Source organism: Sciurus vulgaris, assembly GCF_902686455.1.
Source record: "Sciurus vulgaris genome assembly, chromosome: 13".
In the NCBI taxonomy this organism is placed as follows: Eukaryota; Metazoa; Chordata; class Mammalia; order Rodentia; family Sciuridae; genus Sciurus; species Sciurus vulgaris.
Genome location: NC_136474.1, coordinates 27,337,284 through 27,481,462, shown reverse-complemented (window position 1 = coordinate 27,481,462; position 144,179 = coordinate 27,337,284). Strand labels below are relative to the sequence as shown.

At 43.1% G+C, this 144,179-nt stretch overlaps 3 protein-coding genes and 1 pseudogene across 8 annotated transcripts; 2 read left to right on the top strand and 2 right to left on the bottom strand.

Annotated features, from left to right (window-relative positions):
* Positions 1-73,718: 73,718 nt before the first annotated feature.
* LOC306643146 (protein DEK-like) lies at positions 73,719-74,895 on the bottom strand. Its single transcript, XM_079109070.1, is given in 2 exon segments — positions 73,719-74,033; positions 74,035-74,895. Coding segments are annotated over 2 exon segments (1,086 nt in total). The 5' UTR covers positions 74,859-74,895; the 3' UTR covers positions 73,719-73,771.
* Positions 74,896-75,779: 884 nt separating this feature from the next.
* Positions 75,780-82,669, bottom strand: LOC306642665 (S-methyl-5'-thioadenosine phosphorylase-like; annotated as a pseudogene). Its single transcript has 2 exons — positions 82,525-82,669; positions 75,780-76,417 (listed from the first exon to the last, which is right to left on the bottom strand). The product of its transcript is annotated as an S-methyl-5'-thioadenosine phosphorylase-like (transcript).
* Positions 82,670-83,826: 1,157 nt separating this feature from the next.
* Positions 83,827-97,670, top strand: CDK20 (cyclin dependent kinase 20). Of its 3 annotated transcripts, XM_079109071.1 has the most exons (8): positions 83,831-84,214; positions 84,566-84,679; positions 86,786-86,974; positions 87,176-87,297; positions 87,414-87,476; positions 88,068-88,191; positions 88,601-88,756; positions 90,385-97,662. In XM_079109071.1, the coding sequence occupies exons 1-8, from the start codon at positions 84,140-84,142 to the stop codon at positions 90,580-90,582; spliced, it is 1,041 nt and encodes a 346-aa protein (XP_078965197.1). In that variant the 5' UTR covers positions 83,831-84,139; the 3' UTR covers positions 90,583-97,662. The 3 variants fall into 3 exon arrangements, with proteins under 3 accessions (XP_078965199.1, XP_078965198.1, XP_078965197.1); XM_079109072.1 differs by lacking the exon at positions 86,786-86,974 and having other exon boundaries at positions 83,829-84,214; positions 90,385-97,667; XM_079109073.1 differs by lacking the exons at positions 87,414-87,476; positions 88,068-88,191 and having other exon boundaries at positions 83,827-84,214; positions 90,385-97,670.
* Positions 97,671-98,870: 1,200 nt separating this feature from the next.
* LOC306643145 (F-box/WD repeat-containing protein 12-like) lies at positions 98,871-136,107 on the top strand. Of its 3 annotated transcripts, none has more exons than XM_079109067.1 (10): positions 98,871-99,018; positions 101,560-101,597; positions 106,193-106,344; positions 106,980-107,098; positions 118,297-118,506; positions 129,610-129,768; positions 131,154-131,364; positions 132,301-132,479; positions 132,558-132,685; positions 133,806-136,107. In XM_079109067.1, exons 1-10 carry the CDS (start codon positions 98,929-98,931, stop codon positions 133,930-133,932), a joined length of 1,413 nt encoding a protein of 470 aa, XP_078965193.1. In that variant the 5' UTR covers positions 98,871-98,928; the 3' UTR covers positions 133,933-136,107. The 3 variants fall into 3 exon arrangements, with proteins under 3 accessions (XP_078965193.1, XP_078965195.1, XP_078965194.1); XM_079109068.1 differs by lacking the exon at positions 98,871-99,018 and adding an exon at positions 99,440-99,538; XM_079109069.1 differs by lacking the exon at positions 132,558-132,685 and having other exon boundaries at positions 133,806-133,949.
* Positions 136,108-144,179: the final 8,072 nt, after the last annotated feature.

The following is a 144,179-nucleotide window of genomic DNA, read 5'->3' as shown; positions in this document are numbered from 1 at the left end:
GTGAAGGGCTGCGTGTTTTTTGTATTGGTTTTGGTTTTTGCAGTGCGGGGGATGGAACCCAGGGGCTCCTTCATGCTAGGTAAGCACTTACCACTGAGCCACACGTTCAGCCCATGAAGGTCCCCAATTGTGAAGGTTTTCGGCAGCGTGCAGGGAAGAGCCAAAAGGACATGGGACCTCCCTTCCTTTACCTCAGCACATGAGCAGATGGTTGTCCACAGGAGTTCTTCTACGTAGTAAGAATTCTGATGCCTGTGGACATGTGAGGGAGGGGACGAGAGAGCGGGCCTCACCGAGCTCTGTGTGGAGCTGCCCCCACCAGCCCAGCAGCATTTCATGTGAGTCCATCTGGGATGGAGGGCTTGGGCGGGGGGTGCATTGCAGATGGGGCATTACATACTCCATGAACCACTTTAGAAAGTTTTCATGAAACCCAATTTTAAGTTGATGGACTTAAATTATATAAAGGAAATAGATTCTTTTATAAATTCAGCCAGTGGTATGGCCAGAACCCTCATCTGTGTCATTAGTTTCCCAGCCAAACTGTGGTTGGGTGGCTTACTGGGATGCAATGGATGGGCAGTTGTCCCGGACAGTAGCCCTTCCTTTTCTGGCCCTGCAGCAAGAGGGAGAGGTTGAGAGAGGGGTGTGCACTGGAGCCTCGTGTTGCTCTTCTGGGCCTGCGGTTGCTTTTGAAAACACGCAAACAGTTGCCAACATGTAAAAATTTGAGAAGATTCACATTAAAAATAAATTCTGATTTCTACAGAAAAATCAGCAGCTCTGAGCCTCCAGCAGGGCAGGAATTTCCCATGGCCAAGAAATGAGCTCCTTACCTGAGGGGTCATGTGCTCTGAATCTCCCAGGCCTCTCCAGCTCCACTCCCCTCCTTATGCCACCTGCTCTAGAGAAACGATGCCACCATTGTCCTCAGAGTGAGGCCCAAGTCCCAGGGTGAGGACTGAGCTCTGCACTGACTGCAGGAGGGTCTGATTCCCAGTCCTCCAAAATTCTCCAAGGACTCAACAGAGACTAACTCATCTTTATTTTGATTTTCATTTACGAGGTCTGTATTGCAGAAACCAATGACGAACGTGCGCCCAGACAAGGCTTCACCTTTGGATTGCTGAGAACAGAGGACAGCAAAGGAGATGTCCAGGAGCACCCCAGGACACAAATCACAAGTTGGGATTCACGCTTTCCCAGGAAACGGATGTCAACGTCTACAGAGTTCCCTGATAAGTTGATAGGGTATGCGTCCCTCTACCAAAGAGTTTACTGACACCACTTCAGCTAAGCATTAGGCAGAAACTAGAAATGTGTACGTCTCCCCAAAAGCTTCTGTCAGTGCAGGAATGTTCAGAGGTGAAACGATTTGATTTTGAGAGCTGTACCTAAGCAGCCACTCCCAGTTCCAACAGACTGATTATGTGGTAACTACAGGCAGGTGGGGCATGGTTGGAGGAGATGGGCCCCTGGGGGCCTGCCCCAGAGGGAATCTCTTTCCTACCGCCCCCCTTCTTTCTCTCTTTCTCCCCACTTCCTGGCCTTTGTGAACTGAGCATTTTTCCTCCAACATGCCTTCCGCCATGATGTGCTGCCTCACTTGGGCCCAGAGCCATGGAGTCAGCCTACCATGGATTGAACCTCTGAAGCCATGAGCCAAAACAAACTTTTCCTCCTAAGTTGTTCTTGTCAGGTGATTTGGCCACAGTGATGAAAAGCTGGTGAACACAGTATGGTTTTGAAAGGATTCAGGATACACCACCCCAAAATCTGCCCCTCTGGCCTGAGGATTATTTTGAGCTGAAATCTGTGAGTAAAAGCAGACATAGGACCAGCTCTCTGCCATCCTCCATCTTCCTGAAAGCAAAATTCTCCTTGTAAAGGTGCCCACATCCCAGCTTCCGTTACCAAGAAGGGGGTAACAGATGAAATGGTGCCAAGAAAGAGTCTCACAAAGGAGCCTCACTCGCTAGCTTTATTTTCCATTCTCTCCTCAGATTAATTGCCTTCCTACAATTTGCTGCCCCTAGGAGCTTAGAATTCCTTTGTCTTGTCACTTCTCTTCAAATTAGTAGCTCTTGGTTAGGTGCTAAATAAGCCCACGTTCTCACCACCCCTCCGGTTACTCATCTCTCAGTGTTCCAGAGAAGTACAGCATAGGCGCTGGTGAACTTCTCCTTGTTTCTTTCTTGGTTATTTGTCTTTTGTCTGATTTGCAGGGCACCATTCAGAATACCTGAGAGGGGTAGAGCAAAAAGCGTAGTTTTTCCAAAAGTGAGGTGCTTTTGGACTATAGTCCCAGTCGCTCAGGAGGCAGAGGCAGGAGGATCATTTGAACCCAGAAGTTTGGGGCCCACCTGGGCAACATAGCAGGACACCATTATCAAAAAACAGTCAGGCATGGTGATGCACGCCTGTCATCCCAGCCTCTCAGGAGGCCGAGGCAGGACGATCGCCAGTTCAAAGTCAGCCTTGCAATTTACTGAAACCCTGTCTAAAAAGTAAAAAATAAAATGGGCTGGGAATGCAGCTCAGTAGTTAAGAACCCCTGGATTCAATCCTAGGTACAAAAAAAAAAAAAAAAAAGGAAAAAAGGAAAAAAAGAAGTTTTTCCCCCTCCCCTATGGTTTGTGAAACATTCTTTTATGTTTTACTAATTTCAGATTAAAGGCATTTCTTCTGTGCAAAGTAATACAAATGGTGATGGTTAAAGGAAGCATTAAATGCATTGATTGAATTAGATCATTTTACAGGTTTTATTTATCACATTAAAGGTTTTAAAAGACCAATATAGAGCTGGCGGTGTAGCTCACTGGTAGAATGCCTACCTAGCAAGCTGAACCTACCTGGGTTCAGTGCCCAGGGCTGGGGCAGGGGCCGCGACCAGTATGTGTTCTCTAATGGCTATATAATGAGAGGAGGCAGGCATTAATGGCAGTTCACTTGTTAAACTAATTCTGTTTTGCTCTTAATTAAATTTTTTTCTTCAATATAACCCTCTGAAGACCAGAAAAATCACAAAGCATTAAAAAGTAATTAAGTACCTACTGGGTATCGTGGCACATGCCTGTAATCCCAGTGATTTGGGAGGATGAGGCAGGAGGATCACAAGTTCCAGGCAGCCTCAGCAACCTAGTGAGACCCTGTCTCAAAATAAAAAAGGGCTGGGGATGAAGTTAGTGGTAAAGCACCCCTGGCTACCAAAAAAAAAAAAAAAAAAAATGTAATTAAGTACATGCTAAACACCTACCTCCATGTAAGACTGTACAATATAATCTGCAGAAGTTTCAAATCATTAGTGGGTTTTTTGTTTGTTTGTTTTTCATTTGCATTTCTCTTGCGGAGTTATTTTGAGGAGATTTAATTTGAAATGTCAAAAGCATTTTGCTTAAAGAGAAAAAACAAAAAAACAAAAAACACACTCCTATCTCTTCCAGAATACACCAAAATAATGTTTTAATAAACTGTTAAAATCATAGTTTCTTATTCTAGACTAAGCAAAATCACAAATAAAGATATGTTCTGAAAAATGTAGGAAAGTCTGTGTTTGGGTGAGGCCAGGTGGGTATTAGGTAGGATCCAGGAGAGTTGTTTTCAGAGCGAGGATGTCATGAAGTCTGACCTTACTACTTTAACCCCTCCCAGTCCTCACAGGCGACATAGGCCCCACCACCTCCAGCTGGGGGTAGATTTCCAGTCTTGCCTGTCCTTTTCTGTGATCCGTATTGAAGAAGAGAAAATAAGCCAGAGGTGGTGGCACACGCCTGTCATCCCAATGGCTCAGGAGGCTGAGGCAGGAGGACAGCAAGTTCAAAGCCAGCCTCAGCAACTCAGTGAGACTCTAAGCAACTTACCAAGATCCTGTCTCAAAATTAAAAAAAAAAAAAAAAAAAAAAAAAAAAATGGGCTGGAGATGTGACTCAGCTCAGTGGTTAAGGGCCCCTGGGTTCAAACCCTGATGGAAGAAAGGAAGGGAGGGAGGGAGGGAGGAAGGAAGGAAGGAGAAAAGAAAAGAAAAAAGTTGATTTAATAACCGCGGTGGCGGATCACTGTGTGCTGCCCAGATCTCCCCTCAAGACAGAAACCGACTTTCCAGCTGCTCAAAGTGTGTTCTAGAGCACTGCTCTCACCAGAAAGCTGCTGCCTCACTCTGGGTCCCGTGTCTTCCCCGACAGGCAGGTGGGAAAGACCATGGTGGGGGCTGGAGCTGGAGCTCAGCAGAGTGTTTGCAGAGCCAGCTGGAGGGCCTGGGTTCAATCCCCAGCCCAGGAGGAAAGGGGGTGGCGCCTGGCGGAGGGTTCCTGTGAAGCCCCCTCCCTCACGACAAGCTGACTTCGCTGGGGGCATTGCCCTCACCATCTGCTCCCCGGGAGACTGAGGCAGGGAATTCCCAATCCTTTTTAATTTTTATTTTGAGACAAGATCTTTGCCCGACCTTGAACTTGGAATTCTCCTGCGTCAGTCTCCTGAAAGGCTGGGGTTACAGGTATACGCCACCACACCTGGCTTGTTTTCATTGAATTTTAAACATTTTGTACAAGTCAGTCCTTGCAGACACTTTTCTTTCCAAGTGGTTTTATTACAAATTTAATTCTTTTAAAATATGCCAGGGCAGGAAGAGTGAAGCAGGAGGTATCACAATACCCGACCTTAAACTCTACCATAGAGCAACAGTAACAAAAAGGCATGGTATTGGCACCAAAATAGACAGACCAATGGTACAGATAGAAGACACAAGACAGACCCACATAAGTACAGTAATCTCATACTAGACAAAGGTACCAAAAACATTCACTGGAGAAAAGCTAGCCTCTTCAACAAATGGTGCTGGCAAAACTGGAAATCGATAGCCAGTATAATGAAATTAAACCTCTATCTCTCACCCTGTACAAAACTCAACCCAAAATGGATCAAGGATCTAGGAATTAGACCTGAGACCCTGCACCAAATAGAAGAAAAAGTAGGCCCGAATCTCCATCACGTTGGCTTAGGACCTGACTTCCTTAACAAGACCCCATAGCACAAGAAATAAAAGCAAGAATCAATAAATGGGATAGATTCAAACTAAAAAAAACTTTTTCTCAACAAAGGAAATAATCACTAATGTGAGAAGAGAGGCTACAGAGTGGGAGAAAATCTTTTCCACACACACTTCAGATAGAGCATTCATCTCCAAAGTTTATAAAGAACTTAAAGAACTTTACACCCAAAATACGAAGAACTGAGTAGACACCTCACAGAAGAAGATATACAGGTGATCAACAAATATATAAAAAAGTGTTCATCATCCCTAGTAATTAGAGATTGCAAATCAAAACCATCCTAAGATTTCATCTAACTCCAGTTAGAATGACTATCATCAAGAATACAAGCAACAATAAGTGTTGGCGAGGATATGGGGAAAGAGACACACTCATACATTGCTGGTGGAGTTGAAAATTGGGGCAGCAACTCTGGCAAGCAGTGTGAAGATTCCTCAGAAAACTTGGAATGGACCCACCTTTTTGACTCAGTTATCCTAGGTCCAAAAGACTTAAAATCAGCATACTACAGTAATAGCCACATCAATGTTCATAGCAGCTCAATTCACAATAGCTGGATTGTGGAACAAATCCAGATGCCCTTCGATTGATGAATGGATAAAGAAACTGTGGTATATATACACAATGGAATATTACTCAGCCATAAAGAAGAATAAAATTATGGCATTTGCTGGTGAATGGATGAAGTTGGAAAATATCATGCTAAGTGAGATAAGCCAAACCCAAAAAACCAAAGGCTAAATGTTTTCTCTGATAAGTTCATGACAATATATGACGGAGGTGGCAGGGCAGGGGGGAAGAGAAGAATGAAGGAATTTTGGAGGGTGTAGAGGAAAATGGGATGGAAGGGGGTGGGCGATGGAAAGATAGTAGACTGAAACAGTATTACCTTATGTATATGTATGATTACACGAATGGTGTGAATTTACATTGTGCACAACCATAGAAATGAAAACTTATAACCCATTTGTGCACAATGAATCAAAATGCAGTCTGTAAAAATAAAAAAAAAATTTAATTAAAAAAAAATAAGATACCCCGGGGTGGGGGTGAGCATTTGCTTATTATGAGCAAGGCCAAGGCCATCTCCAGCAGCATGATAAATTAAGGATACGAAACTGATAAACTATAGATCTCTCTTTCCTCGATGTATAATAACGAGAGCTTTCTTAGAAAATTAGAGAGCAGGGGTTGTAGCTCGGTGGTAGAGCCGTTGCCCCAGGCCCTGCGTTTGATCCCCAGGACCAACGGGGAAAAAGAAAAAGAAAGAAAAGTAGATTGCATTAAGGGAAAAATAATCCCACAGAACAGGGTCTGACCAAATCCTGTCCCGGGTTCCATCCAGGTGGGAATCTGAGGTTTCAGAGGGTGCTCTTTGGGTCACACCCCCAGTTGACGGCGACCCACAAACAGGAACCTGGAGCAGCGCCGGGCTCTCTCCTGTGAACCAAAGAACTGAGACTATTAAATCTAGAAAACAAAAGACTTAAATATTTGCTTTCAATTACTTACGAATGTTTCGTGGAGACTCTGGTGCTCTGGGGAGGTAGGGGACCCTTTGTGACATGAGGCTGAATGGCAGGAAGTTAGGTCACTGGGCGTGTGCCCTTGAGTGAGGTACTGCAGTGGACCCTGGCTCCTCGTTTTTCCCTCTTTTGCTTCCCAGCCACCACAAGGTCAACAGCTTCCTCTGCCACACTTTCTCTGCCATGATGTGCTGTGTTGCTCACAGTCCCAAAGCAAAGGGTCAAGTGACCATGGACTGAAATCTCTGAAACCATGAACCAAAATAAACCTTTCTTCCTTTTAAGTTGATTATCTCAGGTATTTTGTCACAGTAACAGAAAACCGAGTAACACATGAAAAATTTAACAAAATAGAAATGATAAAAAATGTCCAAAACAAAGTTTTATTGAAATACACTCAAGCTTACTTCTGTAGACATGATTCACAGCTGCTCTCCTACTACAATGACTAGTTGAGTTATGGTGACAGAGGCTTGCAAAACCTAAATATTTAGTTGTGTGGCCCCTTGCAGAAGTTTGTGACCTGTGATTATTTGTCAGGCTGGGGATGTATCTGTATGGTAGAGAGCTTGCTTTTCCACGCTCCAGGCCCTGGGTTTGATTCTCAGCACTGGGGGGAGAGGGGGAGAAAAAATAAAGTAGTTTTTTCTTTTGATTCATAGTAGTGCAGGGCCGCTACTATGATGATGATATTCAATATGATCAAATGTGAACACATGCTTAAGTTTTCATCAAAAACATTTGGGAAAGAGAAGGAGAAATCAGAACCACATGAAGTAGCTTTTCCAGAGAAGGTATTTGTCAAATAAAGGGCAACATGAGCAAATTTCCAAAATTGATTAGAATTTCACACCCCTCAAAGATAAAGTTTTCAGTATGCTCTGAGATTTAGAGAATGGGCACATGCTTGTAGAGGAACACGTGTGTGTTTGTGACTGAGAGTCAAGAACCCAGAACCTTTCATGTGTTAGGCAAGTGCGCTATCACTGAGCTACATCCCCAGCCCAGGCTCATACTTATAATATATTAAAGATAGAAAAATGGGACCAGAACATCAAAATGATTGTTATACTTGAGAGGTTTCAGTTCACATTTGTGTTAATGGAGTTGTGATTGTGCATTTGTATAACAGCTAAACAATGTTTGCATGGGGGTCCAGGCGCCATCTGGTGGCGTATTTGAAAATTACAGCGGGCATCTTCATACTCTGGAAACCTAACGGTACTCGCAGCTAACAAGAGCGGCCTGCCTGATGGACCCAGGCCCTCTTTCAAGCGCTTAGCATGCATTTCCCAGAAGGACTGGGTTTTGATTAGCCATTCATCTTTGTGTCGCAGTGATAATTTATTTGTGAGGTTTTCTTTAAAGGGTTAGGCTTCTGTTTTACAATATTTAGCTACATTCAACACATGGAGGATTTGGTGTGGAATAATGGAAATGTAAAACACTCGGAGCCCGAGATAACGTTGGCGTGATATCTGAGACTCCTTCTTGGAACAAGGGTGGGCCAGCGCATTTTGCTGGGGGTAGACTGACTTCTTAGGAGGCAGAGAGGGAGTGAGGATGCTCATGGACATTCACCATGGCCTCTGACGTCCAGGTGATCCTCCCTGGCAGGGTGGGGGTGCTGGCAGGCGGAGAGGCCAAGGTGGATTAGGACCCTTGGGTTTCCATTGACTGGTCTTTAACCCTTTCTGATACACCCGAAGCCTGATCCTTCTCGAGGACCTCGTGACCCCAGTTTTTCCCTGTGCAGATGTTTTTCTGATCCGTGTTTTCAGCTGCTGCAAAATGCATCCCCTCCTTGGTGCAGGCTCCTCCAGGGAGAGAGAAGTAGGAGTGAAGAAAGCCAGCTTTAAGCCTCTAAATTGAAACTCTGCTATTTTTATCAAAGTCACCTTAAAATTATATCCAAGGAGCATTTTAACCCCAGGGTAGGAGAACAGAGCTGCCAAATTAAGCAAGCACAGACAAGGGACCAAGAGGAGCTGAGGAAGCCCTCCTGTCATCTCTGCTAGAGGGTCAGTCTCCACAGTGGTGCAGAGGAAGATCCATAGCAGCCATTGCCAAGTTGTCACCATGCTGCCAGTGCCTTCTTTTGGGCTCTGCCTGGTTTTAAAATGAAGACCTAATTTCCACTCCTTGCCACAGGTCAGGTTACTTACATCCATTAGGCATGAAGCAAAATGATCACTGAAATGGAAATACATGCAGGTGGATGGGTAGGCACAAGGGATGGTGCCCTGATTTGGAGGTTTTTCCAGATGCCATAGAGAGAAAGAGAAAAATCTTCATACTCTAGCATTAATCGGTTATATGGCTTATTAACAAAATATAGCATCAGATCATCAACTCAATTGCAACGTTCACATATATATTCAAACTGGTGGGTAAATTCAAACATTTAACAAACATTGATTGGCATCTACCAGGTGCCGTGCGTGGTTCTCAGCAGGAAGAATACAAAGTCCCTGACTTCACAGCACTTAGGGGAAGAGACAAAAAAGTGACAAACATGAAATCTAGTAATGTCAGCTCGACAAACAAAAATACAGGATAAGGCAACAGACAGGATGGTCAGAGCCATCAGGACTGAGCCAAGACAGAGGAGTGTAATTTTAGAATTTCTAATCACCACATTAAAAAACTAAAAGAAATCAGTGGCCTTAATTTTAATACTATATTTTATTTCACACAAATATTTCTGACAGAGTAGTATTTCAATGTGTAATTGGAATAGAAAACTCTAACAACATTTTACATTATTTCTCTGTTTTTTGTTATTATCCAAAGCCCTCAAAAGAGCATAGGGTTCAAACCCGGAGCATGTCTTGAGGTCAACCTGCTACAGCGCCGGAGCTCACTAGCCACGCACGGCCAGCAGCTTCCCCATTCCACAGTGGAAGCGGAAGGCTTCTCCTCTGGCCACTGTGGCAGATGCCACCCTCAGGCCACGCCACGTCTGCTGCCCACACCCCCGAGTTCAAGACAAGGGGTTCTGACAAGCCCTAGGGTCTGTGACAAAACTTTTAAATGTGTCATTCCATCCCCCTAAGTCACAGGCAGCCACTGGACAAGAGAGCCTTGATTCTTGAGGACTGAAGAATTTGTCATTTCAATATAATGTCCCCACCTCACCACAGCACTCACAGCTCTGTGATGAGCCCCACCCTTGAGGCCAGTTTGGGTCTGTATTCTAGGGCGATCTCATCTGAATCTTTGTGCACCAACTGAGAGAAGGAGAAAGCCCCTCAAAATAGCTCAAGGATCAATATGAGAAGGCCCATGTCCTCGGCTTCTCCCTGCCACCAGCAGAGACCCTCACCACACTCCGGGTAGGCGTAGAATCGGTGATGTCTCAGACCCCTTCCGGACCAGACATTAAACTATGATGAAGACTGACCGAGTGAAACTTGATGCTCTTCACCTTACCCTGGGGTCCTGGCCCCATCGTGCGTTTAATACATCCAATCTACCCACATGGTAGCTTAAGAAGAGTGCCAGGGTTCCCCTGATGCCTGCCAGGCTGCCTGGAGTTACGGCTCGCTTCCGCCATCCAGCATCTCAGGAGCAGATCTTGCTGAATATCATGCGAGCCCAGGGAAAGACCCAAAGTCAGATTCAAAGTACAGTTTCTACTGAATGCATCTTGCTTTCACGCCTTGTAAAGTTGAGAACTTGTAAGTCGGACTATTATAAGTCAGGGACTATCTGTACTCTTTAGGGAAGCCACAATGTGCAATATTAACAAATAATTAATATATATCCCTCCACCCACGAATTTCGTGCTTATGAAACATGCATAACACGGTGAGGAACAAGGTAGACAGAAGTTAGAATCTGTGTGGCTCGTTGGCCTTGTGCAATAGAAGGAGGCATGCCTGTGTCTGTCTTCCATGAGGTTCCTGAATATCCCACTGGAACGCTTTACAGGAGCACTTTACAGGGATGCCGAGGGGCACATTGATGACTTTGGAACACCAGAGGCTACATCGCGTGCACTCAGTGGCACTAGGAAACACTTTCAGGGTCTGATAGTCCATCTCCCAAAACAACTGCACCTTGGTACAAAGGGGTAATCGATGCATAGAAACAACAGGAGGCGAGGGTTCCCAAGCTTAGGGGAAGAGAAGAAAGGCCCGGGACGCTTGCCGAAAGCACCGTTTGCAGTTCCAAGCTCAGAAACTCTCACTTGAGCAACCAACTGTGGGTCAAAGTGAAGTTTTCAGTATGAAGGAAGAAGAGAAGGGATTTGGGGTCTTGTGGGTCCCCCCCCCCCCGAATCCTGTCTCCCTCTGCCTCTGACTGCCCCCGGGAGCCTCCCTATCCTTTTACAGCAAGAACACAGGAAGAACTATATAGAGGTAAATGTGTTTTTCAGTTTTTTGCCATAAAGATCTGGATCTATAGGGCACAGTGGCACATATCTGTAATCCCAGCAGCTCAGGAGGCTGAGGCAGGAGGATGGTGAGTCCAAAGCCAGCCTCAGCAACTTAGCGAGGCACTAAGCAACTCAGTGAGATTCTGTCTCAAAATAAAAAATAAAAAAGCGTTGGAGGTTAAGTGGCCCAGTGGTTAAGTGCCCCTAGGTTCAATCCTTTATACTAAAAAAGAAAAAAATCTTAGATTTTGGTCTGTCTAGTGACAGCAGACAAGGACTACTACAGGGAACTCATGGGCAACTCGTTAGTACATGGTGAAATTCTTCAGAGGGAAAAGATTTGGTGCCTTTTAGTGACTGTGAGGTGATCATCTGTGCAGCAGGCTCTCCGTGCGCCAGGATCTGCCACCTGTGTCCCATGTTCTGAAAGATGGAGTAATTAGGACATGGGCAAAGCTGTGAATGGACATTTCACTGGAGATTCTCGGATGGTAGTCAGGCACAGGAAAAGCTGCTCAGCACCATTAGCCCTTAGGGAAATACGATTCTAATTCACAACAGTACATCCCTGCATACCTAACAGAATGACTAAAACGGAAAAAACAGTGACAACACCAGACTCTGGTGAAGACGCAGAGAGACGGAACCTCCACACGTTGCTGGCAGGAACACAACATACTACAGTCACTCTGGAAACCCGTCCGCCAGTTTCCTACAGAACTAAGCATGAAACTCTCCTACAACCAAGTAAGCTCTGGAGTATTCATTTCAGAGAAATGGAGACGTGCTCATGCAAAACCCACATGCGTATTGGCTTTATTCAAAACAGTTCCAAACTACAAAAAAAAAAAAAAACAAACCTGACATTTGTTCCTCAATGGGGGAGTGGTAGAGCTGTACTAAGGAATTTTGCTCAAGAAACAAAAGAACAAACCACTCCTGTGACGACCTGGACGAACCACAAGGGTTATACGGAGTGAAAAAAAAAAAAAAAAAACCAATCTGCATGCCAGGCGCTGTGGCACACACCTACACACCTGTAATCCCAGCAGCTCGGGAGGCTAAGGCAGGAGGATCATGAGTTTAAAGCCAGCCTCAGCAAAAGCGAAGCCCTAAGCAACTCAGTGAGACCCGGTATCTAAATAAAATGCAAAATAAGGCTGGGGATGTGGCTCAGTGGTCATGAGCTCAATCCCCAGCACCCCACCCCAAATATATATACACATATATATGTATATATATAATATATATGATAATTATATGTATATATAATTATCAAAATGACAAAATAAAAGAAAATGAAGATTAGTGATAGCCCAGGATTACAAACAGGGTGGGAAGGAGAGGAACTGGAAGAGATCAAGAGAGACACCTGTGATGGAGACATTCTGTGTCTTAACTGTGTCAATTCCTGACTGTGATATTGTCCTGCAGCTTTGCAAATTTTGCCACAGGGAAAAGTGGATGAAGGGTACTCGGATCTCTCCGTATTATTTCATAATTGCATTTGAGTCTTCATTTTCTCTAAAAACAAGGCTTATTTTTTTAAAAAACAAATATGGTGTACTCCACTTCATTTCTTCTGTTTTGCTCGCCCCCCCCACCCCCACCCAGGGCATTTGTTCTTTGTCCTCTTAGGCATCTGAATTTCTGAACACTTCTAAATGGCAATTAAATGGCCAAATTAACACTTAAGTTTGTCAAAAATGCTTATCGCTTTCATTTCACATGACTGCATTATTTGCCTTCTACCTATCACCAAAGTCAGAGCAAGAAGGACTATTCAATTTGTTTTAAAGTTCTGTTTCAGCAATGTTTGCAAGTGGAAACTCTGGAATGGTTGCACTAAACATCTGATTACAGAATGACTAGTGCTGAGACACAGCGACACAGCCACAGGAGACAGACTGTTACTGAAATGACAGAAAACTAAATATCCTAAGCAGGCAAGGCTGCTCACAGCAGGCCTACAGTTTGCAAGCAAGTGCAGCTAAGAAAGAAAGCATCACCAGTCTGTAGGGTCGCATCTCGAGACCACGAGGCTAAGCCAGGTCTGCAAGCAGCGAGAATCACCACCTAAAATGCCATCTTCCATTTTCACCTTTCCTGTGGATTTGAGGGAGCCATCTCTGCAGCAGAACAGGCCTTTGGTGCTCTCCGTGAGTAACAAACGAATAATGAAGCACTTGAAGGCCTGAGACATTTGTGTAATTACGGAACCTGCTGAGGAAAGAGCAGCGGTAATGAAGCCACAGGGAAGCGCAACGCAGAGCATTGTGGGTGATCCCGCATCACCTCCTTAACCAGAGAAAAAGCCCTTTCAGGCACGTACCTGTCTTCTCTAGAAACTAAACGCTGAATTTCCAATGAGAAAAATTATTAAAGTCAGTGGCTATCCTTTGGAATCTGTCTTCTTTCATGAGGAAAGAAAAATGAAGGATAGATGATCCAGAAAGATAACTAAGTTCTACAGTGTTTCATAAGGACCCTTTCCTTTATTACTATGGTTTGGATGTGACTTGTCCCCCAAGGGTTCACGTGCTGGAGGACTGGTCCCCAGTGTAGCAGTGTTAGGGGGTGGTGACACCTTTAATAGTTGGGCCTAGGTTATTTGGTCACAGTGAGCTCTGCTCTCAGAAGGAACAATGTCGTTCTTGCAGGACCCTGGTTAGTTTTCTTGAGAGGGTTGTTACGAAAGAGCAAGAATGCTCTGCATGGTGGCGCACACCTGTAATCCCAGCAGCTAGGGAGGCTGAGGCAGGAGGATCACGATTTCAAAGCCAGCCTCAGCAACTTAGTGAGGCCCTAAACAACTTAGTGAGACCCTATCCCTAAATATAAAAAGGACTGGGGATGCGGCTCAGTAGTTAAGCACCCCTGGGTTCAATCCCTGGTACAAAAAAAAAAAAAAAAAAAAGAGCAAGAATGGTCTCACCTATCTTTGGCTCCCTTTCTCACCATGTGATCTCTTTTCACAAGAACTCACACCATGTTGCCCTCCACCACTGATACAGACCCTCACCAGAGCAGAGCTGATGCCAGTACCACACCCTTGATTCTCCATACCTGTGAGCTAAATAAACTTCTTTTCTTTCTAAGTTACCCAGCTTCAGGTGCTTGGTTATATTAACAGAAAACAGACTAATATATTTGCCCTAAACTCAAAGAACATCATGATCTAGATACAAAGTACTCTTGCACTCATCAAGGCAGACTTGACTTCCACCCCAGTGTTTCATGGGACAATTGTCAATGGCATTGGATACCCCAGCTGCTCAGGGATGGTGTCCCCACAGGCTCCCCTGCATAACCACCTCCTCCTCACCACCAGCCCAGGTGAGTGAGTCCATTCACAATTTTAATTAATGCTCTAATCATCTTCCATTTCCTGCCATATACCTAAAAGGAGCTCCTGACTTCTCCCACATCGGTCTTGACATCCTTTGGAAGTCCTTTTAACTAAAAAGAAACAAGATATCAAACATACTGTTGCCTCCTGTGCAAGCCACCCCAACACCTGCCCTATTTTTATCTTCATCCCAGTTTTGGATTTTTGCAAAATAAGACCCTCGAGAACTAGTGGCATAAGACAATGTTTGCTTTGTTCTGCTGTCTGAATTCTGAGGGTGAGAATTTGGACAGGATCCAAGAGGGTGCTTCATCTGCTCCATGAGGTCTGGGATCACAACTAGGAGGACTCCCGCGGCAGGGATCAGAAACATCCAGAAGCTTCTTCACTCACTGACTTTATGGCCGAACTGGGATGGTACACAGGCTGGGCTCATTCAGGACTGGATCTCCAACATGTGGCTTCCCTTGTTCTGGATTTAAATGTCCTCAAAGGCCCATGTGCTAAAGGTTTGGTCACCAGCTTGTGGGGTTATTGGGAAGTGGATGAATCTTGGGGGGGTAGGGCCTCATAGGAGGAACTGAGGTCACTGGGGTGTGCCCTTGAAAAGGATATTGGGACTCCCAGCTCCGTCCTTTCTCTTTGCTACCCAGCTGCCATAAGGTAAGAATCTTTGCCATAATGTTCTGCTTCTCCATAGGCCCCAAAGCAACCGAGCCAAATGTGTATGGATTAAAACCTCTGAAACTATCATCCCCAAAGTAAACTTTTCCTTTTTTTTTTTTTTTTTTAATTTTTGACTTAAAAATTTAAAGTGCTGGGAATTGAAACTTTGGTCTTTAGCATGACAGGCAAGTGCCCCACCACTGAGCTATATCCTCAGTCCCTTTTATTTTTATTTTGAGACAGATTCTCACTAAGTTGCTGAGGCTGACCTCAAAGATGTGATCCTCCTGCCTCTGTCTCCTGAGATTCCAGGCATGCCCTGAACCCAGATCCTTTCTTTCTTTTAAGAGGATTATCTCAGATATTTTGTTTCAGCAACAGAAAGCTGACTAGTGTGCCTGTGAAGCTTGAGCTTCTTCCCAGCATGGTGGCTTCTGGTGGGTGTGGCTTCTTACACAGGAGACCAGGGCCCAGAGTGTGTCCAATGAGCAAAGAAGAAGCTGCTGGCCATCTATGGTCCAGGATCAGAAGTCACACAGAGTCACTACCATCATATTCTGTGGATCCATGCAAACACAAACACACCTCAATTCAAAGAGAGGGGATGTAACCACAATGCCTGCTGGGAAGGTCTGCCAGGAATTTGTGGCCATTTTTTAAAACTTCCCCCTATCTGAGCAATACTTTTTTTTTTCCCCAAAAGTTTCACATATTCTGCAGAAGCTAGAGAGGATAAGGGAAAACAAAGGTTAGGTGACTCTCCTAAAAATCAAAGGGAGACTAGTGAAGGAAAGGGACCAAGGGGTGGAAATTCTGGGAAGTGATATTGGACAAATTATATGGTGATATTGTGTGCATGTTCAAATATGTAACAACAAATCCCATCAGTGTGTATAAGTACAATGCCCAATAAAAAGGTGGGAAAAAGTTTCACATATTTATTATCAAACCAACCAAAACCAGTACCAAAGCACATTCATAGCTAAGGGAAAATTACATTCCCAGTTAAATATTCCCAACTGTCCCAATAGCGGTGACATTTTCAGATGAACTGACAAAGATGACCACAACCTTGACACAGCATAAATTGGTATGCCACTTCATGTGCAATCCCTTGTAGTCCCAGCTTGGATCTCCTCCAATGTCCCCTCTTGGAGTTGTACCTGATGTTATTACCAGTTTTCATTCAAATCCACCGGGAAATGGGACAATTTTGCTTTTGTTTCTTGACCAGGAATCGCTTGGTTCTGAAAGTCTTGTGAGAAGACATGTGAGGGACTGAACCCAGCACGGGCACCACAGTAGCCTAGAGAACTCAAAGAAGACTTGTTCATTCTCTTGATTTAACCTTCTGAACACCTCTGGGCCTGGTTTTCAGTTCCTTTGTCACCGTATTCCAAACCATCCTCTTCTTCCTGGACTGCCTTGGTATTTGCTATGGTTTGGCTATGAGGTGTCCCCCTAACGCTCCTGTGTTACTGCAGGAATATTCAGAGGTGCAGTGATTGGATTTGTGAGAGCTGTAACTTTACCAGTCCATCCTAGTTTGAATGAACTGACCAGGGGAACCGTACATAGAAGGAAGCTGGTCCACCTCAGACTGAACCTCTGAACCATGAGTCCCAAATGAACTTTTGCTCTCCTAAGTCGTTCTTGCTGGGAATTTGGATCACAGCCATGCGAATTGACTAAAATGACATTCTCGCTGCTCTCCCTGTGCATATGCATCTGTGCACTGCTCAGACATAATCTAGTCTCCAACCTGCAATCAGGGCAACCACAAAAACTGAAATCCACTTGTCGTCAGCCTCCAACCTTCAGAGGTTGAGATAGAGAACCCTAGTTTGGACGGGAAGGCCCTAGTGATCCATCTGGTATGGGCTTTTCTAGTTTCCTGACTGGCCTCTCTGCCTTGAATGCTCTACCTTCCAGGCCCCACTGGTCTTGACCCAGAAACCTACTTCTCATTCTCTATGTCCCAGAGTAAGCAAAAGCCCCCTGTGATGTGACCTTGGAGATTTCCCCATGAAGAGGTGAAGTCTAAGAGGAAAGTTGGCCATTCGCTTTGGCACATGGGCCATTAACAAATGTAAACTTGTACACTGTACAAGTGCTTGTACACCAGGGTCTGTTCTCTTGCTATGACTAGAATCCCAAGACCACTAAGCAGAATCAGCCTGCTAGATGCTGGGAGGTCATGTGCAGAAAGCTAAGGCTCTGGTGGGCAAACAGACACATGCTTAAGGCCACTCTCCACCAACGAACAGCCAGTCCATGCCCACCTTACCAGGATCAGAGAAGACGGCAGTGCAAAGATGACCCAAGCTGTCCCAGCATGGAATACCAGCCCAGGAACACACAAAATCATGTGCAATAATAAAATGGCTGTGGTTTCATGCCACTCCATATGGGAGAAGCGGATGGATTTGCATCAACACCCCGTTACAATCAACAACACCCACAGAATAGGAGCTTTGTGAAGGCAGGTGCCAGGTGTACGCTATTCACCTCATAGCTGAGGCTTAAACAGCACCTGGCACAAAGTAGATTCACCATAATTATTTATTATTCTGCAAATTAAGTAAATAAGTCATTAGTCTCCACTGTGGAAACCAAATTAGCTTTCAGTTCTTAAAAAGTCTAAGGGCTGGGATGTAGCTCAGTAGCAGAATGGTTGACGAGGAGGCTCAATGCCCTGGGTTTAATCCCAACACCACAAAGGAAAAAAAGGGATGCTGTCATGTTTTCTCACACTTTCTTGCCCCCCACTGAGATTTTTGTGGGGACCTTTTCTGAGGCACAGGGATCATTCCTTTACAAACCAACTCCTCCTCCTCCCGATGACTGATATGGCTTCTTCTTCTGGATCTTTGGTAGTTTGAGTTACCACCTTAAGCACTAAGTGCACAGCAGGTCATGGGACACAGCATAAGTAGGCCGGAGGTGGCCCCTTCCTGCAGGGAAAGCATGAACGCTGGAACTCCGCAGACCTCTGGGGAGGAACACAGGGCTGGGGAACCTGGTCCTGTTGAATGCTGAACCCCCTCCCCATTCTTAACCCTGGGTAGAGTTAAACTAAGTGAGCACATGGCGGGCTGCAGTTGTAGCTCAGGGATGGGGCACTGGCCTAGCATGCACAAGAGCTTGGTGTTGATCCCCAGTAAAGCTCACACACACACACACACACACACACACACACACACACACACACACACACAAAGTGAGCACATGGAAAGCAGAGTGAGGCCATGACACTCGCACACTTTATCTGTAGGAACACCTGCAGGCAGTGGCGTGACAGTAGAGGCCAGAGTGCCTTCTGCAGTGGCGGAAACGTTCTGCGTCCCCACTGGGGTGATCACGTGAGGGCACACATTTATCAAACTTAACTGCACACTTAATATAGGTGCAATTTGTTGTTCTCCGTTCTCCAGTGACCTTTGAAGGGCCTGCCACCCATGCTCCTTGGAAAGATGAGGAGGAGGAGAAGAGGCTTCCTGCTTCCCCTGGTTCAGGCCTAAGCAGGCCCGCACTGGGATCTAGAATAGTCCCCAGGCACTAGTTCACCTGGCCCTCTGTTTGGCCCAGGGTAGGAGTTATCCCCAGCCCTTGTGCCCCTCAAACTCCAGAGACTCTGGTGCATTGGCCCTCAATGGGCTGGAGGTGAGAAGGCAAGACCCCCACCCATGCCCTGGACAGGGCAGGGGGAGGGCCTCACACCACCTGCTTCCCCGAGCAATCTGCCTCTTGAAACTCCTCAGTACTTCTACGTCTCTTTACTGCCCTCCTGGATTTTGTGACTTCCATGTTTTGGTCTGGCAGTTCACTTGAGAACGCAGCATCCTTGGAAACCGAAACCGGTGGACTCTACATTGTATTCAAAGATGTGTTAGCGGCCACACGGGCTTTTTATTGTGCTATTGCTGGTTCTGCCTCCTATTCAAACCGCCCATCATCCGTGGACTATTCCTGTGACAGGAGCAGCTTAATTCCTCTTAGGTGAGCTATTTCTCCAACTCAATCCAGGTGGTCCTGGTGAAGATGAGGGCAGGGGCAGGAAGCCAGAGCTCCCGGGTGGAGGAGGGGGTCCGGGCTCCAGCAGGGGGGATGGAGATCCGGGGGAGTACTCGCGATGAGGGCGAAATCTCTTGGCAGCGCAGTGAGGAGAGGTCTGGAGAGGCTGCGAGGGAGAAGATGCCAAGGTCAGGGTGTGGTGCAGACAGGGCGCAGAGGCTCGCTGGGGACCCACAGGACGCAGGGCCGCCAAGTGCAGCTGCAGGGGAAGCGGGAGGGGGCGGGCAGAAACTAAGAAGCAGAAACCAGAAGAGGCTCTCCCGGCTGCGGTGGGCAACGCCATCTCACCTGGGCTCACCGGTGGACAGGAAGGCTGGTTGGTGATGGGGAGGAGACAGGCGCTGCTGCCCTGGACGCTCTGCTGCGGCGAAGGCTCCTTGTGGATGCGAGGCCTGGGATACAGGGGCCACGAAAAGCCTGCGCACCCGGTGTGCCCAGCCGGGTTGCTGATGCAGCACCATTTCACAAAAATAATTCCACACTGCCATCGACGCAGCAGCCGTGTCCCTTGACGTCACAGGACTCTGGGATTCAACAGCGATTGATGGTATCAAAAGAAGGAAGACAGAGAAAACAAGTGGTAACAATCGTGCTTGTGAAAAGTTGTCAAAATCAAAGATGGTAAAGCGAAAAAGAACATGAGCTCGTAAGTAAAATTGCAAAGGGCTGGGCGCACGGGCTCTGGCCTGGAATCCCAGCCACCTGGGAGACGAGGCAGCAGGACCCCAAGTTCAAAGCCAGCCTTGCACTTTGACTTTTAGTCCCCGTCTCAATATAAAAAGGGTTGGGGATGTAACTCAGTGGTAGAGTGCCCTTGGGTTCAATCGCCAGTAGCCGGAGGGAAAAAAATTACAAAGAATCACCACAGGTACTTACAGTGAGCAATGACATGAAATATTCCTTTATTTTTAAAATAAATATTAAAATTTATAACAATGAATCAAACATCATTACCCTATGTAAATGTATGATTACACAAATGTTATGCCTTTACTTCATGTAAAATAAATAAAAAAATATTAAAATTGAAATACGTGCAATGGTTTACATTTAGTAATTTGCCCAGATTATATTAGACGTCTACGTTTCAAGTATCTCTCAAAATGACATCTACTGCTGAATCTATGGCCAAATTAATTTTTGAAACTGTTAAATGATGTTTAAAATAGTCACTATAAAGTTGCATCTATATGTACCAAATAAAATTGAATATCCACAAATGCCATGATTCTCACTTTGATACTCAACCAAAGAACTTTTAATTTATATTCCATACAGTAAACTCAATCATCTTCCTTCTGGTTCCTTGAATCCTTACCTATTCCTGAAATTAAGAAGAGAATTTCATTGAAATTGGCAAAATTCAAAAAGATCGATCAGTCTAACTTGACATTGACCAGTGTGTTTTTCATTTTCATTCATTTCTTTTTTCCAGGCTGACCCATTTTTGCTTCCTGCCCTAGAGAAGGAGCCAGAGCAAACCTGCAGAGCAGCTCCATTGAGTTTCAAAATGGGCTTTCAAGTTCCCAGCAGAAAGAATAATTTGAGAAAAAAAGACTTTCAAAACCCCAAATCCCAAATTCTGAGTACCAAATTCAAAATTTTGTCATAAACAAGATTCACCATTAGGAAAATGCTGGACTCTATCCAGAAAGTAAGTTGCAGTAGAAATTAAGTGCACAGCTACTGAAACCCTGGATGTGTGGACTATGAGAGAGTAAAAAAAAAATGGTAAAAATCTGCTTAAAATCTTATTAATGAAGCCAGTGGAAAGAAGAAGACCAGGAATTGGGCTTTGCTGTTAGTCTAGGAATCTTAAAAACTTATCTGACTGAATAAAAAATATATAATCTTGGGGCAAAGTATAGCCTAAAATGCACTAGTACTCTGCATAAATGATTGTTTTCCTAGCAATTTTACTTAGCAGCAAAACATCTGGTGAGATAAGATACATTGTTTTAATTTAATTCTAGACATGGGATATCCCCAAGAGTCCCTTATGAAAAAAAAAAAAAAAGCAGTATTGGCAAAATCTCATAGATGATTTACATTTATGAAGCAAGTGAAAATGAGAATTTTGCCCAAGATAGAACACACCTGTTCTCCACCTGCCCTGGAAGACAAGGTGCTGTGGAATGCTTTTTTGGAATGGGGATGGCCCTTCTGTAAGACAGCAGGCCGGGATGTATAATTCATTCCAGTGCTTGTCACACCTTGATCTTAAATATCTGGGCCTCCCTGATCAATTCCATTGTTAAATAGCTGGAGAATTAATATTTCAAGCCCAGAAACTTCAGTGGTAGGCCACTTCCTGCGTGCCTGATGCTCTGTTCTCTCAGACTAGACTCTGAGCAAGGAGAGGAAGGAAGCTGGGAGGTGACAAAGATTCTGCTTGATCAAACTTTAGTCAGGTTCCTGAACCTTCTCCTAGACCCTCCGGTGCACTTTTTAGCAAAATCCAGTTTTACCAAGATCCCTGCTAAGTCAGTTTAGCAAGATCCCCCTACCCTTGATTCTGATAGGGTTACTCCTCTGCCACCCTCCCCAGGTGACTCTGGTTACCCTGACCTGCCTTCAGCAGGAATCCATTAGGCTGGTTGAGCCAGAATCCTTCCCACTTCTATGTCCTCTGGGTCATTAACCATCCATTGCCCCCATTCTGCTCCTTATCTATAAATTCCCACTTGCCCATGCTGTGTTCAGAGATGAGCCCAATGTCTTTCCTCCACTGCAAGTCCCTACAGCCATCACAGTGGTCCTAAATGAAGTCATCTTGCCATTTTTTAACAAGTCATTGAGTAATCTTTTTTTCAAAGCTGCTTTGAGGGCAAGGTGGACTCATCCCTCACCAGTTTGAATACTGGCCAGCTCTCCTGGCCTCCCTCGAATCCAGGCAGAGAGGGGTCCTGCAGCCAGACAGCCTCAACTGGCTGAGACACAGCTGGAGCAGCTGGTCCCATGGACAGGGACTTATCCCATAGGGTGCTGACCACGGCCTCCTGAATCTCTTCTCTGTTCAGTGGACTTCTTCCTGTCTCTGGGAAAGGACCTTCCTTTTCTCAGAACATTTTTTTTTTTTTTTTTTAGAAAATGGGAATTTACCATATTTAAATTTAAATTAAAGCAATGTATTCTGTCTCACCAATTGTTTTAAATTTTTTCTCTGTCCTTTCCAGATGTATGTGAATTTTGTTTAAAAGCCTTCTGCCAGAATGGCTTGAGCACAGGAGTTTGAGGTCAGTCTGAGCACACAGGAGACCCAGTAGCTTGGTGATGGAGGGCTTGCCTAAACATGCATGAGACTTGGGTTCAATCCCCAGTAGAACAAACAACAGACTCCTCTTGCCAGTTTTTAAGACCCAGAATCATGTTTCTCCAAGACCTCGATGCCCTCTCTTAGAAATGTAATTCATTTCAGGAGCTAGCGCCCTATCTCCCAGTGCCTACCTAGGAGGCTGCAAAGCTACCTTTCCTGCAGACAATTAGCAAACACACATGGCCTGGGGCCCCTATAAGCTCATGGCCCACAAATGGCCCCCAGGTTACAGGAGTCTGGGATTCATGGTTTACAATGAGGGTGAATTAGTCACTGGGGATTGCGGACCTGCAGTCTGGACAGTCAGGGGCTAATTGGCTGGATAAAATTTTAACTCAGGAAGGCAGTTGTAAGAAGTCCGACACTCATTGTCACCGGGAAACCTCACAACTCAGTGTTCGCTGCTTACCTTCCTTCCTCTGGGACCCGTTGTTACCTAGAGCTTCACTGTTTTCTCTTCCCCTTCAGGACTCATCGGCAATGGGAAGGGGTGAAAGCCCAGGGCCGGCGTTTCAGTATTTGCCTCCTTCCTTCAAGATGCGCTGGCGCTGGGAAGGGGTGAGTGTTTCTTTTGGTGGACATGCTGGGGATGAACCCGGGAAGGGATGAAAGTCGCTTTTCCCCTAAAGGCCCATTGTTATTGGGAAAGGGGGCCCTGGGAGAGGTTCGATGTCCGGCTACTTTCCCCTCCCTCCTCCTGAGCCACACTGTCCCTCTGTTTTTCTGGGGGAGCTGTCTGGTAGGAATATTATTTTCCATAACCCTTCAGCCCCCTCTGCAGGTTTGTCCCAGATAAACCTGTGATACTGTTGAACCACTTTCCCTCCCCACCCCTCTCTGTTACCTTCATTCAGTTCTTTTCCTGCTTCTTCCAATACTGAGGTGCTAACTGTCTACACCAGGATGTAGAGTGGACCAGGAACTCGAGTTAATTCTGGACGCAGCCAACAGGTGGATCAGGAGGGGCTGATGTCCTGCTCTGCAGCCTCAGGGCCCTCTGACCTGGCTTACTTGCCATCACTTGATCCACAAAAACAATTTCTATAGAAAGTTAATCAGCAGGAAGAAAGGCATTTATTAATTTCCATTAAGACCACAATGATACAACCTTCAGGCAAAGGGATGTGGGCTCAATTCTTTGACTTTTTCTTTTTTAAGATCAATTAGATTATGTCCTGAAGAAAAGAAATCTCTCACATGTACCTCAAATTTCAACCTACACAGTTAACTTCTGCCACAAAGTGCCTGCTCATAGAGGAAAAAGATTCTTAAACATTAAGGATGGAGAAACCCAAGATGGCGGACTAGAGGGAGCCTGCATTCCTTGTCGTTTGTAACTCCGATTTCAAGCAGAGGATATCTGTTTCTTTGTGAGGCAGTTTTTGCTGCTTATCGATCCCCTGATGTTTACCCCATTTGTCTGCTGTGATGACCTGCAGTCTGCCAGCATATCGATGCCTTTTTTGAGTGCAGATTGCTCACTGTCAGGTGCCTATCATCTGCCATTTGCTTGCCTCTCGCTTGTCCATCGCCTGCCTTACACCTTTCCATCACCCAGTGCATGAGGTTCACCTCCTGATCGTCCAACAACAGTCAGCAAACTGATCACTGACAGCCGGTGGAGAACCAGCTGCCTGCTGTCGCCTGGAAGTTCACTGTTACAGTACCTGCAGGTTTGATTACACGTGGCTGCCGCCATTTTGAGACAACAGCCAGGCCCCGGAGGACCACTGGCTAGACTGACTGAGCCCCGTCTCCAGGATCCCTCAGCCCGACAGATCACTCCCTGCCTCTGAGGCCCTCACTTCAACTGACTGCCCCCTCCTGCCAGGACCCCCAGACCAACTGACTGCATCCTATCACCGGGACCCCAGACTGACTGATTGCACCCAGCTTCCAGGATCCCACAACCACACCAAACACACCCGACCTCCAGGACCCCTGCCTGACCAACCGCACCCCGCCTCCAGGACCTCCAGCCAACCATGTCCACACTGGAGCTGCAGCTCCCCATTTGCCAACATTTCAAAGCCAGAGCAGCAATCTTGGATAATCCTGGAAGCCCTAGCTCCGATCTTTAGGTGGGGCAAATCCCATCCTGAGATGCCTGCTGGAGGCTTGAAGCTCATTGTCAGGTACCTCTCATGCATCAGGCTACTGAATACTGGGAGGTTTCATTATTATATGACTGTTATACTGTAGATTTTCTTTTTTCTCCTTATAGAAAAAAATTTAAGTTTTTATTTCTTTACTTTTCTTGCTCTCTTTTCCTTTTGTTTACCTGTTCCCTCAGAGTCTCTTTCTCCCTTTTTTGCATGCTAACATCCAATTTCTTTTGATTACACTCTCACCCTTTCTATTTTCTAGAACTTCTGTATAATCTTTTCTTATCCCATTAACAGCCACATTCTACATCCCTCTGCATCCTCTTTGTCCTCCATTAGAAACTGCAGACCTTACTGCAAATCTGTTTCTTTTATTGAAGATAATATTTTAACTCATTCTGTTTATTATGACAATTTTGTTATTGTCCTCATAAGGACTATTTGGTCTAGGATTGTATAGTGTCTGAATTGGGCACTGCTAATACTGATCTCCCCTTAAAGAAAGGGTTTTGGAAACCTATAGGGCCACTATAAGCCTATAGGGGGAAATCTGCAATACCCCAGATCTGCACTGCTAGAGGGGAAGATACATGAACAACATGAAAAAACAAGGGAAGAAAATTATCCAAACAAATCTAGATTCTATATTAATAGAATCCAATGACAGTATGTTAGAAGAAATGTCAGAAAAGGACTTTAGATTATACATGATAAAGATGATTTGCAAAGCAAAGGATGAGATAAGAGAGCAAATGCAGGCAATGAATGATAATACCAATAAGCTGAAAGAGCACCTGCAGGAAGCAAAAGATCATTTCAACAAAGAGATAGAGATTCTCAAAAAAAAAAAAAAAAAAAAAAAAAACAAATGGAAATCCTTGAAATGAAGGAAACAAAGGAAACAATAAACCAAACAAAAAACTCAATGGAAAGCATCACCAACAGACTAGACCACTTGGAAGACAGAACCTCAGACAATGAAGACAAAATATTTAATCTTAAAAATAAAGTTGCCCAAACAGAGAAGATGGTAAGAAATCATGAGCAGAATCTCCAAGAACTATGGGACATCATGAAAAGACCAAATTTAAGAATTATTGGGATTGAGGAAGGCACAGAGATACAAACCAAAGGAATGAACAACCTATTCAATGAAATAATATCAGAAAATTTCCCAAACCTGAAGAATGAAATGGAAAATCAAATACAAGAGGCTTACAGAACATCAAATGCACACAATCACAACAGATCCACACCAAGGCACATTATAATGAAAATGCCTAACATTCAAAATAAAGATAGGATTTTGAAGGCCATGAGAGAAAAGCATCAGATTACATATAGGGGGAGACCAATACGGAGAGCAGCTGACTTCTCAACCCAGACTCTAAAAGCTAGAAGGGCCTGGACCAACATATTTCAAGCTCTGAAAGAACATGGTTGCCAACCAAGAATCCTATACCCAGTAAAACTACACTAAGATTCCATCTCACCCCAATTAGAATGGCGATTATCAAGAATACAAGCAACAATAGGTGTTGGAGAGGATGTGGGGAAAAAGGTACACTCATCCATTGCTGGTGGGGCTGCAAATTAGTGCAGCCACTCTGGAAAGCAGTGTGGAGATTCCTTAGAAGACTTGGAATGGACCTACCATTTGACCCAGCTATCCCACTCCTCGGCCTATACCCAAAGGACTTAAAATAAGCATACTACAGAGATACAGCTACATCAATGTTCATAGCGGCTCAATTCACAATAGCCAGACTGTGGAACCAACCTAGATGTCCTTCAATTGATGAATGGATAAAGAAACTGTGGTATATATATATACAATGGAATATTACCCAGCTATAAAGAATAATAAAATTATGGCATTTGCAGGCAAATGGATGAAATTGGAGAATATCATGCTAAGTGAGATAAGCCAATCTCAAAAATCCAAAAGGTGAATGATCTCACTGATAAGCCGATGATGACATATAATGGGGGTAGGAGGCGGGCAAGAATGGAGGAAGGAGGGACTATATAGAGAGAAAAGAGGGGTGGGAGGGGTGGGGGGGAATTAAAAAATAACAGAATAAATCAAACATCATTACCCTATGTAAATGTATGATTACACAAATGGTGTGCTCTTACTCCATGTACAATCAGAAACAACATGTATTCCATTTGTTTACAATAAAAAAAAAAAAACATTAACGACAATTCTGAGGAATGATGTCAACATTTTGTGGAAAGCAGAGAGACCCCAGGTGCCACAGGGCCTGATTTTAGACCTTCTCTGTGGACCCAGTTATCTTGAGCTTATGTATGCCCCCTTGGAGGACAATGTGACATTGATCCTAATGTGATCTTCCTAATTTTCCTGGCATGGAAGCTGGCTTCTGCAGGCAAGAAAGAAAAGAAAAAAATGCAAACGCCTTCAAAATGGCCTGGGAAGCACCAGGTTAGGGGTGCTGGTTTGATTTTGATTGGTTTCTGGGCTGGGCAGGGGGTCCTTTGCCAGAGTTGAATAGCCCATCTCCATTTCGAGAAGATAGAGAAGGATAAAGCCAGACATCTGCAGGAAGGTGGTCTTTGGTGCAGACCAGCCAGCTGCAGCCGCCACCTCGCCCTACCACGTGGGGCAGCCCCAGCCCCTGCCAGGCATTCACACTTAAAGACTGCAAGGTGGGGCCTGCGATCAGGCCCCCAGCACCCTCATCCACTCCCCACTGCGCCCCATCCACCCGTAGAAGGGTGGCTTTTGTTTTCTCAAGTACTTCCTCGCTAATCAAGCCTGCTCAATATGCACTTTGTAATAGAAGCTACAAATAGAAACCTCTTAGAAAACCCACTGGATTCCAGATAAAGAAAGGAAGTTCAGTCTGAAAGGTTTTCCCATGAAGGGCTGCAAACCTCAGGCACAACACGGGTGAGTTGTATTCACGCAGCCCTCCTTCCTGGGTGGGGGCACTTCTCTAACACTCCTGCACAGTTATTTTGCAGTTCTTTGAGGGGACACCAAATAAATATTTAAGCATTGACCTGTCAATCCTAGACCCTGTGCCTTCTGTGCTAAGCACACTCTGCTTTGAAGTGCTTTGTGGTGGCTGCTTATGAATTGGCAGTGACTGTATTCCAGAAAAAAAAAAAAAAACAGGGTAAGGTCCTAGAAGTTTTTGCAGTAATTGTCATTATGAACGACAAATTGACTTCCCAGACACCAAAAAGAATTTGTTTCACATATGTTCTAAAAGACACCTTGTCCCTGGGTGTGGTGGTGAATGCCTGGTTGAGGAGGCTGAGGCAGGAGGATCATGAATTCAAAGCCAGCCTCAGCAACTGAGCAAGTCCCTAAGCAACTCAGCAAGACCCTGCCTCTAAATAAAATGTTTTTTTTTTAAGGGTTGGGGATGTGGCTCTGTGATTAAGTATCCCTGGGTTCAATTCCCAGTACCAAGAAGGAAAAAAAGAAAGGAAAAAGAAAAAATAATATAGATAATAAAATACAATAGAAAATATGTTTACTGGGTGGGGTGGCATGTACCTGTAATCTTCGAGACTCTGAAGGCTGAGGCAGGAAGATTGCAAGTTTAAGGCCAGCCTGGGGAACTTAATGAGACCCTGTCTGAAAATAAAAAATAAAAAGGACTGGGGATATAACCTAGTGGTAGAGCACCCCTGAGTTCAGTCCAGAGCACCACACACACACACACACACACACACATAGTAGTCTCTCTTATTTTGCTTTCTGAGGTTTCTGTGGTCAAACTCAATCTGAGAATATTAATGGAAAATTCCAGAAATAAGCCAGGCTTGGTGGTACATGCCTATAACCTCAACTACTTGGGACACTGAAGCAGGAGGATCACAAGTTCAAGGACAGCCTGGTCTCAAAAAAGTTTTTTTAATTTTTAATGAGATGGGGATACAGCTCAGTGGTAGAGCACCACTGGATTCAGTCCCCAGTACCACAATTTTTTTGTTTCAAAAAAAAAAAAACAAAATGGAAAGAAGAGAGAGAAAATTTCAGAAATAAACACATTTTGTTTATTTACTTTTCAAGGTGCTGGGGACCGGATGTAGGGTCTCTTGAATGCTAGGCAAGTGCTCTACCACTGAACTTCAACCCCAACCCCTACAATTCGTAAGTTTTAAGTGGTAAATTGTTCTGAATAGTGCGATGAAATTTTGAGACACCCTGAAATGTCCCACCCCAGACTTGAATCATCTCTTTCTCTAGTCAAATCCCCAGTGTATCCTCTGCTCGCCCTGTGGCAGTCAGGAAAGAAAGAGAACATATGTATAACTTGTCCTACAAGTTACTTGTATTATAGGTTGATATGATTCTTCTATTTCCATTAGCTATTGTTAAACTCATACTGTGCCTAATTTATAAATTAAATTTTATCACAGGTACATACAGGAAAAATCATGGCATGTACAAGTTTTCATACCATTATAGATTCAGGTGTCCACTTGGGGAACATCTCCTATAGACAAGGAGGAACTTCTGTAATATAAAAATATTTAAAAGTGGTAATATCCTTGAAGTGTAACGTGTAAAGAAAGCTACTTTGCATATTTCACATCATTCTCCACTGTAGAATCTTGCATTCTCTATTCAGTTATGCAAACAGTTTTCCTCATGGCACCCCATTCCATACCTGGCACATGGAACTGGAAATCTTTGCAGAGGAAGTTCATGATGCTTAATGCCACGTGTATTCTTATCTTCCTCTGACCGTTTCCTTCACGCTGCTCTTAGAATAAATTGAAACCTATCTTATTCCTCGGGCCTTCATGATGCGGTCCTGGCCTAACTTTAAAAACTTCCTTCAAACTGTTACAGAGCTGGGGCTTTCCTAGAAACTGAGGCAGTGTGAATACCCCACTCTCTTCAAACCCTGATTCTTGTGATCAAGTCAGAAAGATCAACAGAGTAACAGGAAGGAGTTTATCGAAAGCATAGGAAAAGGGAAAGGAGACACACTCAAGGGAGAGAGTGGGTTCTCTCAAAAAGTGGAACAGCATGCCTCTACTGCACTCCAGTTTTATTGAGGAGCCCAAGGAAGGTAAGTTTCCAGAAAGTCCCACTCATGTCCACCTCTTGATTCTTGACTGACAGCAAGATGACATCAGGCTTTCAAGTCCCTGCTGCCATGACACTCTAGGTCACCTAGGTGCATGCTGACCAGTCCTAATTGGGTTCTTCACCATACATTCTTCCAGATTTTATTGTAAGGAGGAATTACGCTCATCTCCCTGAGCTTCAGGGTCTAGTCACAAAAGTCTCCTGGGTTTCGTGGGCCTGCATTTCTCCTGCAGATAACAGGTAATTTGCTGAGGACGTGCCATTTCCTGTCCACTTGGCCTGAGCAGGGCCACGGGTAAATTGCTTCTTAGGAAAGAAAGCATGTGGGGGTCAGCCCTGTGGGCCCGTTTTACAGAATTATTCTCTGAACCCCTCGTTCCCACCATCCTTGTCTGTTCCCTAACAAAGTCACTCTCCCTGCATCGCTGCAGTTGCCCACCTTTCTCCTCCAGGCTAGGACCAACCCCCCTCCTTCCTGGAGTGTCACTATGTTCACCTGGTAGTTAACTTTGTGTGTCAGCTTATCGGGGTCACAATTCCTAGATGTGTAGCTGAGCATTACATGATTCTGTACAGGCATTTTTTAGATGAACTTCACATTTAAATGCCAGGTAGGGCGGTGCACGTATGTAATCTCAGCAGCTTGCAGGGCTGAGGCAGGAGGACCACAAGTTCAAAGCCAGTCTCAGCAACTTAGTGAGATTCTGAGTAACTTAGCCAGAGGCTGTCTCAAAATAAAAAAAATAAAAGGCCAAGGATGGGGCTCAGAGCTTCAGCACTTCTGGGTTCTGTCTCTATACCAAATAATAATAATAATAATAATAATAATTAACGTTCAAATCAGTAGAAATTGAGGACAAGATGACCCTCCATAATGTAGGTGGGCCTACAAGGGCTCAGAATATGCCACTCCAAAATACATTACCCTCACAAAAGGGTCATTTTATGCCAAAGGCAAAAAAAGAAGGGAAAAGTAGACACAGGAGGAACTCTCCGCCAGCCCCCTTTGACCTGAAAACAGAACACAAGTTCCCTTTTGTGAAGGTGTCTTCCACCTTCCCACATCAAAACCTTATCCCTGGAGACAAGATGGCACCAAGAACGAGTCTACTTAAACGAAACCTCACCTCCCACTTGTTTCCCCAGATGTTTACCTTCCCAGTTTGCAACACCTGAAAGTCTAGACCCCTTTTCTTTAGTCTTGTCACTTCTCTGCAAATTTATTCTTCTTGGTTAAGATGCTATACAAGCCCAAGGCCTAACCACCCCCTCAAGTTACCCGTCTCTGAGTATTCCCACATATAAGCAGGATGCACATGTTGATAAGCTTCCATTTGTCCTTTTCTCTTGCCTTTTGTGGTCTAACCTGCAGGCCCCCATGCAATGGACTTAATATAGATGGAGGACACAGATTGTTTTCTGCCTCCTAAGGTCTCATGCACTCAGTTGAAGGCCTTGGGGAAAAAGTCGCCACCTCTAGAAGGAGAGATCTCTGCCAGCAGGCGGCCTCTGGCCTCCAGCAGCGATATCAAACCTTCCCAAGGTCTGCCCTACAGATCCCAGACTGGCCAGCCCCCTGTCATGTGAGCCCGTTAAACATAGGCAGGCAGACATCCATTGGTCTGTTTTTCTAGCATAACTTGACTGATACAGCTTTCTAACCACCTCATCTAAAGGTGGTGGCTGAGACAGTGGCCTTTGTTGATGCCCTTGGGCATTTCCACACTCTGGGGTTCTTTGTGTATTTGTTCTCTGGCCACCCCAATGCCTGTGGGGCCTCCTTGTACTCAGCACAGAGCCAAGCACAGAGTAATGCTGGATGGACAGGTGGGTAATACATGTTTCAATGATTTTAACTCCGTATCTCCTTTCAGGTTACTCTAAGATTTGACTAACATGATTTCAAAGGCATAATTACATTTGGAAGTTAATTCCAAGTTTATTTTTAGACATTTGAACAGGGGAGTCACTGGAACATGAGCTCCAGAATATTTCATTAAAAACTTAAAGCTCTGCTAACAACTTACTAATTCATTAATAACTATTTTGTGTGTGATACTGGGGATTAAAACCAGTGATACTTCACCACTGAGCTACATCCCCTACTTATTTTTTTTTTTGAGTCAAAGTCCTCCTGAACTTGTGACCCTCCTGCCTTGACCTCCCCAGTAGCTGGGGTTAAAGGTGTGTCCACCACACCTGGTAATTTGTTGATAATTATAACATGAAAACCTCCTAGGCCAGTCCCTACAACCACTCCACCAGCCGCCCTGAACCAGCAGCTGGGCGCCACCTTAGGCTGCTGTTCATGGGGCAGGGAGAGGAGGTGGGGACAGCCAGGCTTTCCTCCATCTCAAAGCATCTCCATGAGGTGTCTGGGCACATTCCTGGAGAATTGCTTTTTGAGAACCTGGAAATCATTTCTTTAAATTCTGTCTCTTAATTTTTCATCAAGAAACCAGGAACGATTTCAGTCATGAAGTTCGCCCGATGAAGGCTTTACTGCCAAGGATGTTCTAGACCAAAAATTAATGAAGTTTCTTCTGATGATTATAAGGATGCTTTCATGTCATAGACCATAGAAACCTTTTCTTTTTTAGATCTGTGGTTGATTCAGAGGCACTTTACCACTGAGCTACATCCCTCCTTTTTATTTTTTAGTTTGAAACAGGGTCTTGCCAAGTTGCTGAGGTTGGCCTTGAGTTTGTGATTCTTCTGCCTCATGTCCTGAGTCACTGGGATTATAGGTTTTCACCACCATGCCCAGAGAACCTTAGAAACACTCTAAAGAAACATCTAAGCTCGCTAAAAACTGGTCCTCACATCACTTGCTTTCATGCAGTCAAGTGCAGTGAGCATCTTGAAGACCTTACCTGCCATCGGAACAGGATTTGACTGTATTAGCTACTGAAATACAGTTGGCACAATCTCAGGGTGCCTCCAGAGAGGATTTCCTTTTGTTAAAATATTTTTTTTAGTTGTATATGGATACTAGTGTGAGCACATGCTGCCACGGGCAAGAGCCAACGGGCTGGTCCTCCTTAGGACAGGAAGCCGTGGTTCTGGATTTGCTGCATGAGCTGCCACGTTGGTCCTGATGTCACGTAATAGCAAGTTGGTCTCTGGAATCCAGTAGAATTACACTCTGGAATCCACTCAACAATCCAAGCCATCACATATCAGTCCCCATATACTGGATAAATCATACTTTGGATCTTTTCTGCAGCAAGGGCTTTACAGGTGCATGATCATCAAGGATGTAATTAAATGATTTGCATACTCCATCACTCCTTAGGTAAACATTTGTTCACTCCACTCACCTTCACCATCAGAGCCTTTGATATGACTTTTGGGGGGCAATGATACTAACTTCAAGTGTGATAGCTGCAGCCTGGCTCAGCTATGATTCTCACTCCAGAGTCTGATGAAGTCCGGTGCTGGGTGGATCACACTGGTGATCTCTCACATTTAACCTTCACATCCTCAGGTCCAGGAATATCATGGTCAATATCAAGCAGACACGTCCTCAGCTCTCCTGTCAAAGACACAGCGGGCATGCAAGACTGGCTGCATGAAGGTCTGGGGATCAGTACAGTCACACCCCGTGTGAAAGATGACATCACTATTTAGGTCTCTTGCCTGTTCCAAGGGAAGTGGAGGACCAGCCCCGTGGCTCTTGCCCACGTCTTGAGCTTGGGAAAGCAGAATGAAATATCACGTGGCAGCAAGTGCTCACACCAGTATCCATGTGCACACAGCATTCCTGTAGCTGTGAAATGAGAGTTTAGCTCGAATCCATCATGGGTATGGAAGGAAATCAAATTGTACAGATTTATAGTGAAAACCTCCTTCGCCCTACGTCTTGACCTAAAATAGAGCTTCCCAGTGGAGGGAATCACAAGCCACCAGAATGGCCTAGAGATGATGTTAGACTGAAGACACCTGAAACACAGCTGACACAGAAGCCTGTTCTGAGCTTCCCTTATCTGATTAGAGACAAAGTTTTCTGAGAACGAAGCAGCCCTAAATCCCTTCTCAGGCGGAGCTTCCAACAAGGAAGGACACTATCCATTAGCACCAAGATGAATAACTGAGTTAAATAAGCCTTATTAAAACCTTCCAACATAAACTAGGAACGGTGCTACATGCCTCTAATCCTAGGGATTTGGGAGGTTAAGACGGGAGGATTGCAAGTTCAAGGCCAGTCTCAGCAATTTAGTGAGACCCTATCTCAAAATGAAATTTTAAAAGTTTGGGGGGGTTATTTCAGTGTTCCAGTGCCCTGCGTTCAATTCCCACTACCACCCAAAAAAAAAAAAAAAATAAGTGAGGATTATACACTTTGTTCAGCTGCCCCAAATTATTGATCTAGGGAGCAAAACTGATATGGCCAATAATTAATATTGCTGTCTTTTGGAACTCCACAAATATGTACTGTGACCCCGCTTTTCTTTCTTTTTTTGAGATGCTGGGGATTGAACCCAGGGCCTCGTGCTTGCGAGGAAAGCACTCTGCCAACTGAGCTGTATCCCCAGCCATGACCCTGCTTTTCTGACTCTCTAAGCCTAGTTACCATCTAGGAGCTAGTCAGCCCACGCTGCTGTGTTCATCTCTTGTCAAGGTTCAAGTCAGAAAGTCATTTTCTGAGACCCTTCTTTCCTCCAAAATGATGTGTCACTTTGCTAGTCAAAGAAATTATACTACAGGGTTCGGCTGTAATTTCTGCAATTGCAAAAATGTGCTATTTCATTAATCTGCTAGTGCATGTGGATAACAGCCATACACACTGACCTGGAGTTGACTGTGCCCAGCGTTACTGTTCTGGGAGAACCCTTGTTAGAGGGCAAGATGCTCTGAGTCTTCCTGGCTTCCTCAGTGGAAACAAATAGTACTACTTTCGGATAATGGGCAAATATCAGAACAGATCTTTTTTTTTTTTTTTTGGAGTAGTAGGCAGAACTCAAACCTTTTTTTTTTTTTTTTTCCCAGAACAGATCTTGGTCCAAAATGATTTTGTAGTGTGTATATAAGAACAGGAATAAGCCAGGTTTTGTGGCGCATGCCTGTAGTCCCAGCAGCTCTGGAAGCAGAGGCAGGAGAATCATGAATTCAAAGCCAGCCTCAGCATCTTAGTGAAGTGCTAAGCAACTCAGCAAGACCCTGCCTTTAAATAAAATATAAAATGGACTGGGATGTGACTCAGTGGTTAAGTGCCCCTGGGTTCAATCTCTGGGACCAAAAAAAAAAGCAAGAATGGTCTTACCCCAGCTTCAGCAGGGACCAAAATCTGTAGATGCTCAAGTCCCTTGTACAAAATGGCATAGTGTTTGCATATAAACTACACAATCCTCTCATATACTTTTAAATCATCTCTAGATTACTTACAATACCTAACACAATGCAAATGCTATGTAAATAATGCCTAAGCTCTATTGCCTAGGGAGTAATGACAAGAAAAGAGTCTGTACATGTCCAGAACAGACGCAATGTTTTTTCAAATATTTTTGATTGGCATCTGGTTGCAACCACAGATGTGGAACCAGGGGATATGGAAGGGCAACCACATCTCTAATCCCTTTTGGTGTAGACAAGGTGAACAGACAGGCACATTGGTAAGTGTCTTTTTGGTTTGAGTGACCTAGTATTCAGACTCAGGAAAAGATGTCTGTAGAACAGGGAGTCACTAATAAGAAAAGGGCAGAGACCTGGTGGCTCAGTGGTGGAATGCTTGCCTAGCATGCCGGAAGCCTGGGTTCCATCCCCAGCACTGCCGAGGGGGGGGGGGGGGGGGGGGGGGGGGGGGGGGGGGAGGGAGAAGGTCTCTAAGGAAATGAGATGTTCAGAGTTCAACATGGAAATAGCCAGAACTGGGCTTCTGACCTGGGAAAAGCCCCCATCCCAGTGGTTCCCCAACTTCGGTATTAATCGGAATCATCTAGAAACAGGGCTTTCACATAAATCATTCTAGTGAAATGTGAATTTTTGTTAAAAACAATTTTTTCCTTTCCTTCTTTATTTTTTTTGTGGTACTGGGATTGAACTGAGGGTCTTGCACATTGCTAGGCAAATGCTTTACCAATGAGCTATACCCCCAGTCCTCTTCTTAAAATTAGGACTTTAATTTTATATTATTATTTATGTTTTGTTTGTTACTGGAAAGTTGAACCCAGGAGCACTCTATCACTAAACTCAATCCCCAACCCCTTGTAAAATATTTCATATTTTGTTTTGAGACAGGTTCTCACTGAGTTGCCCAAGCTGGCCTTGAGCTTGTGATCCTCCTGCCTCAGCCTCTGAAGTAACTGGGACTACAGGTGTGCACCATTGGGCTTTTTAGAAATATTTATTTATGTATTTTCAGTACTAGGGATAAACCCAAGGCCTTGTGCATGCTAGGCAGTCTCCCACTGAAATAGACCCTTAGCTTAACTACTATTCAATAATTGGGACATACGTATAATTTTAAAATGTGATTTGTTGCTTAGATTTGCTGTTTAACTGTGTTTGGTGTTTTTGTTTGCTCTACTAGCTTACCCCACAGAGGTCCTGCCTGTTCAAATACTGATTCCCAGGTCCATTCAGAGTTCTTGATTCAGTGGATCTGGGGCAGGGCCCAAGAATCTGTGTTTCTGACCAGTTCCTAGTGATGGTGATGCTGGTGGTCCAAGGAGACTGTTTCAGAATCACCGCTACAAAATCCTTCCCAGCATATTAATGTTGCTGTGTGCCTTGGATGGCCCTGCACTGGGGATGGCTCACCTGAAGGACACGCTGTGAACACTATGTACCCTTTGCCACTGTGTCTCCTGGCTTCCATGTGTCTTTCCGTTTCCAGGCAGAGGTGTGAGGTGCTCCTAAGAAATAGCATGCTCATTTAATAGTCCTTACATTTAAATGCTGATCTGCATTTCATTTCAAGGGTTCATTTTCCCACACTGGATCATAGCCCCATCCAGGCCTACTCTCTTTAGAACACTTAATCCAGAAGTGCAGGGCAGGTTGAGGGGTTTGATGGATTCATGGCCCGTTGCACTATTGATTCTGTCTGTGGATGAGAGGCATAAGTCACCACTGCATTTCTCAAAGTGCAGTTCATGTGAGTTTTATTCAGACTGCAGAAAATACTTCTTCCTTTTTTTTGTTTTTTTTGTTTGTTTGTTTGTTTTTTGGTACTGGAGATTGAACCCAGGGTCCTTGACCAGTGTGCCACATCTCCAACCCTTTTTATTTTTTAATTTTGAGACAGTGTCTAGGTAGGTTGTTGAGGAGTTCATTAAGTTGCCCAGGCTGGCCTTGAACTTGCAATCCTCCTGCCTCATCCTTCCAGGTAGCTGGGATTACAGGTGTGAGCCACCATGCCTGCCTTGCATCATTTTTAAATGAGAGACGTTAGTGCCTCTTCAACATATCTGATTTAGCTGTTCCTAAGCATTTTAAATTTGTCAGTGTCTTGCTCCTTGGAAGTAGAACACCTGTCACTGGACTCCTGTTATTTGAATCAGCCAAATGCACCCCACCAGTTCTTTATGACTGGTTAGACTTTGTCTCATTTAGAAAGGACATACTTGGTATAGATCCCAGGTCAAGGACTCACTTTCCAACAAAGGTTTCCCCAAGTTACTCCTGGCTAGAAACCATCTATGTTATCTGCTGGGACTGTCATATCACCCTGTCCTCTGACCTGCCCTCCCCCCCAAAAAAATCCATGTGTTGAAGTCCAAACCCCCAGAATCTCAGAATGTGCCTCATTTGGAGAATCTTCACAGAAATCATTAAGGTAGAATGGTGTCCCAATACAATCTGACTGGTGTCCTTATAAGAGAAGATCAGGACACAGATACACACACAGAGGCATGACCACATAGGGACACAGAAGATACCATTTACAAGTCAAGGAGAGAGGCTCAGCAGAAACCAGCCCCTTCAATACCTTGATCTTGGACTTCCAGCCTCCAGAATTGTAAGAAAACAAATTTGTTGTTTAAACGTCCCAGCCTCTGGTACTTCATTACAGTAGGCTAAGCAGACTGAGGCCCCACAGGAGCGCAGGTTCTCCCTTCCAAAGAAGACTGAACAGCACACATACCCAAGACATGGCCATTAAAATTTAGGATCCTATTTGAAGAGGCAGGCAATTTTCACCTTAAGTTAACCTATGATTAGAGATCTTAGGCTGCCTCTCTCAACAGATTTTACTGTTTTATCCGTCAATTCCTGTCTGCTCCAAGCCAAATAGAAACTGCAAACAAGTATAAATCCTGGGCAGTAGACAGGAACTAGCTTTCCACAGCCACTACCCTCTCTGTGAATTACCACTTACTCCTGCCAAGAACCATCCTTAAAGATGAACGCCTTACTTTTTCATTATTTTTCTTCCTCCTTGCAACAGGCAAAATTTATTTCTCCCCATCTTGGCATTGATTCAAGACAATATTCTTTGTTAATTTGAAGTGTGGTAAAATACACAGAAAAAGATCCCTAATGGGGCTGGGAATGTAGCACAATGTAGACTGAATGCCTGGTGTGTATAAAGCCCTGATTCCACCCCAGCACCACTAATAGAAAGATGTGCTAATGTTGCCCAAATGAGACATGTCTCCCTGTGCCTTTTATGTCCTCTAGTAGAACTGTTTTCGTCACAAAGGTTTGGTTTTGATCATTACTTTCTCCATATCACTCATAAACAGCTAGAAATCATAAATAAAATGCATAATGTATTTATATTACTGGTACTGAACATTTTAGATTCTTAGACAAAAATTCATAGGTATACACATAACCAAGCCTGTCACAAACTTTTTGAAAACTTTGATCATGCAGCCTACTCCCCATACAACTACTGATCACTGTATTTGTTCAGGACCCCTGCTTGTAACTGTCATGCTTACTTATGTCACTGTAAAATTGCAATCCAATTAAATTAATTTCCCTAATATATATAATTCACTCAATTTTTAGTTAGCTTCCCTTCTCCAAAAATAGCTACCATTGTCTTTGATTAATCTTGCTGAGTCAAGCTAAACCTTATCTCGCTGTCAATTGCAAGCATATATTTCAGTTTTAAATAGAAATAGCTCACATCCCACTGTGCAGAAAATAAGGAGTTAGGATGAAGAATGACAGATGGTTAGGAAATTAATTTCACAAGTAAATGGATTCTCTACTGACTCTGACAGACAAAATGTAAGAACAAGAAAGAAAAAGTAAAATCCTTTTATATTCCTTAGCTCTATGTTGCGTGTGCTGGTCCCTTGGGTACTGAAAGTTCCCTGATTAAACAAAGACTTAGTTTATTACTGATTTTATTCATTACCAGTTTATTCCATTTAAAATTGTATTACTTTTGAAGCGTGAATACCACAGCCAAGACTGACATGACAATTTAAGGGGAGGAACCTTCTATGAGGGCAAAGGTGTCAATGAAAGGTGGGGAAGGTCTCTGGTGCCCAGGTAGAGAGTGAGCTGTGACTGATCAGCTGGAATACTCAGTAGGAGCCGGTGACAGTCGATCCAGAGGCGCTCCCAGGGCGCCCCCTAGTGGACAGCCTCTGGAGCGGATGGGTGCACTGCTCACCCATCACCAGGGATGAAAATTCCCAGCAACCCCACCATCCACCCACCTCCACCCCACACCCCAGACCGGCTAAGTCAGAAACTGGTAATGGAATGGTCCATGAGCCTAATCTAATGGTCCTTGTTTTAACAGCCTGTGGACGATGCTATCAGAGCCCAAGTTTGAGAACCACTGCTATTCTAAACATGGGCTGAGGCTGGCCACGGTGGTACACACCTGTAATTCTAGTGGCTCTGGAGGCTGAAACAGGAGGATCGCAAATTCAAAGCCTCAGCAACTTAGCGAGGCCCCACGCAATTGAGTGAGACCCTGTCTCAAAATTTAAAAAATAAATAAATAAAAAGGGCTGGGGGTGTAACTCATAGGTAAAAATGCCCTGGTTCAATCCCCAATACTAATAAATAGGGATGGGAATGTAGCTCAGTGGTAGAGTGCCCCAGGTTCAATCCCTGGTACCCCCCCCCCCTACATACACAAAATAAAACCTGTGAGAATCAAGTTTCTGTTGCTTAAGTCACCTAGTCTTTGTTACAGTAGCCTTAGCAAAGATACACTCAGTATTTTTTTGACAAGTGTATAAAACGGTTTTAAGTGAGTTCATTATCCTGAGCTCAAAGTACAGTAAGGTCAAAATCTCTGCATATAACTAATGACTGTCGTTTTCAAGAGGGGACATTACTTGCACACTTGGAATCTGCGAGTCGCTCTGCATGTTTCCCTGATTCTCAAACCAGAGGACAGTACTACTGTGGTTAAAGTTTGGGTAAGAGAAAAGGGTCCCCTTCTTCATGATTCCAGGGAGAATGATAAACTAGAGTCCTAGGCGCAGGGAAGCTGGTGATGCCTGCCCCACGTACAGCTCCATGAACCAGGCTCCCTCCATGTGTTCCCAGTAGTGGATCTTCTGGCTGCAGCGAACACATTCATCCCAAGCAAAATGACTGAGGAAGGAACGTCCCCCTGTGAAGTGTCTACCTGTAATGGGCACCTCAGGAGTCCTCCTATTAGGCTTTGTGATAGGATAGTAAACAGATAAAGGATTTGAGATCGTAAAACGTGACCATGAAATGTCATGACTAAAACAGCAGGCAGCTTCCTGGGAGAGCTGGGGCACGGGCTGGCTGTCAGGACTGGCTCACTGGCAGGTGCCCGGCCAGCTCCTCTGGAGGACCGAGGCTCTCCTGGACTGCCCAGAGAGTCACCTGCTGATGACTCAGAGCAAGTTCCTGGGGAGCAGCCTGGAGCTAAAGACTGTTGAACATGGGGTACAAGTCAGGCAATTCAGAAGGGTCTGACCTCACCCAGAGTCCCTTTCCTAACCACAAGCTTGGAGAGGGGAATGACGGCTGTCCGCTGTGGTAGCAGCAGGTTGAGGAGCGCAGGATAGTTTTCAAATGTGCTGCATGGAAAGCACCCAGTAGTGTTAACAGAGCTCTAGGATGTGGGGACAGCCTGCTGTGCTTCTGCCGGCCCCTTCAGACACCACTCTGTGTTCACGTGGAACATTCCAGATCCTCTTAAAAATGGTGAAAGAGGTACATAAACTGCCTTTAACAGTTGTGTGTTTCTGCCTTGAACTAAGGAGCTGGGCTGGCAGGAAAGCTTCCTAACAATTCAATTCTCCCTTAAAATGCTGTTAGGTAGGAGACAGTGCGTGGGAAGGGACAGAAGAGGCGAAAGAAAAGAGACTGTAAGAAAAGAAGGGAATGAAAAATCTATGGGGGGGGGGGGGACCTAGTAGAGACTGAGACCTGACTTTCGCTCACAGTCTGCATAGATATAGGGGCATGAGGGAGGAGGGATTTTTGTGGTTAGACCATTGCCAGAGGGTTGGCAGGGAAGGGACCTCGTGGTGGTTCCATGTCGAAACAGGGATTTTCAAGATTCCAGTTCTGGATAACAATTTCCTTTCTTTGTATAAAGATGGAATATTGTTGCAGGTTTCTTTACATGATGATGGAATATATTGTCTGGGGTTTAAGGTCAGGCTATGTTTGAGTGGCTGTGAGGTGACTCTTGTTCTACAATGCAGAATATATTACAAAATGGCATTGCCTGTGTCAATTTCTCCCTAACAGAGACCACCCCTAGGGCACTCAGACCCACCTAAAATTCTGCCTAACACTCTTGTGAGGGGGAAATGGGTCATCTTGTGGTTAATAGAAGGAAGCTAGTTGACCAAAAAAGGAATTCAAGACCCTAAAGGGAAAGTTCCATCTTGGTTGTGCACAATAACCTGGGAGACTGACCTGAAGTGAACCAATTGCTAGTTAACATATCATTAGCATTAGGGTTTTGCTTCCCCTTGTGCATTTTGGGAAATTTATTCAAGAATAGTAGAGAAGACATCTTGTCAGGTTCAGCTGTCAGTCAACCCCAAGTCCACCCCCGGAGTGAAGGAGAAGAACCAGCACCCACCCATCAACATACAGCTCCGCTGTGTAGACCAGCCTTGAGTTACTCTGCCAGCAGGGCCCACTCTGCTCTCCCAGAGGGTACTTTCAAACTTGCCAACCTCCTGCGTCTTGCTCAATTCTTTGTTCAGGATGCCAAGAACCTGGACCCAGGATTTCCCCAGGGACCCATGTTCTGGCAACAAAGTGAATCGATTCAAATTAGACCTTCAAGTGAAAGCCTCTTAATTAGATGGTCCCTTCAACACATGAGCCTTTGGGGGACATTCCAGAGCCAAATTATGGCAAAAGGCATCTAGAAATGACTGGGCATTTGGTACTGAGCAAGTGGCTTTGAGAAACGGGCTTCAGAGGGAAGTGAAATATTTAACCAGTGAGCAGGCCAACAATTAGCTGTTGACTGGACGTCCACCATATTGAGAGATCTCATCAACATATTTCTGCTTTTGCAGTCTATCATGAAGACAGCTTGAGAAAGAAAGATGTAAAATGTGGACCAATATCAGATAGTCTTCAGTGATCTCCAGGATGCGAGCCACAAGCCGGCTCCTCGCTTGTGCTCAGAACGTCTCCAATCTCTTTCGATTGCTCATGGACTGTGTGTGATTTTGCACAAAGCCTTTCCCATTTTCCCGCAAGACTAATCAATAATTTCCAAAGGCCTTTCTCGTTACTGCAAATCAAAACGGTTGTGACTGTGGTGACCTATACAGTGTGTCATTTGTGGGCCGGGATGACTGCCGCAATTTTCCCTCTATGACTGCTGGGCATTGTGAGAGTGGAAAAGGGGGTGATTCCTTTCCTGCCCATCATGAAAGGTCATGGCTGGCACCCCTATAATCAGAAGACAGGTCAGAGAGCTGGATACAGTGGTGCACACTGTCACCCCAGCAGCTCGGGAGCCTAAGGCAGGAAGATGGCCAATTCGAAGCCAGCCTCAGTAACTTAGAGAGGCCCTAAGTAACTCAGTGAGACCCTGTCTGTAAATAAAATATAAGAGACCCAAAGATCCGCAGGAGTTATCTGATTTCATGATTAGGTACCATGAGGCAGGGGTGGTCATGAAGAGGTGGGGATGTGTTTAATGGTAGAGTCAACCTGGGTTCAAATCTCCGTACTGAAAAAAAAAGGATTTTTTATTTTTTCCAAATAAATAAACCAGATGTGGTGGTGCACACCTATCATGCCAGTGGCTCCAGAGGCTGAGGTCAGGAGGATCGCAAGTTCAAAGTCAGGCTCAGCGAGGCTCTAAGTAACTTAGAGAGACTCCATCTCAAAATGCAAAATGAAAAAAGGTTAGGGACATGGCTCAATGGTTAAGTGCCCCTGGGTTCAATTCCTGGTACAAAAAAAAAAAAAAAAATAGGTTAACAGATGCAAAGTCTTGTCCAGAGGATTAATTTTCAGGAAAATGAGAAAGTGCCTCTTCTCAGAGATCTTCAGAAGAGAGACCTGAGAATTTCGTTTCAGCGGCAGCAGCCTCATTTTTGGATCTTATGAAATCTCCTCATGGAAAGAGAAGCTTGAGATGTGGAACTGCTGAAGACAGGATGGCTAACAGGTTCTGGGGTGCACCCCCAGGTGGGACCCGAGAGCAGTCACTGCTCCAGCTTTCCTGGGAAGGCCCGCTCTCCAAGGAACCCCACTTCCAAGCTGAGGATGCGAGGCGCTGGCGAATTTGTTGAGAGCCATCATGATCTACTTCGAGAAGAAGAAAAGTGAACTCAGGAAAGTTGTGACACCCTTGGCCATTGGCATGATCCCTGCCCTATGTATGCCTTGTCCAGTCACCTGCCATCTGGACCGCACTGATGCTGAATAACTTAACTGTCCACGCCCCACCTGGTAGAGAACAAGGGCTTTGGGCTACTTCCCCAATTTTGCCCTCTTTCAACAGGAAGCAGCTTGGAGATGTGGTCGCCCATTTTTCCACAGAAATGGAACGTGGAACTTGACAGTGGAGAAATGTAACAGTGTCCACTTTACGGCTTGAATTCACTTCTTGATGCTCTGCCACTGTGACTTACTTTTTTAAATGGACAAGTCTCTTCCTCTTCCTCTCTCCCTGCTCCTCCCTAATCTCTCCCCCTCCCTAATCTCAGGGGAAACAGGATGACCTTTCTTCCCCCTCCTAGCACACACCCACCATAGGAACCAAGGAATCCAGACCTGGGGGTGGCACCAGAAGATCTCAGAAATGATTGTCTCCCAAATTAACAAGTAAATTACAACAGAGAACACGTGGAATGTGGCCTTTGCATCACCTCTTTAGAAGCTTTCTGTTCCTGCTGAGGGGCAGAATCACAGCCTCTGGGACTGGAGTCATCTGTGTCTCCTTTACTAGCAAAGCAATAAACCTTCTTTTCCCTTTTACTTACAAAAAAAAAAAAAAAAAAAATGGGGGCTGGGGCTGGGGCTCAGTGGTAGAGTACTCGCCTAGCATGTGTGAGGCCCTGGGTTCAATACTCAGCACCACATAAAAATAAATAAATAAAATAAAAGTATTGTGTCCATCTACAACTAAAAAATATTTTTATAAAAAAGGTACAGAGGTGCAGTTAGATAGTAGGAATCACTTTTAATGTTCCGTAGCAGTTGGATAACTATGGTTGATAACAATTAATTTTAGATTTAAAAAATGGCAGAGACAATTTTGAATGTTCCCAGCACAAAGAAATGATAAATTTTTGAGACAATTACCCAGATCTCATCATACATATTATATACATGTATTGAAACACCTCACTGTTCCCTAAATACATATAATTATCATGCATCAATTAAAATATATAAAGCCACGTATGTGGCACACGCCTTTCATCCCAGCTACTCAGGAGACTGAGGCAGTAGAATCCCAAATTTGGGCCAGCTGCAACAACTTAGCAGCCTCAGCAACTCAGTAGGCCCTAAGCAACTTAGTAAGACCCTGTCTCAAAAAAATAAAATACAAAAAAGGCTGAGGATGTAGCTCAGAGGTAAAACACCCCTGAATTCAATCCCCTGCACCAAAGGAAGAAAGAGTGGGAAGAAAAGAAATATAGCAAAAGAAAATCATTCCCAAAAAGCAGAAGGCAGAAAAATAATAGCAGAAATGAATGAAATAATAGTGAAGATATGATTATAAGAATGAACAAAGTCTAAAGTTGATTATTTTAAGAGAGAAATAAAACTCTGGCATGGTCGTTCAAGAGAGAGGTATGTTATTCTTTTTTGTTTGTTCTTTTTAGATATACATGACAAAAGAGTGCATTTTGACATATTGTACATATGTGGAGTGTAACTTATTCTAATTGGATCCCATTCCTGTGGTTGTACATGATGTGGTGATGTTATTCTATTATTACAATATTAGGAGTAAATGGGGAGGCATAGTGGGTGACAGGTGACAAAAGTTTATTCATTTCTTTGCGTGTGGTTTGTCTAGTTTTGTTTTTGTTTTTCTTTTTTTTTTTTTTTTTTTTTGCATTGCTGGATTCAAACCCAGTGCTCAAGCATCTAGGGCAAGTGTGCTACCTGAGCCACAGCCCCTGCCACTAGATCACAGCTTCCGAAGGGAGTTTTGTAAGTGTCAGCTCAGTGAGGTGGATTCTGTTCCCAAGTCTCTTTGACCACCCCTAAAATGTGCTAGATCAAACCAGCACCAGGACCTTTTCATTAGTTTCTGGTGATTCTGCTAAAAAATGTTTCTGTGCTTTTAAAGACATGTATAATTTAGCTGAAGAGACCTGATGGAAAAAAAAAAAAAAGAAAGAAAAGGAAGTTGAGTTTGGCCAAGTAGACAATCAGGTTCCACCCCTGCAACATAGAGGATTTAGTTAGCCACACAGTTCTTGCCTAGATGTTGAAAACAAAACTATGCATCATTAAAAATTCACTTAGGACATTGTTTGAAATGGGTGTGTGCATAATAATGCATGCTATGGAATATCTGCATAAGTAACCATTCTGTTTTCGTTAAACTTTACAAATCATTTCTAGTTTTTACTATTATAAACAATGCTCCTTAAATATTTGATCAGATGTTACTAACATTATCATCATTATTACTATTGTTACTTTGCAGTACTAGGGATTGAACCTTGAATATTTGTTTTGTTTGGGTACCGAGGATTGAACTCAGGGGCACTCAACCACTGAGGCACACCTCCAGCCCTATTTTGTATTTTATTTAGAGACAGGGTCTCACTGAGATGCTTAGCACCTCACTTTTGCTAAGGTTGACTTTGAACTCACGATCCTCCTGCCTCAGCTTCCAGAGCTGCTGGGATTACAGGTCCATGCCTCTGCGCCTGGCTCCTGGCCTAGAACTTTTGATCCTCACATCTCAGCCTTCAGAGTCACTGGGATTACAGGCATGTGTCACTGTGCCTGGCTGCATGAGTGTTTTAGAATCACAATCTGTAGCACTGCTTGTGGGTCCCCTGTTAGACTCCTGGGGCTGTGTGGCAGCAACACAACAGCCAGGCCTCCCAGACTGCCATCTCCACATTAAACTAGTGTGGAACACAGGAGGCGCAGAGTGCAAGATGACATAATGACCCCGGGTGCATGATCCGGTTTGTGAACCTATCATCTCTACATGGAAGGGAATGTATAATACTGGGCATTTCTGTGGACACACAGTATTGTTCTCAGCCTTTGGTTTTTCTTTCCTTTTGTATTGGAGATTGAACACAGGTGCACTTTACCACCGAGCTACATCTCTAGCCCTTAAAAAAAAATTTTTTTTTTTTTTTTTCAATTTTGAGATAGGATCTTGCTAAATTGCTCGGCATGGCCTTGAACTTGCTCTCCTCCTGCCTCAGCCTCCTGAGTCTCTGGGATTGCAGATGTGCCTCTTCATGCTCTGCTCAGGCCCTGGTTTTTCTTAAACAGGGCCACTTAACTCTCCCTGGTTTCCTCTCTAATTCACACCAGATCCTTATTTAGAAATAAGGATAAGCTAAATTTTGCTTCTCAGTAACCCCAAAGGCATGGTCTCCCAGGAAATGAGAGGGGTGTCTAGGATTTCCCCAGGCAGGAGGGATCCCCACCAGCTGTCTCTGCCTGAGCGCACCACCTCCATGCTGGTGGGTGCCCAACCTCCCTCCTCCTCCTCCTCTGCCTGCTGCTCTTCTCCCCTTCTGTCCCCAGTTGGCTGGCTGGATGCTGGGGAGAGGAGGAACCCCATGCTATTATTCTCTGGAGAAAAGAAATATCTCTCTGCTCAGTCCCACTCGTTGTCTTCTGCAGTTTGCATCAGGCCCTGCAGGGTGAGTCAGGAGGGGAGGGCTTCTTTCCAAGAATTGCTTACTAACAGGGTTATGCCAAGTGCCCAGAAAGAAGGCTTTCTTGGCTGCACATAGGAGAATAGTGCTGGATAAAGCTGGAGAAGTGACAGCATCTGAGCTGGCTGCTGAGTGGGGCATGGACACCTGGTCAAGGGATGCCACCACTGCACACCTTTGGAAGAGGGAGAACCCACTCAAGAAATAGCCAGTGGGGCTGGGGATGTAGCTCAGAGGTACAGTGCTTACCTAGTATGCAATATAAACCCCTGAGTTTGATCCCAAGCACTGCAAAACAAAAAAGGAAAAAAGAAAGAAAAGAGAAGCAGCCAGTGCACACATCCTCATGCTTTAATTGTAGAATAATGCACTTCTGCAGAGCAGTCTTCATCTTGCCCCGAGCCCCTTGTCTCCAGTCAAGTTTGCAGGACATCGTAAGTACTCTATTCTGTGCAGTTAATAAATGGAAGGGCATGCTGCGTCTATTTCCTGCCACTCCGACATTTGACATGGCTCTGTTGGAGTAGAGGATCCGACACTTGACACGGTCTGTTGGAACAGAGGACTCAACACTTGACACGGTTCTGTTGATCGTCCTCCCTCTTGGGGGCCATAGGTGTGGCATGTCTCCATGTGTAGTTGCTTTTCCATATTAATAATCAATATATCATTAGAAACTTACTGGAAAAACATTGGGAAGGTTTTACTGTATTAGGACACAAAATAGTGCACAATAAAAATTTAGCAGTAATACATAGATAAAATATGTGAAAATAAACAATTGTGGCTGTGCTCGAGTTTAAAGGAGACTGCAATTGCTTTAGTATAATAATAGATGGATAAAGAGGCATTCCTGAGCTTGGATGCGGTGTTTAGCCTTTGCTGCTTTCCTAGTTTCAATAGTTGATTCTAGAGATACTTTACATAATAAAAACATTTAGGTTAGCCATAAATATAATTTGTGCTTTTCCTATGTTTAGTCTAATTCTTTGAGAATCAGAATAAGATTGTAGTCTGCCATTATATGAAATTAGAATAGACTAAATATTAACTAGAAGTTGATTCCTTTGCCTTATAATAATAGTAAAAGCTTTTCACTGTTGAACACTGGAGTTCATGGTGGGGGTGGTTTCTCAGAAAATCTAGCGATGTGTTTGTTCTGAAGGTTGAAGGCTGGCGGATCATGGTGCCCTCAGTTTAGCTGGGAGACAAGGTTGTTTTAATCTAGCTGGGAAATAAGATTGTTTGGGTCTGAGCTGCCATACAGAGGGAATGTGTACTGTGAGAAGCAGCGCAGATTGTACTTTTGAAGGCTTTTCTTATTTTAAACTAACCATAAAATGATATAATTATTACTGAAGAAAAATATAAAAAGGCTGGCAGAAAAAATAAAGACAGATTCAGCCAAGAACACTTGGTGTCTCTGCTGTTTCTCCACTGCGCCAACGCCTCCCATCCACCTAGGACCCCCCGACCCCTGCTAGGGCTGGACCCCGGCAAGGGGGAATGAACTTTTTTTTTCTGATTTTAATAAGATAATTTTATTTTAATTGTAAGAGGGATTTTTGGAAATACAGAAGCAAAATAAATCACAGAATCCTATTTCACAAATTAATCTATAAATTGTTCCTTTTCGGGGTGGGCTGGGGTTGTGGCTCAGCAGTAGAGTGCCTGGCGTTTATGAGGCACTGGGTTTGATTCTCAGCACCACTTATGAATAAATGAATAAAATAATGGTCTATCAATATCTAAAAAAATTTTTTTTGTTGTTTCTTTTTTTCTTAACAATACATTATTAAACTTCTTCCAGATTAACCAATCTCAATTTATTTCATTCTTTTATTTATTTACTTTCTCCCACCCTTATGTCTTGAACCCAGGACATTTAATATGCTACACAAGCACTCCACTACTGAGTTACATCTCCTGCCCTTTTTATTTTTATTTTTGGTATGGGGCATTGAACCCAGGGACACGTAACCACTGAGCAACATCCCCAGCCCATTTAATTTTTTTTTTTTTTTTTTTAATGTAGAGACAGGGTCTACCTGAGTTTCTTTTTCTTTTTTTTTTTTCTTTTTGTTGTTGTTGCCGCTTCCTTCCTTCTTTTTTTTTTATTAAAATGTTTTTTTTTTTATTTTTATGGACACATTTTGATTCATTGTACACAATTTTTTTTTAATTTTATAAATTTAAAATTTTTTTTAAAAAATCTTTTTTCTCCCATCTAAGCAAAACCCCTAGGTCCTCTACCTACTCTGTTTCCCAGCCCACGGAAAAGGAATACAAATTGGAATACAGATTTGTATTCCTTTTCAAAAAGGAAAAAAAAAAAAAAGATTTGTATTCCTTTTCAATTTTTCAGTGTAGAACCCCGTCATCTCTCATCAGTGCACATATACTTAGGTCATTTCCCATTGTGCTGGGGCAGCAGCTTGCAGTGCAGACCCACCCGGAGGCCGGGCACTCTAGGGCACCATGCAGGTCCCCTGAGGGAGGGAACAGTTGCTCCTGGCTCTCGGTAGGCCCCTTCACTGGCTGAGGGCAGAGCAGAGGGAAAGAAGCTGGATGCAGCCAGAGCTGCTGAGGAGAGGACAGTATTGACTGCTCCCAGGGCCCCAGATGCCCAGACGGCACTCCCGCCTGCAGCCCCCCAGAACAGTGATGCTGCTCTTGTCCATGCAGGACCCATTCCCCAGGCGGCAGCAGCCCAGGTGCCTCCAGACAAACTTTAGTCCCAGCATCCAGCTGTGGGAAGAACGGTTGGGAAGCAGGAGGTGAAAACACAGTGGGACTTGCAGATGGGTGGCCCCAGAGGTCTCCAGAGGGCTTGCTCCACATGCAGGCTGGAGTCTCCAGGCCAGGGAAGGCCACGTTCACACCCAGGACACCAGCATGCCCCAAGAGGACAGCTTGACCAGAAGCACACTCCGACTCCCAGGAGAAGTGGTCCATCTCTCTCGGGGTCCCCAGATGACCCTCTTGGCCTGAGTGGTTGAATGCAAACACCCCAGGCTGAGCCGGGCCTGGGACAGGGACCTGTGCCCAGGCTGCCTCCCTGTCGGAGCTTCTCTGCCTTTTCCTTGATATTCGAGCTCTCCGGTTCTGAAACCAGACCTGGGAGAACATGGGGGAGAGATGCAGAGGGAAGAGAAAAGGGGAAAAGATACTTACCAATTAAGCTAGTCCCATAATTATCACCAAGTAGCATATGACCAGGGTTAAACACTTGTCAAATGAGACTTCTTGTAGGATTTAGGATAAAAGCAAAATCCTTGGTTCAGCTGATCCAAACCACTCCCTGGGTGACCCAACCAACTGCTGTACTTATGCTGGCTTAGCCCTTGACCTGTGCTCTGGGCCAGCACGGTCACAGCTACCCCCTTCCCTACCTTTCCAGCTGCAGTTTAGCCTATTATCTAGCTCATCTCTCAAAAATGTCTCTCCAGTCTGATCTGTAAGGACCACCCCCACCCCACCACCAGCCTGAACTGGGGATTGAACACCAGGGCACTCTAGTACTAAGCTACCTCCCCAACTCTGTTTATTTATTTATGGTACTGGGGATTGAGTCTAGGTGCACTATGCCACTGAACTACATCCCCAGCCTTTTTTATTTTTTGATTTTGAGACAGGTCTTCCTAAGTTACTTAGGGTCCTCACTAAGTTGCTGAGGCTGGCCTCAAACTTGTGATCTTCCTGCCTCAGTCTTCCAAGTTGCTGAGATTACAGGTATGTACCACTGTACCTGGCTTCTTTCTTTCTTTTATTTTCCTTTTTTTTTTTTTTTTTTGCAGTATTGGAGATTGAACTCAGGGCATCATGCATGCTGAGCAAGCACTCTACCACTGAGAAATTCCCAGCCCCAGTTAGTTTTTATTTTGAGATAGGATTTCTCTAAGTTGCCCAGGCTGGACTCCAACTTGCAATCTTCCTGCCACGGCCTTCTGTGTTGCTGGGATTATAGGCGTGCGCCACCATAAGCAGCCATGATAAAATTGCCCCATTACGCCTGGCAAAAAGTATTACATTCCTTATTATCAAACATGTATTAAAAACATACTTTTTGCCAGGTATAATGGTGCATGCCTGTAATCCCAGCAACTAGGGAGACTGAGGTAGGAAGATCACAAGTTTCAGGTCAGCCTCAGCAATGTAATGAGACCCTGTCTCAAAATTAAAAAAAATAACCAGGCACAGTGGCACACCCCTGCAATCCCAGCAGCTCAGGAGGCTGAGGCAGGAGGATCACAAGTTCAAAGTCAGTCTCAGCAAGGCCTGAAGCAACTTAGGGGGAGACCCTTTGTCAAAAAAAAAGGCTGAGGATGTGACTCAGGTTAAGCATCTCTGAGTTCAATTCCTGGTACCAAAACAACAACAACAACAATAATAATAATATCCAGGGATGTAGTTCAGTGTGAAGTACCTGGGGGTTCAATCCCCAGTACCACAAAAAAAAAAAAAAAAATTAAAACATCAACTTCTCTGACTAATTGCTTCTTTCCACCACAAAGGACAGTTCCATTTCATTTCCTCTGAGGAGTCTTCCTGAGACTCCTCCTCAGGCGACTTAGTCCTGTGTGCAATCCATGCCTCCTGTTCTTCCCCAATAAATTCCTCCTTCCCCACTTTGAGTCAGGACCATTGAGTCAGAGCACCAAAATGGCCCTAAGACAAATCACATTCAAGCCACTGAGCCAGCGCACCACACTCCCTGGGCCCAGGGATGCTAGGGCAGCCTCTGTAAAGGCCCGGCCTCCAGGTTTCCCAAGGAGATAACACAGGCACCCAGCACACTCTACCAGCCCATTGGTCCCAATCACCTGTCTCCCAAATGCCCTCTGAAGAGACAGGAGGCCTTGTGCCTTTAAGCATCTGAGACACAAATGTTCAGGATTTCTCTCCCTGGTTCCAGGAGCTCCAAGCTGTCGTTCTAAATTATGTGCTCAACTTCCAAAGCCAGTTTTTTCTCTACCAAATAGTCATGACCTTGTATCCACTAGAAGGTTTGTTTGGGCTTTGCAGAAACATGGACTGGGAAGGGTTGAGGCACAGCTCAGTGGGCTGCCTGTCCCCTCCCGTGATTTCCAACGCCCTGAGGCCAGCTGATAAAGGGCTTTCTCTTTGCTTCAGACCTTCCGGTCATCTCAGCTTTTCTGTATTCTACTTTACTTTGTAAACTTTGGAACATCAGGGCTCCACCGGAAAGAATACAGGGAAATTAGTTTGGAAAGATTCATTTGGGATTACTGCTAAATAATGAAAAATAAAAGTCCTGACTCACTCTCCATGTCAATTCTTTACCAGGCACTTGTGTTTGGTTCTTCTGTTAAAATGTCCCCCCTTTTGGGTTGTGACTGGCTTAAAATAAATTTGGGGTCACATAAATTTTTTTTGACAGTACTGGGTATCGAATCCAGGGGTGCTATACCATCAAACCACAACCCCAGTCCTTGATATAGTTTGAGACAGGGTCTCACTAAATTGCCCAGGCTGCCTCAAACGTGTAACCCTCCTGTCAGCCTCCCAAGTAGCTGGGGTTACAGGGGTGCACCACCATGCCCGGTGGTTACATGGATTTTTAAAAATGTAATCTATAACGAACCCTCAGTGGACATTCATTCTTACTCAGGCAAATCCTGTTTCATGGCGCCATCTTGCTAGGAAGGAGATCACCCTGCCTGAGGCACCTATGGATGACTCAAATTCCGCTGTCTGTGAGACCACCTGGGGTTATTTTCAGAACTCCAGGGGCCACACCTCAGATCAATACATAGTTACATGAGATCAAGGCCAGGAGCGCCTCATAGGAGGCCTGCATGCTGAGGTCACCCCTCTAAGTTGAAAAACTTAGATATGCTCACCACACCCAAAGATTCCGATTCAAGCGCTTTGGAGTAGGGTGCTGAAGGAATCAGGGACAGACTTTGATCAGAATCAACTGGGGAGTTCTCACACAACCAGCTTAATCTCAGGATCCCTCCTCAGAGAGGCAGACATCTAATTTAGGGCAACAGTTGTCAAATTTCCTGCAGCCAGATGGTCCCAGGTGACTACAGAGTGCCCCAGAGCATGGATCCCAAGGAACAGAAATCATCAGGAGCCCTAGAGACCCCAGGGATTCCTGGTGGAGTCAAAACTATCTATTTATAACATTTCAATATTCCAAAATGATTTGCCTTTTCCCTTCCCCGATGTCTCAGTAGATTATTCCAGAGGCTGTATGAAGTGAAGCAAAGAAAGAACTCAGAAGCAGATCTGAGAACCCAGCCTTCTCTTTGTTCTTCTGGTCTTCTATTGCCATTCCTCGCACTAAATTTTCTAGCTTTGAGAACAGGGTTTGCTTTTTTTGTTGTTGTTGTTTTTTTTAAATAATATAGTATTTAAGATACAATGTGATTGCTATTTTAAATTGCATTATATTAGTGACTTATTTTTAGTTTTTAAATTTTCTTAGCTTTTTTAAATTTTTTTTTTTTTTTTTTTTTGCTGGGGATGAACATGCCAAGCAAGGACTCTACCACTGAGGTATATATACCCTTAGGCTCATTTTTTTCCAACTAGTAGACACGACTTGTTGACAGAATGGTAATCTAAATTACTAAACCTCTCTCATCTTTATTCTTCCAATCTAGTGAATGCAGATCATACCAACCAACCTCACCAGTGTATTAAGAAGATTAATGCAAAAGTGTTTGCAGGAAGCAGTGGGTTCAGTACCCAGCACCACAGGGGCCGGGGGCGGGGGTGGGGGTGTGTGCGGGCGGTGCAAAGGTGACTTTGTTGTTGGAGAAAAATGGGTCTCAGTACATATTAACCACATCTGGTCAAGGAGGTAGGAAAAAGTTGTCTCTTTCTTTACCTGGATTCGAGGCTCAGGAATCTGGGTCAGCCTGGCCAGCTCTTCTCTCACACTGATGCCTGGATACTGGTTTCTTTCAAAGGCCTCAGTAAGAACCTCGTATTGATCTTTGTTGAACTTGGTCCTCCTGCGCCTCTGCAGTTGCATGGGTGCTTAGACAGCCACACAGAGTAAGGAAGAGAAGAAACAGGACTGTGAGCCTCGGTGTGATTTCCGAGACCCTCTCTCCCTTTCCAGTCGGGTCTACAGGCTCCCAGCCAGGGTTTGTTGCTCTACCACTCAGAGCCCTTTTTATTTTTTATTTTGAAACAGGGTCTTGCTAAATTGCCTGGACTGGCCTCAAACTTCAGTCCTCCTGCCTCAGCCTTCCAAACTGCTGGGATTACAGGCAAGTGCTCCTGGACCCAGATGAATTATTCTAATTAATAATTCTATTAATTGTCTTTTTCTGAGTCCTGAAAACACAAATATTAAGCGTTTCCAAAAGCCAACACGTAAGTAAATTTCACGAGGGAAGACCTAAACTCATGAGATTTTCACACATTAGCATTTCTATTTCCCCATGTGAACCCAGAAGCCCCAGACCTGCATTTTGACCTTGTCCTTCCCCCAGCCCAAGTCCCTCCCAAGTTGGTTAGACCCACTGTTCACTTGTAACACAGCTCAAAGCAGAATTCACTCAGAGAAATACGTTAGGCAAAACACAAGACCCAGAAGAAGCTGTGGCTCCTCCCCAAGACCTTCTCTTCAAAGAGGAGGAAGAACGTCCCCAGCGATCCCAGAGTGCACCCATCTTGCTACAGGGAAACTTCCCACTCTTCTGCACTTAGGAATTGAAACCAGCTACCACTGTGCTGCCTTCTACCTCCAAAACTCCTGGAGGGTGGCTTTCAGGGTGCTGCTTGGATTCTTGGCCTCCGGGCTTAAGCCTCCCCCTTTCCAGTTTGAACACCAGAAGTCACAGTGGGCAGAACAACTTGAAGGCAACATCAGGTGGGGCCTGCCATCCACAACCCATTACCAAAGAGAGAAGCCCCGGGTCCCCAGCCCTTCTGCTGAGGACTCCATACCAGTGGGCCCTCCCTCCAGAGGAACTCACCCTCTGTAGCCATGGCCCCAGCCTTGAGCTCTCCGATGTTTAAAAGCCTCCTCGATGGGAATAGATTACCTCACTCCCCTGAAGCTTGTTAAAAAAGGCCTGGAGACCCGCCCAGTTAAGCCTCTTTTTGACACTTTGTAAAACCCACCTTCCTTGATAGTACTAAGTAATCTTCTCTGGAAAGGGATGATTCCAAGAGCAGAGTTGGTATTGAGAGCACAGAGATTTTTCTACATTCACTCCTCTGGCCTCTGAGACATTGAAATGGGCACCCCCAAGTCCAGTCTTCAGTAGATATTACCTAACATTGCCAAGGATAGCCAAAGAACAGTATGAAGTCAACAGTGAGCAGCCCGGTCATCAGGGAGAAGTATTTGGAGGGACACAGCCACAGATGAATTGGTTACAGGTTGCAAAGGAACGGTGCAACCTGAATGTGCCCTTCTCGTTGGGTGCAGCGCCCCCCACCCCAACACTCTGGAGGAGGGTGGGTCTTCCCAGGGACACGTCCTTACTCAGCCACAAGGAACTGCTTGCTTCTTCATCTGATTTCTCAATATTACCATGCACTGATCCCTGACTCCATGTGACATTTTGATCATGAAATGAGTTTTTTCAGAGCAGCTTTCACTGAGCCTGCTCAGCACAGAGATGGGCGGTGAGATCAGATTTATATCTGTGCCATATTAGAGCCCTTTTTCTTGAACTTGAATCAAGTCCCAGCATTCTCTAGTAGCTCAGAAATGCAGAGTTAAACAGAGGTGGGATGGATTTTACTATTAATTGGTGTTGTTACTCTCTTACTGTGCCTAATTTATAAATTAAGATTTATCACAGATATATAAGAATAAACAAAAGCTGGGCATGGTGGCACATGCCTGTAATCCCAGCAGCTAGGGAGGCAGAGGCAGGAGGATTGGGAGTTCAAAGCCAGCCTCAGCAACTTAGCTAGACCCTAAGAAACTTGAGACACATGTCTCCAAATAAAATATAAAAAGGGCTGGGGATGTGGCTCCGTGGTTAAGTCCCCTGGGTTCAATCACTGGTAAAAGAAAGAAAGAACACAGTACATCCATAGTATTTGGCACACACTACAAGGTCAGGCACCCAGAGGGTGCCTGGCTGATGGCCTCTTGTGAGACTTCCATCTCAAGTTAATGGTGGGGAATGTCCTTCCTCTGTTCCTACTCCGCTTTCCCAGAATCTCAGGGGAACCGGGAGATTCTCACTGCTGCGAGGTGGGAGACACAGAATGTTTCCAGTTCTAACGCCTTTCAACCATCACCAGGTCTGCTTCGAAATGATCTCTAAGCTATTTGTGAGTTTACCTGGGGCAGAAGAAACCATCTTGCGGTGGTCCCAAAGCTCTTTTCCAACTCACCACTTCTCTGACTCCTCCAGTCCTAGATGAAGGCAGGCTACCCTTCTCCTTGAACAAGGCACAGCTGTGACAACTCCAAACTGACTACCCCACCCCACACATGACCACCACCAATCTCCTACCCTGGGAATCTCTCACTTCATTTCTTGCCTCCCAGAATCCTGTTTAAAATCTAACTCTAAGAGATCTATGGTAGTTCCAGGCCAAGGAAGGAAGGGAAGTTTTTTTTTTTTTTTTTTTTTTTTTTTTTGCAGAGGGTACAAATGACCAGAGGTGCAGAAGTGAGTAAAGCAACGTGGCTCTGGGAAAGTTAGAGTGAACGCGGAAGGATCTACCTCCACAGAGAGATGGCCACAAGTTTGCGGGTGGAGCTAAGGGTGTGCTAGCTCAAAACAGGCGACATTGGTGTACTCGTTATTTCAAGCTTCGGTCACCCAAGAAACCTTAGAAAGGGCCATTTGGCCTGTTTTCCTATATGCAGCAAGTCATAAAGATTCTTTTAGGATGGTGACCTCCTGTACCAGGACAGGAAAATAGCTTTGATCACCAAGACTGTCAGTTGCAGCTCGGTGTGTTAGTGCACGCCTGTAATTCCAGCGGCTCAGGAGGCTGCGGAGGGAGGATCGCGAGTTCAAAGCCAGCCTCAGCAACTTAGAGACCCTGTATCTAAATAAAATATAAAAAGTGATGGGGATGAGGCTCAGTGGTTAAGTGCGCCTGGGTTCAATCCCCAGTACCAAAAAAAGAAAAGAAAGAAAGAAAGGAAAAAAAAAAAAAAAAAAAAAAAAGACTGTCAATCGGGCTATACTGAACCTGAATAGATTAACTCACTGAGCTTACCTGCACTACTGTCCTGCCCCCACCCTCATATATCTTAATGACATCACTAGAATTTACTACCCTACTCCTGAAATCCCTTTGTCCTGTCATTTCTTCACAAATGTTCTGTTGTACTGTTCTTTATTTTAAAAGTACAAAAACATCTTGCAATGGCCAATTCTTTAGACTTTGCTCTCATGAAGATCCCCACACACATGTAAAATCAATACAATTTGTATGCTTTTCTCTTGTTTATAGACTCTGGTATTTATTTGGTTCGTAGGTCCAGCTGAAGAGCCCACATAGGAACTACGGGTGGGTTAACTGGGTTTGGTGACCCCAGCTACTTGGGAGGCTGAGGTAGTGGATCTCATGAACCCAGGAGTTTGAAGCCAGCCTGGGCAACATAGTGAGATAGCCCCCCACCCCATCTCAGAAGGAGAAGGAGGAGGACTACTAGGGTGGATGGAGGAGCCCTCTTCCTCCCCTATAAGGGGAAACTTGGTTTTAGTTTTTTGTTTTTTGTTTTGTTTTCATTTGGATTTATTTATTATTTAGGTACTGGGGATTGAACTTAGGGGCCCTTTACTGAGCCACAACCCCAGCCCTTTTTATTTTTTATTTTGAGACAGGGTCTCATTAAGTTACTAAGGACCTCACCAAGTTGTCAAGGCTGGCCTTGAATTTGTGATCCTCCTGTCTCAGCCTCCTGAGGTGCAGGGATTGCAGGCGTGCACCATGCCTGGCTAGAAACTTGTTTCAGTACGGCTGCAGGCTGAGTGGAGCATAAGGGCTGGAGTGTTTTGATGTCTCCTCTGGGTCAAGGGCTGCCCTGTCCTGCACCTGCGTTACTCGGCCATCACAACCATCCTCATCTACATGGAGAGGAAACCAGGGACCAGGCAGAACTGCTTCCCAAGGTCCCTCAGCTGGAACTGAAGCTAGCCTCAGCCACCATGCAGTGTGTAGCATGCTGGAGAAAAAAGTCTCCCTCTTGAGACAGGCTAGTGTGTGTGCGCGAAGAGAATGGCAGTAAGGGAAGTTGCTTTCCCTGGTCTGCACTGCCCCACGTAGAGGCTCTGAGTCACAGGGAACAACCGGGCACCACCTGAACTTGGCAAGTCTGAATTGAGATGCACTGCAACCCTAAGACACACATCAGATTTTGTGTATTTATTTGTACCAGGGATTGAACCCAGGGACTTTGAACAATGAGCCACGTCCTCAACACCTCTTTTATTTATTTATTTATTTTTATATTGAGACAGGGTCTCACTAAGTTGCTAGGCTAGCCTGGAACTTGAAATCCTCCTGCCTCAACCTCCCGAGCTACTGGGATTACGGGCATGCACCTCTGTGTCCGGCTAGACTCCGAAGGGTTTGGAATCACCAGCAGCCCTCTCAGTTGTGCGGCAGAGCTATGGTTCCAACCTGGTTCTGGGGACTGGAGCCCTCCCATCATTCCATGGTAACGTGTTCCCAGGAGGGATGCCCAGCTTCCTCCACTTATGGGTAGATGTCCATATCCTCCTCTCATCTTTTTTCCAAATTGCCTATGGAAACTTTTGAAATCTTGGCCAGGGTTTTCTGTCCCCTCCCTGCCTCTGTAAGAGGCAATGAGCAAGGGAAGCCAGGAATACTTGCAGAGTTGGTCGATTCTGAGGTGCATGGATAACAAATTCCCAGAAGCAGATGTATTTTGGAGATTGGGAACTTCTTCCTTAATGCAGAGAGGGATGGGATCTGCCTACTTTCAACCCTGTCTCCTCCCTGAACCTACCTTGGCTAAGGAACTTGTAAGTGGCTTATAGGACACTTTGCTTTCTGGGATAAGGTTCTTATTGTAGATCATCCCTAACGTCCTTTGAGATGCAAATAGACTGGCAAGGCCATCTTTGCATACCACCCAAGTGTTTAAACAACTCCATGCAGGAAAAACCTGCCCTTGCCTTGTCAAAATGTTTGGTGTGACTTTTCTCCAAGTCCGTTTGCCTGAGGTTGTAACCGTGAGTCAGAAAACAAAAATTGTTGTAATAATTAGCCTAAAACCAGGGTTGCAAGGCCAAGAGCTCAGAGAGGGAAAATCACTTGCCCAAGGGAACCTCACCCACACATGCTAAAATCAATGAACTTTGGGCTGCAAGTGAAGGTTTACATCCTGCCACTCCCTAAGTATTGGATCATGATTTCCAAGGAGCCACCCAACTCCAACATGTGGGGACTTATCGAGTTATATTTCACTAGAAAACAAAGTCAGAGATCGGTCCTGGGGACAAGGACACAGATAACTGAGACAAAAACCCCTCTCCTCCCTGTTTTAATTTTATGAGTTTCATTACAGAGGAAAATAAACCATGTAAACAAGATTAAAATCAGCAATAATCTCGAATGCTTTTTAAAATGATATAGCCGGGTGTGAAGGCATGTACCTGTAGTTCCTGCTAGGCAGGAGGCTGAGGCAGCAAGATTGCCTGAGCCCAGTTCAAGGCCATCCTGGGCAGCACAGCAAGACTCCAACTCAAAAAATAACTTTTTTTGAGGGGGGTGCAGGTACTGGGGATTGAACTCAGGGGCACTTGACCACTGAGTCACCAAACCAATTTTGTATTTTATTTAGAGACAGGGTCTCTTTGACTTGCTTGGCACCTTCCTTTTGCTGAAGTTGGCTTTGAACTTGTGGTCCTTCTGCCAAACCGCTGGAATTTATAGGCATGTACTGCCATGCCAGCTAAATTTTTAAAACTTATCTCTATTTTTATCTCCCTTCTCCCCCAACTACCCACCCCTCCAGCTAATCATTGTTCTCCCAGAATCTTTTGGTATTTTTACATGTAATATATTATTTATTTTACAAAAATATGCAATGGATACTTAAGTTCTTTCTAGTATTTTGGAGCTTCAGTGAACTTCCTTAACCACAATCTTTTAAAATTCATTTCTGTTGGCAAGGTTCACACAGTGAGTTTAGCAGACGCGGCAGCCGGTGAGTCACATGGCAGGTCTGCTTTCTACGGCAGAAGGTACCCAAGCAGCAAGGGGGGCGGGGGGGGGGGTGTTATCTATCAGGAACCAGTTTGACCTTGTTCAAACCTGTGAGAAAGAAAGACTTGGAGCTATGGAAGAATGTCAATTGATAGGGGATATGAAACATTTTCAAAAACAGAATGGTAGCCCTGATGTAGCAAAATCTTGTAAGTATGTTTCAAAAAGGAAAAATCTTGAAGACAAATGGCTCTGTTCACTCTCTCTCCCAGCCTTGGTCAAGCAGGCCACCTGCCAACTCTCAGTGTTGTCTTTCTATCCAACTTTGGGTAGGCAACGAGCTCTGGAAAGAAACACAGAGTGTTCACAGAGCAGTGGCACACCTGTAATCCCAGTGACCTGCGACGCTAAGGCAGGAGGATTACAAGCCCAAGGTCTGCCTCAGCAATTTGGAGAGGCCCTAAAAAGGGCTAAGGATGTAGCTGAGTGGTAGCCTTAGGTAGCAGGTAGACATGAGCTGTTGGAACATGGAGTTTAGAGGGTTAATTCTGAGCCTGCATGCTAACTTTCAGTATGTCTTTCTTTAAAGCAGCTCACACAAGACCATTTTGACCTAGCTGAGGTTTAAAAAGATCACAGTATATTATAGCCCTTGACTAACGAGCTTGTTACTTCCAAGTTTGTTCTTTCTTCTCAAAGTTAAAGAAAGCATGTTCAAGAATTCTTCCACCAAACACACACACACACACACACACACACACACACACACACACACACACGTTACCCTGATCCAGGCTGGACTTGGATGAAAGGGCCTTTATGACCTTTACACAAATCAAAGTGACCAGGAGTTTCTTTAGGTCAAAACATGCACAGTAGGCAAGGGAGATGCAGAAGGACTTAGGCAGACAGGGCAAGGTGGCCAGTGAGGAGGTCGGGCAGGGCCAGAACAGAACAGCATGGGAGGGTCTTCTATGAGGTCAACTGCTGCTTGATGTAAGTGCTCGTGGACACAAGAGGAGATCCAATCAGACAGACACTTCCGGACTTGTGCTCCCTAAGCAGGGGACCCAATAGATGTGGAGTCAGAGGGGACACTCATCAATAATAGTGAGGAGCGTGTGGACGTGGAAGAGATAAGGAGGAAATTCCAGAGACCATAAAACAGGCCCAGACTCCCCCATCAGATTCCCAGCTCTGAGGCCCCTTCTTTTAAGAGAAGTCTATCTCTGTCGCTTTTGAAATAAACCTGCTGCTTGCTTGCTATCTCTGTGTCCTATTCTTCAATTCTTTGCTGAAAAAAGACAACAAACCCAGCACCCCTAGATGGGAATGTAGGGACTAAAAAAATATGATACAGTCTTACCGCCAGTCAAAAGTTAAGAGGTAGCCCGCAGGCAGGATTCTCTAGAAACCTGGCCTCCTACCCCTGACAAAACTGAGCTCTCAAAGAAGCCAGTTGTCACTCTCCTCTCTAAGAGAACCCACTCTCCCCTTTGAGGGAAGACCCCAACCCTACTGCTTATTTCTCTCCAAATAAACTTGGTTACTTTTACTAAGTCTGGTGTCTTGCTTGAAATCCTCTTATGTGAACGATAAAAGAACCAACAGTACAACACAATTTCCGGTAAGATCTTGTCTCAGGTGTGAGTAGAGTGCCCCTGGGTTCAACCCCCAGAACCACAGAAAAGAAGAAAGGGAAAAAATTGGCCATTTTAACTGCTTAAGTGCACAGCTCAGAGGCATCAAGCATTCTGTGCTGCCAACACCATGTGCATCTCCAGAATGTTTTCATCTATCCCCGTGAGTGACTGGACCATCCCTGTCCATTCTCTCTGCCCTCAGCCTTTGGCAAACCCTATTCTGCCTTCTTTCTTTATGGGGCTTGGGGTGGGGGAGCATGGAGGGCCCATCAGAGCCAGCTGTGTTTTGGAAAAAGGAATTGAATTGGTTTTCAGCTGGTTTTTAGTGTGAGATGAAGGCTGGGGATGAGCCTCAGGTTGACCTCTAGTTCCTGATGGTCCCCTGAATAGCTGCTTTTCCCAGAAGCTTCAGGGCAGCCACGGGCTGGGGAGAGGGTAGGTTGGGAGGGACTGCACTTGGGCAGGACTTCAGAAAACGTGGATGCCAGCAACCCGTTGCAGGTCCGGGTCTTCTTTACAGTCATGACCTTGGTGTTACTACGGGGACTGGAACCCCACCAGATCGAAAACTGGATGGAATTTAGGCCATAGTTGAGGTCAGGACTTGTAAGGCCAACCAAGCTCATCCCACCTGCAAGCCTCTGACGGGCTTTGTACGGATACTCATGCTCTGCATCCCAGGTTCCCGTCAGCCCTCCCTGCCCTCCGGAAGCTTGCAGTGGATGGAAGTCTCCATGTCCAGGGCCGGCTTGATGTTCAGCAGCTCCAGGAACTCATGCAGTTGCAGTACCATGTTGTTTCTCTCACCGCAGGGCAGCCTCCAGTTCAGACAGTGTGGAGGTGGCATCCTTCAAGGCCAGCTCCCTGCACTGCTCAGCATTGGTAATGGCCACCTCCAAGGACACGCTCTGATTTTTGAGGCCCTCCATCTCATCCTGGAGCTGCCTGATGTCAGTGGCTCTCTTCAGAGATCTCTGTCTTTGTGCAAATCACCCCTGCACTTCCCAGCAACTTCCAAAGCCCTCCCACATGGCATGGCTCTCAGCTTTGACCCTGTTACTATGGGTGATCTCCCCCCATTAGATGCAGACCTTGGAGATGATGCCATCCATGTCCAGGGAGCTGTTATCCATAGCCAGGACCATGATATATCCAAGATCTGGTGCTGCAGCTCATAGATCTCTTTATGTTAGGTAGTAAGCAGTGAAATTCAGGCAAGGTGACAAGAGTTCTTTAAATTACTTTAGGGTCCTTCTTTAAACTACTTCCAAAATAGAAGAGAAAGCAAAGGGCAGGAGTTAATTTGTAGAAAATAAACAGAAGCAAAAGAAGCTAATTGGGAAATACGTCAAAAGAAAGGGATTAATGGGACTTACACTTGACAGGGTTCATTGATGTTGACGTAAAGCTAGGAATTATGGCTATAAGTGTCCCCAACTGTCTGGAAAGGAAGATTCCTTTAGCAGCGCAGATGCGCTAAGGTAACTTCTGACCAGCTATTGACCCCAGCGCCCACCTTAACATGGGATTGACTCGTAGATGAAGCCCCCCCTCCTTACCAATAGGATGGCCACCATGACAGTTCCAGAGAGGACCAACTAGAGTCAAAAACTCCACTGCCTGGTTTGAAGGAGGAGTTGAACCCTGATTGGCAAAAAGTACAGGAGATGGTCCCCAGTCCTCCTGGTAAACAACAAATGTAATGAAATTGGGTACAGCATTGTCTCCTTTGTCATTCTCTGCTTGGAGACAGTGCACTCTCTCCCTTGAGAGTGTTTTTGGCTTAAGCCTCACTTTTCTTTTACTTTATTTCCACCTCACTTTCACTTCTAATAAAGTTCTCTTGCGTGACTTTTGGTCCATCTCCAGCATTGGTGAGTTCAGCAGGCTCTGTTTCACCATGATGGCCGTGATGGCCCCAACACCACCAGAACTGCCATACATCACCCCCAGACCCATGGGTGACTGCCAGGCCACTCTGGAACCTGCTACTGCCGCCCACCCAGGAGAAATTCCAGAAGCTTATGGCAGGCACTGGGGGTGCTTACGTACAAGCAGCTGCTGAAAGCCCAGGGCCAAAGGTAGAGACCCTATAGAATTTCTGGGTCACCCTAAAAGACATGGTAGAGGCTGGAGTGAAGGTGGGGAGGCTAAGCCAGATGGAGATTCAAGAAGTAGCTGAGGAGGTGTTTCTAGATAGGGCTCTCATTCTACTTTCTGTATTTATGAACTTTACTATTTTAGTACCTCTTATACGTGGATTCATATAGCATATGTCATTTGGGACTGGTTTATTTCACTTAACACAATTTCTTCAAGTTTTATCCATCTTGTACCATGTCAGAATTTTCTCCCTGCCCCACCCCCCTTTTATTTTTTGATTGAAACCAGGGGCACTTAACCACTGAGCCACATCCCCAGCCCTTTTTAATTTTTATTTTTAGATAGGGTCTCACTGAGTTGCTTAGGGCCTTGCGAAGTTGCTGAGACTGGGTTCAAAATTGCAATCCTCCTGCCTTAGCCACTTGAGTCACTGGGATTACAGGTGCGAAACACAGCACCCAGTGAATTTTATTATTTTTCAGGTGAATAATGTCTATTGTATGAATAAACCACATTTGTTATCCATTGATCTGTGGATGAATGCCTGGGTTGCTTCCACCTTTTGGTTGTTATGAAAAGTGTTGCTATGAATATGGGTGTGCAAATATCTCTTTGAGACCATCCTTTCAACCAGAAGTGGCATTGCTGGATAATATCTTTTTAGGACTCATCATGCAGTTTCCACAATTATCCCATTTCACATTCCCACCACCAAAAGGGTTGGTGCAAAAGGGTTCAATTTTCTCACATCTGTGTCAACACTTGGTATATTCTGGGTTTGATTTGTTTGATATTAGCCTTCCAAGAGGGTGTAAATTGATATCTCACTGTGGTTTTGATTTTGATTTGCTTTTTCTTAGTTATTAATGATGGTAAATGTCTTCTCATGAGCTTACCAGCCATTTATGTTATCTTCTTTGAAAAAATGTCTATTCCTTTGCCCAATTGTTCCCCCCCAGGGGTTGAACCCAGGGGCACTGAGCCACATCCCCAGCCCTTTTTATTTTATTTTTTATTTTGAGACAGTGTCTCGCTAAGTTGCTGAGGCTAGTTTTGAACTTGCAACTCTCCTACCTCAGCTTCCCAAGTTGCTGGGATTATAGGCAGGTGCCCTTATTGCTCATTTTTTAATAGATTTTTTTAGATGTAGGAGTTCTTTATATATTCTAGGTATCAATCCCTTGTCAGATATATCATTCACAAATATTTTTTCCTGTTCCTTCCAAGAGTTGCTCTTTCCTTTTTTTAATTTTTTTTTTTTTTTTGTGTGTGTGCAATATTGGGAATTAAGCCCATGTCCTCACATATGCTAGGCAAACCTCTGTCACTGATTTACACCCCCAGTTATTTTCGTTTGTGCTGAGACAGGATCTCAGACCCTGACCTCTTGGCCCAAATCTGTTGGTCTTCTGCCTCAGCCTCCCATGTAGCTGGGATTACAGGCATGTGCCTCCTTGCTGGGCTCCATGAGTTGCTCTGTCGATTGTATCCTTTTTTACACAAAAGCTTTACATTTTGTCAAAATCCAATTTATTTTCTATTTTGTCACCATGTATTTTGTTTCTCATCTTAGAAGTCATTACCAAAGTGATATGATGAAACTTTCCCCTAAGTTTTTGTCAAGGTGTTTTATAGTTTTAGATATTACATGTAGGTCTTTTTTTTTCCATTTTGAGTTATTTTGTATATAGCATAAGGCTATAACTTCATTTTGTTGCATGTGGATAAACAGTTTCCCCAATATAATTTGTCAAAAAGACTGTTCTTCCCCCAATAAGTGGTTTTGATACTCTTGCCAAAGATCTTTTGGCTATATGTGCATGTGTTTATTTCTGGGTTCTCTGTTCTATTCTATTGATCTATAGGTCTATGTTTATGCCAGTACCACACTGTTTGGATTCCTATAATTTTGTAGTAAGTTTTCAAATCCAGAAGTGTGAAACCTTCAACCTTATTTTTTTTTAGATGCACTATTGTTATTGTTATTATTATGGCTGCTTGGGGATCCAAGAAAATAACATTTTGACAGCCACAATGTGATGTGCTGATAGCAAATTTTATATTCATATGTAAAATTCTTGGTTAGGCACTCCACTTGCATAGAGAAATAGATGTACTTTAAATCTCGCGTTATGAAGGAACAAGATAAAAATAAATTAGACCTGGCTTCAAGGCAGTGGCTACCTAAAATCAGGACCTAGATGGGAAAGGTAGAATTTCTGTCTCAGTTTATAACCCAGAGCAGTTTACAACCCAGAGCAGTTTATTTTTCAGTCAAAGGCAAAGAACAATGTAAACTAGACAGGAGCCTCAGATTCATCAGACAGAAGGATTTAAATAGCTCATGGATGCCTTTCTGGTGACAGCCATTACATTTGGGAATCTTGAATACTTTGGGGAGCATCCACTAACTACTTCTATTCCTAAGCAAGATTAATGTATTTAAAAAAAAAAAAAAAAGAGAGAGAGAGAGAGAGAGAATGGAAGCCAATGTCCCATCTTTGGCGCCCCCTGGTGCCCTGGCTCTGTGACTGACTTTTTCCTTTCCAGGGTCTTCCCTTTCTGCAAGATGCCCTAGCAGTCAGACAGTGTGGCCTCTTCCCAGGAAGGGATGCTGGAAGAGCTGAGGTCACAGGGAGAAGTGGACCAGTGACCTGGTGTTGGAGACACACCCAAATGAGGTGGAGGCCAAGCAAGAGGAGGAAAGAAACTTCAGGAAAACCGCTAGAAGAGGTGCTAGTAAGCAAGGAGGTTAGTGTGGGTATCTCAGGAGTCACTTATTTAGGGGAGGAAAGTTTTACTTCTCCCAGTCACTTTGAACTGGTGCGATGAGATCATTCTCTTTTAATAACACAATGTTCAGAAAATAAAAAGGAGGCCCTTCTCTCTGTAACTAGAATTCTAAGAAGCTAAGAGAGAACCCTGAACTTCAAGAATAAGTTTTTTACATTGGAGGACTGGGGTGAGGAGGCTCTGGGGACCTCCCCCTCTAGAAGGTCCTACATGTGATGTGAGAATTTCTTTTAGATTCTGTGGCCTCAAATGGAGTGCTAACAGCCTCTTAGAGCACATGGGTAGAAAGAAACATCTACCTCAGAAGAGAAAAAGCTGGAATCCTCAAATATTGGTAACAATTAAATTAGGTTTATCATTTAATAAATTAAACTTACAATAAAATATATCAGCTGTTTTCACAAATTGTAAATCGTAAATAATTTTTTTTTCCCAGTGCTGGGGATTGAACCCAGAGTTCAAACATACTAAGCAGGTGCTTGACCTCTGAACTACATCCCCAGTCCTGGATATTTAAAATTATAAAATCATAATAAAATGTAGTCAAGCCGTTTTGGGTCCCAATGCTACATTCTCCTTAGTTCTAAAATGGAGCTGGCACTCACTAACCTGGGAGTTGATAATTAAATGATCAGAAAATTAGCAAGCTCATTGTTAAAACAGCCATTGTTTGAAAACAAATTACGTAGACTTATAATTAAATAATCAAATAAATTATATTAACTACACAGGTATTAAATACTCAACCTCACCACTTCCTCATTCTTTGACTAATTATGAGGAGTCACTCATCACTGAGCAAGTGGAGTTCACCCATGCTATGACAAAATTATTAAATATTCTTCTGGATTTTGCAAGAAATAGTCACAGCACAGTCATAGGCACACAAAATTTACAATAAAAATATTGTATATTTACTGGATTACATCTGGAATCCCAGCTACTCAGGAGACTGAGGCAGGAGGATCTCAAGTTCAAGGCCAACCTGGGCTACTTATTAAGACCCTGTCTCAAAAATAAACAATTTTAAAAAGGGGTAGGGATGTAGCTCAATGGTAGAGTGCTTTTCTAGTATGCATGAAGCCCTGAGTTCAATCCTCAGTATGAAAAAAAAAAGAGAAAAAAGAGAGAATATTATATATTTTACTACTTTTAGTAAAGCATGTGCTATATATATTATTTACTTCAGTAAAATTTATAATCAGTTTATAATACATTGATGACTTGGCACTGTAGAATCAGTTTATGAACATTTGAACATATATATCAGGATAGAACTGTTTCGTAGTACAGAGAACTACAAAGCGATTTGTGATTTAAAAACTCAGAACCTTTGGCCAGGCACACACACACATCTGAAGTCCCAGAGGATGGCACATCATGGATACTCAGTAGAAATGTACCGCCCTATTACTTGATAGTCTCTAAGAGCATAGAAAGGCACCAGGCCAGGTTCACTAGTTGAGGAAATTGAATTTGGGTAGATGAGTAGCTGTGGAGGAGGAGCAGAAAGATTAAATATTAGCTGGGCTCAGTGTTGCACGCCCATAATCCCAGTGACTCAGGAGGCTGAGACAGGTGGATTGCAAATTCAAGGCCAAAGTAGGTAACTTAGCAAGATCCTGTCGGAAAATTTTTTAAAAATTTTTTGAAGAACTAGGTGTGTATAAATAAAATATACCATATCTGTACAAGGGAGTATTATTCAACCATAAAAAGAAAAGAAGTATTAATACAAACTACAACACACATGAATCTTGAAAACATTATGCTCAATGAAAGAAGTCAAACATCAAATATCACCCATCAAATGATTCTGTTTATATTAAATGTCCAGAAAAGGCAATTCCATGGAATTGCAAAAATAGTGATTGTCAGGAGCTGTTGTGCCTGTTGTGGGTATGTGGTCTTTTTGGAAAATGATGAGCTTTTTAGATTAGATAGTGGCAATTGTTGTAATCTTGTGACTATATTGAAAATTTTGTAAATATTGTGAAAAACCATTTAATTTTAAAACCACTTTATTTTTTTTTAGTTTATTTTTATTGTAAACAAATGAGATACATGTTGTTTCGGTTTGTACATGGAGTAACAGCATACCATTTGCATATTCATATATTTACATGGAGTAATAATGTTTGATTCATTCCATTTTTTTTCATTCCCCAACCCTTCCCACCTCTCTTTTCCCTCTATACAGTCCCTCCTTCCTCCATTCTTGTCCCCCTCCCACCCCCCATTAAGTGTCATCATCCGCTTATCAGTGCGATCATTCTTCTTTTGGATTTTTGAGATTGGCTTATTTCACTTAACATGATATTCTCCAATTTTATCCATTTGCCTGCAAATGCCATAATTTTATTATTCTTTATAGCTGAGTAATATTCCATTGTATATATATACCACAGTTTCTTTATCCATTCATCAATTGAAGGGCATCTAGGTTGGTTCCATAGTCTGGCTATTGTGAATTGAGCCACTATGAACATTGATGTGGCTGTATCTCTGTAGTATGCTGATTTTAAATCCTTTGGGTATAGGCCAAGGAGTGGGATAGCTGGGTCAAATGGTAGGTCCATTCCAAGTTTTCTAAGGAATTTCCACACTGCTTTCCAGAGTGGCTGCACTAATTTGCAGTCCCACCAGCAATGTATGAGTGTACCTTTCTCCCCACATCCTCTCCAACACGGATTGTTGCTTGTATTCTTTTTTTTTTTTTTGCCTATTTTATTTTATTTTTTTTTACTTTTTTTGTTAATTTATTTTTATTGTAAACAAATGGGATACATGTTATTTCTGTTTGTACATGGAGTAACAGCATACCATTTGCATATTCATAAATTTACATAGAGTAATGATTGATTCATTCCATTATTTTTTTCCTTCCCCCCCACCCCTCCCACCTCTCTTTTCCCTCTATACAGTCCCTCCTTCCTCCATTCTATAGAATCTAGATTTGTTTGGATCCCTTTCTTCCCTTGTTTTTTCATGTTGTAAAAAAGGAGAAAAAAGAAGATCTGCTGTATAGCAGTCATATACTAATGAAACTTCCCAGTGTTCAGTAGCCTGCTGCATGAGAGGTACCTGACAATGAGCTTCAAGCCTCCAGCAGGTGTCTCAGGATGGGACTTGCCCCACCCAAAGATCGGAGCTATGGCTTCCAGGATTATCCAAGATGGCCACTCTGGCTTCCAAATGTGTTGGCAAATGGGGAGCTGCAGCTCAGGGGTGGACGTGGTCAGCTGGAGGTCCTGGAGACGGGATGCAGTTGGTCTGGCAGGGGTCCTGGGGGTCCAGTGTGTTTGGTGTAGTTGTGGGATCCTGGGGGCCAGGTGCAATCAGTCAGTCTGGGTTCTCGGTGATAGGGTGCAGTCAGTTGGTCTGGGGGTCCTGGCGGGAGGGGGCAGTCAGTTGATGTGAGGGCCCCAGAGGCAGGGAGTGATCAGTCGGGCTGAGGGATCCTGGAGACGGGGCTCAGTCAGTCCGGCCAGGGGTCCTCCGGGGCCTGGTTGTTGTCTCAAAATGGCGGCAGCCACTTGTAATCAAACTTGCAGGTACTGTGACAGTGAACTTTCAGGTGACAGCAGGCAGCTGGTGCTCCACTGGCGGTCTGCGGTCAGTCTGCTGGCAGCTGTCTGACGATCGGAGGTGAACCTCGAGTGTTGGATGATGGATAGGGGTAAGGTAGGCGATGGACAGGCGAGAGGCAGGCAAATGGCGGATGATAGATGCCTGACAGTGAGCAATCTGCTCTCAAAAAAGGCGTCGATATGCTGGCAGATTGCAGGTCATCACAGCAGACAAATGGGGTAAACACCAGGGGATCGATAAGAAGCAAAAACTGCCTCACCGAGAAACAGATATCCTCTGCTTGAATCTGGCATTATGGAGCGACAAGGAACGCAGCGACAAGGAACGCAGCCTCCCTCTAGTCCGCCATCTTGGATCTCCCAAGGCATTCTTAAAACCACTTTAAAAGGGAGAATTTTGGGATATGTGAATCATATGTCAATTAAAAACTAACAAACCATTGGTCATACTTGTCTTAATCTGTTTCCAGACTCGGTTCTGTCCCATTGAGTTATGTGTCTACTTCTCTACCAGTATCACAATGTCTTCATCACTGTGACTTTACACAGCTTCTGAAAATTGAGTGGGATTTTTCTTCCAACTTTAGTCTTCATTTTTCAAAGCTTTGTTTTTTAATTTACTTATTGATTTGCAGTGCTGGGACCAAACCCAGATCCTTGCTTAAACTAGGAAAGCACTCTACCACAGAGTTATACCCACAACCCTCAAAACTAAATTTTTTTTTTTTTTTTTTTTGGGTGGGGGGATACCAGGGATTGAACTCAGGGGCACTCAACCACTGAACCACATCCCAGCCCTATTTTGTATTTTGTTTAGAGACAGGGTCTCATTGAGTTGCTTAGTGCCTTGCTTTTGCTGAGGCTGGCTTTGAACTTGTGATCCTCCTGCCTCAGCCTCCCGAGCAGCTGGGATTACAGGCGGGAGCCACCGCCCCTGGTCCCAAATCTATTTGTTACAGCTATTCTACGTCTTTTGCTTTTCTATGTAAATTTCACAATTGGCCCATCTACATCCACATAAAATGCTGCAGGTGTTTGTTTGATAGTTTTTCACCTCCTTCCTATACATGCTGAGTGTCTTTCTGGTGATTCTACCAATTACTTAGAGAGGTGTGTTTAAGTCCCTGACTATAGGTGAGACTTTTTACCTGCTTCTCCCCTCAGATCTGTCGTTCTATTTTTTGGTGCCTACTCATTTGGATCACATCTCCATAGTGAATAGACCATTTTGTCATTGTGATGTTCTTCTTTGATACTGGTAATTTTCTTTGCTTTGAAGTCTACTTTGTCTTATATTAAAAGAACCATTCCAAAGTTCTTTAGATTAGTGTTTGATGGCATATGCTATTTATTTATTTATTTATTTATTTGATATCAGTGATTGAACCTAGGGGTGCTTAACCACAGAGCCACATCTCCAACCCTTTTTTACTTTTTATTTTGAGACAGGATCTCACTAAGTTGCTTAGGGCCTTGCTAAGTTGCCAAGGCTGCCTTTAATTTGCAATCCTCCTGTCTCAGACTCCCAAGTCCCTGGTATTACAGATGTGTGCCACCATACCCAGCTGGCATCTGCTTTATAAAAGGAAACTTAGAAATTATTTATTTGTGGTGTGAGGATTGAGTTCATCACCTTGGACATTCTAAGCCCATATACTATCACTGGGCTACCTATCCCCAGTTCCGGAACCTTTAAAATTCTAGAATAGTGTTTTTTTGTTTTGTTTTGTTTTGTGTGTGTGTGTGTGTGTGTATTACTGGGAATTGAACTCAAAGCCTTGTGCGTGTTAGGCAAGCACTCTCCCACTTAGAATAAGTGTATCTTCAGTCTTATTAGAGTAGTTTTGGATTTTCAGAAAAATTGCAAAGATGGTATAGAGTTCCTATATAACCTACACCCAGTATCTCTATTTTTTATTTTTACAACTTTACTATTTGATTATACTACTTGTGGAAAAATGTGAAGAGACAGAATGATTTAAAGAACATTAAAAAAATCCAATATCTCTCTCCTAATACAGTAACAAAAGATTATATATATTTACATCTGGTTTTTTTTTTTACATGTATATGGCATTTTTTTTTACTTGCTTATTCCATTCACTTTTATTAAGTATGCCTTTCCCTAATGTCTTGACTTATCAAGAGACAAACCTGTGAAAATACCTGTTAAATCATTTATACATTTCTATGATGCAAAGATTTTTAAACACTCAATTGGTACATCAAATATCTCATAGGCAGCATGTTTAAACTGATTAAGACCATTAATTTAAAAAAATGTAAGTCTTGTAATTCAGGAGTGGGCTGGATACGGTGATGAAAGCCTGTAATCCCAGCCATACAGGAGACTGAGGCAGGAGGATCACAAGTTTGAGGCCAGTCTGGGTAACTTAGTGACATCCTGTCTCCAAAAGGGCTGAGGATGTGACTCAGTGTTGGAGCACCCCTGGGTTTCATCCCAATTACAGGATCTTTTTTTTTTTTTTTTTTTTTTGGGGGGGGGAGAGTTGTCATGGATGGGACCAGGAATGGTCCCTATGTTGATCACCTGGAATCTTGATTGGCCAAAATTTAAAACCCACACGCCCTGATTCCACATTAATTTTTTTTAATGTTAAAAATATTGCTTTTGAGAAATTCTTTGTCAGAGATAACTGCTATTACCCACACATTATCTTCTGGCATTATACCTAGTAGTTTTATCATAATTATGAAGGTGGCCAGGTTTCCTGTAAATATCAGCATCTTATATGGTCAAAAGCAGTTAATAAAATGAGCTCATTTACTCTAAGCCAAATGTGCTTGTACTTACTCCCACCCTTTCCCAAAGTTCTTGAAGCTTTGATGTGTTGATTTTGGTCTGTCCTTAATATAAAATGCATCCACAGATACTTTTGCAGAATTAACACAAACTACAAACAGATGACACTTTGGAGGCAAAGCAGAACTAGACAGTTCCTTCAGAGTTCCCATCACTGAATTCTGACTTCCACTGCTGTCACACCGTCTCGCCAAACACTGACATTTCATAGTTTACGAGTGTAAAGATATCTACCTACGTTGAATTTAAAAACTGATCTGCACAAAAGAAATAAAAAAAACTTTATATACAACAAATTGGTTTTTTAAAAATACAAAAATAACATCTGTCATTTCTGTCATGCTGACAATTTGACATATATACACATGCAGGAGAAAAGTTCCGATTTAGTCACCTGGCCAGCTGTTGCTTGTTAAAGATAAGCACACTGCCTCTGAGTGTTCACACTGACAGAAGAGATGTGTATTCAAAATATAGTAAATACTGCAAGTCTCTGCATGTATAAATGCTGGCTATAATAGTTTTGTTCTACTTGATTAAAATATGTCTTAAGCAATCTAATATTAAGTGCACTAAAACCCACAACAGTTCAGGAATCTATGACCTTATATAAAGATCCAAAATGTACAAAATACAGCTATAAAAGCAAGGAACAATTACTGCCATGCAAGATTTTAACTAAAAACTGCATGGAAATGCAATTTAAAACGGCCAACTGATTTATGTAACACTCAAGTTAAAAAGGTCAGCAGTAAGTCCTACCAACACAATGCTTAATAAGGATTTAGAAAAGGAAATACATTCTCTTTGCTGGTATAATGGTATAAATCAGATCTTCAAATCTATGGAAACGAGTCATCTGTCTCTCCTCTATCTCAAGAAATTAGCTCTTTTACAGTTGTTTTTATGAAGTCTTTTCTCTCAGTTAAATCATAAGCAGGGTAATTTTCATATACCTCTTTGCAAATCTGCTTCATTGTGACTTCCTCCAGGTTAGCATTGGTCAATAATTTCTTTACTGTTTCTTTTAATTCTTCATCTGTAGGTGGTTTCTTCAATTTTTTAATTAAAGGTTCATCATCTGAACTATCCTCAGATTCACTTTCTTTTTTGGAACTGTTTTGATTCTTCTTGGTGGTCTGCCTTCTTAACATTTGCACTTTTTACAGACTTTTTATTTTTAGAAGTAGCTTTCTGTTTCACTTTTTCTTTTTTAGAGGTCTTTTTTGGTGGCTCCTCTTCACTTTCTTTATCTTCATCATCTGAAGACTCCTCCTTGTTTTTCTTTTCATCTTCGTCACTACTAGATTCATCTGATAGAATTTCAGGACATTTGGTTCGCTTTGCCTTCCTTGCCATTCCAGAACTATTTCGTTCTTTTTTACTGCCTTTGCTAGACGTTTTCTTAGATTTTGGCAATGGTTTGCCAGAAGGCTTTGGATGCATTAGGAAATTCAGGATCCTCTTCACTAGTTCACTATTTACACCTGATCTCTCCAAATCAAGAACCTCACAGATGCTCTTTAACATGGCATTTCTAAATTTTTTCAGCATTTCTTCCTTCTTTTTATATTGGATACTCCCTTTTTCAAATGGAAAGCCACTGAACTGCCCCACAGTCTTCTTTAATGAGGACACAGTGCCTGGTCTGTTGTAAAGCAGTTTGTGTAGATTTCTAAGTTCATCAGTTTTTTTCTTGCTCAGAAAGAAATGTATCCTTTCAATTTCACAAAGTTTTTGCCCCTTTCCTTGTGCGATTGTAAATGGTTCTCTCTGGAAGGAAGACACTTGCATTGTCAACCTCTCTACTTTTCTCTTTTCCCTCTTGCCTTCCACAATGAGACTCTTTTCTTTCTCCTCCTCGTCGCTCTCCGCTCTGGGGCCGGGCATCTCCGGCTCCTTCTCGGACGCGGGCTGGGCGGGGGCTCCGTCTCCGTCCGCGGCGGAGGCCGAGGCGGACATGCTGGACCGCGGGAGGCGGCCGCCGCGGGCCTGGCGCGCGGGCCGCTGTCTGGCGTGACGCTCGTGCCGCGCGCGCCGCTCCACAGGATCAACCAGACTTTCAAAATCTATATGGCATTTTAATACAAACTAGTACAGTAAAATGCTTACTTTTCCCCCATTTCATAATATATAGCAACCATTTCTTCTTTTTTTTATTATAAACAAATGGGGTACAACTTGTTTCTCAGGTTGTACATGAAGTAGAGGTGTACCATTTGTATAATCATACATTTACATAGGGTAATGATGTTTGATTCATTCTGTTATTTTTTCTTCCCCAGCAACCATTTCTTTAGTACATTAAATATTATGTGAAAACATGATCTTCAGCCGACGGTTTTATAATCTAATTCTAGCTAAACCATAATTGACCTCCAATTGTTGGAAATCCAGATAGTTCTGAATACTTGTTATAACTAATAATAGCCATTAAACATCTCTCTTCATACATAAATTTTTGTATATATCTCTGACACAATTTTTAAAAGAGAAATTCCTAGGAGTACCCAACAAAGTGCAAAAGTGTTTCTAAGCCTTCTGTTACATTTTACCCAACTGCCCTTTGGAAAAAATTGTTTATTGTTGCAAATTTCATATGCAAGGGGAGGGACAATGCTATTCTCTTGGTGTTTTTCCTGAAATGTAAGTCTACCTGCGTGGATGTCCGTTTGCTTTTCCTCTGTGCTCTAAAGCAATCCCAGCCTTGCCAGAGGAATCTCCAATACCCACAGTGTCTTGTGGATCTTTCCACAGGCTCTGTTTTTGCAGACAAGGGCGTGAAAGCTGCATGTCCTTCCCAAGCTTCTCACCCACCCGCAAGTCAGCAAAATACCCCAAATGACAGGACGATCTTCCTTTCTTCTGGGCAGTTATACTATTTTAGTGTATGTGTAATAAAACGGAAAAGTGGGCCTTGTTCTCCAGGTTATAGAGAGTTTTTAAATATTCCATGGACCCTATCTGAGGTATGGCAGTGAGCAGTAAACTTTTGGCTTTGTTGACATTTTCTTTCAGGGTCTTTAAAACCTGGTCCACTGCAGCTGCTGCCTAGTGCTCTTTCCAGCAACCATAATCTGTTGCCATGGTGATGCCTGCCGATTGAATTCCAGTCTCCTCAGTAAGAACTACCCCTGGAACTGTGGGCATATTGGTAACATCCACTCCCCAGGTGCAGAACATGAAGCTTTCTGCTTGGGAGCTAAAATGATGTCCCTGGACTGTGACTACTATTCCCTTTGAGTGGCACTAGAGTCCTAGCTTCTTAGCAGTTTCTATGAGGGCCTCTCTTCTCTGGGGGCAAAATGGCTAGGACATTGGAATATGGCACACTCCTCTGGTACAGGAGTGACATCTGTCATCGAAGGTCTGGGGTCTCATGGTGGTCCTGTTGATGAACTGATGGATGATGATGATGTCATCAGCCTGAATCTCCTTCCTCAAGGAGCTGCAAGCTGTTGTCACTATGACATGTGGATAGCCCTCATCCTTCAGAGCATAGATGTTCACCTGATAGTCGACTTTTTAAAAAAAATTTGTTCTTTTTAGAGATACATGACAATAGAGTGCATTTTGACATATTGTACATACATAGAGCATAACTTATTCTAATTAGGAGCCCAATCTTGTGGTTGTACATGATGTGGAGTTTCACTGGTTGTGTATTCATATATGAACATAGGTCGATTCATTCCACTGTCTTTCCTAATATCATCCCTCCTCCCTTCCTTTCATTCCCCTTTGTCTAATCCAGTGAACTTCTATCCACTCCCAACTTATTATGTATTAGCATCCACATATCAGAGCATTCGGTTTTTTGGACTGCTTATTTCACTTAGTATGATACATGATCGTTTCCTGTTCCATCCATTTCTGTTAGTTGACTTTGGAAGCCATAATGGTGCACTACTTCCTGTATATTTCAAGGACACAATCAATGCTTTTTTTTTTTTTTTTTTTCAGTACCAGGGGTTGAACCCACTGAGCCCCTCTTTACGTTTTATTTTGAGACAGGGTCTCACTAAGTTGCTTAAGGTCTTGCTAAATTGCTGAGGCTGACCTCAAACTTGCAATCCTTCTGCCTCAGCCTCCTGAGTCACTGGGATTACAGGCAAGTACCACTGTGCCCAGCAACCATCAATATATTTTTTTTTTTAATCATCCAGGTCTATTCCACCAATTATTCCAATCTTCTCTGCAGGGGTAGTGGTGCCTGAGGCCAAGTCTTCACTGGGAAGAGGCTGCTATGGGTGAATGCATAACGGGCCCAGCCAGGTACACAGCGCCAGACAAAGCAGTTTGGAACAGTATCTCTATTATTAATAATTTCTGTTAGTTTGGTAGGTCTGTCACAATAAATGAAACAATATTGATGCATTATTATTAACTAAAGACTAATATACTCACTTTCCTTAGTTTTTACCTAATGCCCTTTCCGTTTTGGTATTTAACCCAAAATTCCCCATTTTGTTGAGTTGTAATATCATGTAATGCCTCCTTAAGCTCTTGGCTGTGACAGTTTTTCACTTTCCTTGTTTTCAAAGAGTTTGTTACTTTCAAGGAGTACTTTGGTAGAACATCCCTTAATTTTGATTTGTCTGATGTTTTCCTCATGTCTAGATGGAAGTCATAGGATCTGGGGAGGAAGCCCACTGGCTTCCATTTGCTTCACTATCAATAGTACCTACCATCCATATAACTTACCTCATCCAATCAAGGTAGCATTTGCGAGGTTTCTCCACAACAGGTCCTTGTGGGTGGTGGTGGTGGTGGTGGTAGTGCTGGAGATGCAACCCAGGCCTTACACGCTAGCCAAGGGCTCTACACTGAGCAACACCCCTTTCTCTATAGTAACCTTTGAAAGTAAGCTCCACACCCAGCCCATCCTTAAGGAATGGGGAGTTATGTTCCACATTCTGAGTACACAGCATCTGCATAAATTATCTGCAATTCTTCTGTACAAGGTATTTTCTACTATCCTCTATTTGTTCTTTTATTTAATTATTTATTTATATTAGTACTGAATTATGAATGTTTATTTTATACTTCAAGTAATAATCCAATGCTACATTACTTATTTTCGAGGTCAAATTTTTCCACTTTTTAAAAAAACTTTTTATTTGACACAGAGGATTAAACACAGGGGTGCTTTACCACTGAGCCACATCCCCAGTACTTTATGGTTTTTAGTTTGATATAGGGTCTCACTAAGTTGCTTAAGGCCTTACTAAATTGCTGAGGCTGGTCTTGAACTTGCAATCCTCCTGCCTCAGCCTTCCTAGTTGATGGAATTTCAGGTGTGTGCCACCACACTCAACGAATTTTCCCCACCTGGCCACTGGGAGCTCTTTCAGTTTTAAAAATTTTTAAATTTTTAAAATTTTGAAACAGATCTCACTAAGTTGCTTAGTGCCTACATTGCTGAGGTTGACCTCAACTGTGATCCTCCTGCCTCAGCCTCCCAAGTCATTGGGATTATAGGCAAGCACCACCATGCCCAGTTAGGTCATAATTGGGCTAGGTCATAATTTATTTGAATTACTTTCATTTGGGGTTCACTAAACACCCTGAATCTCTAGATTATGTCTTCCTCCAATCTGCAAACTTTTCAGCCATTATTTATTCAAGCATTTTTTCAGCACTTCATACTTTCTCTAAAATAGGTCTCTTGTTATTATAATATGGCAGGTCCTATAGACTCTTATTTTAATAGTTTCAGTAAAAATTTTCTCAATTTTTATTAATGATGATAATGCATTTTCAGTGAAATTTTACTGCCCCATATTGATGCAACTTGTGTTAATTACTTTTTGGTGCTCCAAAGGGAGCCATGGGCTTTATGCTTATTAAGCACAGGCTAAACCACTTTTCCCTCCAACTTCTTTTAATGGAAAAACTCTTCATAAGTATGCATGTTAGTCAATAGTAGAAATGAAACACGAGATTACAAATCATTTGTGAAATAGGAAAATTGTGATAGTTTATGTTCTTTATGAAAGAAATGAAGGGTAGAAACTCCTCAACTTATGAGGGTTGGGTCCTGATAAATCCACTGTAAGCTGAAAATTTCGTGAGTCAAATACACATTTCATATGCCTAACTTATGGGCTGTTATAGCTGAGCAACACAGCATAGTGCACGGAGTGGGTTGTTTGTGTTTATGATCTTATGGCTGGGTATTTACCTATGACTTGCTGCTGCTGCCTGGCATCTTGAAAGAATATTATATGGAATATTGCTAGCTGAAGAAAAAATAAAAATTAAGCATCTAACGAATGAACATCACTTCACAATATCATTGAAAAACTTGAAACATCATAAGTCAAACTGTTATTATTCAGTGACATCTGTACAGACAGCCCTCAGTCTAAACTCAGGACACTCAGAAATTCAGTACAAGCTGGTATTTACCTAAAGGTCACAGTGTGTACTGTTTACAGATTTATGAATTGATGTAATTTATAGGTGAAAATTGCTTCTGTCTTAAGGAGAACTGTATATTTTGTTGAAACCAGGCTAGGGATGTATCTCCGTGGTTGAGTGCTTGCTAAACATGCAGGAAGCTTTAGGTTTAATATTCAGCAAGGTAAATAAAGAAGACATTAACAAGAAATCAGATATAATGCAACTGTCTCTTAGTTAAGCTTTTTTTGTTTTGTTTTGTTTTGTTTTTGGATATTGGGGATTGAACCCAGGGTGCTAACACTGAATCACTTCTCTAGCCCATTTTTATGTTTTATTTTGAGACAAGTTCTCACCAAGTTGCTTAAGGCCTCGCTAAATTGCTGAGGCTGGCCTAAAACTTATGATCCTTCCGTCTCAGACTCCCAAGTTGCTGGGATTACAGGTGTTTGCCACTGTCTGGCTCTCAGTTAAGTCGTCTTTAGGATTCCTGGACTGGGGCTGCAGCTCAGTGATAGAGTGGTAACCTAGCATGCACGAGACCCTGGGTTCAATCCTCAGAACACACACACACACACACACACACACTTCAGAAAACCAGTGTAACTGATCCCATGGGTTTCTCATGATGGAGCCCATTCCTGGCTCTTAAGTACATTCACATTCCTGTAGCAGTGGGAAAATCCCATACATCCATCTAGTGTAATGTCACAACACTGTATTTATACCCTACACTTAGTATTTACCACTGGACAAGCTACTTAATGTTTGAGCACTGATAGTCTCTTCAATGAGATGGGCATACTGATTTCTACTTTATAAAGATTTAGTTAGAGTGGTAATGGTGGGGGTCCAGAGAAATGAATCCAGCGCTTTCATGTGCTAAGCAGGCCCTCTACCACTGGGCTTAAATTATAATGTTTAAGGTACAGGAAGATTGTACACTGGTAGGCACTGCTCCTGTTGAGATTAAGAATGATTTTTTTGGTGTTAACTTTTTGGAGTTCTTTATGAACTTATATTTATATACTACTTATATACTTCCTGAGCATTAGAGGTCTTATTGAAGAAGTCATCGTGAGTGCCTATATGATGGAGTGTCCCTCCTGTGTCTTCTAGCAGTTGAAAAGTTTCTGGTCTAATTTCTGGGTCTTTGATCCACTTTGCATTGACTTTTGCTCAGGATGAAAAATAGGATCTAATCTCATTCTTCTACATGTGAATACCCTGTTCCCCAGTACCTTTTGTTTCAAATGTTGTCTTTTCTTCAGTGTCTGTTTTTGGTGCCTTTGTCAAAGATCAGATGATTGTCTCTGGGTTTGTTCACTTCTGTAACTTCTAAGCGACTCCATATCTTTTTAATGCCAATATAATGCAGGGTTGTTTTTGTTGTTACTATAGCTCTGCAGTATAATTTGAAGTTGGAAATTGTGAATTCTCCAGCATTGCTCTTACTGCTCAAGATTACTTTGACTATTCTGGTTTTTTTTTTTTTTTTTTTTTATTCCACATGAAGTTTTGGACTACTTTTTCTAGTTCTGTGACAAATGTCATCGATATCTTGAATTGAGTGTATATATCGCTTTTGGTATTATGGCCATTTTCACAATGTTAATTCTGCGCATCCAAGAACATGGGAGATCTTCTGTCTTCTAGTGTTTTCTTCAGTTATTTCAGTGTTGGTTTCAGAGGTTCAGACCACCTTTGGCCAACTCCAGAGCTCTGGGCCTGAAGCGAGGTAGAACATCATGGTGGAAGAGGGTGGCAGAAGAAAGCAGCTCAGGACATGGCAATCAGAAAGGAGCTTATTTTAATATTTTTTTATCTTGTGAAATTATTATTGTGGTAAGAAATTCATGTAAAATTTACCTTCTTAAATATTTCTTTTTTTCTTATTTTTTATTAAAATCTTTTTTATTTTTACAGACTGCAGTTTGATTCATTGTACACAAATGGGGTACAACTTTTCATTTCTATGGTTGTGCACAATGTAGATTCACACCATTCGTGTAATCATACATATACATAGGGTAATACTGTCTGTTTCATTCTACTATCTTTCTGTCCTCCACCCCCTCCCACCCCATTTTCCTCTACACCATCCAAAATTCCTTCATTTTTCTCTCTCCCCTCACCCCCCTCGTTATATATTGTCATGCACTTATCAGAGAAAACATTTGACCTTTGGTTTTTTGGGTTTGGCTTATTTCACTTAGCATGATATTTTCCAACTTCATCCATTTACCAGCAAATGCCATAATTTTATTATTCTTTATGGCTGAGTAATATTCTATTATGTATATACACCACAGTTTCTTTATCCATTCATTAAAATTGAAGGGCATCTAGGTTGGTTCCACAATCTAGCTATTGTGACTTGAGCAACTATGAACATTGATGTGGCTGTGTTACTGTAGTATGCTGATTTTAAGTCCTTTGGGTATAAACCAAGGAGTGGGATAGCTGGGTCAAATGATGGGTCTATTCCAAGTTTTCTGAGGAATCTCCATACTGCTTTCCAATTTGCAACTCCATCAGCAATGATGAGTGTGCCTTTTTCCCCACATCCATGCCAACACTTATTATTGCTTGTGTTCTTGATAATAGCCATTCTCATTGGAGTTAGATGAAATCTTAGGGTGGTTTTAATTTGCATCTTCTTAAATATTTCTAAATGTAAGGTTCAATAGTGTTAAGTACATTCACCTTCTTGAGCAACCAATGCCCAGAATTTTATCATCTTACAGAACTGAAACTTGGCACCCATTAAACAGCCACTTACTATTTCCTCTTTCCCTCCACCCCTAGAAACCACTATTCTACTTTGTGTCTCTACAAACTTGACTATTCTAGGTACCTAGGAGGAACCATACATTATTGTCTTTCTATTACTGGCTTATTTCACTTAGTATATGTCTTCAAGGTTGATTTATGTTTACCATATGACGAGATTTCCTTCCTTGGAAAAGTTGAGTAATATTCCATTGTATGTGTGTAGACCACATTTTGTTTATTCATCTATCCGCCAATCCAGATGTGGGTTACTTCCATCTTTTGGCTATTGTGAATAATGCTCTGATATACAGGAGTGTGCAAAATCTTTTCAAAATAAAGTTCTCAAGTCTTTTGGGTGTATGCCCAGAAGTAGATGGATCGTATGATAATTCTGTTGATTTTTTGAGGGACTGTTTCCCATAGTGACTGAACGTTTCACATTCTCACCAACAGTGTACAAGGGTCAGTGCCTCTGCATCCTTGCCGAAACTTCTTAGTTTCTGGTTTTCTGATAGTAGCATATTCATGGCATGATGTGATACCTCACTGTAGCTTGACAGAACTTCATTAACAAATAGGGATGTGGTGAGTGTCATTTCGTATGCTTGTTGGCCACTTGCATATCATCTTTGGAGAAATGTTTATTTAAATTCTTTGCTCATTTTTTCTTTTCATGGTCTTCGGAATTAAAACCAGGGCTTCTATCACTGAGCTACATTCCCCAGGAATATTTTGTGGTTTTCCTTGTGACTCTTTTGCTTCCCTGTTTATTTCTTGATATTTTATTCCTTTTGATGTTATTTTAAATGGAATCATTTTCTTAATTTCCTTTTTGGATTGTGGACTTTTCATATATAGTCTTTGCTACATTAAGTTAGTTTCTTTCCATTCCTAATTTATCGACTACTTTCTTCTTTAAAAAGTGTAGAATTTTGTCAAATGCTATTTCTGCATAAATTGAGATGATCGTCACCCTTTAGCTTTTCTTGAAGAAAACAGTGAATGACCCCTGCATTACCATAATTTTACTAATCTTCATGTTGTGATGCAATGTAAAAAAATGGTGTGTACAAGCATTTAATAATTACACAATGGTCTTCTTGTGGGAAAGGAATTAAAATTTAGCCAAGTGAAAGTAGTTAGTCAAGTAGAATGATATTTGGATTAGAAGATAAGTGGATTAGACAAAGGCGAATAAAGGGAAGGGAGGGGTATGAAAACAGAAACCACAGTAGAATGAATCGGACATAACTTTCCTGTGTTCATACATGAATACACGACCAGTGTAACTCCACATCACGTACAACCACAAGAATGGGAAGTTATACTCCATGTCTGTATCACAGGTCAAAATACACTCTACTGTCGCATATCTAAAACGAACAAAGGATGGCATTTGCTTTGAAACTTTTCTTAAGCTTCAAACTCTCGGCAGTAAAACATAACTGAGTGAAAACTGATTTTTATGTTTAAAGATCTAGTATTCTTTTTACTTACAGCATTAAAAGGAGCATAAGCACTTTTTTTTTCCTCTGCAAAGGGAACATGCATTTGCAATGATACATATGCCCTCAACTTTTCATCTTTTTTAAACGTTGTAAACATGGATAAAAGCACAAAAGTTGTAAGTTCGTGGCTTCTGGTCTCGGGGTACCTGGAGTCACCGGTGCGGGGCTTCGGGCCAGTGACACCAGCTCGCCCCGCCCCGCCCCGCCCCCTTGCCCGGAGGCCCCGCCCTCCGCTGCGTGGCCCCGCCCCTCCGGGAGCACGCAACGTCTGCCCTCTTTACGCGACGTTGGGGCTGTGCGGAGGACGCGCAGGCCACCAGTCTTCCGTGGCACCCGCGGCTGGCGCGTGGAGTTAAGCTGGCTGCTGCGTGATGGCGGAAACGCGCAGTCGAACCCGGAACAACCGTCCTTGACCCAACGCAGCTTCAGTCTTCCGGGTCACGTGCCTCCGCAGCGCCGCCCCGGACCCTGCAGTCCGCCCCGTTGCTAGGCAACCGCGTCTGTGCTCCAGGCAGGGCGGGCGATATAGAGTGGGATCTGGGAGCTCCCGGGTCGCTGATGGACCAGTATTGCATCCTGGGCCGCATCGGGGAGGGCGCGCATGGCATCGTCTTCAAGGCCAAGCACGTAGAGGTGAGACAAGGCCGCAGGGGCCGCCGGGGTGTGTTTCCCTCCTCGCCGCGCTGCCGCCCTTCGGGACGGTCTTTCTTAAACGTGCGGGTTTCCCGGCCCTCCTTTGTATTGTGGCGCCTGGTTCCGAGCTGCTGTCCTAGCTCCGACTTCATCCCTCTGTGGTCCCTGTTTATCCAGCGGCGGGCCTGCTGGCCCTGGGTAGATCCCTGAGCGGTAGATTCGCGCGTCTGCAGGGAGATTCTAGGCCTCTCGCCACCCGGGAAGCGTGTCTTCCTCTGCCCCACCTCTCTTCCCTCTCCTCCCTCCGCCTCGGGAGGTGGGCTGGCACTGTCTACTCTCTTTCCTGGACAGACTGGCGAGATCGTTGCTCTCAAGAAGGTGGCTCTGCGGCGGCTGGAGGATGGCATCCCCAACCAGGCCCTGCGGGAGATCAAAGCTTTGCAGGAAATTGAGGATAATCAGTATGTGAGTGGGGGCTTCTGGGTCCAGGTGGGCAAGGAGCAAGTTCTGAGACATTACCTTCTTGCCCTCCTACACTCATTCCCTCTCCTCCAGCCTTACTCTAGCCATTTACCCCCGCTTTTAGGGATTCCCTCCTAACCCACTGTGTTCATGCATCTGACTTTTACCCTTTATTTATGCCCTTTTTTTGGTCTACCCTCATTCCCTTAATTATTTCATTTATCTGTTCTTCACTTTTTCATTTACTCATTTCTTCATGTATGTATTTATTAAATTGTCAACTACAAGTCATTTTTCTCAAAATATTTAGTGGATGCTTTTTCTCCTATTTGTTTGATTATTTATGCATGCAGGTGGTGCTGGACCTCAGGCATGCTAGGCAAGTGCTCTACCACTGGGCCATACTCCCTGCCCTAGTGATTTCTAATGATAAGTAGTATCTCTTGAGCTCCTAATGTGTTCTGTAGACTCTCAAATGCTTTAGTGAAGTGAGTCCTCTTCACTACTGTGCAAGGCAGGTTTCATTCAGTATCTTTGTTTCTCAGGCAAAGGTGGGAGTTTCTATCATCTGCTCATGAGCCCTTGCTTATCAGGGGGGCTTTGGCTCAAGTCTGATTGAGGAGTCCAGACAGTCTTCCTCTGGGGGTCTTCCTGATAAGCTCTACCTTTGTGGGGCACTAGTGACACAGTGAGGAACTGACTCTGACCTGACTCTTGAGAACTAACAGTGTAAGGGACATGGACACATGCAGAGGTGACAGGGCCCACTTGGTAGGTGTGTGACAAGAAGGGGATATAGGGACCAGAGGAGGGACATCTTAAATCCCCCTGCATCATTACTCATATGGTGCTTTCTCTTTTCCATGAGAGCACTCAGCTTCCTGGGGAGTGACAAGCTTGAGTCTCTGTGTGAGCCTCTGACTTATATTCATGTTCTGTGAAGATGTTCATGATGCATTGGATGACATAAGCATCTTCTAAAACTTTAGGTGAAAATATTATTGTACATGAATGTGTTTTTGTGTGCTATATGGTGTTAAAGTCTGGTAGAATGTGCTTCCAGATTGTAGGTGGTAGGGTTTTTCATTTGTTCTTTTGTTCAATATAACTTTATGTAGTATCTGAATATATGTATGTGTTTTGCTCATAAGATGATTATATACTACCTGAAATATCAGAAAAACAGCAATAAGACTGTTCTTATTTTTTGTGGAAAATAAAAGGGCTTCCAGATCAACCACCTATGGGGCAGGTGCAGAAAAATCCATAAACAGGCTGGTGATATGGTCCCTGCAACTGGTGTTCAACAGTCTTGAAGGTTCCATTTCAAAACATCCTCCAAATTTGTCTCTAGCTCAGGTTACTGTCACCACTCACAACAATTTCTTAGGCATCTTTCCCATGACCAGCACCAATCTAGGCTCCATCCATCTGTGCTCAGGGCTTGGCACTTGCTGTTCTCTCTGCCCAGAGCTTCTTCCCAGGTCTCCATATAACTGGCTGATCCCTGAGCCTGGCCCTGACCCCACCTCTGACCCCCACGCCATCTAAATAAAGTGTCTCTTTCTCCACTTAAAATCACATTGCCCTCTTGTATGTCTGTTCCTATACACATCCCTTTTGTTCATTTGTTGATCATTTGTCCCTTGGTATGAGTTCCTAAGAGTCCTTGTGTCCCAGCTTTCTGCTGTGTGCAGCCCAGGCCCTCCAACACAGGTGTCCTCCGTGTGTGATGTGTCTCCCCTAGCATCAGGGATGATGTGATTCCTGTGCTTTCCTTAGGTCCTGGGGTTTAATGGTTTTAGAGGAAATAGGAGACAGTCTGCTCATGTATGTCTTTAAACACTTTAAATTGTTGTGCTAGGTTGGACAACTAGATGCTGCCTGCTAAGTGACCGTATTCTGACCCTTTCCCTGAGTTTCTGTGGAGAGGTAGAGTGGGTCTGCCTTGCCTCGGATAGCAGACCAGTGTGAATGCTAAACTTCCTAGCTGGCCTGAGGCCCCATGTTGACTTCTCTGCCTGCCTGATCCTCGGTCAGGCACAGGGTGGGGATCTTGGCATTGCACAGGAGGTCTTGCAAGGTGAGTCATGGAATGCCTGCCTGCAGGTGGTGCAGCTGAAGGCCGTGTTCCCGCATGGTGCAGGCTTCGTGCTGGCCTTCGAGTTCATGCTGTCAGACCTGGCAGAGGTGGTGCGCCATGCCCAGAGGCCGCTGGCTCCAGCACAGGTTAAGAGCTACCTGCAAATGCTGCTCAAGGGTGTTGCCTTCTGCCATGCCAACAACATCGTGCACCGGGTCAGTCCCAGCATGGGCTAGGGGTGGGCTAGCCCTTGAAGAAGATATGGTTAGAGGGGATCAGGGTCTTCAGGTGAGTAGTAGAGGCGGAGGTGGGGGGGCTCTAAAGGAAGCAGGGACTGGGGCTGACCTGGGTGCAACTCCTCACATCCAGAGACATATGGGGGACACAGGGACTGATGCTTCTTTTCATGTTACCAGGACCTAAAACCTGCTAATCTGCTTATCAGTGCCTCAGGCCAGCTCAAGATAGCAGACTTTGGCCTGGCCCGGGTCTTTTCTCCAGATGGCAGCCGCCTCTACACACATCAGGTGGCCACCAGGTAGGGAGGACCAGATTCCCTTCCGTCCCCTTCCTGGGGAAGAGGTGCTTATGGGGTTGGAATGAACTTCCAGGGAAGCCTCTCAGACAAGTGACCAGCAGCCCTCTTCCTCATAGGTGGTACCGAGCCCCTGAGCTCCTATATGGTGCCCGCCAGTATGACCAGGGTGTTGACCTATGGTAAGACATCTGGGGGCAGGAGAAAGGGTAATGTGGGCCATGGGGGAGTCTTCCCTGGCTGGGGTATTCTGAGTAGTGTGGGGAGTGTTTGGTGTTCATCACGGTGATGTTTTTGAGCTGGTTAGGAGATTGGGGTAAAAGGAAAGTGGTTGTCTCAACCAGAGGATGGTTGTTCTGGGCTGGTGGGGAGGTGGGCTGAGATTCAAGGTATGGGCTATTGAAGCTGGTATGTGCAGAGGTCAGGCCCCAGGATCAGAAGTGTCTGAATTAATCAGAGGCCTGTGTCACTGGATTTGAAGGCTTTGAACCATTTTATTTTGTAGGGGTTTGAAGGCTCTGAAACTTCTGTTGTGCCCAAGGGATCTGAGATTTGGAGCTATTTTGTAGGTCTGCCCCGGAAGTGAAGGGGAGTGGTGCATCTAGAACAGGAGGCTCTGAGACGTCCTGGAGTCGCTGGGGGCTTGCTCTGTGTTCTAAGGTTGAGATCTTTGACTGTTTGGTGGTCTGTACCCCTGGACTTGGAGCCTTTAAGCCTTGGAACTGTGATCCACAGGGTGTGATCTTGAAGTGCTCAGGATTTTGTATCCACAGGGCTGTGGGCTGCATCATGGGGGAGCTATTGAATGGATCTCCTCTTTTCCCGGGAGAGAACGACATTGAACAGCTTTGCTGTGTGCTTCGCATCTTGGGCACCCCCAGCCCTCAAGTCTGGCCGGTTTGTAGGGGCCCTTGGTGGGAGGGTGCAGGCCAGGTTCGCTCCATTCTCCAATAGCAAGTAGTGTTTCTGCCCCCGTGCTGTCTCTCACAGCTCCAGTTTTCCTTGACCCAGCCCTGCTTTGACCAACAGGGACCTCTGTTCGGGCCCAGGGGTTCCTCTTTCTTGCCCTACTGGAGGCAGGAGGGCCAGGTCCCATCCTCTGCCTGTCCCTACTCCACCACATACGCACACAGTCTCCGTCTCTGGGCAGGGCAGGCATTGGTGAGGGTCAGGAGTGAGTGAGTGAATGGGGCACGTGACAGGAGGACTGTGAGCGAGCATGAGACCAGGAGGGCCTGAGCTGGCATCAGGGAGCAGCGTGGGCAGTGCCTCCTCTCACGTGCCATTCCTCCTTTTCCTGGCCCAGGAGATCACAGAGCTGCCTGACTACAACAAGATCTCCTTTAAGGAACAGGCGCCAGTGCCCCTGGAGGAGGTGCTGTCAGACGCCTCTCCTCAGGCCTTGGACCTGCTGGGTCAGTTTCTCCTCTACCCTCCTCGCCAGCGCATTGCAGCCTCCAAGGTAAGGCAAGAGTCCACAGTCTCCGTCCCTTCTACAGGCCCACCAACCACTGCCCTCCCACTCCACACCGGGTAGCCACGGGACCCAGCTCAGGGATCCTCAGAACCTGTGATAGGCCAGAACTGCAGGTGACGGGAGCCTTGGGACAGGTGTGCTTTCCATGAGCAGACACCACTGCACATTTCCAGTATGCTTTGAGGGCTTGCAGCAGGGGTGGCCCACTAGGTCTCAAGGAGAGTGCAGACCACGTGGCAGACAGCAGCAGAGTCCCTGGGGCCTCATGCCCACATCTCTTTAGCAGTAAGTACTTAGCATGTGACACGTGCCAGGCATTGCTGTGAGCCATGACATAGACAGTATGACCTGTCTCCAGGGGATCCCTCACCCCCATGGTAAGGCAGCTGCAAACCCACAGGGTCAGGAGAGTATGGTGGTATCCTCTGGTGGGTGGGGCCAAACAGGCGTCCTGGCAGGGGGCAGTTTTAAGCACAAGGTAATGAGTTATGTGCTGAAGAGAGAAGTGGTGAGCAGTGGTCCAGAGGAGAGGACCCAGGAAGGCTGGCTGTAGAAGGCAGGAAGGATAGTGAGGACCCCAGAGGCAGGGACTGGAGGATGTCAGAGCCTCACGCCCGTGGGTCCTGTGCCTCCAGCCTGATAGCTGCCCTCCCCGGTCACCTGGCACCTGCACCTGCGTTTGCAGGTGTCCTTGGTTCCTACCCTCAGCAGCTCCTATGGGCTCTGGCTTACTATCCACTTCTCTTCTGGATGTCTTCCCTCATCCCATTTAATCTCTTCTCCACCTGGCAGACTGAGTGACTGTCCAATAGAGCAGGTCACACTCCTCCTCTGCCAGGGTCCTCTTGTGCCTCTTTACTTGGGAAGAGTCAGGGCCCATAGCTGTTGGAGGTGGGCCCTGTAACCTTCTGACCCTGCCTGCTGCTGTCCTCCATGGTCACTCCTGTCCAGCCCCAGGACCTTCCCCTGGGGCCTGTGCACTTCTCCCCCTGGCCCAGACCATTCTTCCCCAGGCCTCTTCCTGCTCCACTTGTTGCCTTGCTCACCTGCCTCTCAGGTAGACCTTACCTTTCTCTCTCTCTCTCTCTCTTTTTTTTTTTTTTTTTTTTTTTTTCCGGGATTGAACCAAGGGGCTTTCAACCACTGAATCACATCCCCAACTCTTTTTCATTTTTTATTTTGAGACAGGGTCTTGTTAAGTTGTTTAGGGCCTCACTAGGTTGCTGAGGCAGCTTCGAGCTTGTGATCCTCCTGCTGCAATCTCCCAAGGGGCTGGGATTACAGGCGTGTGCCACCCAACCTGGCTCACCACTCCCCCACTTCAAGCCTGTGACCTCCTTCAGTGCTCCTCATTCCCCTCTGTCTTCTTCACAGGTCGTACTGTGTATTGTACCTCTGTCTGGTTTATTATCCCTCACATCTCACCCCCCATCCCCTACCCACTCTGTGGACAAGGTATAGCTTGGTCTGTGTGTTCCCTGCTGTGTCCCCAGTCCCTGGAACAGGGCTCTACACAGGTGGCCCCCAGGAAAGGTTGCTGAGTTGCTGTCCTCTGCCTGAGGCTGGGGATGGTGTGGTGACTGGGCTTCCTTCTGTTGACCCTTCTTTGCCAGGCCCTCCTGCATCAGTACTTCTTCACAGCTCCGCTGCCTGCCCACCCATCTGAGCTGCCGATTCCCCAGCGCCCAGGGGGGCCTGCTCCCAAGGCTCACCCGGGACCTCCTCATGTGCATAACTTCCATGTGGACCGGCCTCTTGAGGAGTCGCTGTTGGACCCAGAATTAATTCGGCCCTTTATCCCAGAGGGGTGAGACTTTGGCCCAGGTCCTGTCTGTCCCCCAGAAGTACCTGGGCTGCTTGTTCGTCTGCCTCCTGCCTGATTCCACTTTCCAAGGCCTTCCATAGCCATACTGGACTCACTCCACACCTGCCTTGCTCCCACTGTGACCTGCTCCTCAGCCCCCTTGATGAGGGTTCCAAGGTTCCAAGGAAGCAGAGTTCACATTTCAGCTAAGGCAATGAGGATGTCTAGCCAAGCAGAGGAGACCATGGCCTTCTGACCAATAGGAACAGTGTGCTGCACTACTGTCCGGGGACCACCATGCAGTGGTACTGCTGGTTCTCAATGCACTGCCTCCCCAAGGACATTCCTATTAGAACCAGCTGCGGAAGCGTGGAGAGTGAGATGTCCACATGTTGGAAACTTGTGTGGAAAGGCAGGCTTGTTTTGATTCTCAGAGACAGTGAGCACTCTAATTCAATATTTAAGATTTGTATAAAAGCCCCAAGTGGCTTTGCTAGTGTCTCATCCTCCTCTGTTTCTTCTTGGGAAGATGGTAGAAGTGGCACTGTCTCATGGCCCTGTTTATAGGGATCACCAGAAAGGTGACTTCAGTCACAGCTGCTTTTGCCCTGAGGGCTTCCTGTGTGCTTCACAAGACTGAATGCTCATCTGGAAATGAGGGAGACAGAAGTCCAGGTCCAGGGATGGGCAGGCTGGGAATTCAGCAGCAAAGCCTTCACCTATTAGGATGTTACTAACAGCCACTCGTCAGGATGAGGGTGAACCAGAAGCAGCTGTGCAAGTAGGAAAAACTGGCATACCTGGAATTTATTTATTCAATAAATCCTAGTACAACCCCAGCCGATACATATATTTTTATTTGATAGTAATTTGGTAAGCTGATTCCCAAAAATATATGGGGATGCAAAGGACCAAAAGGAGGAAGAAGAAGAGGTGATGATCAAATAACTTACCAGGTGTCAAGACTCACTATAAGGTCACATAATGACCAGGACAATGGGAGAGAGAAGAACAGAGAGAAGCCTAATCATAGCTGTCCTTTATTCTTTTTTGTCAGGGGTGAGGGTACCAGGGATTGAACTCAGGGGCACTTGACCATGGAGCTACATCTCCAGCCCATTTTGTATTTAGAGACAGGGTCTCACCGAGTTGCTTAGCGCCTCCCTGTTGCTGAGTCTGGCTTTGAACTCATGATCCTCCTGTCTTAGCCTCCGGAGTCGCTGGGATTACAGTTGTGTGCCACCGCGCCAGTAGTTCTTTAAAGAGTTGTTTTAGGCATAATGTGCAAAAATTCTATGAGCACTGAGGACACAGAATGATTTACACTACTATAGCTCCTGGTTTCTTTATGGGAACATGAGACACACAAAAAATCCTAGTTGGTCCTTTGAGGAAACTCTGATGTTTTCATGATCTGGCCTCCATTTATTTTTCCAGCCATACCTGCAGACTAAGCTCTGGTCAAGCTCAGTTTCTCAGTAGTTGTCAGGTCTGCACAAATGGGATCCTGAACCTGGACTTGATATATTTGATCTAAGTAAGATACAGTTGACTGATGAAAAGCTCGTTTGGTAATTATCAATGGATGCCTTAAATTATGACTGTATATTATACAATAACCAGTCACATAAGGTAAGAATATAAATATGCATCACAGATGACAAAAAACCTACTGTAGGTTTTCTAAGATGGTGGATTTATAAGACACAGACCATGTAACAATTATACATCATATGCCCAGGATGCTTAGTACTTCTAATAATGTTTGAATAAAGAGTATGCAACCCCAAAACTACAATGAAAAATGGAATAATAAGAAATAATATAACAGAAGGTACAAATGTATAGCACATAGAAAGATAATAGTTTTAAACTAAAAAAGTCAATGATTTAAATAGAATAAATATTCTAGCTGAAACGTTGTTATCCTAATTAAAAAGAAAATGAAACTGGTATTTTCAAGAGAAATGCAAATACCAATCATCTGCAAACAAAAAGACAAAAATATGTGTTACTAAATATCTAGCAATAGATTTTAAGGCAAAGAATATTACTATGTGTGAACAGACTAAATTCTAATGAAAAGATATTTAATTAGCAAAATTTTCTAAATTTATATGTATGTAATAATACAGTCTTAAATTTTGAGATAAATATAAACTAAATAGTAGCATAACTAAAAATCAGACAAATCCACTTTCAAAATGGTTAGTTTAAAATAACTCTCCAAGAAACAGAGGACAACAATTCAGAAGGTAGGCAATTTGACCAAGAGGGTGAACAGATATACCTAGTGGTTGTATACAGCCTAAAATAAGTCCAGACTGGAGAGAGTATTAGAAAAGACTAACTCAACTGGGGGAAACACCCCAATCTCAGGATCTGAAGCATTGCAAAAGCAAATGGAAAAGGGTATTTCTTTCTTAGGGTGGGATAAGCAGAGCCAGCAGAAAGGTTCAGGGAGAGGGAGGCAGGCAGCGAGAGCCAGAAGACAGCATCAAGATGGTTTTATAGGACTCTTTTCATTAGTCTTCAAATTCTTGGAATGAAGTCTTAAGAGAGCAGGTCTACCTCTTGGTGTTTGCCTACACTGAGGGGCCCAAAGTAAAAGGGTGTCAGGCAAGGAGAGAAGCCTAAAAGTAAGTAACAGGCAGTCAGACAGTTGTGAATACATGGCCAATATAGGTCACAGATAATGCAGGATTCATGCTCTTCCCAAGCACTCACAATACATTGAGCATATACTGGGCCATATAAGTCTCAACAAATTTCAAAGGATCAAAGTGAAATTAGGTATATAATTTTTTACTATAATTAAACTAGAAATCAAGAAAAGAACATAATTTCCCATGTGATTGAAAATGAAGAAATACATGTCTAAACATTGAATAAACAATAAATAGAAAATATTATGAGCTCACTGATAATACATATCAGTACTTGTATTTGATGTATTGTGTACTTGTGCTGTAGCTATGGCAATGCTTAGAGGTTCATTTGTAATCTTTTTTTTTTTTTTTTTAGAACCAGGGATTGAACCTAGGAACAATTAATCACTGAGCTACTCCCCACCCATTTTTAAAATGTTATATTAAAGACAGGGTTCTTGCTAAGTTGTTTAGGGACACACTAAGTTGCTGAGGCTGGCTTTGAACTTGCGATCCTTCTATCTCAGCCTCCCAATCCTCTGAAATTACTGGTGTGCACCACCACGCCCAGCTCTAATTTATAATCTTTATGATATAACAATATAAAAAAGGCTGGTGCTGGGTATGGAGATGTGCACCTGTAGTCCTGGTTATTGGGGTGGCAGAGGTTGGAGGATCCTTTGAGCCCAAGAGTTCAAGACCAGCCTGGACAATGTAGTCTGACCCCCATCCTGGAGGGACATGAGTTTTTAAAAAGTCCATAAAATGTAGAAGAAAGGAAATAATATGGATTAGATTGAAACAAAGAGAAAAAGAAGCGAAACCAAAAGCTCATTCACTGAGATCTGTAAAACTGATAAACATCTAGTCATGCTGATCAAGAGGAACAAATGAAAAGGCACAGATTATAAAAAGGCAGGGATTACTACTTTCTGGAATGAGATGGTATTACCAATTATACAGATTTTTTAATATATCAGTATTACGAACTTTATGTTGATAAAAGTAATGACAGATAAAACAGGCCAATTCCTTGAAGAAGAGAAATTACCAAAGCTCACTCAAGAAGAAATATGTGATTGAGTAGCCCTGTATATTTATTAAGAAAATGGAAATTGTAATTAAAAACCTTCCTACAAAAACTCATTACATGAAAACATTAAAAAATATGTTGTTTTGACTTTCAAATTGAACTTAACTCTGATACTTTGGTATTCTAACTACACTTCAAACTAACTCTGACCTATCCTGATCTTTAACTTGCACTTGAAACTGACTTTGACCGTGAACCTGACCTAACCCCCACCTACCTATTCTTACCATGACTTTAAACTTGATAATTGATTTTAATCTGATCTTGAATTAAGCCTTATCCTGATACTAGCTTGATCCCAAACATTTTCCTGTGATGCTGATGCTGAAAATCATACCCTTGACCTCACCTTGATTCTGAACCTGAGCCTCCATCAGATGCTTACTTTCAGACTGATTCTGAGCCTCAAACTTATCCTGAATTTGAACTTGGCATGGAATTTGACTGTTTTAGTCAGCTTTTTTGCTGCTGTGACTAAAATACCTGAGAACAATTTTGAAGGAGTAAAAGTTTATTTAGTGCTAACATTTCAGAGGTCTCAGTCTGTAGCTGACTCCATTCTTTGGGGCCTGAGGTGAGGCAGAACGTCACGGCAGAAGAGTATGGTGGAGGAAAGTGGCTCAGGACATGGCACCAGGAAACAATTCTCCTCTCACCAAGGACAAAATATGTACCCCAAAGATATGCCCCAAATGACCCACCTCCTTCAGCCACACTCTGCCAGCCCAAAGTTATGACCCAGTTAATCCCTGAGGATCAATGTACCAATTAGATTAAGGTTCTCATAACCCAATTACTTCACCTCTAGGCTTTCTTACATTATCTCACACCTGAGCTTTTAGGGGGACATCTCATATCTAGACCATAAATTTGACCATCACTCTCACACTCAGCCTTAAAATGACCCTGAATCTCACCTTGAACCCCATTCTTACTGGGTATCTGTTCACCAACCTGACTGCTTGGATCTAGGTTTATAACCTGACTCTAATACTGAACCTCATTTTTACACTGATGCCAATCCAGATACTGACCTACCCTGACCACTGACCTTCAACCAACCCCATTCACACAACCTCCTAAACCTGAAACCACCCTTTCAGCTTGACCTTGAATCTGATCTTCACGCTGATTTTCAGATTGAGGCTGAACCTAACATTTAACCTGAACCTGAGACTTAACCTTATGCTTAACTTGACTGTCACCAACCCTTACCTTGATTGGACCTCCGACTTCTCTGACCCTGACCTACACCCTCACTCTCATTCAATGCTTTACTGGACTCTGACACATTACCCAGATCCTTAAATGTGATCTCACATTTAGCATCTGGTTTGATCATAACCCTGAAAGTGATTCTCACATTGTCTCTACCCTGATTATGGTTTACTCTAACCTTGGTGCTGACCTATCTCTAACCTAGAAGTTAAACTTGTCCATGAACTTGATCCTCACCTTGACACAGACTCATCTTAGACTGATGTTCACCATAACTCTGACCCTGACCCTGACATTAACAAGACCCTCACATTCACCCTATCCTTGACCTGACAACCATCTCACACGAATCATGACCTGGAATCTGACATTGTCCCAGGATGTTACCTTGAATAGGACACTCACTGTCAGTTTGACTTTGAACTTCAACTTCACTCTGCCTGTAGACTGAATCCCTCACCTTGACAATCATCCTGACCCACTGTGACCTTGAACTTGACTGAATTATACACATAGAGTGAAACTAATCTACTTTGACCCAATCATGACCCTGATCCTGACAGTAACCATGACTCAGAACTCAATTTTAACCTCACCTTGTACATCACCTTGGATTGATGCTGACATCAACTTGGCACTAATCAAATTTGTTCTTCATCCTAACACTTCCTGCCTGTGACTCTCAAATAACATTGACCCTCATAGTGGCCTCTTCCTCATCCTTACCACTGACCCACAGGCACAATCTTTCACTTGACCTTTACACTTAACCTACTTTAATCCCATCAAAATCTTAAACTTGACTTTGAACTTGGCTTCTAACCCAAACATTGAACTACACCCTGACACTGACCCTCATTATGTTGACCCTTGAGACTGATCCCTATCCCTGATCCCTCATTACACTCAACTTATACTTGGACCTACCTGACCTTGACCATAGGTTATTGATCTTCATCCTGACTGAGACCTTGACCACATTTGTAGGCAAAATAATGCCACCCCCATGTCCTTATAATGGTTTTGCTATGATTTGAGTGTGTTCCTTAAAAGTTTTTGTGCTGCAAGCCACATTCCCCAATATGGCCATTTTGAGACGGTAGAACCTTTTAAGAAGTAGGACTTAGTGGAAAGCGGTTGGGTCATTGGGAATACCACTCTTAGAAGAAATTAATATAGTTCTTGTGGGACTAAGTTAGTTCCCATGAGAGCAAGTTATAAAAGAGGAAGCTTGGCCCCCTAAATTCTACTGGCCTCCTCCATGCCTTGTGATCTTTATGTGCGCCTATCATGATGCCATTCACCATGAGGCCCTTACCATAGGATGAACAGATGACACTACCTGATCTTGGATTTGAGGTCTCCAAAACCGTGAGCTAAATAAACCTCTATAAAGTATCCAGTCTGACATATTTTGTTATGGTAACAGAAAATGAACTAAGATGCACAGCAAAAGGAACTTTGCTCAAGATGTGATAAAGGATATAGATCTTGAGATGGAAGAGTATCCTGAATTATGCAGGTGGGTCCAAACTAATCACATGCAAGAGCCTTTCCTAGCTGCACTGAGAGATGAAATGGAAGGAGGAGGACAAGGACTTAACCCAATTATTGGCTTTGAAGATAGCGTTGGGGACCCCAAGCCAAGGAAGCCAGGTTGCCTCTATGAGCTGGGAATGTCTCTCCACTGGCAGTCAGCAAGGAAATGGAAATCTCATTCTTAAAATCACAAGAAACTGAATTGTGCAAACAATCTTAATAACCAAGAAAATGAATTCTGTCCTAGAGCCTGCAGTAAAGAATGCAGCCCACCTGATACTTTGATTTGTCCCCAACAAGACTTAAACCAGACTTCTGACCTATAGCTATAAATTGTGTGTTGTTTTAGGACACAAGTTTGTGGAAACTTGTTAAGGCAGTGGTAGAAATATACTCACCTTGACTTTTAATTGATCTCGAACTTGACAATTAACCTCATGCTTACCCTGACCTGGCATCTGAATTGAACTGGACCCTGACGTTATCTTCATATTGAACCTGAATCTGACAGTAACCCTAATCCTGAACATCAACTACACAGTTACCCGAGATATTTACTGTCAGCCTAGATCAATTCTCCACCTTAGTTCACCCTGACAATGACCATCATTCTGATCCTGACCTACCCTATTCCTGAACTTTAGCTTGACCATGAATTGAACTTAACCTTTATCCTGTCTCACTGACTCTGACCCTTATCAGAACTCCAATCCTGACCATGACCCCCCCACTATCATGACCTTATCCTGATTTTGAACTTAACCCTGGTTATAAAACTTCCTTCACATTGATTTTGATCTTGAATGATTCTCACAATGACCATGGTCTGACCATGATCCTCCACCTGCCACATGCTTCACCCTGGATTAGACACAACCTCATTCTGATTCTTACCCTCACTCTGTCCCTGGTCATACCCTTGCATACTAGCAATGACCCTGAACTGGAACTTGATCTTCACCTTAACTTACCCCAAACTTTACCCATATGCCAAATCTGATCTGAACCTGGCAAGATCCATGACAAAGACAGGGTTGGGTTATGTCCAGGATCAGTATCCAGGCTAGGACAAGGGAGGCGCCAAGGAGAGGGAAACTGCTACTGTATGGAAGAAGGCCAGCCCCAAGGGTAAGAGGGAGGCCAAGAGTGAAAGTTGAGGGGTGGGGCTGAGATGAGGGTAAAGCTAGTCAGAGGGAGGAGAAGGGTCTGGTTTAAGTTCAGGATGAGAGTAGAAGCCAGGGAGAGTGAGGGTAAAGCTACGGACAGGGCAAAGCCTAGGGGCATTGCCAAAGTCAAGACAAAAGCTAGGGTCAGGTCTGGGACAGGCAAAGATGAGGTTAAGGATTATGGCCAAAATCATGCCCCTGGTCAAGGAGAAGGCCAATGGTTAGGAGAGGAAAAGTGGGCGTCAGGGACAGATTGAAGATCAATGATAGAACCAGTGAAGGTCAGAATCCAACCAGGGAGGACAACGGTAGTGAGTGGGACAATTGGGTCGGAAGAAGAGCAGGGGCAGTGAGAGGGACCGTGAAAGGACAGTGTCTGGGCCAGGGTGAATGTCAGTACAAAGATGTTGAGAGCAGGGGCGGCTGTGTGGGTGGGAGTTCAGGGATCGCGAGCAGGCAGGACCGCCCGCAACCGGCGCGGAAGATCGCCTTGGTGGGCGGGATTTAACTGAATGTGGCGGAAGTGCCGACGCGAGGGAGTGTCCGCTCGCCCGTGGCGGAAGTGCAGTATAACGTAGCGGGGCGGGAGCGGAAGCGCAGCGGGTGGGCGGGACTCACCGGGCGGGGCGGAAGTGGGGGTGCGGAGGTGTGTACCGGTGCTGGCTGGGGCCGCGCGGCGCTGCGGAGCGATGGCCCAGCAGCTGGGTGTGCACGAGCTGCTGCACGTCTTCTCCTTCCTGGAGGCCCGGGACCTGCTCTGCGCCGCGCAGGTGAACAAGGTAAGGCGCTGCGCCTGGGGCCGGAGGAGGGCCTGCCCCGTGGTCGCCGGAGTGTCTGAGGCCAGGGGTTTTTCCCTGGGGACCCGTGGGGAGTGGGTGAGGGCCTCGGGCTGCTCGGAGTCCAGTCGTGCGGCCGGATGCGGAGGATCGGCGGGGTGCCTGGGCGCCCTGGGAGGTTTGGTCCCGGGGTTGCTGCAGGGCTGCTGAGCCGAGCATCTCGAGCAGGATGCGCGCTCCCTGCCCTTCGAGCTCATCCCTTAGGTTGGCTTAGGGGTTGTTTCTCTTCTCATTTCTTGCTTTTCTGAAGCACTCTGGAGCTTTCTTCCTGTTTTTTTCTGCTTTACCAGTTTTCCGTGTTCGAAAGGCAACGTCCCTGTTTCCACCCGTGGTGGCCCCATCCCTCGCCATTTCCTTTATGGCTGTGCTCTTGAAACACTTGTCGAAATAACCTCATCTGCTGCCGCTGCAGTACACAGGCCCTCTGCATTCTCTCTCTGAAGGACTCGGCTCGACTGTATAGGTGCCTATTAATATAATGCATTTGTGTAACGCCTGTTTTTCCTTGCTGGACTCATCCTAAGAGAGGGATTTTTGTCTTTTTCATCACTGTGTCCCTTGACATTTAGTGTCCCCTTAGTAAACGTTTGTTGAATAAAAGGACTTAAAAACCACATTATTATTTCATTTAATGGAAGGGTTAGTAAATATCCTCATTTGAATGCCATAATCATAATTTTAGATAAATCTAGTATTTTTACTGATAAGTGATTTGTTTAAGGTGACTCACAGAATCACTCACTGGGCTGAAATTGGATCTCTGTTTTTACAGAAGTAAGCTCGGGGTAATTGAGGGGCATCGTTTGAAAGAAAGCTGTGTTACACACTTTAATATATAACAGCATCAACTTTCCCTGGTAATTTCTCCATAGGTAAAATGAGATCAGTAATTCCTGCCTCATGATGTCATTATAAAGACCAGGCTCTAACAGAAGGATCTTCAAAGATGGGTAGTATTTATTTTGCAAGCCCATATATTACATATTATAGATCTTTCAGAAATAAGATTTGGTTTGGGTTTTGAAAACAAGAGTTCGTTTGGGTTTTGAACTATAGCAGTAGAATGGGAAATGCTCTGATCTTTGCTTGGTTTGATTTTGCAAAACAGAAACTTTACATCTTTACTGTTCCCTAAAGACCCAGGAGATTTTGGTCTAGCGAATGCACGAGGTTGTTGAAGGGGGAACCTGGGCATGGAGAAGGTGGTGGTTGCTTCTGCCATGGCTTGGAAATACACTGTCGTGGAATGGAACTTGCAGAGCCACTGGACCACCTAAGGCTCTAGAGAATCACCCACTGAAGTTGTTTATGCTCCAGAATCCAGGGTGGCTTAGTTGGAGAGGCCAGGAAGTTCCAGCTGACAGTGTGGGCCTGAGGGAATGAGGTCTAGACAGCACCCTGATCCCCATTCAGGACCTTCCTGTGCCTCTGGAGGGTCTTTCTGCAGAGAAGTTGTGAGAGAAGGGCCCGCATAGCACCTTCCCTGTGAGGCTTTTCTCATTCCACATCTTGGCATCTCTGCACATCTCCTTTGTCAGTGCCTTAATTTACTCCATTGCTGCAGCCTTTATGTAAGGTCTTCTTTTCTGATCTCATTCCAAGTCCGTCCTTCTCACAACAGCCAGAGCAATCTTCCTCAGATGTGGTTGCTGCTGCTACTCCCCTGTTCAAAGTTCTCAAGTAACTTCCATTAGTTTTGACATTAGGACTTCAGGGGGTTGTTTGAAGTCAGTGTCCAGCTCCTTTTCCCAACCAGAATCTTATGTTCTTGTTCAGGCAGATTAATCTTTTTTTTTTTTTTTTTTTTTTTTGTTCATACTTAGTGAATCATATTTGCCCAGCTGTTCTGCCTCTGTGATGCCTCAGCTGTTCTCTTAATAACAACTATTCATCCTTTGAAACTTGATTAGTAATAACTTTCTGAGCCCCACTGGGCCCTCATCCTTCACCCCCATTGAGTTTCTTCTTACTCATGATATGAATGTTGTTTGGGTTTTTTGTTTTTGTTTTTTTGTTTTTTGGTACCAGGAATTGAACCCAAGGGTGCTTAACCACTGAGCCACATCCCCATGTCCACAGTCCTTTTTTGGGGGGTGTGTTTTGTTGTTTCGTTTTGGTACTGGGGACTGAATCCAGAACCTAGGGGCACTTTCCCACTGAACCACATGCCCAATCCTTTTTTTATATTTTATTTAGAGTTTTATTTAGAGTTTATGCTGAGTTGTTTAGGCTGGCTTTGAACTCGTGATCCTCCTCCCTTAGCCTCCAAGCTGCTAGGATTATAGGTATGCGCCTTCATACCCAGCTATGAATGTTTTAATTTAATTGTCTAATTGTGTTTCTAACTCCCCAAGGCAAGTTTTCCGGAGTGCAGAGACTAGGTCTGCTCTGTCCCTTTGTCCCCTTTGCAGGCTTGGCAGGCTGGGTTCTAATGGCCTCTTGACTAACTGACCAGACATTGTCTTCTCTCCCTCCTTGTTCTAGGTTTGGAATGAGGTTTCAGGGACCACGGAACTATGGAAGTAAGTGAAGGAAGAACCAAAAGTGGCCCTACAAAGGAGAGATAGGTGCACTGGATAGTCTTCTGAGTGCACTCTGAATTTCTAGCTCTGTTGAATGCATAAAACTGATTATCCCTGACCCTACCAGCAGAAAGGTTCTTTAGTTAGAGACCTAAGGCTGTCAAATGGGAGACTCACATAGGTAGGGTTTCCAGACTCAGAAGCAGAGATGTACAGCAGATTTTTGGTTGACAGAAGACAAATGAACAGAAATATGATCAAATGACTTTTGTTTTAATTCAGCTTTTATTTAACAACATAGCAATATAAGTATGTATGATGTTAAAACTTAAGAAAGGGGAAAGAAAAAGACGTGTCAGATCTCTTACCTCTGGCTGAATATAGTCCAGTCTGTTAGCCAGAAGTTTGTTTAATCACTCATAGAGGGGAAACACCTGTTCACACATCAAAGTTTCTTTGAAAGATGGAGAGAATTTTTAGGATAATTATGCCTTGAGATATTTGAGAAGTCAGGAATGCCAGTCTTACCATGTTTTGTTTCAGGATTATAGAGCACTTTAGGGGGGTGGGTATTGGGGATTGAACTCGCACTGGACCACTGAGCCTCATCCCAGCCCTATTTTGTATTTTATTAGTCTCACTGAGTTGCTTAGCTCCTTGCTTTTGCCGAGGCTGGCTTTGAACTCACGATCCTCCTGCCTCAGCCTCCTGAACTGCTGGGATTAGGAAGGAATGAATTGACTGATGATCAGTGTAACTATTTGTAGAAGTCCTGGCAGTGGATTGGTCATATTTAAATGGTCGAGATGCCAATCCTACCCAGAGTCTTTGTTCTCATCTTTGCTAAGCCAGAGTAGAAATTTTCCCTATGAGTAAAATATATATATATATATTTTTTTTTTTTAATTTATTTTTATTGTAAACAAATGGGATACATGTTGTTTCTGTTTGTACATGGAGTAACAGCATACCATTTTCATATTCATACATTTACATAGAGTAATGATGTTTGATTCATTCCGTTATTTTTCTCCTTCCCCCCCACCCCTCCCACCTCTCTTTTCCCTCTATATAGTTCCTCCTTCCTCCATTCTTGCCCCCCTCTGACCCCCCATTATGTGCCATCATCCGCTTATCAGTGAGATCATTCGTCTTTTGGATTTTTGAGATTGGCTTATTTCACTTAGCATGATATTCTCCAATTTCATCCATTTGCCTGCAAATGACATAATTTTATTATTATTTACAGCTGAGTAATATTCCTTTGTATATATATACCACAGTTTCTTTATCCATTCATCAATTGAAGGGCATCTAGGTTGGTTCCATAGTCTGGCTATTGTGAATTGAGCAGCTATGAACATTGATGTGGCTGTATCTCTGTAGTATGCTGATTTTAAGTCCTTTGGGTATAGGCCAAGGAGTGGGATAGCTGGGTCAAATGGTAGGTCCATTCCATGTTTTCTAAGGAATCTCCACACTGCTTTCCAGAGTGGCTGCACTAATTTGCATCCCACCAGCAATGTATGAGTGTACCTTTTTCCCCACATCCTCACCAACACCTATTGTTGCTCGTATTCTTGATAATCGCCATTCTAATTGGGGCGAGATGGAATCTTAGTGTAGTTTTGATTTGCATTTCTTTTATTACTAAAGATGGTGAACATTTTTTCATGTTTGTTGATTGCTTGTAGATCTTCTGTGAAGCGTCTGTTCATTTCCTTAGCCCATTTGTTGATTGGGTTATTTGTATTCTTGGTGTAGAGTTTTTTGAGTTCTTTATATATTCTGGAAATTAGTGCTCTATCTGAAGTATGAGTGACAAAGATATTCTCCCACTCTGTAGGCTCTCTCTTCGCATTGCTGATAGTTTCCTTTGCTGAGAGAAAGCTATTTAGTTTGAATCTATCCCAGTTGTTGATTCTTGCTTTTATTTCTTGTGCTATGGGAGTCCTGTTAAGGAAGTCTGATCCTAAGCCAACAAGGTGAAGATTTGGACCTACTTTTTCTTCTATAAGGTGCAGGGTCTCTGGTCTGATTTCAAGGTCCTTGATCCATTGTGAGTTGAGGCTATCTTTTCTCATTGCATATTTTTGGCCCCTTTGTCTAGTATGAGAAAATTGTATTTATTTGGGTTTGTGTCCGTGTCCTCTATTCTGTACCATTGATCTACCTATTTTGGTGCCAATACCATGCTGTTTTTGTTACTATTGCTTTATAGTATAGTTGAAGTTCTGGTATTGCAATACCCCCTGTTTCATTCTTCCTGCTAAGGATTGCTTTAGCTATTCTGGGTTTCTTATTCTTCCAGATGAATTTCATGATTGCTTGCTCTATTTCTGTAAGATATGTCATTGGGATTTTAATTGGAATTGCTTTGAATCTGTATAGCACTTTTGATAGTATGAGCATTTTATGTTATTTATTTATTTATTTTTTGGTACCTGGAATTGAACTCAGGGGCACTTAACCACTGTGCCACATCCCTAGCCCCTTTTTATATTTTATTAGAAACAGGGTCTCACTGAGCTGCTTAGGGCCTTGCTGAATTGCTGAGGGGCTGACTTTGAACTCATGATCCTGGGATTACAGGTGTGTGCTACCACACCTGGCTATAGTATATATTTCTTTGAGAAATTAAAAAAAAAAAAAAATTCTGACCTGGAACAGTGGCAAATGCCTGTAATTCCAGTGACTCAAGAGGCTGAGACAGGAGGATTGCAAATTGAAAGTCAGCCTTAAGTACCTTAGTGAGACTCTCAAAGTTCAAAAATCCTTAAAATGGAGTGGTGATATAGATCAGTGGTAGAGCTCCCCTGGGTTCAGTCCCCAGGACCATAAGAACAAAAGAAAAAGAAAAACATTCAGCACATCACTTAACCTCCACAGAGTGTCACTGTTCCTATGTTGTGCCTTCCAGGTTCCTCATATAAGTTTTTCTCATGTCTGCAGGTCAGATCACAAATTGATTTTTAACTACTGTTCCATAGTGTTTGTCTTGATTTTAGCATAAAATTATCTCTCATAATTGTTTTTTTCTTTTTGTAAGATCTCCTTTATTTTTTTACATGTTGGCAGTTAGTGCATATGAGCCAACCTTATGCAGGCCAAACAAAAAAATCTGGGCCTCTTTACCCATAGACTGTCAGTATGCTACTCGTAGTGAAAAGACCAGAGATTCAGCAAGCACAGTGGGTCTTCTTCCTCTGTGGGCACTAGAATCCTTCTCAGTGTGTTAGATTTCCAGTGTCTAGCACAGAGCCTGCCACATGGGTGCCCATTGAGTGTGCAGGGCAGGATAGTAGAGACACTCTGTGTAGCACTAGTACTTATTCAGACCATGGGGCTGTGAATCAGTGATTTCCCATCTGACCTCATTCTACCCCTCTTGAGATATTAGTGCTGGACTAGAACCAGAGGAAGCTCCATTAGCTGTGGTATGCCCTGAGTGCAGAAAACCTCCATTCATAAGGCCAGGTGTTCACTCTCCTGGGACTCCATAGCATCATAAGCTGCTTCTTTCTTCTGGAACTTAATTTGTGACAATAACAGTACAAAGGAGGCAGGAAAGAAATAGACCTGTATAGGAGCAAATGTTTTGTATACTATTGGAATTAAGTTACTAATCAAAACATTGTTATAAACTAAGGTTTAAATTTTGATTTCTAAGGCAGCAACTAAAAAGTGTCAAACAAATAAAAATGGTAGGAGAAATGATGAGGGAGTTAAAATTATATGTAGCATGAAAGAAGGTGGTAGTGAAGGAATAGAGGGGGAAAAAGGCATAAAACACAGAAAACAAAATAGAATGACACGTATCTCCTGTCTTATCAGTAACTATACGAAATGTGTTGTGCACTCAAAACGGCAAAGATTGACCAAACAGATTTTAAAAAGTGATCCATCTGCATGTTGCCTACGTGAGACAATTTATTCGGTGGGGCTGGGAATAGAACCCAGGGCTTCACACATGCTAGGCAAGTTCTCTACCACTCAGCTATATCCTTAGCCCTGAGATAAACTTTAAATTCAAAGACACAAATAAGTGATAATGAAATAATGGAAAACGATGCGCCAGGCTCAATGGCTGTACTAGTGACAGTCAAGGTAGATTTTAAGACAAAAAAATGTTACTAGAGACAAAGTGTATTTTATAATAATAAATGGGTAATCTGTCAAGAAGATATGACATTTATATATGTCCCTAGCAACAGAGCAACAGAAAACATGAAGGTATTGACAGAACTAAAAGGAGAAATAGACAGTTCAATAATAAGAGTTTGAGACTCTTGAATCCCAGTTTTTTAACCTCTCTTGCTTCTGGGTCCTCACATGCCGAATGAGGATATCTTACCTCCTTGGGTGGATGGGATACATAAAAGGGCACTTTATGTTTGACAGGTGGTGAGATTTATTCAGTGTTATCTTGGTCCCCATCTTACAGGAGAGGAAATCAAGATGTAGGTCCACAACATCAATTGTCCAAGGTTTCAAAGCCAGTAAGTGGCAGAGCCAGGATTCAGAGCTACACCTGTCGACTCCCAAATCCTTGACTGCTATATTCTGTCTGCCTGGAATCATTGGTCTGTTTTTAGACAGCTGAGTCTGAGACGTTGGTCCTCCCACATGGTCCTGGGCACACAGACATGGAAACAGTACTACCTCTGCCGGTCTGAGCTGGAGTTCCGAGTGGAGACTGGGCGGCCAGAGAAGGACTATATCTGCAAAGCAATTGCTGGGCACACAGGTATGAGCTGTAGAATGTAGTAGATATTGCATTCCTACTGCTTACCTTTCCTTGGTCAAGTCTTTGTTTTGTGCAGAGGATTAAACTCAGGAATGCTTAACCACTGAACCACATCCCCAGCTCTCTTTAATTTTGAGACAGCATCTTGCTAAGTTGCTTAGGGCCTCACTAAGTTGCTGAGGCTTTTCTTGAACTCGACTCCTTCTGCCTCACCCTCCCAAGTTGCTAGAATTTCAGGTGTGCACCACCATGTCCTGCCCTGGGCAAGTCTTATGGGATTTGGCATTTCAGTGAGTGACTTGGAAAGTGCCACTTGATAAGTACGTATCTTTTTGGGTTCTATGTCATTTGTGTTATGTCCACAGTAACCCTGTGAGGAAAAGAATCATCACATGTATTTCAGAGTAGAGAGAAACAAAAACTAATGGACAAGGGAGTAGTTCAAGATCGAATGACTGGTGGGCGACGGTCAGTTCCTTGAGTAGGACCCGCTTACAACTATACAGAGCTAGTTCTTTTCTGTTTTATTGACCCCTGAGTGAGTGCCCATTGTGTTCCTGAGAGAGAAATGGCTTTCCCGCCAGCCCTTTTCACTGAATGTTCAGATCCCAGGCCATCTCTCTGTTCTCTTACAGGAGAGATAGATAAAGTGGCTTATGTCTCAACCAGTGAGTACCGGTTTGACAAAAAGGAGAAGTCTGTGGTTTGCACTGTGTCCTCAGACTGTACTGTCCGTGCCTGGGACTTGCATGAGGTAAGCTAGTCCCTCGGAAGGGAAGGCAGGGAAGAAGTTGAACCCTTGGTTTTTGTGTTTCTTTGGACTTTATAAGGTCCTTTGTCTTTATGATCTTACTTAATTATTTTGCATAACTTTTTTTTTTTTTTGTACTGGGAATTGAACCCAGGAGTGCTGTACTATTGAACTACATCCCTAGTCTTTTTTATTTATTTATTTATTTTGTGGTGCTGGGGATTTGAACCCAGGGCCTTATGCTTGTGAGGCAAGCACTCTACCAACTGAGCTATATCCCCAGCCCTATTTTTTGTTTTGAGACAGGGTCTCCCTAAGTTGTTGAGACTGGCTTCAAAAAAAATCTTTTTTAAATATATTTTTTAGTTGTAGGTGGACACAATAACTTCACTTCATTTTTATGTAGTACTGAGGATCAAACCCAGCATCCCACATGCTCTAGGGGAGTGCTCTACCAGTGAGCCACAAGCCCAGGCCCTGGCCTCAAATTTGACATCCTCCTGCCTCAGCCTCCTGAGTCACTGGGAGTGGAGCCCCCCTTTGCTGATGAGAAATATGAGCTTGTGTTTGCCTTAGTCACTATACCAGGTTATACTTGTAACAAGTATAGGGTGAAGTGTGTTTGAAATTTGAGTTTGACTTACCTCATATGACACATTTTTGCTTTCTTGGGGTTTTGTCTCAGGGAGATGGACTTTACCAACAGTACTTGGGATGGGACTGAAGGAAGGAATATATCTCTGAATTGTGAACCACATTGTATCCTACAAATCAGGAGTTCTACCAAGGGCCACACATAGATAGAACACAAGCTCCTGTAATGGATTTTTTAAATGGAAATTATAGATTATTTCACATTTTTGAATACTCTGTGTAAGCCAAAGCATCTTTAGCACCTTGCCTTATTTTTGTGTTGCGGATTAAACCTTCCAGGTTCTGGTAAGTGTTCTACCACTGAGGTACATACCCAGCCCTAGTGCCTTACTTTGTTAAGCACTCTCGGTAAGTGGGTGCTCATCTCTCCCTATTCAACAGGTTTGCTGGAAGTGGACTTTATCTCTAAGAAGTGATAGGCTCCTTCCAGGTGAACTTCATATATAAGAGGGCCACCACAGATGAGAGGAGGGACCACTGACCAGGGCTAACCAGCACCTCAGGAGATCTAGCAGAGCTGAGGGCCTAGCTCCACCCTGACTCCCTATGTTTCTGACAGAAACCTGCCAGTGAACTGTGACATGTGGCCGCATCCAGACTTGGTAGCAGGAAGACTTGAGGGCTACAGCCTTCCATAGTTGCCAAACAAAAAGATCTTCATTTGAGTAGAGAGTGCTTTGATGCAGGGACTAGCAAGCTTTTTCTCTACAGAGCTAGCAGTGAAAATTTTAGGCTTTGCAGGTCAAATAGTTGCTGTCACATCTACTAAACTCTGCTGGTGGGACACAAAAGCAGCCATAGACAATACGTAAGCAAATGAGAGTGACTGTCCTCCTTTAGATCACATGAGCCTGTCAGTTCAAAACCATCCTGGACAATGTAACAAGACTCTGATTTCAAAATATGAAATTTCCCCAGTCATTCTTTGATTTGCAAGCTTCAGAATTTTGAGTTCTTTTTCTGTAATCTGAAAAAAAGGAAAACAATACTGTAAGAATAAAACGTTGCTGAAAGATTGAATTCACTATTGAACCTTCTGTCTCTCTTATGGTTTTTACCAGCCTTTGCTAGAAAATGACCATTCCTTCTAAATTTTTAAATGTGTTACCCTAAAACTGTTCCTTGTTGCCTATGATTTTCTCATCTTTCTGGTTGTGGTCTGGTCCTTTCTCATTTCTACTGGTGTGTCTGTGTTTTTATAAATCCTGTGGGATTCAGTTTGCCAGTAATCCATTTAAAACTTTTTGAATCTATAGTTATGAAAAATTGTTTTCATTTTAAATTTACTGAGAAGTATGTGTATATTTATGGGATAAAATATAATTTTAAAATTTGACAGTGTATCTATCTGTGGAGTGTATACAGTAATAGAGTACATGCTGACAGTGTGTAGTGATTAAATCAGGGTGATTAGCATTTCAGTCTCCTCAAACTTTTTTTTTTTTGGTGTTGGGAACCTCCTGACTAGTTTTTGTAAATTATTTCATAAATTGTACGCTGTAGTCACCCTATTGTGCTATAGAACTCTAGGACTATTCCTACTGTATTAACCTTACATTGGTAACCCGTCATTAACATCTCTCTCCTCTTGCCCTTCCTAGTCTCTGGTGACCACTGTCACACTCTCTTTTATGTGGTGGACTTTTTTAGCTTCCATGAATGAGTGAGAACAAGTAATATTTGTCTTTCTGTGCCTTGCTTATTTCACTTAACCCAGGTCAATCCAGATTGCCACAAATGACAGGAGTTCATTCTTTTTATGGCTAAATAATATTCCATTTGTATACACATACCACATTTTAATTCATTCATCCATCAACGGATACCTTGGTTGATTGCCTATCACAGGTATTATGAACGGTACTGTAATAATCAAAGAAGTGCAGGTATCTCTGAAATAATGATTTCATTTCCTTTATATATGTACACAGTAATGATGTTGCTGGATCTCTTTCTAGTTTTTTTTTTAATTTTTTGGAGGCACCCTCCATACTGTTTTTCAAAGTGGCCATACTAATTTACTTTCCTAATTTACAGTGTGTGAGAGTTGCCCTTTCTCCACATTGTCATCAGCATTTGTTATTTTTTGCTTTTTTGTTTAGTTGCTACTTGGACTAGGGTGAGATGATATCTTATTGTGATTTTTGTTTGTTTGGGTACTGTGGATTGAACCCAGGGTTGCTTTGCCATGAGCTACATCCCAGCTTTGCAGGTCAAATAGTTGCAAGGTCTTGCTTAAGACTTTGCCTGCTAAGTTGATGAGGCTGTCCTTGAACTTGCTGGCCTCCTGCCTCAGCTCCTCAAATCACTTGGGTTACAGGCATATGCTATTGTGCGTGGCTCAATGTGTTTTTAATTTCTCTTTCCCTCGTGATTGGTGATATTGAACTTATTTTCAGAAACTTATGGTCATTTGTGTGTCTGTTTTTCTTTTATTACTTCATTGTAGTGTACATAATAGTTGGGTTCATTTTGACAAAATCATACATGCATGGAATTTTTTTTTTTTTTCTGTTTAGCAAGAACCATTTTATTTTGCTATTCCATAAAATTAGCATTAAAAAGTTCAATAATACATGAGTATGGCTTTACCACTTTATTTTTGAAATCACAGGCAATTCAAAGTGACCGTCACTGAGGCTTCTGTTAAAAAAAAAAAAAATCTTCCAACAGAACTGCCCCAGTTTTAGGATTAAACAATATTGCACTTTTAAGATGAACTTTCAGGATCCTCTTCAAAGAGGGAAAGTATTGCTTCATCTGTTTTTCTTAGACTAAAAGCATATTGCAGAAAACTCTAAAAATCAACTGCAGGGTACAGTAACATAGTCAAGTACCTGCCTACTTTAGAATCCTAGAGGACATTTCAATATAAGAAATTATTTAGCCCATAATTTAGCCCATAATTAGTATAAAGTGTATATACAGTATTCTTTTCAGTCCAATATGCAAAGGTTTCCAGATACAGTCTTGTTCTCTAATACTGCTCCAGGTGGGATGTCAATTCTGTCACCATGGTTTGCAATGATGGTAACTGTTCCCTTTAATGAAACATTTTTGCCAAATGTCACATCCCCTGAAACTGTGAGGTGATCCAATTCAAGCATATCTGGTATACTTTCAAATCTTCTTAGATAATCTTGAACCTTTGTAAAAGAACTGCCTAATTTAACCAAGGGCACTGTAGGAAACTCCCGCTTTTCACTCATTGTCAAAGATCCTGCATTAAGGCTATAGAGGTTTGACATCACAAGCAAGAGATCTGATGTGGTTTTGACAGGCAGAAAAAGGCTCCTTGGAACATTAATACCTAAAGAATTCTCAAAACTTTTAATTGCAGCCCCTACTGCAGTTTCTAACTGAATGACATTCAGGCCTCCATCCAAAGTCTTTGGATTCACAATGATTTCCATGTCAATGGCATTCTGTTCCTGCAGTCTTTTAACTGCTGCAAGAGAAATCCATAGGTTGTTTGTGTTGAATATTTTAAATTTTGATACAGACTTGAATTCATCCACGTGTGCTTTTGGCACTTGAGGGATTTCCACCAATCTCAGTTTGCCTTCATGCTGAGTGAGTGTCCCACCCTTCACATCCGCATGTGTTTTGTTTGTGACTTCCATAACGAAATCACAGCGTTTTCCATTGGGTGGGTTCATTAGATGATTAAGAATATAAAGATCCACTGTGGCACCCAGATTATCTATGTTAGACACAAAAATATACTCTTTGCCTTCTCCTGTAAATGAATTGAGCAAACCAGAGTTGTAGAAACTGGCATAGATATCACCATGACCTGGAGGGTACCAAGCTTCTGTATTTTCCCCTGAGTAAGATACATCCTTTGCTACAGGAAGTAAAGATTCTTTATTAATCCTCGGGTACCTGCTTTGATTGAAAGTGTAGATTTTCACACGACAATGATTGTACTTTTGTAGTATTTTTTTTGTATCTTCATCCGTATTAAAAGAATTCATTAAAACAAGAGGAACATCAGTGTTGTAGGTTTTGTTCAAGTGTTCAATTTGCTGAACAGTCAGAGCCAAAAAGGTATTCTCATTCCTCACACCAATCAGACTTTTAGGGCCTTTGCACCCCATGCTGGTTCCCAAACCACCATTGAGTTTCACCACCACCAGCTTGTTCAACACAGAAGATATGTTATCAGGCAAGCCCCTGGCCTTTATCTTTTCATAGGGTTGAATCGAATCTTCTGGCGGTCTCTGAATTTTCCCCCAATCCACAGAAGGTCCCTTTTCTTGTAAAAATCTGTGAAACAGCTTCCGAAATCCATCAAGGTCTTTTTTAGTATGCTCAAACTCATGTGAGGGTGCTGTGGTAAGTATTTTTTCTAATTCCTTTTTCACAGATAATTCTAGCTCTTGTCGAATGACTTCTTGGAACTGAGAGGCACCATCTTGAGACATTGCTTTGCTAAGATCTACAGAGCAGACCGACAGACACATGCATGGAATTTGATTTACTCCATTTCAGTCCCAATTTGTCTTTTCTAGAAATGTTTGTTCAGATATTTGCCCATTAAAAAAAATCAAATTATTTGTTCTTTTGCTGTTGAGTTCCTTATATATTCTGGATTAATATCTCATTGAAGGAATAGTTTACAGATATTTTCTCCCATTCTGCCTGCGTGTTGTCACTTTTGTTGATTGTTTTCTTTGTTGTGCTGAAGCTTCCTAGTTTGATAGAAGCCCATTTGCCTGGTTTTGCTTTTGTTGCCTTTGCTTTTGAGCATTATGCAAAAAATCTTTGTCTGTATTAATGTTTTGAAGTGTTTCCTCCTGTTTTCTTATAGTAGTTTCATTGTTTTAGGTCTTACATATAAGTCTTTGATCCATTTTGAGTTGATTTTTGAGAGGTACACATTTAATTTTGTTCTCTTTTCCCAGTTTCCCAACACCATTTGATGAGACATTTTCTCCAGTTTCTTGCCATCTTTGTTAAAAATGAATCGGTGTAAATAAATAAATCGTATGATTTTCTGAATTTTCTGTTGTGTTCAGTTGATGTGCATGCTGCCTTGCTTACTATAGTAAGGTAGCTGAGACATGTTTTGAAGTGACATTGTTTTGCTTCTAGATTCTAGATCTGTTTTGCTCAGGATTACTTTATTTAGTCATGGTCTTACTGATTCTATGTAAATCTAACGTGTTTTTTTTTTTCCTTCTGTTTCTGTGAAGAATATCATTGATGTTTTGATGGGAATTACATTGAATTTATAAATCACTTTGGGTAGTTTAGACATATTATATTCTTCCAGTCTGTGAACATGGGATGTCTTTGTTTTTTTGTGTGTGTCTTATTCAATTTCTTTCAATAGTATTTTATAATTTTTATTGTAGAGACCTTTCACTTTCTTGGTTAAATTTATTCCAACATAGATCCAGCATAGATATTATTTTTTTGTAATGAGACTGCTTGATTGCTTGCTTTTTTTTTTTTTTTTTTTTAGTACTTTTACTTTCTGCTATGAAAAACAATTCTACTTATTACAGTCTGGATCATACCATTTGAATAATTATTCACTATATATATATATATATATATATATATATATATATGATCATTTCAGGAAGAGGGAACAAAGCCTTCTGCTTTGTCAATTTATCTGCTACCCAAATGTTCAAATTTGTAATTAATTAGGAGAGAATGTGAAGAAAATACATTTCAAAGATAAATCTAGTCATCGAGTAGTTCAGTGTGCCTTATAATTTTCCCATTTCTGTAGCAACTGCCAAATTCACGGCTGCCTACAAATTTGGGAATGGAAGAAATCATAGAAGAGGATTCAAAAAAAAACTGTCAGTAAGCTAAAAAGAATGTCTGACATTTCAGATTCATTGTATCAAAAATCTTATGTAGTACTCTTGGACTTCTATAAAACTCTTGGAGTGTTGAAAGGCATTGGACTTCTCAAAATTTGTTGCATTTCTTCCATTTCCTGAGTGACCTAGAGGAGAGAGAACACAGATGATCCTGCCTTTATCTGCCTTACAGTACTTGAGTTCAAAATCAGTCTTGTGTCTGAAAGGACAAACCCCAAATGAATGGAATTGCTTTCTTGATTTCTTTTTCAACAAGTTCATTATTGGTGTATAAAAATGCTTCGTTGTAGCTGAGCATGGTGGCACATACCTGTAATCCTAGCGGCTCAGGAGGCTGAAGCAGGAGAATCCTGAGTTCAAAGCCAACCTCAGCAAAAGTGAGGCACTAAGTGACTCAGTGAGACCCTGTCCCTAAATAAAATACAAAATAGGGTTGGGGATGTGGCTGTGTTTGAGTCCTGAGTTCAGTCCCTAGTACCCTCCCAAAAAAAGAAAAAAAAATGCTTTGTTGTATGTTAGTTTTGTATCCTGCCTATTCACTGAATTTGCCTATCCATTCTTTTTTTGGTGGTGGAGGGGTCCACCACCAAAGGTTTTTTCTGTGTATAAAATCATGTCATCCTTGTCTTGTTTAGATGTTAGAGGAAACACTTTCAGCTTTTGCCTCTTCAGTGTAATGTTGGCTGTGGGTTTGTTATATATAGCTTTTATTGTGTTGGAGTTATGTTCCTTCTCTGCCTAATTTGTTGAGCATTTTTATCATAAAGGGATGTTAAACACTATCTTGTGCTTTTTCTCATCAACTGAGATGATCGTAAAGGCTTTGGTTCTTCATCCTGTTGATGTGATATATCATCATCTTATCTCTTATTTACTTGTATATATTGAACCATTCTTGCATCCCTGGGATAAATCCCACTTGATCATGGTGTAAATCTTTTGTTGTTGTTGCTGGAAATCAAACTCAGGGCCTCACACACGGTGAGCAAGTGTTCTACCACTGAACTCTATCCCCAGCCCAAAGTCTTTTTTTTGATGCGGGGATCTCACTGTTTTCCAGGCTAGCCTTGAACTCATGATACTCCTGCCTCAGCCTCCTTAATAATGGGGATCACAGGTACACCTCACCGCGCATGCTTTTGATGTGTATGGGGCGCCATTCATGGCTAGCAAATAAAACCAGGCTTAGTTGAGCTATCAGACACAGAAATCTGGCTCTCAGGAACTGACAGTCACGAGAGATTGTTCCAGATTGCCTGGAGTATGTGGTTTCCATGCAGTGGCTTATCAACAGAATCTGCATGCCCTAGAAGTGCCAAATGACCTGCTGGAGCAAAAGGGCTTGCTTACTTCTACTCCATCCTGTTTGTCACAGAAGAAGCTCCTCCTGGTCCCCTTTTACCTGTATCACTATAAATAAAGGAAAGCTGGGCTCCTCCATTTGGTTAGAGCCAGACCCTTTAGCTCAGCCCATCACACCCTGATTCAAAAGATAATCGTCTCCTGTGGGTTCTTCCCCCCCCTTTTTTTTTGTATTAAATAAATTTCTTACTGATTAATTTATAGCCAGTCCATCCCTCTGACAGGAACCCTTTCCCTCGCCCTTGTGGGACATGTGGTGAGAGATGTGCTCTTGGATTTGGTTTGCTCGTATTTTGTTGAGAATTTTTGCATCTGTGTTCATCAGAATGGTTTGTAGTTTTCTGTGTGTGTGTGTGTGTGTGTGTGTGTGTGTGTGAGAGAGAGATTGTCTGCTTTTGGAGACAGGGCCTTGTAGGTCATATTTGACACGGTTCCCTCCTTTTTAGTTATTTGGAATAGTTTGAGGAGAGTTGAGATAATTCTTTACATGTCTGGTAGAATTCAGCAGTGAAGCCATCAGATCCTACGGTTTTCTTTGATGGGAGACTTGCAGTTAATGCTTTAGTCTCATGACTTATTACGGATCTATTTGGATTTTTTATTATTTCTTCTTCTTTTTTTTTAATATATATTTTTACATGTTGATGGACCTTTATTTTATTCATTTATTTATATGTGGTGCTGAGAATCGAACCCAGTGCCTCACACATGCTAGGCAAGTGCTGTACTACTGAGCCACAACCCCAGCCCTGAAAATATGGTTTTGTTGCTTGCTTTTTAATTGAATCTTGGTAGCTTGTATGTGTCCAGGAACTTAGCCATTTCTTCTTGGTGTTTCAATTTGTTAGTGTATAATTATTCATGATAGATTCTTAGGATCACTTGTATTTCTTTTTTCTTTTTATTACTATTATTATTTTTATTTGTTGTTATGACAGTAGAGTGTATTTTGACATATTTATACATCATTTTTTTTTTTTTTTTTTTTCAGTGCTGGGGATCGAATCCAGGGCCTTGTGCTTGCAAGGCAAGCACTCTACCTACTGAGCTATCTCCCCAGCCCTTGACATATTTATACATACATAGAGTACAACCCATTCCAATTAGGATCCCATTTTTGTGGCTCTACATAATGTGGAGTTCATACTACACTGGTGTGTATTCATTTGTGAGTGAAGGAAAGTTATGTGCAATTCATTTTGCTCACTTTCCTATTTCCTTTCCCTTCCCTTCATTCCCCTTTATCTAATCCAGTGAACTTCTGTTCTTTCCCTCCCCATCCTTCCTTGTTGTGGGTTAACATCCACGTAGCAGAGAATATTTGGCTTATTTCACTTAGTATGATAGTCTCCAGATCCATCCAGTTACCAGAAAAATGCCATAATTTCATTCTTTTTTATGATTGCTTGTGTTTCTGTGGTATTAGTTGTAACATCTTTTATCTCTAATTTTACTTATTTGAGTTTTCTTCTTTTTAGCTAGCTAAGGACATCAATTTTATCTTCAAAAAACCAACTTTTCATTTTGTTGCTCTTTTTCTTTTTAAGTCTTTATTTTGAGCCAGGTGTGGTGGCCCATTCCTACCTCAGTGATTTGGGAAGCTGAGGCAGGAGGATTACATGTTCAAGGCCAGCCTCAGCAATTTAGCAAGGCCCTAAGCAACTTAGTAAGACCCCACTCAAAATAAAAAATGAAAAGTGCTGGGGAGGTAGCTCAGTGGTAGAGCAACCCTAGGGGGGAGAAAAAAAAAAAAGATTTTGTTCATTTTTGCTCTCATTGTCAGTATTTCTTTCCTTCTACTAATTTTGGGTTAGGCTTTTCCTCACTATTCTAGGACCTTGAAGTGCATCATTAGGTTATTTGAAATCTTTCTAGTTTTTTTGATGTAGGCACTTTAAACTTATTTCTTAGTACTTATATTGCTGTATTCACATATTTCAATGTGTTGTATTTTCATTTATCTCAAGAAAAATTTTTATTTTCCTTTTAATTTCTTCTGTTCAAGACCCATGTATTTGTATATTTTCCACTGCTGTTGTTAATTTCTAGTTTTGTTTCATTGTGGTCAGAGAAGATGTGTGATACAATTTCATTATTATATTTATTGAGGCTTGACTTGTAGCCTGCTCTTGGGTCTGTTCTGGAGAGTGAACCATGTGCTGATGAGAATGTATTCTTCAGCCACAGGCTGAAATGTTTTGTAAGTGTCCCTTAGGTTCATTAACTCTGTAGTATATATATAGTTCAACTCTGTTGTGACTTTTGTTGATTATCTGCCTGATGACATGTTCATTAATGAAAATGGAGTATTGTAGCTCTCAAATATTGTTTTAGAGTTTCTTCCTTTAGATCTAATAATTAGGTGGTCTGGTATTGGGTTTGTATATATTTTCATTTTTATATCCTCTGGTGAATTGATCCTTTGGTTGATACATAATGACTGTCTCTTTTTATAGTTTTTGACTTAAAAGTTTCTTTTATTTGATGTGAGAATAGTACCTACTTGCTTTTAGTTTCCACGTGTGTGGAGTTTCTTCTTCCATCCCTTCACTTTTGGTCTACATGTCTTTACTGGTGGAGTGAATTCTAGGAAGCTACTGTTGGGTCTTACTTCCTTTTTTAATTCATTCAGTCATCCTGTATCTTATTGGAAAAGTTAGTCCTTTTACATTTCAAGGTTATTGACAAGTTGTATTTTATTGTTTTCTGATTGTTTTATATACTCTTTCTTCCTTTCTGCTTCTCTCTGATTTATTATTGTGGCTTGGTGGTTTCTGTTGTGATAAAGTTTGATTCTTTTTTTCTTTTGTGTGTGTCTGTTTTACGAGTGAGAGTTCCTTCATTCTTTTCTTTTGTCGTCGTGGGGTTTTAAAACTGGGTAGCCGTAGGACTTGAAGTGAGAAAATACACGTGAAAGGTCTTTGTCAACTGGGAGAGCAGCTGCATGCAGCCCCTGTTGCGGGGCAGGTGTCCGTGTGGCCTCGGGCCTCCTTGTCTGGTCTGCACCTTATTTTTCCTGTGAGCGCTGGGTAACACGGGAAGTGCCTCAGAGCATCATGCCATTGTGAAGCTCCCCTCCTGTGTTCCTAGTGGATGCTACCCAGCCTTCGGGAGGTCTTAGTGTTCCAGCATGGTCCTGCTCTTTCTCCATCGAGGACATGCCTGTCTTTTTACTGCTCCCTAACAGTGCTGTAAGGCGCAGTCACATCCTTTTCATCTCTGTGCCCATGTGTACTGTGAAGCACAGGCCGATGTATGCTGGTTGAGTGCATGAAAACAATAATGATTTATGAAATAAATGGATCCCTATGTCAGTTGTTATATTAATTTTGTTGTTGCCAGGGCACGGAGATCTGGTCCAGTCCTCTGCAGCCTGCTCCTCTCGTGAATTTGGTGACCTATCCTCAGCTGCAGCTGGTTGCTACTGTGGACAAGCAAGGATTGATCAAAGTGTGGAAAGCAGAGACTGGGTGGGAGTGGGCCTCCTTCTGCTTACCTACGTCCTGTTCTGCAATGGAGAACTTTGACCATCCAGAGGGCTCTTTTCTGCTGGTGAGTGACCTGGCTTTCAGGAGTATCTGCAGGGCCCAGCCACCTCCCAAGATCTGGATACTGACATCATGGCCACTGTGAGTGGTGGAGTCTTGAGCCAGACCCTCTCCATGGCAGACCTACTTGGTAATATCAGTGAGCTGAAAAAGGAGTGAATAGTTTGTAGATGAAGATTAAGGAGATGTCAGAAGTGAAAGTGGTGAGCCTTTCATTTGGGACTATTTTTGCTGTGGAACCTTTAGTCTAGGCAGCCAAGAGGCTAAGCAGACCTTTGACAGCCTAGGGACAAACACTGGAGTGCAGGGCCACCATGCATGGACCCTGTGAACCCTCATGAATTAGGTAGGACTAGTGGTTACAGTCTAAAGGTAAGGGGAGTTTAGCACTCTGGTTACTCATTCGGAGTATATGAAAATAATTTCTGGATAATGTTAACAGTATCCTATAGCTCACATCATTTCTGTTTCCAAATACAATGTTCAGTATATACTTAAAACTAGGCACATGAAGAGATGAGGTCATGTGAGCTAGAACTGGCAGTAGAAACAGCAGACGATAAAAAGTGAGTCACACGGCTTCAGACATCCATAATTGCTATGTTCAGGGAGATAAATTTTAATAGAGAACTTAAAGATGTAAAAAATAAAATAACAGGTTTAGAAAAGAACCAAGTGAAAATTCTAGAAGAATTCATTAACAAAGATTAAGAACCCAGTGGTTGCTCAGCATGGTGGTACATGCTAAGCAGCTCTGGAGGCTGAGGCAGGAGGATCGAGAGTTCAGAGCAAGGCGCTGAGCAACTCAGTGAGATCCTGTATCTAAATAAAATAGAAAATAGGGCTGGAGATGTGGCTCAGTGCTTGAGTGCCACTGAGTTCAATCTCCAGTACCCCCTGTCCCCGCCTCCCCCCCCCAAAAAAAAAAAAAAAAAAAAAAAAACAACCGCAGTGATTGGATTTAATAGCAGGGGTCACAAAATAATTGGAGGGAGCTTCCGGACTGTTCTATTTCTGTTTTGTCAGAAGTTATTGAGGTTTTGTGCAATTTTCTACATGTGTGTTATAATCAGTTGCGAATATAAAAGAATTGAACTGGAAGAGAAATCAAAAGAAGTCAGATTGAAAGGGATAGAAAGAATGGGAAAGAGAAATACACCATACTTCTCAGATTTTAATGGGAATGTGAATCACTTTGAGATCTTGTTTAAATAGATTCTGATTCACAGGGAGTGCTTGAGATTCTGACTTTACTAAGATCCTAGCTAATACTGATGCTGCTGTCTGTAGGCCAAACGTTCCACAAGACCATAAATGATACACAAAAAATGTTTAATTGGTATCCTAAGAGTAGAGGAGGAGGTGAATGAGGAAGGAGAAATTTTTGAAGAGGCAATAGTAGATACTTTGCCAAAATAGACTAGGATGTTAATCTATGGAATCAAGAGGGCCTATAGCCCTGAGCAGAGTAAATAAAAATATATCTGTATATGGACCTGACACAGTGAATTCAGATAATTGAGGACTATGAAAAATCTTAATAGCAGCCAGAGGAAATAAAACAACCTTCAAACTGACATCTTTCCCTCTTTGCAGTGGTGGGGATCAAACTCAGGGCTTCGTGTATGCTGGGCAGGTGTTCTACCACCGAGCCACACCCTAGCCCTAGACTGACTTCTTAATAGCAGCAGTGGAAACTGGGTGACAGTGGAATGATACCTTGACAGGTGTAACTCAACTGAGAATTCTATAACTAGAAAAAAGTGTCTTTTAAAACGGAAGGTAAGGATTGTGTGTATCGCTCAGTGGTGGAACACTTGAATTGTCCAGGGAGACTAAATTCACCAATTAACAGTAAACTTATGTAAGATCAGGTGCATATTATAAATCTCTAGTGTAACTCTGCAAAGAGTAGTGGAAAGCCATATTGCCTCTCAATTGTGAGAGCAAGTCGAAAGTGTCTGGCAGCTGCCCTGTCAGGGCAGAATCAATCTCAGCCTAGGTTTTGGTTTGGATGGCAAGACTGAGGATTCCATGGGGCAGGCTCTTAGGAGGCAGGTCAGAAAGTGGTTTAGGAAAGCCAGAGAAGAATGACTGAGTTGGGCTTTTCTTGTGGCTGGCATGGGCCAGAGGGTGTTGTGCTGGGGCCAGGTTTATGTGGTCTGAACTTGATGCCAGTGCCATCAGCTTGCCCTGATACAGAATGGAAGGGGAAGAGAGGGAAGTGATGCTTAAAAACTGTCAACCACCAGACATCAAAAGTGGAGTCAGACCACTTAATACAGTTCACCCCAGTGTTAGAGGACTGAAATGCACATGGGTTTTGTGTAATCGATTTTGAGCTTATATAGATAGAACATTGTGGGGCCCTCAGAGGCCTGCATTCTGAGGCTGGTAATAAAATGAAAGTTCTGTTGAAGGACTTCTTCAAGAGCCCAGTGCTGTGTATTCTGAGAAGTGAAGTGCTTTTTTTGTCTCTCAATAATGTCTGAATATATGAAGCGGGTGAGGGATGTCTTGGTGAAGCTTTGTCTTATGACTTGAGTATGTTTCAGACACATGTGCAGCCTTGATTTATATTTTGGGTATCTGGGAGGTAAGAGAATTCCAAAGGTCTTTATGCTCAAGAGGGATCCTTGGATCAGGAATTGTTTCTACCTTTGACCACACTGCCAGACCTTAGGCGATGGTCTAGCACCTGTAAATATGTGCAGGAGGGGCTCACTGTTGACAGGGCATCTGGCTAAGGTAATGCTTGAGGTTTCCCCAACTATGCTGACTTCTGGGCCCCCACCTTCCTCATCTCAACTGGACATTTCAGTGTATCAGTCATAGCCCAGTTGTGCTAGGGCAATGAGGAAACTGCCAAGAGACCAAAGAAAACACCTGGATTTGGGATGTTGAGATGTAAGGTTTACTGAGAAAAGCTTACAGGGAAGAGCCAGTGATGACAAGCTGTACAGGTGCTTCATCAGAAAGTCCAGTGGTGACAGGCTGGACAGCTGCACTTCCATTTCACATAGTGACTGTGCTTCCCCAGAAAATTGCACCTACATTCTCCCACCATGCTTTGTTCAGCGACAGCCAGCTGGTTTGAGCAGTTCCCATTCAACAGCACTCAGATCCATGCCAGTTACTGCCAGGACGGGGTAGAGAACTGGGCTACAGAAGTAGGTACAGCATTAGGTTGCTTTGTCCTCACTCCCTTCGGCATCTCAGTGAGCATGTATGCAGGAAGCAGTTCTTACGGTGACCCCAGTCTGCCCTGTCTGATACACGTGAATGGAGGAGAGTCAGTGTCCTCTGAGATCGTATTTACCTGGACACTTTGGTCCAGGCTTGCTCTTATTGTCCCCCTAACTTGGCTAAGTTCCTGGGTAAGGGCATTTTAGAAAAATGGTGTTTTACTGTTTGTCTTTAAGAATGATGAATTCAGTTAAGGGATGAACTGCAGCAACTCTCCAGTGAGGTTGTCACATGCAGTGGTGGCAGTGCCATCTGAAAAGTATGTGGATACACTTCATGGGTTGCTCAGGAGCCTCTCAGGGAGTTGGTGGTCCTAGAGACGGGTGGCCTCCAAGACCACTGCATATAGGGAGTGACTGAGCACAAAGAGAAGCTGCATCCTCCTACAAAGGACTCTGTATGACTCAGGTCTGACCTTGTCCTGAAGACGTCATGTATGTTCTTGGCAGGAAGGCTTCTGTGGGTGCTGCTTCTAGGACCCAAGGTACAACATGCCACTGGGGACAGAGTCATGGGCCAGAGTCAGGCATTGTGAGCCTCCACCCCCAGAAGGGCCCCACGTGCAGCCGGCAGTTTTTGTTCTAAGGTATGTTGTGTGGCACCAAGGAGGACAAGTTTTTGCACCAACACCGTGGGTAGCACATGGCTGTCATGGGTGGTCCAGAGCCTGGTGGAGGGCTGGGAGGAGGTTACTGAAGGCTGTGTGGTGCAGAAATCCCTGGGGGCAGTAATGAGGTGCCTGTGGTGTTGCAATGTGGATAGTGTCCCCTCCCTTTTTCTTCAATTTTCCTTTCTTTTCTTTGTACTGGGAATTGAACACTGGGATGCTTTGCCACTGAGCTATATCCCTAATCCCTTTTTTTAACTTTTCAGATGGGGTCTTACTGTACTGCTGAGGGTCTTACTAGATTACTGAAGCTGGCTTTGAACTTGTGGATTCTCTTGTTTTGACCTCCCAAGTTACTGGAATTACAGGCACAGACCACCACACCTATTTATGAACAGTTTCAAGAGCTTTTATTGTGAAAGTTCAGAATAGACTTAGTTGTGAATACCACCTTAAAGAGGCCTAAAGAAACTTTGTAACGGGAATATATGGCCTACAGTGATACAATGAGCAAGAGCTTGCTGCCTGAGAAGCATAATAAGCTAATACTAAGGCCTGAATTGTTGCAAAAACAAAGGGCTTTATTGACAGTCAGCCAACAAGGAGAGATGGTGCAACCTTGTCTGTTCCCACTGGCCAGCAGCAAAGGATTTAAGTGGTAGGGTAAAAGGAAACAGAGGGTGGATTGGTTGTAGCCAGGAATATCTTGATGAAATAGTACACAGCTGGACACTGGTCCAGGTGATCTGTCCTGCAATTGTTGAGGACATCCCTGGTTTCTAACTTAGGATTGTGAGGCTCTGTTCTTATCCCTGTTTCTCCTCACTGAAGGCTTGGTTCCCCCAGGCCTTCAAGATTATTTTCAGTGTGGGCCGGGGATGTGGCTCAGTGGTAACACATTTTGCCTGGCAAACATGAGGCCTTGGGTTTGATTCCTAGCACAGCACACCACCTCCAGAAAAAAAAAAAAAAAAAAAAAAGTGAGGTCCTAGGGGTGTGTGCCTGTGTCCTGAAAAATAGTTTGAGAAGCATTTGTTTTGTATGCTAGGGATTGAATTGAGGGCTTCACGTATGCTAAGCAAGCTTTTTGTTCACTGACCTACATCCCTACCTCTTTTAGACAATTTTTGGTTTTTGGAAACGTTCTTGCTGAATTTTTGAGGCTGACCTTGAATTTGGAATCCTCTTGCCTCAGCCTCCTGAGTCTCAGATTATAGGCATGGGCTGTGTGTAACTTGAACACAAGTTACAAGCGTTGCTGGGGATTGAACCAAGGGCCTTGTGCTTGCAAGGCAAGCACTCTACCAACTTAGCTATATCCCCAGCTCTGCTTGAACAGTTTTTAAGAATAGGAGGTTGCTGTTTTATGACTTAGTAGCACCTCAGAAGATCTAAAAGATATCGAGCTTTTTTTTCACATTGTAGGTGCTGAAGAGAACTGTGGTTTTGGCATGGGCCAGCCCTATTTTGAGTTTTTGGTTCCTTCCCTTGAATTGTTTTTATTTCCTTCTTTTTTCTTTCATGTATATACTTTGGGGGTGGAGGACATCTTCTCTATCCTGCTTATAAGTTAGTTATCCCAAAGAATCCCAAATAAGTGTTAGGGGACCCTTGTGGCAATGTTTCCCTTATTGGCTTTAGAGGCTTTGAGCCTAAGCGAGGAAGGGAGTAGCCCCTTAGCACACTGGTAAACTATGGAACTAAGTGGAATCCCAAATCTCTGTTGGTCGTTTTCTTTCTTTCTTTTTTTTTTAAATTTATTTTTATTGTAAACAAATGGGATACATATTGTTTCAGTTTGTTCATGGAGTAACAGCATACCATTTGCATGTTCATACATTTACATAGAGTAATGATGTTTGATTCATTCCGTTATTTTTCTCCTTCCCCCCCACCCCTCCCACCTCTCTTTTCCCTCTGTACAGTCCCTCCTTCCTCCATTCTTGTCCCCCTCCAACCCCCCATTAAGTGTCATCATCCGCTTATCAGTGAGATCATTTGCCTTTTGGATTTTTGAGACTGGCTTATCTCACTTAACATGATATTCTCCAATTTCATCCATTTGCCTGCAAATGACATAATTTTATTATTCTTTATAGCTGAGTACTATTCCACTGTATATATATACCACAGTTTCTTTATCCATTCATTAATTGAAGGGCATCTAGGTTGGTTCCACAGTCTGGCTATTGTGAATTGAGCAGCTATGAACATTGATGTGGCTGTATCTCTGTAGTATGCTGATTTTAAGTCCTTTGGGTATAGGCCAAGGAGTGGGATAGCTGGGTCAAATGGTGGGTCCATTCCATGTTTTCTAAGGAATCTCCACACTGCTTTCCAGAGTGGCTGCACTAATTTGCAGTCCCACCAGCAATGTATGAGTGTACCTTTTTCCCCACATTCTCTCCAACACCTATTGTTGCTTGTATTCTTGATAATTGCCATTCTAATTGGGGTGAGATAGAATCTTAGTGTAGTTTTGATTTGCATTTCTCTTATTACTAAAGATGGTGAACATTTTTTCATGTTTGTTGATTGCTTGTAGATCTTCTGTGAAGCGTCTGTTCATTTCCTTAGCCCATTTGTTGATTGGGTTATTTGTATTCTTGGTGTAGAGTTTTTTGAGTTCTTTATATATTCTGGAAATTAGTGTTCTATCTGAAGTATGAGTGGCAAAGATATTCTCCCACTCTGTAGGCTCTCTCTTCGCATTGCTGATAGTTTCCTTTGCTGAGAGAAAGCTATTTAGTTTGAATCTATCCCAGTTATTGATTCTTGCTTTTATTTCTTGTGCTATGGGAGTCCTGTTAAGGAAGTCTGATCCTAAGCCAACAAGGTGAAGATTTGGACCTACTTTTTCTTCTATAGGATGGAGGGTCTCTGGTCTGATTTCAAGGTCCTTGATCCATTGTGAGTTGAGTTTTGTGCAGGGTGAGAGATATGGGTTTAGTTTCATTCTGTTGCATATGGATTTCCAATTCTCCCAGCACCATTTGTTGAAGAGGCTATCTTTTCTCCATTGCATATTTTTGGCACCTTTGTCTAGTATGAGAAAATTGTATTTATTTGGGTTTGTGTCCGTGTGTTGGTCATTTTCTAGTTCTCTAGCAGGGTGATGCCGTTCTCCCACGCTTTACAAAGGGGGATGATGAAGACAAGTAGGTGAAGCATTTGTCATGGCTTTTCAAGGGGTTGATGCCTCTGGGTGACACAGGTGTTACTCCCAGTGTTAGGGTTTGGAAGTAAGGTGCCCCTGAAAAGCTCGTGTGTGAGACAATGTAAGAAGGTTTAGAGGAGAAATGATTGGGTTATGAGACCCTTAACCCAATCAGTGCCTTAATCCCCGATGGGATTAACTGAGTGGTAACTGAAGGTGAGTCGGGTGTGTCTGGAGGAGGGTGGGACATTGAGGGTGTGCCTTTGGGATATATGTTTTGTATCTCACAAGTGGAGTCTCTCTGTGCTTCCTAATCAATGTGAGCTGCTTCCCTCTACCACCCTCTTCTGCCATGATGTTCTGCTTTACCTCAAGCCCTGAGGAATGGAGCCAGCTGTCTGGACTGAAGTCTCAGAAATTGTGAGCCCCCAAATAAACTGTTCCTCCTTTAAAATTGTTTTTGTAAGGTCTATCAGTCATAGCAGTGAAAAAGCTAACTGAAACACCTAGTAACCCAGAAAATCAGAATCTGTCTTGACCTGAGTGATGTTCACAGTTTCCCTGAGTAGGGCGATGAGTCAGATTAAAAATATTAAGGGTATGAGAAATTTAAGAAACAAAGACAAGGCATGGAAATAAATGAAAAGTGGAATCTGCCAGCTCTGATGGAGACTGGTCTAACAAAGAACAAAAGCCTGCGTTTTATTTTTATAGGTAGGAACATCAAAGGGTTTCAGTGTGACAGGCTTCTTGAGGAAAACAGGATGATGATGGGAAAAACAAGTTGTTTGGGGCTTGGCAAGTCATGCCACCTCCTCTCTACCTCTAGGCAGCTGCATTTGAACCTAGGGCTGGCCAGGCCAAGGCAAGGTGTTGGCATAACCTGAGCAATCTCAATGGGTGGAATTTCACTGAGAGTTCTCAGAAAAGCAAGCCCGCTGCCTTGTGATGGCTCAGACAAACCCATGATTCAGACATGGCCTCTGACAAGAATCTTTGTTGGTATGGAGACATTAGGCAGTGGCAATAACTCAGGTGCTTTACGGGGTCCTGGTGAGCCCCCTGCTTTCAGGAGTGAGGGCCTGAGCACATCGTGTGGTAACTGGTCTTCTTCACGCTCCGTGTGCCTGTGCTGGTCAGGCTGTTGATCTTCCTGCTGAGCACGCTGTAGAGTGGAGACCCCAGCCAGGTAGAGAGACAGCCTCGGCCTCCTGAGCCACTGGGATTACAGGTGTGCACCCCAGGCCCAGCCAGATAAGCAAATATTTTTAAAAATTAAAAACAGCCTGGTATTAGCATCAAATGTAAAGATCAGTGGAACAGAGTAGAAGATACAAACACACATAGTTACTACCATCTGATATTTGATAAAGGTACCAAAAATGTATGTTGAAGAAAAGACAACCTTTTTTAACAAATGGTGCTGGGAAAACTTGATATCCATATGTAGAAGAATGAAAGTAGATACCTGTCTCTTACCCTGCACAAAAATTCAAAATGCATCCAAGACTTAGACCAGAAACCTTGCGATTGCTATAAGAAAACACACCATCATGTAGGTGCAGGCACTGACTTCCTCAACAAGAGCCCTGAAGCTGACGAAGTAAAACCAAGAGTAAGTGGAGTGCCATAGAATCAAAAAGCTCCTGCACAGTGACGTTCCTGAGAGGGAAGAGTAAGCCTACAGAATGAGAAAAAATCTTGGCCAGCTATTGCTCTGACAGGGGATTAAATCCAGAATATATTAAGAACTCAAAAAATTCAATGCCAGAAGAACAGATAACCCAATCAATAAATGGGCAAAAGAACCAAATAAATTTTTCAAAAGAAGAAACACAGATGGTCAACAAATATGCAGAAAAATGTACAACATCTCTAGCCATCAGTGAAATGCAAATCAAAACTACACTACGATTTCTTCTTGTTCCAGTGAGAGTGGCATTTATCAAGAACATGAATGATAATAAATGCCTGTGAGGATGTAGGGGGAAAAGTACACTGACACATTGTTGGTGAGACTGCAAATTAGTATGACCACTCTGAAGGTGTGGAGATCCCTCCAAAAACTAGGAATGGAACCACCAAATGACTGAGCTATCCCATTCCTTGGTATATATATATCTGAAAGGTTTAAAGTCAGCATACTCCAGTGATGCAGCCACATCTGTGTTTATAGCAGCGTAATTTACAACAGCCAAGCTAGGTGCCCTTCAATAGATGAGCATTACTCAGCCATAAAGAACAACAACATTGTGGCATTTGCTGGTAAATGGATGGAACTGGGGACTACCATGCTAAGTGAAATAAGCCAATCCCCAGTAGTTAAAGGTCATGTTTTCTCTGATATGCAAAAGCTAATCTGAAATGGCTGGGTAGGGGGTTAAAAAAAAGAGTAGAAGTTCAGTGGAGTAGACAAGAGGGAAGGGAAGGGAGGAGGGATAGGATAGGGAAACCGGTGGAATGAATCTGGCCTAACTTTCCCGTGTTCATATGTGAATATATCAGTGAAACTCACTGTCATGTACATCCACAAGACATTTAGGGAAAAAACCCAACTATTAGTAAATAGTAGAGGGATCAGTAGAGTTGGGGGAAGGGAAGAAGGGGAGAGAAAGGGGAAGTACTGGGGACCAAGTTAGAGCAGATTATATTCCATGCTTTTATAATTATGTCAAAAAAATCCTATTGTTAATGTATAACTAAAAAGAACCAATAAATTTTTTTTTTTAAACTAGGAACCACTATATGACCCAGCTATCCCATTCTTTGGTATTCATCAAGAAAAATGAAAATCAGCATACTGTAGCAATACAGTCACTTCAGTGTTTATAACAGCACAGTTCACAGTAGCCAAATGCTTGTCAATAGATAATGGATCAAGAAAATGTGGTATATATACACAATAGAGTTTTACTCAGCCATAAAGAATGAGATAATGACATTTGCTGTATATGAATGGAAATGGAGGAAATCATGCTAAGTGAAATAAGCCATACTAAGAAAATCAGAGGTTGAATGTTCTCTCTTATGTGGAAGCTAGAGCAAAATAAGGGAAAGAAGGTTGGGTGGGGGTCAGATATCATAAAGATACAGGGAAGATCAGTGGAGTAGGAGAACGAGAGGGAGGAAGGGAAAGGGGAGAAAATATGGAATGAATCTAACAAATTCATGTTGTATACATATACATAAATGTGCAAGGAAATTTCACCTTTGTAGAAAGTACCAAGCACAAATAAAGGCATGAAAGATGACAATAGAGGAGAGGAGGGAGATGCAGGGGGAAGAAAGGGGGGCTGGGGATTGAAATCAAATTCCTTGCATGCATGATTTTGTCAAAATGAACTCAGATAACTGTGTATAATTGTGTTCTAATAAAATATACACTGAGATAGTATTTTATTGTACCCAAGTTAAAATATTATAAATTAGATCAAGAGAAATAACTGTTTTATGCGGGGTTTTTGAAGAATGTGGTTTGGCGCCCTTTAGAAAGATGCATACCCTTTGATCTAGTAACTCCATTAGGGTTCTTCTCTAACACAGCTGTAGGATCTGGGTCCAGGGTGTTTGCAAGAGCACTCATTGCAGCAGTGATTCAACAGTTCAAATTTCTATCAGTAAGAGAGGAAGTCAAAAGAAAATGTCCACTAGTATGGAAATCTCCAGCGAGTGTTTTAAAGCAGGTTGCCCTCGGCATGCCATGTGACCCAGTATGCCTCTGCTAGTGGGTGGAAAGGGCATGAAAAGGTCACTCATGAACCCTGCAGGGAGGGGAGTAGAACCTCTGCTCTAAAGTCTCCTGTTGCTTGACTGTGTTCATTTTTGTCCGTGTATTTATTTTTGCCACGCTAGGGAAGGAACCCAGGGCTACATGCATGCTAGGCAAGCTTCCACTGAGCTATACCCCAGTCCTGTGAGTGTATTGGAAAAAATCTTCTAAGGTTCGACCTAAAGTAACTGGCACTCACCCTGTGGGGGCAGCAGTTAAACACTTGTTTCCATTCTGGTGAGGACAGGTCAGAAGGTGAGGCTTTCTGCTGGGCTCAGGGCTCTGGCCCCTCTCCCACTCTGGTGGTCTGATTCCTTGTCTGTTGCAGGTGGCTTGTGCTGAAGGGAATCTCTACACACTGACGGTGCCTCAGCTGCAGGTGGTGTCCAAAGTGACCATGTTTCCTAATACCTCTGTGAGCCTTATCTGCTCTCCTGACCGACAGTGGCTGTTTGCATCCTCACCCAGTTCAGACCTGGGCCCAAAGGTCAGTGCTGTGGAGCCCCTTCCTTGGGGGACCTGGCCTTGTGAGAGGAAAATAGAGGGTCTGGCATCCAGTGTTGTGTCATGTGAGTTCAAGAACGGCTTTGTGCATAAGATCAAGCCCCATGGCTGGCAGGAGTGGGCCCTGTTGCTTACCAAGAACTACTTTCTGTCCTTGGGGCTCTGTTCCAGCCTTAACATCTCTTTCTAGCAGATGGGAAGCTCGGAAGTTCATGCCTCCCTGAACTTCTGCTCTTTTCTGGCTGCCATACTACCAGTGGGCTAGAAGGAGCCAACCCTGCTGGGGAGGCAGAGGTGTTCAGATGAACAGGTTTGGGGCTTTAGGAACATACTGGTGGAAAACGTCCAAGAGCCTTTTGGTGATTTGAGAATAGTTTCAGTGATAGCGTCGGTGAGGGGAACATCTGGTTCCTAGAAAAGATTTTAATGCTGAACTCTGTTGTACCTCCTGTTTTGTGGGCATGTCTTCAGTGCTGCCTTGTTCTGTGCTATGATGCTGTGTCAGCCACAAAGGGTCCCAGCCACATGCATGCAGAGATGGCTGTCATTTGCCAGGGAATAAAGCAGTTTTTTCTTTTTTCTTTTTGTACTGGGGATCAAACTCGGGGGTACCCTATCACTGAGCTGTATCCCTTGCACTTTTCCTTTTTTGTTTTGAGACAGGGTCTTGTTGAGTGGCTGAGAGTAGCCTCAAACTTGTGATCCTCCTGCCTCAGCCTCCTGAGCAGCTGGGATTACAGGCATGGGCCACCATGCCCAGCAAATGAAATACTTTTTGAGTGACAGGGCCTGAACTGGGAAGTTAGAGCATAGTAAAATATAGACAGCTGGTTATGGTCTTGTGGAGGAGGAAGGACAGAGAGAGAACAAGAATTGTCAGAGCAGGAAGAGGTAGGAGCTTTAAGACCTAGAAGCCAGGGAGGTAAGTGGTCAGAAAAGAAGAGCCAGGTGCAGAGGCCATGGGAGGAACTACCAGGACCCTTTGTAAAATCAGGCCGGGGCCTAGAGGAGGCCTAAGGAGTCACTGAAGGAATATGCAGGGAGACATTTGAAGCATCAGCAAAACAGTGACCACAGTGGTCAAAAATAGAAACTCCATTTATGCGATTCATCTCTCACACTAGTCTCAGTGGGACTAGCGTACCAGGACGTTTCCAGCGGGGCCAGATTAAGCTCAGATTAACCTCAAACAGCCCGGTCCATTCACAGTCTGGAAGGAGGGTGTGCATGTGGCATGGGCTCCCTGGCCAGGCTCAGCAGGGCTGGTGGGGTATGCAGCCAGTCGGGTTGGGGTGTGGTTTTCTGAGTGCTCAGTCTGAGAAGCCACTCCCTCATCTGCACTGTGACAGTGCAGGGGTATTTCCCCAGGTGATCCACACTCAGTCCTTGCTGCACCCATCAGAAGACGAACTTACTACTTCCACCACCCTCACCGTCCAGCTGAGTTCCAAAGCCTGCTGGGTCCCCGATGAAGCTGCCAGGCTGATTATTATACACAGAAATGGCAGTGGCAGGCAGCTGGTTGTCACTACGTTTGAGTTAAAAGCCACGAAGTCCAGGGATAGAGTGCACATTCTGGGTAAGAGTCCCCTTGCTGGCCATGTCGCCACCATTACAGTATGTTGTCTCCATATCTCTCTGGTGACACTTTCCTTCGCTCTCGGTGGTATAGCCAAGCAGAAGTTACCTTGTGATCTTGTATCCTGGTAGAATGATGGAACTCGTGCCACATGTTGGGCCCCCTTCGTGGTCCTGAGATTAAGACATTAAGTACCCTTCCACAGACCCCCTGCCCTTCCTGCTTCCATTTACTACCTTTCTCCTGATTATGTCAGAGACCCTGCTCTCAGCGTCAAGTGCAAAGATGAATAAAGGCTACAGTTTGTTTTCCCCGAGGAGTTCCTAGTCCAGTAAGACCCATGGCTCTCCCCACCGTCTCCTCTATTTCCTAAGCCCCACATCACTGAGAGACCTTCCCTTTGTGTCATGGCATTTTTTCCCTTTTGTTTTCATTTCATATGACTCAGTTTTGCTCTGAGCTTCCTGTTTGTTGAGGAAAAAAAGGGAAACACCATGTATAATAGATGCCTTGTCTGATGAGGAAATATTCTTCATAAGACGTAATTTTTTTCCTGTAATAAAGAATACTATGCAGTATAATGAACTGTATCTTCAATAGTTTTTGGCAGATGTCATACAGTTGTCACATGGCCATTTCTTCTTTCACCCTGTGTTAGAAGGAAAAGAGAATAAGTAAGGGAACCCTGATTCCCTGAATGACATACTCGTCAGTCATTTCCACAAGCATATGGCATTGAATCAGACAGTCTCCTGTGATTGTAATGTTATAATCACTATTTTGTTGCCGATGAACTGGAGATTTAGGGGAGTAACGCATGGATCGGGATTAAGTGCAGGTCTAACTACAAAGATGTTCTTTTCAGTGTACCACATCATCTTAACTGAGGCACGTGTCTAGCTCAGAGAAGCCAATCTTTGTTTTTATTCCAAAAAGTACAACAGGTGGCCAGTTTCCTCTTGCCGGACATCATGATGCCTCCTCACCTCATGCAGGGCCATGGCTCTCAGGTGATCCTGCTGGCTTCCGGGTCAGAGCTGGTTCTGTTCACCATACATGGTCTGCAGCTTGTAGCCTTCCGGGACCACCAGAGGCCCATCACATCCATGTGGGTGGTGAGTGCAGCGTCCCCTGCCCATGGCATGCTCTCCTTCAGGAGTCCATGTCATTGCCTCACTTGACTTCATTTCAAGGACCCAGAGCGAGTCATCACCTCTTCCTTCGACCTCTCTTTGCGTGTCTACGTGTGGAATAAGGAAAACAAATTCCCAGTCCTCAAGAGCTGCTATCACTTGCTTGGGGGATCCCACAGATGGGCCAGGTAATTGGCTGTGTTCCTTCATTTTGCCTGTAAAGTGGGCATCTGTGGCCTACAAAGCCATGTTTTTTACTTTGTTTTGAAGACAGGGTCTTCTTGTGTCACTCAGGTTGGCCTTGAACTCCAGGGCTGCTTCTTCCTCCTTATCCAAGTACCTGGGACTACAGGCCTGTGCCACCACACCTATCTCAAAGTTTTTAAAAAGGAAGTGTTGGAAAGGATGTTAATAGGACTTAGCCACATGCCCATCCTGTCCCTTACTAAGTAGACCCAAGACTAGCTTCTGCTCATACTTTGCTTCCTTTTCCGTTAACCAGATTGCTGGCTCTAGGTATGCAGTGTATACGTTATCTCTTGTGAGGTGCAAAACAATCATGTGCAGTTGGCGTCATCCACAGGTGAAACAAAGGCTGAGCAATGTGGATGATTTGTTCAAAGCCCCACAGGAACTAAATGGGCAAGCCCAGGTTGGACTGTGACTCTGACCTTGTGAGAAATGACTGCACCCATGAGCCCCTGTGGTTAAGTCTCCTTCATTCAAGAGAGCAGTGAGCCTGACCAGAAATTGATAAGTTAATTCTAAATTCTGGGGAAATGACTCAGACTTGTCCAGATTAAGTTAGATGCCTTTCTTTAAGAAGTTTCTTAGAACACCTGGAATCACTGTGATTCAGGCAGCTATTGTCAGAAGGGCCCAAAATGGTTTTTCCACTTAAGAATGTGCTAATAATTTGCTAGTCGTGACAAATGAATTTAGGTCCTCAAATCAAAGCCCACAGCAAGGGAAGGAAACAGGGCTGGATGGGGTTGACTGGATATGAGAAGGTGCAGAAGGCAGAGTTTGATCTTCATGAAAAAGCTTTCATGGACTAGGGTTGTGGCTCAGTGGTAGAGTGCTTGCCTAGCACATGCAAGGCACTGGGTTCGATTTTCAGCACCACATATAAATAGATAAAGGTCCAATGCCAACTAAAAAAAAATATATATATATATATTTTTTTATATATATATAAATTTATATATTTATATATATAAAAAATATATATATATATTTTTAAAGCTTTTACTCTTTAAATTCTGACCTTTTTTCCGATTAACACTGACACACTCCTTCTCTTTGCAGTGGATTTAGTCGTGTGGAAAGTGACGGAATGAGCATCGTGGGTGTGGAAGCCAGAAGCAGTGGAACAAGTATTCTGAGATCATACTGCTTCAGAGTTCAACGTGGCCAAAAAGATTGCACCAGTTGAAGCCATCTCACTTTGGAAGAGCACTTGCATTATGTACATTATGTACAAAAACTAATTACGTTATTAGTGTTGGGAAAGGAGTCATTCTTACATGCTCACTGTGTGCCAAGTGCATTGTGCTCTGTGACTTTAAGCCATCACAACAGGCCAGTGAAGGAGGTACTATCTTCTTTGTTTTTCAGACAAGGAAAATAAAATAGAAAGGGGAGTAATTAGCCATTATTATCCCAATTTTCCAGATGCTAAGCAACATGTCCAAGATTTTTCAGATTATTGGTGGCAGACAGGAGTTGAATAAAATTTTGAGGGTACCAGAAAGCCCATGCTTAAAGTATTAGGATTATAAATTTTGTTACCTAATGTATCATGAACTGAGTATTTTTTAATCTTTTTTATATGCTTTTAGACACATGAGTGCGTAGTTCTTGCTGTCACATAGGTAGGTTCCGTGGTACTCTCTTACATAACTCTAGAGCTGCCATTGTTTGTGTTATGTCGTTAGTGTCCCTTCCAGTTGGTCAGTATGGAAGCCCGCCTGGGTTGGTAGATGTATCATTTAGAGTTCTTAATTGTAAGCAGTAGGAGCAGATACTGACTGAAACCAAAAAGAAATTTATTGGAAGGAAATGGAGTAGCCCACTGGGTCATTGGGAAAGTGGGACAAACAGGATAAAACAAAGGATAGCCAGGAAGCAGGAGACAAGCCAGTCCTGCTGCAGCAAGTCTGGCTTGAACCATCCCTGGGATCCATTTCCCCCAGGCTCTGTGATTTGCTACCACTGTGTTGCTTATTTCTTGTCACTGAATAGGCACCATGCCACCACAGAGAAACCTAGCAGCTTTGGAGGGAGGGAGGGAAGGAGGTTCCAATAAGTGGGGAGAGAGGGGAGTCTGGTTCCTTCAGTTTCCATAGTAAGTGCTCCCAATCAAGATACGCATAGTGGAAAATTCTTCAAAAATAGGAAGGAAAAACTTGCAAATAGAAAATAAGGATAAAAAGCAATTTAGTACTTTCTACTTCGCCCAATACAATAATGCCGTTTCCTATATTTGACCTTTCAAACTTCTAAACCTAGCACAGCCGCTGTATCCTTTGTGACCAAGACTGGATGGAGTCATTGCCTGGGTCTCTCACTAGCTCTTGAAACTGTCAGGGTGGCATCTTTCCTAGTTCCATCATAATGTGTAATGTTCTGAACTCCTGGCCTGAGTGTTAAGGATGACCAGGACTGAGGTGTCTTGACAGAAAGTAGTGAGGAGGGGCAGGAGACGAGAGAAATTAGCTGACACGAGAATTCCATGACACAGCAAGAAGGGAAAGAACTGTTTCATTTAGAAGGTCAAGGGGAAATTTACATAACCTGAGAATACAGATTTTGCTGAAGATTCAATGATAGGGGTTGGGGAATTGGTGAGAGACTGGCGATCAGAATGTTGAGTTTATAGTTCCGCCTGGGGGACTTGGATCCCTGGGGATTGAGGAACAGATGCAGTTCTTATAAGTCCTCAAAGGAAGGAAATAATCAGATCCATACCCGTCCTCCTTGGCTCTTTGAATAGGGTGATGCAGCTGGGTCTGGTGGCCCTACCCAAGAAAGTGTACAGCTCTAGGGATTCCTACTCTCAGGGTGTGTGACGGCTGAGTGGGGAACACAGGAAGTTCTGGTTACTCATTTATTTTGCTGAAGGTGTGCGTTAAGTCTGGCAGATGGTCTTGTACCACAACAACACAGTTTTGGGGGCATGTTGCCCTAGCCCTGGGAAGAAGCACCTGGAGAATATGCCATGTTCTCAAGTCCTCCCAAGTGCACTTAGCAGGCACTGCTGCACCTGGGAAGTATGAGGACCCACAGAAGCATGCACAACTATGAACCTTCTTCATGTCCTTCTATTGCAAGTTAGAAATGAGGTAAGGGTGACAAGGATCATCACCATAATTAAGTATTATCTTGCAGGTACTAATACATGTAGGACCTTTTTTAAAATATATATATATATATACTTAATTTCTAAAAATATTAGAAAGGGAGATGTGTAGTCATCATAATTTCTGAACCAGATTATTTCTTTTAGAAACCTAAGAAAATTTTAAGAATTAGTAAGCAAAAATTCAGCATGAGGCTGGGAATTGAACTGAAGGGTTCTTAACCCTTGAGCCACATTCCTAGGCCTTTTTATTTTGAGACTGCTAAGGCTGGCCTCAAACTTGTGATCTTCCTGCCTCAGCCTCCTAAATTGCAGGCGTGTTCACCACACCTGGTGACTTTTTTTTTCCTTAAATACTTGGAGGGAAAAAAATCCACAAAGCTTTTCTAGAGGAATAAAGAGTTAATCCATAAATAGAAGAATTACTATTTTAAAGAGATCATAAATCGAAAGCAGTACTTGTAAAAATGCTATGTATAGTTTTATTTTGGTCCTGGCGATTGAACCTAAGGGGCACTTTTCTGCTGAGCTACATCTGCAGTCCTTTTATTCTTTGAGGCAGGGTTTGCTAAATTGCTGTGGCTAGCCTTGAATTTATAGTCCACCTGCATTAGTTGCTGGGATTACAGGCGTGTGCCCCAAACCTGGCTGCTGTACTTTTTTTTCAAATGGGATGTGAAAAGTGGAACTATAAAGGTGTAAGAACAGCTAAGACAATCTTGCAGAAACAAGTTAGAGGGTGGATAGATCTGCCCTGTGATTTATGAGGACAAAATTTAGTCCTTAAAACAAGGTGGTAGTGATGTATGAATAGACAGTGGAATAGAGAGGGTTAAGAAACAAAGCGGTGTATATCTGGAAATTTGGATACACTCGATGACCTTTCAAATCAGGGGAAAGCTAATGCTTTCATGTCACTAGTCCTTTGTACATTTTCTTTGGAGAAATGTCTATTTTTGGCCCTTTATTGGAGAGACTTGTTTTCCAAATGGAATGAAATCAGAGCCCTTCCTCATGGCATACACAACGATTTCTTAAGTGTGAAGTAAAAGATGTAAACCAAAAAAAAAAAAAAAATCAACTTTATTATAGGAAAATCAGGAGTATCCTGTAAATCTGGATTAAGTAATAGAAAAAAAAAATTAGTCCATTCAGGACTTAAATCATTTGTACAACAAAAGACACCATAAAGTTAAAAACATGTTGACTCAACCCCCAAATGAGCTAACTGTGGCAGGAGTGTTGGTAAAACAGGAGGGAGTCCCCTTTCCTTGGTTCTTGTCCACACTGGTAAGTTGAGCACTCCAGGGTGTTTCCTCGGTGGGGTGATTAATGGCGCTTAATCAATAGTACAGCACCAGTCTGGACCAGCCTTTGGTCCTGGCAACTATCAGAGGGAAGGCCCTTTTCACTGGGCTCATACGTAGCTTTTATTTCTACTATGTGTACATACGGTCCCTTTGTACAAAGGCCAGGTTGTGACGAGTTCTGACTGTTTGGCAGTTGGAAGATGTATCATCCTACTCACCTGATTATGGAGAACCTTCTCTGCAGTATGTGGCCTTTGGTGGACTTCAGGTAAGATACAAATATGCATGTTCTGCCCATTCCCCTCTTCCTCAGACCAGTCAAACCACTGCCACTGCCCAAAAGTCTGCATATATCACTTTTCCTTCCATGTGAATGGCCAGCTACTCTCCGACCCATTGGCAGGACCTCTTTTCACGCTGTGGAAATGGTGCTGTATAAAGAGGCACCAGGGTGCAGCAGGCCACTTTCAGAGACTGCCCACATTATGGGCAGGCACATACCTGAGTTTACCCCACCCCAATTCCCACAGCACCACAGGGTATGAATATGGGTTGAGGGGGATGCAGCAGTGTGGCACAGGTAGTGACAGAGTGTGGCTCACCTGCTCCTATAATTAACTTGTCCTATGGACCTCAAATCCAGTCCTGAAGGGTCACTACTTCTGTACAGTGGGCTGCTGCAAGTACACCAAGTGTTCCAGCTCGTTGCTCAGAGCCTTTCCCCTCATAGTTTGCATTTTGTGTCTCATGGTGGGGGCATTTGTTTCTACTAGGGCTCAGGAGCTACTTTTCAAATGAAGACTAGTTCTCCTCTGTAGAGGATATCGTTTTACTCCAGAATCATACTGGTCTCTTGTGGCTCCCCTGTTGGAGCTTTCTAGAGAATCTGAACAATCTCCTTAACCACCCTAGCTTTCTCAGGTACTCACTGATCTGCTAGATTATGTGGACCAAGAGCGAGAACAGCTTGTGCCACACTTAAGCCTGTTGTAGAGCCTTCTCTTATTGTGGGCTCCTGAGAATTTGGTAGCTGTTGTATTATTCAGTAAATGAGTCTAGAAAAGTGACTTTATTGGGTAATATGGCAATTTTATGTTTTCCAAAGTAGCCGTACATTTTACATTCCACCAGAAATTTGAGTTCCAATTTTTCCACATCAGTACCACCTATTGTCTGCCTTTTTTAGTATATCCATCCTACAGGGTGTGAAGTGCTAGCTTGTTCGTTTTGTTTCTAATTTTCATTTCCCTGATGGCTGACGTTAAGGACTTTTTCATGTCATTAATCACTGGTACACTTTTGTTGAAGAAATGTGGATTTTTAGCCCTTTAAAAAACCGGGTTGTCAGGGATGGGTCTGTAGCTCAGTGGCACATATGAGGCACTGGGTTGAATCCTTAGCACCACGTGAAAATAAGCAAAATAAAGGCATGTTGTCCATCAGCAAAATCAAAATAAAAAGTAAAAATTTAAAATCTGGGTTGTCTATTTTTGATTTGTAAGAGTTCTTTATTCCAAACACATGATTTGTAAAGCATTTTCCCTGTTGTGTGCATTTTGTTTACTTTCTTGATAATGGCACTAGAACCTCAAAAGCTTTTTAAAGTTGTTACCTAATTCAAGGCACAGATTTGCAACTGTCATCTCTCACTTCCATAGTTCTACTTCTTAGATTTATGTCTGTGACCTATTTTTGTATGAGGAAGGAATACAATTCCATTTTTTTTTTGCATGAAATATCCAATTGATTCAGCACTATTTGTAGGATTTTTTCCCATTGAAATTTCGTGGTATCCTTGTCAAAAATCAATTAGCCATAAATCATACAGGTTTAAGTTTGGACTCTGACTTCCATTTCATTTATTTCTATGTCTATCTAGTGCCACATAGCCTAGATTTCTTATCAAGTTCAGACAAAATTGCAATATTCCTTTATCTTTGTAGGAGAAATGCCCTCTTCCACTCTTGGTTTTTGTACCTCAGGCTTTCCTTTTTTTGTGTGGCTTTTGTTGGGCATTTTGTTTTCTTTTGTTGTAAATATTGCCATCTCTTCCTTTTAATTGGAGTATTTAATCCACTTCCATGCAGTATAATTACTGGAAAGCATTTTTATGTGTCATTTTCCATTTGTCCTATTTTTTACTGTTATATTACTACATACTTTTGAAAAGTTAAGTATTTTACTTCTAATGTACATTTAACTTATTTTGCTATTTATTTTATGAGCTTTAGTGATTTTCTTATGTTTCCCTTATTAACATCTTCATTTATAACAGTCTAGTTTGGTTTGATTAACACCAACTGACTTTCAATATCATCCCACACCTTCACTTCTAAATAGCTTCTTTCTGTTCCTTGCTTTGTGCTGTTACAGCCATACTATAAAACCTTTTTTGTTATGTTCCTATAATGAAAATTTATAATTAGTCCTTTATGAAGTTGTCTTTTAATCAGTAAGTGTACAAAAAGTTTCAAACAGTAGTGTATTTCGTATTTAATCTCTGCAGCAATGTTCACTGCATGTGGATCAAATTACTGCTTATATTAAGTCCTTTCATTTAGTATAAAAGAGCCTCTTTATTTTTTCAGTATTTTTAATTAAAATGTTATTCACATTAACATTAAATTTTCACGTGTATGGTTGAGTTTGTTTTCTTTAATATATTCATAATGTTGCAACTGCTACCTTTATCAAGATCTAAACCATTTCCATCAAACCAAGAAACATAACATTATTTAAGCAGTTACTCCCATTCTCTCCTCCTCTAGCTGCAGGTAACCACCCATCTGCTTTGTTACTACTGACTGACCTAAATGGATATTTCATATAAATGTAATCATATGTGAACTTCTTTTACTGAGCATAATGTTTTAAATGTTCATCCACATTATAGCATTTATGAGTACTACCTTTTTTTTTTTTTTGGTACGAGGGACTGAACCTAAGGGTGCTTAACCACTGAGCCACATCCCCATATCCTTTTCAAAAAAAATTTAAAATTTTAGCTATACATGACAGTAGAGTGTATTTTGCTATATTATACATACATAGAATATAATTTATTCTAATTAGGATCCCATTCTTGTGGTTGTACATGATGTGTTACACATATGAACATCGGAAAGTTATGTTCAATTTATTCTACTGTCTTTCCTAATCTCATCCTCCCTCCCTCCCCTTCATTCCCCTTTATCTAATCCAATAAAATTCGATTCCCTCCCCTCTCCCCTTATTGTGTGTTAGCACCCACATATCAGACAACATTTAGCCATTCATTTTTTGGGATTGGGTTATTTCACTTACCATGATAGTCTCCATTTCCATCCATTTACCAGCAAATGCCATAGTTTCATTCTTTATGGCTGAGTAATACTCCATAGTGTATATATACATTTTCTTTACCCATTCAATTGGTGAAGGGCACCTAGATTGGTTCCAGAGCTTGGCTACTGTGAATGCTGCTGTAAACATCAGTGTGGCTGTGTCAATGTAGCATGTTGATTTTAAGTCCTGTGGTTATAAACTGAGGAGTGGGATAACTGGGTCAAATGGTGGTTCCATTCCAGGTTTTCTGAAGAATCTCTATACTGCTTTCTAGAGTGGTTGCTCCAATTTGCAGTCCCACCAACATTGTGTAAATGTACCTTTTTCCCCTGACATCCTTGTCAACATTTGTTCCTGATGTTCTTGATAACTGCAATTCTGATAGTTTTGATTTGCATTTCTCTAATTGTTAGAGATGTTGAACACTCATATTTTTTGACCATTCATATTTCTTCTGTGACGTGCCTGTTCAGTTCCTTTGCCCATTTTTTGATTGGGTGGTGGTTTTTTTTTTTTTTTTTTTTCTTTTAATCTTTTTTTGGTGTTAAATTTTTTGAGTTCTTTGTGTATCCATCTACCTGAAGTGCAGGTGCCAAAGGGTTTCTCCCATTCTGTAGGCTCTCCATGTTCTTATTTCCTTTACTGTGAAGAAGTTTTTTGGTTTGATACCATCCCATTTATTGATTCTTGATTTTACTTCTTGTGCTTTAGGAGTCTTGTTGAGGAAGTCTGTTCCTAATCTGACATGATGGAGAGTTGGACCTACTTTTATTTCTAGTAGGTGCAAGATCACTGGTCTAATGCCTAGGTCCTTGATCCACTTTGAGTTTTGTGCAGGGTGAGAGATGGGATTACATTTCCTTCTGCTACATATGGATTTCCAGTTTTCCCAGCACCATTTGTTGAAGAGGCTGTCTTTTCTTCAATGTATGTTTGTGGTGCCTTTGTCTAGTATAATTGGATATATGTGGGTTTGTATCTGTGTCTTATATTCTATTCCATTGGTCTTCCATTCTGTTTTTGTGCCAATATCATGTCATTTTTATTACTGTGATTCTCTGGTATTGTGATGCCTCCTGCTTCACTTTTCTTGCTAAGGGATGGACACTTTTTCATGTGCCCATGTCATCTATCTTTTGGGAAGAATTAAGTCCTCTGCCTACTTTTTAAGTGTTCTTTCTTTGTTGAGTCATAAAAATTGTTTATATGTTGTTATCAAACAATTACCAGATATATGGTTTTCAAATATTTTCTTCCAATCTTTATCTTTTTATTTTCTTGATAATGGCCCTTGATACATGAAAATGTGTAATTCTGTTAAAGTCTAGTATTTCTCATTTCTATTCTGCTATTTGTGTTTTTGGTGTCCTTGTCAGGAATCTATTATCAAACTCAAGGTCATGAATATTTCTTCTAAGAATTTTATATTTTTGGTTCTTACACTACTGTATGTGGCACATTTTGAGATAATTTTTATACATGCTGGAGGTCCAGCTCCATTCATTGGTATGTGGATATTATCCAGTTGTCTAGCACCATTTGTTGAAGAGACTATATTCCTCTGCCTCCCCTTTTATGGTTAGGTACCACTGACAAATATAAAATGACCATAGATGTATGGGTTTATGAATTTTCAGTTCTGTTCCACTGTTTATGTATTATTTTTAAAAATATTTAGTTATAGATGAACACAATACTTTTAAAATTTTATTTTGCTTGATATTTATGTGGTGCTGAGGATCAAACCCAGTGCCTCATATGTGCTAGGCAAGTGCTCTACCACTGAGCTCTAACCCCAGCCTTGGTCTGTTTATATTTACGTCAATAGTTTGCTTTTTAAAATCATAGTAGTCATGAAGTAAAATTTCAAAATGGAACTCTGAAATCCTTAAAACTTCATTCTTCTTTCCAGTGTTGGTTTAGTTCTTCATGGTTCCTTCAATTTCAGTCAATTTTTAATTTTTTTTTTTTTTTTGGGGGGGTATCAGGGGTGGTTAGCCAGTGAGCCGCATCCCCAGCCCTTTTGGTTTTTAATTTTGAGACATGGTCCCACTAAGTTGCTGAGGCTGGCTCTGAACCTGTGATTCTCTTGCCTCGGCCTCCTGAACTGCTGGGATTTACAGGTGTCAGCCATTGTACCCAGTCCCTTTAAGTCTTACAATCCATGAAGAGAAGATGTTTCCTTTTTATTTAGGTCTTAATTAATTTCTTCCATCAATATTTTGTAGTTTTCCGAATGAAAGTACTTCTCCCCCCATTTTTTCATTTTTCTTTTGGTGACTCACACGTGTGGAGTTTTTTGCATCATTGTAAATATTGTTTCCTCCTGATCACAGACAGGCCCAAAAGGTTATAGAAGAAAGGTAATTTAGCTTCAATGTGAAATAAGTCCTGAACCTCAGGATCCTCTCTCTGGCATCTTCATTTATGTGTTTGGTGGTGCTGGGGATGGAACCCAGGGCCCCATGCATTGCTAGGCCAGCAGCTACCTCTGAGCCACATGCCCCGCCCACCTTGGCATTTTTACAGACTACATGCAATGCCCCATAAGGCATTTCCAAGTTGTAAAATCTTCATTCTTGCACATTTCACATATATAGAAACTTGATACAGTTTCAATTATGTGTCTACAATTACAACACAACTGTGGGTCAGGCAGAAAGGGCACACTTTGGGAGCCATCCAGCCTGGGGCTACCATAGAGGGCCAGCATCAGATGAGACCCAGGCCAGCCACCTCTCAGATGACCTCTCTGATCTACAACTGTGACCATATCGTACCTGGCACTTAACAATAAAATTCATAATGTTTCCCCAAGACAAAAAATAAAAATAAAAAACCCATACTATTTTCCTCTACCTGAGAAGAGAATTAGCAATTATTCCATTTTGTGTCCTTCCCAGGTTTAAAAACATGCGACATCCTCTGTGTTATCCTTTAAGATTCAGAAGTAAAAAATCATAAGATACACTTGTCTCTGAGAAGGCAAGCATTTTGCTTCCTCAGCAATCAGGCCCTGCATGGCCCTGCGCAGCCCAAGGACCCAGACTGTCCTGCGGAGCTGCACTGATCCGCTTGTGAAATATATATGACAGGCAAATGTAGCACGATGGAACAAGGGCGCGGTTTCCCTTATACTATCAGAGATATGCTACTCCTCTTCCGGTTAGTATTCACGAGGCTCCAGGTCATGGTTGACGTCCTTTCATGTTAACTTTTTTTAAAATTGTTTTATTGTTTTCTTTTCCATGTTAACCTTAAGAACTTTCTTTAAAATTTCTTGTAGAGACAAACTCCAGCTCTTGTTTATCTGGTAAAGTTTTTATTCTTACCGCATTTTTGAATGATAATTTCATCAGACGTAGATTGTTGACTGACAGCCTTTTCTTTTAGCACTTCCTACTTTCTGGTTGAGCAGTTTTTGCTAAGAAATCCACAGAAAATCTTTTTAAGGATCCCCTGTAAATGATGAGTCATTTTTGTCTCACTGATTTCAATATTCACAGTTTCATTTGGTGTGGAGTTTATCCTATGTAGAGTTTATTCATTCATATCTTTGATCTGTACTCATTCATTTTATCAAATTTTGGATGTTTTGGGTCATAATTTAGTCATATTATTTGTTTCTACTTCTGGAGATTCATATTATGTATTTGTATGTTTGGTAATGTCTCACAAGTCCCTTGC

Coding starts and splice junctions, on each gene's coding strand:
- CDK20 (XM_079109071.1), top strand. CDS start 84,140: ATGGACCAGTATTGCATCCTGGGCCGCATCGGGGAGGGCGCGCATGGC. Junction 86,975..87,175: donor CCAACAACATCGTGCACCGG/GTCAGTCCCAGC, acceptor TCATGTTACCAG/GACCTAAAACCTGCTAATCT. Junction 87,298..87,413: donor ACACATCAGGTGGCCACCAG/GTAGGGAGGACC, acceptor TCTTCCTCATAG/GTGGTACCGAGCCCCTGAGC.
- LOC306643145 (XM_079109067.1), top strand. CDS start 98,929: ATGGCCCAGCAGCTGGGTGTGCACGAGCTGCTGCACGTCTTCTCCTTC. Junction 99,019..101,559: donor GCGCCGCGCAGGTGAACAAG/GTAAGGCGCTGC, acceptor TCCTTGTTCTAG/GTTTGGAATGAGGTTTCAGG. Junction 118,507..129,609: donor CAGAGGGCTCTTTTCTGCTG/GTGAGTGACCTG, acceptor TGTCTGTTGCAG/GTGGCTTGTGCTGAAGGGAA.